Raw genomic sequence first — 102,032 nt, 5'->3', positions numbered from 1 at the left:
CGGCTGTAATTTCCACCAGCAGAAGGGACTTATATTCATTCACTATTTCACTGTTTCTTTATACTCCACTTTTCTTCTCATGGCGACTCAAAGTGGCTTATAACATCATTCCCCCTTCTCCATTTTATCCTTGCAACAATCCTGTGAGGCTGAGATTGACTAGCCCAAGGTCATGCAGTAAGTGTCCATGGCAAAATTGGGAACCCAAGTCTCCCAGATCCTAGACCCTCTAACCACTATACCATGCTGGCTCTCATCAGTGGAATGGGGACTTTCTCATCAGTTTCTTTCTTCCTTGGTGGACCAAAATGCTCCCTGAAATACTGCTACTAGGTAGGGTTGCCTGGCAACCCTACTACAAGTAGACGGGACTATAAGGAAGAGAAAGATGGGTGAATTGGTAGTAAAATTCACTCCCCTTCTCATTAGCAGAAATTTGCCATTTGGTGTCCCCCCCCCCCCAGTAAAGAAGCACAGACTTGAAGCATCTTACATAATTTTTTGCTTTCAAATGGTGTTTTAACTTGTGTGCTGCCTTAAATATTGTTAATGTATTACTAAGCCTTATAAAGTTTACCCAACCCTATTGGAATATTCCAATGTGACATCTGCTAAGAATTATGAGCATGCAATGACTGGAAGTAATGTAAAAAGATGCTAGAAAGCATAGAATATGTGAATGTATCAAGGTAAAAATAAAAGTGATTTAAACAATGTAGTGTGATGTGACCAGGAAAAAATTCAAAGCCTTAAAGTAACTTGCTCCAGATGTGCTGACTGTCCTAATTTACTGTTTTACTACCACGCCACACCCAAGGGCCAAGGGTCACATTAGTCATGCTGGAGGAACTGGTTTATTTATTTATATCATGTTTCTGTGTTCATTATGTTTCTGCAAAACACAACCCTCCTTTTTTTCTTTTTCTTTTTGCTGGGGAATGCATTGCAAACATGAGCCTTGTTGGCTGTGGGAAAAGAGCAAAAAAAAGTAGTTTTCATATCCACAGCACATGTTTTCCATATGTGCAGTACTACAGGGGGAAAAAATCAGCTCAAGTTTGGAGAAGTGGGATATAAAAGCTCTAAGTTTAACAGCCCAGTCCTGAGGGTTGCCATGGTGGAGGCTGCTGTCAAGTGACGCATCCCAGGTGCCACTGGTCTGTTCTCTATGGACATTCTGCAGTGCGTAAAAACAACATGAACACCTCCACAAGGCACAGACAGTCTAGCAAGCACACCAAAGTTCATGGCAACCCCAGCAGCACGCACCAACCGAGCAGCGGCAGTCAATGATGTCCCTCTGAGTGGCACACACCCAATCACCGACTGCTCGTCCAGCCACCCCCCCTCAACACCACTCCCCTTCATGGAGAGCCAGCAGATAGGGAAAGACCCAGCAACAGTGCAGCCCCTCAAGAGGCTTGCAGCCTGAGCAGTCTCCTCCCCGAGCTAGGGTTGCCAGCTCCTGGCTGGAAAATACCTGGAGATTTTGGGGGGTAGAGTAGGGTTGCCAACCTCCAGGGAGTAGCTGGAGATCTCCTGCTATTACAACTGACCTCCAGCCAATAGAGATCAGTTCCCCTGGAGAAAATGGCCACTTTGGCAATTGGACTCCATGGCATTGAAGTCCCTTCCCTCCCCAAACCCCCCTCCTCAGGCTCCGCCCAAAAAACCTCCCGCCAGTAATGAAGAGGGACCTGGCAATCCTAGGGTAGAGCCTGAGGAAGGTGGGGTTTGGAGAGGGTGGGACTTCAATGCCATGGAGTCCAATCGCCAAAGTGGCCGTTTTCTCCAGGGGAACTGATTGCTGTCGCCTGGAGATCCGTTGTAATAGCGGGAGATCTCCAGCCACCACCTGGAGATTGGCAACCCTACCCCTAGCCCATAGGGGAAGGGCACCCTTGTGGCCGACAGGATGCCACCCTTCCCCTGGCAAGGTTTCTGACTGGCAGCAAAAGTCCTGCCCACACAGAAACATTCCTGCCACACATCCCCTTCCCCTGAAAAAGTACAACAAAAGTACAACAACAGTGAAAACAAAAGGACCTTATGCACACTTATTTGGAAGTAAACCTCATTGACTTCAGTGGAACTCTTACAACAAGTTCAAACCAAACAAAACATGTGGAGATCCACGAATGGTCCTCCCAGGTTTCCCCCCCCTCTCCTGTTGGGTCATCGCAGCCATGGGGATCCCCAGTTCAAATTGGTACCATGGTGAGGTGGAGGGTTTTTACCTCTGCAGAACTATTTGAGATCAAGGGAAAGGGCTAAATGCCCTCCCTCCATGCTGCAGCCCTGATTTGAATCAGAACCCCAAACTGCTACTTATCAATAAAAATGCTTGGGAGATCCATTCATAGATCTGTCCGTGTCTTCTCCAAATCAGCCCATTGTGTATGGAGTTGAGATCTAAGTTTTTTAAGGGATATATTAAGGCATTAGGACTATGTGACCTAAGACTGAGAGGCAATCTGGAGAACATACCAAATGATCTCAAAGAGGGAGAGAAAATGACAGATATCAGCCAGGGGTTGCAACATTGAGAAATGTTCATCCCTACCGCGATACTGGCAGATGGAGCATCTTCTCTCTTTGCCTGTTATTGGTCCAAGGATTGATGTTTCATAGTTGACCCATGGCACATGGAGTCAAGCAACAGTTAGCTAGGGTAACATCCATTCCAACTGTTTGGGTATGGCTGACTGTCTGCCTCCCCCCGATACTGGACAAGTTGATGAGTGTGCATGAATCTGACATCTCTCTTATTATTTATAGAGGATATGTTTATGCAAAATAAATGAATCTGCGCAAATGATAGTTTAGTTTATTTTGGATGGAATTTCTATGGCTTCAGACACAAATTATGAACAGTCCCTTTATTTCATTAACTTGTTTTTGTAGCCAAAGCTGGTAATTTCCTAGTCAGACATGTTTCCTGGTATTTTATCCTTGAAGCTTTGAAAAGCTGCATTCTCCACATAGTATGGGATGCACTGTTTACACATTATGCAGTTTTTCCTGCTGTGTGGGAGCAGTGCCAGTGCATGAGTAGCTAATTTTATGCATGTTTACACCACATAGGGGGAAAAACACATTACTATATTAAAAATAGATTACTGTTGTTTAGTCTTTCAGACAATTACAGAAGAGAGGCATGTACATGTTGAATTGGGGTAATCAAAACTTAATTACATTTCAGAGTAAAATAATACCAGACTTGATGTCTCTGTCAGTTACAGTTATACAGCTCTTAAGAGACAGGCATCTAGTGCCAACTCAGATAAGCAAGGCTTGTGGTATGAAGATATGTGTGTTTTCATACTTTTCCTCTGCTACATAAGACAAGAAATAGAAACATAGTTAATCATATTCTCTTCCCTCTGTCGGGGTCCACTGTTTTAATGTAGCTCAGAGGCAAACCTGCTGTGATATTTACCACTTCAAGATTCACTTCAGTGCACTTGAAATAGCAAATTATAGGGATTGTGTGTGCCAAGTTACTGGTGTTGGCACACTCCTGGTGTGTACCTAGCCTCTGATGTAAGCACATTGAACTAAGTGGAGTAGATTTGGGTCAAGGGATTGAACTAGGGCATCCAGGTCAGTGAAAACCTCTTTTTGACAGCCCCAAAATAGAAAAGGGTGATACAGCGGTCACTTTCTTGCACTGCATTTCAGTCCATGGCCCCAGTGTCCACTCTTCCCTTCCCAATTTTTAGAGCAAACAGACCTTGTACAACATAGCAGAGAGGACAGTAAAAGATTGAACTGGGATGAGGGTGAAGAAATGGGTTGCGAGAAACTATGGCTGAAGAGCAATTAGAGAGTCCTGCAGGTTTTTGATCTGATAACCCTGGTAGAAAGCTGGGACCAAAATAGAAATAAAACTATGTTGATGGGTTCCCTTAGAAAGGCGCTGCCTATGCTCATGCGTAAGTACTGTGGTATAAAAAAAGAAGAACATGAAGTGTCTTGGTGAAAGGAATATAATTGCTCACTATGGAAAGCTGGAGGTGTTCAAGAGACACCACTGTGAACTTGTATGTCTGTATGTCTGGATCATGAACTCTGTATATCTGGATCATGGAGATTGGAAGTACAAAATTACACTACACATATTTGGATGTGCCCAGTGACATCAGTGCACCTTCTCCAACCATTTTCAGGGTAGGGTTGGAAGGCACATGATCCTATAGCCTTACTGAAGAGAACCAGATCTGGATAGCATCAGTGTTGGGTAGGGTTGCCAACCTCCAGGTACTAGCTGGAGATCTCCTGTTATTACAACTGATCTCCAGCTGACAGAGATCAGTTCACCTGGAGAAAATGGCCACTTAGGCAATTGGTCTCTATGGCACTGAAGTCCCTCCTCTCCCAAAACCCTGCCCTCCTCAGGCTCCGCCCCAAAAAATTCCAGTTATTTCCCAATCCAGAGCTGGCAACCCTACAGTTGGGACAAGAGTCTGCCTGGGAACTGTTTGTACACCACCTTGGCAGAACAAAAATAGGATATAAAATAAATGTTCTTCATAGGGCTCAACCACTTTATCCCCGTTAAGGAGTTGTTCATACAAGATAACTCCTTTAAGTTACTCCTTTCATGGATATTTTCCTGAATCTAGAAAAACTTAAAACACTGAGGAAGGCTTCTTCTATAGTAATTATTTGTAATGAAGACTCAATATGAATATGGACTGTGTTCAGGTGACTTAGCAATTTTCACAAAGTCCAGTGTCCCATATTTAACTGCTCCTCTGCTTTTAAGTTATATGGGCACATTATCCGTGACCTGCAATGTGTGTGTGTTAAGTGCCGTCAAGCTGCTTCCGACTCATGGAGACCCTATGAATCAAAGTCCTCCAAAATGTCCTATCTTTGACAGCCTGCATTACCCGGTTTTATTCTAGTTCAAAATAATCTTGAATTATTTTATGCATTGTTTCCAGCCAAGGTCCTTCCCAGTTTCTGAGGACGCACTCAGTGCAATTTTAAACAGAGTCACACCCTTGTAAGACCACTGACTCCACATTAATTTTGTCTGTACATTGGGTTTTATCCCTCTGCTTTGCCAGTGGTGGCATCTTCCTCTGGCCCAAGGAAGCTTCTTCTAATGCAAGGGCCTCAAGTGTCACAGGAAGGCTCCTTTGGCCAGAGGAACATGCTGCTTTTGCCAGAATATAGGATACGACCCAATGTACCTATCCTCTGGTATTCCATGGTCTTTTATGCATGTCTGTTTCACCCCGCGTCACCCCTCCAACAACTTCAGGTTTTTGTATTGATTATGCATGCCATTTCCGACCACCAGAGGTCGCCTCACTCTCCCCCTACGTTTCCCTGCGTTTTGCCTGTGATTTCAAATTTGAGATAAAACAGGTCTCTGAAAACTCGGGGAAATGCAGGGGGACAGCAAGGCGACCTCTGACGGTTGGAAACAGCATGCATAATTAACACAAAGACCTGAAGTCATCGGAGGGGTGACTGCGAGTGAAACAGCAATGTATAAAAGACCCGTGTGTTCTTCAACAATATGGAGAACACATTGCATTGTATGAGCAGTCAACTATTCTGTGTGAGAAGTGAAAAATCTGTTTCTTTTGTAATAGCTTCTCATGGAATACTGAAATTTGCAGCAGTAACAATCCGATTTTACACAGAGGCATGAACCCTGCCATAGTGGAGCCACATTCAAGGGTTATTTCAGTAGCAAAGCAGCATAAAATGTCTTTTAAAATTCAGAGCAGATGGTAGTTTAAACAACCGTGGAATCTTACTTTGTGTGAAGCCAGCCTTCATTTTGTAGTAATTTGACTCAGTTAATGTAATGCTTTGCTTGCTTCAGTAGGCACACCCTTTTCATAAAGTTTTAATCAAACTTAACAGCCACCCAGGTGCCGTTGTTTTCTTTTGGCTCTAGGAAGACAAAAAATGCCTAAACGAAAGACCTAAATAACAATCTAGAATTTACAAATTCTTAATGAATATTCATTTAGCCTAATATAACATAGGCTATAAGCCAACAAATAGCTTTGCTTCATGATTAGACACATCATGCAGTTTTAAGCACTCTAAAAGACATATCGGCACAGAAAGAGAATACTTTCATTTTGCTTTTCTAAGCTTGCTTATGGATATTTGTACAAGATTTGGGATAAGCCCTCTTGAGCACAGTGGCACGTACACTGAGGCAGACATGCATGGGATTGCACAGCACATCTGCAACATCTTCTGTACTCCATTTTAAGATTACTATAAGTTGCAGACTCGGTGCTTTTTACTATGCCCGGAAGGATTGTTTTCTATCCTTCCCCTCCCTCCTTTTCACACTGAACATTGACTCTGTTTGAGCATTCCAGGGAAACTCCAAGGCTTACCGGTACTGACTGCTTTGGGATGAATTTGGTGGTCTGAATAAAAAGGTAGCATATTGCTATGTTTTAAGAACTAAAAAGAGTTTAGGGAAGCATATAGCACAAAGCAGAAGATAGTCTATGAAAAAATAACACAACTACAGTTGTATTGCTGATACACAGTTTTGTTAGCTTGAAATCTTAATGGAGCTTATGTTCCCGTGGCCTGTACAAAGTTCCTGGATGGTAATAATGTACACAGGCCTATGATTAAATCTTTAAGTTTTAACCACTTAGACAACCATATAATGTACAAAATGTGTTGGGAGGAGGTTATCTATTTATTTTAAACAAATCTCCCTTCTCTCTTTGGTCTCATGATCCACCAGAGCAGCTTAAAATACTCAGCCTTCCATCCTTCCAAGGTGAGTACCTAGCTTGCTGGGGGTAAAGGGAAGATGACTGGGGAAGGCACTGGCAAACCACCCTGCAAACAAAGTCTGCCTTGGAAACGTCGGGATATGATGTCACCCCATGGGCCAGTAATGACCCGGTGCTTGCACAGGGGACTTTAACCTTTAATAAAAACAATAAAATACTGAATTGAAATATCCAGACATAATTATGTCACAACTAAATAAATATATATAGAGAGGGAGAAACCTGGTTGTTAAATCCATAAAATCATACATCTAATAGTGAATATTGATTATCTCAAAGCAAAAGGTCACTGAAAAAAAGCTTTTAGCTATTTTTCTAAAGGCTAGAAAAGATGGGACAACACATCACCTGGGAGAAAGGATTCCACAATCTTCGAGCTGCCACTGAGAAGACCATGCCTCATATCATGACTTACTAACTTTCTGACAGCAGAGAAAGTACGGCACTCCAGATAAACTTAGTATACAGGCAGACTTAAGTTGGAGAAGGCAGTGCTTGAGTTACCATCATGGGTCCTAAACCATTTAGGATTTTGACCATCAAACCAGCAATTTGAACTTGGCCCAGAAACAGAGCCCATTGAATAGGTGAAATATGACCAGAGCACTCATCTCCTGCCAACAAACAGGAAGCTACATCCCAAAGTTTCCATGAATTTCTATGGCAATGGACCGTGAGTTATTCACAAGTTATACAATTCCAACTTTGAGAATTAAACTTGACAGACATGTCAAAGCAATCTTATTTTATTAAATTTCTTTACACTTTATTCCATTAAAGCATTACTCTTTCTCTATAAACATGAATGCTAAATTGAAAGAACATAGTAGAAAGGTATATTAATCAAATAAATGATGCTATAGTACAAATGGTAAAGAAAGAAGAGATTGTTTACAAATCCGTCCATCAAATTGTATTAGAATCTTCTCTAAAGCTTTGTAATCCTATAATGAGTGCTCAAAATAGGTGCAACATCATTAGTAAAGATACAGGTGGGGGAAATGCACAGACTTGTGGGAAAGTATCTGAGATCCCACGTCAAAATGGTCATTTGCATACCAATGAGAGCCACCGGTGGAAAATATTGGGAGCTGCTGCTGTGAAATAATTGTGGGTTCTTTCTCTCACTTTGCAAACATCCCACCACAGTAAAGTAGAAAATGGCAACTTTATTAATTTATGGTGATGGATGCTAAGCTTTCACTAAAGTGCCAAGGAACAAATTGCTCACTATAATGACACACATGCCCCCTCTCTTTGTTGACAGTAAATCAGTGGACATCTGGGAGAATATTTTGAAATGTCTGCATGTCACAGATACAACAGGGGAAAAATCTTGCCGGCACTGTTGGGAAGGGTGACAGAAAAGTATGGATTGTTGGTGTCTAATATTTGTAGCCAATACTGTGATAACGGTGCCAAAGGAGTGCAAGCCATTATTATAGAAAAACATCCCCAGGCATTAGGGTTACCAGGTCTCTCTTCACCACCAGCGGGAGGTTTTTGGGGCGGAGCCTAAGGAGGGCACGGTTTGGGGAGGGGAGGGACTTCAATGCCATAGAGTCCAATTGCCAACGTGGCCCTTTTCTCCAGGTGAACTGATCTCTATCAGCTGGAGATCCGTTGTAATAGCAGGAGATCTCCTGCCACTACCTGGAGGTTGGTAACCCTACCAGGGCATTCTTTGTACCTTGTTCTCCCCACAACTGGAATCTTGTGTTGATGCATGCTACAGACACTTTTGGCTAGGCAAAGGATTTGTGTGTATGTAATATTATATCACATTTATTCTTTTTTTGTGTGGAGCAACATAATGCTGGGAAGTGGCCTTACAGAATTTGCCAAAACTGACCCTGAAAGCTCTGCCTCAGACATCTTGGAGTACTACATGCTGGAGTGGATGCTGTCAAATCAGTTTTGTTGCAGTTGCCACAACTAGTCAATGCATTAGAGGTGCTTTCTCGTGGTACACATATGGATCATTATGGGTACACACAGGCAAAAAATATACTTGGCCATTTTTCTACCTAATCAGGGCCCTCAAGGCAGTCAACAGTTGCAAACATATAATACAAATCAATTTTTAAAACAGTACATATTTTTAAAACCAACAATTAAAAATTTGGATGGTGATATTCGTTGGAGGATTAAATTAGTTGTATCAAAGATGTAACTCTTTGTTTAAAAAGCCGAGTGAGGCATTTCTCAGTATTAAAAATAGGTTCTATTTTCTTCTATTAGTTAATTTATGGCTCCTTTGATCCAGCACTGAGTGATGAAATTAAGTGCCCATCTTTGTACCTGATGTTTCCAAATGAGCATCTTCAGTATGTTAGGATTGTTCAATTACTTAAGCATTTTGGATTGACACAGCTTCCTCACTTTCAGCAATGAGAGTGACGAAACCTTTCCACAGACCCTTGAGACCGAGGTTCCTCCAGATTGATATTTTTATTTCCTTTACACAAATTATACCAATTTTATTGAATGCCCACCAAATAAAATCATGGAAAGCAGATTTTCTTCTCTCTGGTTTTATACAAAGTAATAAAAGTAACTAAGAAAGCACAGTTTACTATGATTTCTTATTACCACAGTAAGCAAACTGAAAGGGAAAAGGGAGTGGTTGAAGAAGAAAAGGGAGGGGGCAAATGAGAGGGGTGTGGTTGGAGGGAAAAGGGTCCCCTGTTATAATCCTTCACCCAGGGCCCATACAATCTTGAAACCAGCCCTAAAAGGTAAAGGTCCCCTGTGCAAGCACCGGGTCATTCCTGACCCATGGGGTGACGTCACATCCCGACGTTTCCAAGGCAGACTTTGTTTGCGGGGTGGTTTGCCAGTGCCTTCCCCAGTCATCTTCCCTTTACCCCCAGCAAGCTGGGTACTAATTTTACCGACCTCCGAAGGATGGAAGGCTGAGTCAACCTTGAGCCAGCTACCTGAAACCGACTTCTGTCGGGACTGAACTCAGGTCGTGAGCAGAGCTTTTGACTGCAGTACTGCAGTTTAACACTCTGCGCCACGGGGCTCCTGGAGTATCTAATTTTCCTTTCCCCGCTATTACCTCTTTCTGTTATCTTAAAGCCCTCATAGCCTCTCCCCTTTTCCTGTTTCCTTCTCTCCTTCCCACCCACCTACCAACTTACCTTTATCTGCCTCCCTGTCTCCAGCCTCTCCCTGTGGAAACTGAGCGGTGTTGGCATCATGCCAAGCCTGTGGGGGAACTTGTGGGAGTCACCTCACTTTCTCCTGTATCCCACTCCCCACACTGTTTCCTCTGTTCCTTTTTGTGGCATCCCCCATATCATCACCTTTCCCTACTTCCACTTCTCCTTCCCACCATCCAATGGCCTTTTATCTGCCCCATCTTCAGTTATATTTATTTCATTTATATCCCAACTTTCTCCATAAGGCACACCAAAAGCAGCTTACATCATTCTCCTCTATTTTCTCTTCAGAACAGCCCTGTGAGGTAGATTAGGCTGAGAACATGTAATTGCCCAAAGTCACCCAAGGAGCTTCAAACCTGAGTCTCTAGATCCTGGTCCAAAACTCTAACCAGTAAACCACACTAGCTTTCATTGGGAGACCTCTGTTAAACATAAGGCAGCAGCCAGGCCTTGGAGAGTCATTCAAGTTGTGTAGTATTAAGTTGCATAGTGGTTGCTGTTGTGCTGGGGCCCAATGAGTTCCCCAATAAAGGCCAAACAACCCTGGAAAGCACCCCCCCCACACACTTTTTACTGACATAAAATAAGGCTTGAGCAGTGGCAATACTGGTGTGGTTGCCTAGCAATGGGCACTGAAGGCATTCATTTTTTAAAGCTACAGGGTGTGGTGTCTATCATTTTGGTGGTTTTTTTTAATCCCCTCAATGTAATATTTTTTTTAGATTTCAGATTTTTCTGCAAACCTGGGCATTTTTCATGTCTTTGGCCATGTTGAGAATTTAGACCATGCAGGGAATGGAGAAAATAAAGAAACATAGCACTCCATATTGAGTGTACTCTTAACTCTAGCTATGAGCAGTTCTTAATATTTTTCTTAATTATATTTTACTGAAGTTAAGTTTATTTAGGTCTCCATCTTATTTAAATCTACTCCCTTTATTTATAGTCTACCTTTCTAACTGAGACTCAAGGAGGATTAAAAAAATTAGAAAAAAGCAACAAAACAGCAGAAGATATACTATAAACAGTGCAAAACTAGAAGGCAAAAACCTAAACAAGAATGAGCAGAAAATGCAGTGAAAACAAGATAACGCGGTATGTTAAACTAAAACCGTATCTGAAGCTGTACATGCTAAAGAAAGTTTTACAGAATAGTCAGTAGCAAGTCATACTATCTTTTTAAAGCAGTACTTGCTTTCCTACATTCACATTTATTCACAGCCAACTATATTTCATGACTTCATTAAATTATTAGAAAGAAGTGATTCTCTTATTGAGTGCTATTTTACTATTTCCCATTAGAGGGAGCATGATGTAAACCATTCGATTAAAACAGTAAAAACAGGAGAAACACTGTTACTCTACTGGAGGAAATAAAACTTAGCACTGCTTCACATGTGTTACTATTTCAAAACGGGGCACATATTACAATGCAAATAAGGAAGAAAGAGAACATGTAGTATGAAAAGCGGCTCTAAGAAGCAAAAAATCCCACAGGTTCTTTGGTGATATAGGATTTTGGATTTGCATATCCATTTCTCCATCCTCCCCAAATTTTGGTGTAGATAATACTATAAAGAGGGCGGTCTCCAGAGCAAACTTTGGGTTTATTCTGAAGCTAGACATCGTCAAGGCTCACTAAAAATAAGGGAAAGGTAAATGTATACCTTCTCATCCCTTTCATTCTCATCCCTGAAAGGTCTGCTGCTAAAGCAGGCAAGCCAGCCTAATTCACAGCTGTCCTAGCCCATGAGGATAGCGGGTATTATGTGCATACACATGCGTGTAGCACTGGAAAGAAGAGAAAACTGGGTGGGAAACTGAACAGGAAACCTGTCAAGGTAGTAATAGATGCCCAATGTTCTGTTTACCACTGCAGTAGCCTCTGGAATTTTGCATTATACTTCGTAAGCATGTGCTCATGTGAATTTAAGTGAGCGCCTGCATTCATATATAAATATATGAATGTGTTTGAATCTGTATATACATGTGAACTTGTGTGTAAGTATATAGCAATGGCAGTTCAACAATAAGGGCAGTTCAGTGTTGAAATCAGTTGCCCAGGGATGCTGTGGGTTCTCCCTCCTTAAGCGCAGATTGGACAATTATTTGTCAGGAATACTTTAGGTCATCCTGCATGGTGCAGGGGGTTGGACTTGATAGTCTTTAGGCACCTTCCAACTTTTTGATTCTTTTTTTAATATAAATTTTTATTAAATTTTTTATAACAAAACATAAAAAAACAAATACAATGAAATAAAAAACAAACAAAAAAGAATACAGAAAAAAGAAATAAATATAGAAGGGTATCTATATACCTTAATTATTACATTCATGATTACAACATTATAAAATTAAAGAGGATACCCCTTTCCCCTCCACCCACCTAAAAAAGTGACCCTTCACCCGACTTCCGAAGAAGTGTCTAAACAGTTTTTGTTACACTTAATAACAAAAAACTTCTAAAGTTATTAATGCTAATTTCTATAACTCGTTAATTAATACTGTAAAATCAATTTTTGCCAAATTATCCCAATATGAGGTGGCCTTAAACCATGTTTTTTTTTTAATCTTCCATATCTTTTCCATGTAGGAATTCTGTTAGTTTGGCCATCCTCAGATACATCCATAATTTCTCTCTCAAGTCGATAATTGAAGGTTTATTCCAACTTTTTGATTCTATGATTCTATGATATGCACATAGTATGCAATCTGAAAATAAATGTGCTGTGCCCAAGAATTAAAATGGTGCAAATGTGCTTTAATTCTTGATCTTTAATTCTGATTGCAGTTCCTTGCATTATAGTAAAGGCTCCTTTTAATATTCTCCTTAATTTTGGGCACAGCTTTTCTGAAGATGTGGTCTAAGAAGTCAAATTCATGTCCCTTTATCTTCCACACATAATCTGTGTTGGTGTGCAGCGAGTTATATTTGAATAACTAAGAAAATAATATCACCATTCAACAAAGAGAAATAATAAGGATATAGGAAGAATTTTAAAGATAACTGACCATAAAAGGGTGTCAATGCTGGAAATATAATGCACGTGGACAGAAGACAATGTAACAGCATAAGATCCACAGTTTGATATGACTTTGTGGAAATTGCAGAAATCAAATACAGCTATCATACTACTTAAGGAGGGAAGGCAGCATGGTAGAGCCTGATCTTGTCAGATCTTGGAAGCTAAGCAGGGTCAATTGTACTTGGAAAGGAGATCGCCAAGGAGGACTCTGTAGAGGAAGGCAATCACAAACCACCTCTGCTTCTCAGTTGCCTTGAAAGCCCCTTGCTGGGGTTGCCATAAATTGGCTGTGACTTGATAGCACCCTCACACATGCACATAATACTACTTAGCATTTAGGCAGTATATTTCAAGCATTCAGTGATGACATAAGCATTGTCATAAGACTGTGGGCGAAAACGCATGGTCGCTTTAGCCTCCTTTATTCCCTGTTTCAGCCAGGATTTAGCCAGGATCGAACGCACGTTCGGCGAAACGTATGCGTTCGATCCTGGCTGAATCCTGGCTGAAACAGGGAATAAAGGAGGTTAAAGCAACCATGTGTTTTCGCCCTGTGAGTACTTTTCAGATGTGGGACATTCGAATCTATATGAATGCACTAGGATTTAGAACAGAGATCACTTAGCCTGAAATGGGAAGAAATTACATTATTAAAGCACATGTTCTTTCTGGGAAGATGCTTTTCCAGAAGGAACACACGCTCCAAGAGCATTCCATAACTTGAATAGCTATGACCCTATTATGAGAGTGGTGCCAAGTGGCTAGGCACCTGTATCGGGGCATGCTTATCAAGAGCAAATTAATATGCCTGGGAAGCCTTGCAAACGTGTTAAATGTGGAGATGATTTTGAGTGTGCTTCCATTGAACACCACAAACCATTTTTTGGGGGGTGGGGGAGTGGGGATTAAAGATGGGAGACATTTCAAACAAGGTTGATACAGCTGTAGGTCACAGGAACAAAAGAAAGTCAGATGGTCCAGGAGAAGCCCATTATGAGGACACAGTGTCATGCTCTAAAGGTGGATTTGTACATTAGGTTTTCCTTACCAAAATAATCCCCAGTGCATAAAAATGCAAGTGATTCCACTGATGTGGCAAACCATGCATTTTCTTACATGGAAATTCTTTATCCGAAGGGGAAAAAATGTAACGCAGCAGGCAGGGATCTTGAAAAACCTGTTGCCATGGAAGTGTCTTGCCAGAGTAGCTCAGCTGGATACACAAAGATGCTAAAGCTGCAGACACTCGAGAGCACCAGGGAAGACTCACACACAAAAAAAGGTTCAACCAAAAAGGCACTGGCACAAAGAAAAAGACAGAAGAGTTTGGTCTGTGACCTACCTCACGGGTTTGTTGTGATGATGAATGGAGAAGGGGGAACTGTGTGTGGAATACAAATGAGACAGACAAGAACAGACCACACCCCAGGGTTTACCTCGAACTGAAATTGGTTTTCTTTGATAGCATGAATCTAGGCCAATGTGGTGTCTGTGGCATCTCTTCTGGTGCCCACCAAGAGTTTTAGAGTGGGGCCAGGCCGGGCTTTAGCCCAGCAAGCGTTTGAATGCATATTGGAGGTATGATTGGCTGTGCAGATTTTTTTAAAAACATTGCTTCAGAAGCAGCTGCCACCACAGCACAAGCATCTTCACTGTGTGGCTCAAATAAAGCTATGGCAATCATTTTGTGGCAGCCCATTTTGTGGCAGCGCCCATCACGCTAATTCCAGAGGTGCCCGCAGTCTCAGAAAGGTTGTGGACGCCTGGCCTAGACCCTAATACTGGGGAAGGCTCCTGAACTCCAAATCTGACAGTGTCACAGCGTTAGTCTATTCGTATGCATATGACTATGCCATTTATGCAGGGGAGGTTTTGCCTTGGATTTGCCGCTCTCTAGATGCACATTTTCCCCATCCGAATTCTCAAAACTCTGCACGGAGGCTTGTTTATAGCCATTTATGCAGGGGAGGTTTTGCCACTCTCTAAATGCACATTTTCCCTATCCGAATTCTCAAAACTTAAAAATAAGCCCCCATGCAGTTTTCAGAATTCAGATGGGGGGGAAATGTGCATTTAGAGAGTGGCAAATCCAAGGCAAAACCTCCCCTGCATAAATGGCCTATATGTATGTGAGACTGGGAAGGGCAGCCATGAAGGAGCTAGAAAAGATTTTGAAGTGTAAGGATGTGTCACTGGCCACCAAGACTAGATTAATTCATGCCATCATATTCCCTATTACTATGTATGGGTGTGAAAGCTGGACAGTGAAGAAAGCTGATAGGAAGAAAATAGATTCCTTTGAAATGTGGTGTTGGAGGAGAGCGTTACGGATTCCGTGGACTGCCAAAAAAACAAATCAGTGGGTTATAGATCAAATCAAGCCTGAACTGACCCTAGAAGCTAAAATGACTAAACTGAGGCTATCGTATTTTGGTCACATTACAAGAAGACAAGAGTCACTGGAAAAGACAGTCATGCTAGGAAAAGTTGAGGGCAGCAGGAAAAGAGGAAGACCCAACAAGAGATGGACTGACTCCATAAAGGAAGCCCCGGCCTTCAATTTGCAAGACCTGGGCAAGGCTGTCAAAGATAGGACATTTTGGAGGACTTTCATTCATAGGGTCGCCATGAGTCGGAAGCGACTTGACGGCACTTAACACACACACACACACACACACATGTATGTTAACAGACATATGGTCTGGTCAGGGGGGGTCGCTTCCAAGCAAAACCCAGCCGGCCCTTTCTCTTGATTCCCATTCCTCTGCACGCAGGCGGAGCCTTTCTTCGTCGGAATGCCTTTCGTAAGCAAAACGCCCTGACGCTTCGGCTAAGCGCCGCTCCTTCCTTCCTTCCTTCCTTCGCCCGTCAGGCGGCCCATGCCTGAGGCGGAGGGGCGGGGCCGAGGCGTGGCTAAGCGACGCCATCTCCCCGCGCCGGGCGCGTGGCGAGGGGCCGCGATGGTGGCTCGCCCTTGTGCCTGGGCGCTGCGAGCCGCAGTGGCCTGTGGAGGCGGCGCGGGGAGGAGGGCAGCGCCGCCATGGCTCTCTCCGGCCTGGGCAGGAGCCGCGGACGCGCCTTTCTCCGGTCGCTTTCGGGTAAGTGACGCGCGGAGGGCCATGTTTCATCTGGGACTTCTTCTGCGGATGGCCGGGCGGGGGGAGGGGAAGGGAACGTGCGGAGGAGCAGGAAGAGGCGACCGTTGGGTGGGACTGATTCCCTCGTCCTCTCTGTCGCGATGCCGATTGGCTGCTCCCCACATGGGTCTTCTGAGAGAACTAACTGGGGGTTCTTTTTGGTCGCTGGGCTATGTCGTGGTTATAGGTATCTGAAGAAGTTATAGGTTATAGTTATAGGTGGTTATAGGTATCTGAAGAAGGGAGCTGTGGCTCACGAAAGCTCATACCCTGCCAGAAAATATTTTTGTTAGACTTTAAGGTGCTACTGGACTCTGGCCCTTTCTTACTACTGCAGACAGACTAACACGGCGACCCATTGTGGTTATAGGTGAACACATGAAGCTGCCTTATACCGAATCAGACCTTTGGTCCATCAAAGTCAGTATTGTCTACTCAGACTGGCAGCGGCTCTCCAGGGTCTCAGGCAGAGGTCTTTCCCATCCCCAACCTGCCCAGTCCCTTTAACTGGAGATGCCGGGGATTGAACCTGGGACCTTCTGCATTCCCAGCAGATGTTCTGCCACTGAGCCCCGCCCTTCTCCAAAGAGCGGCTGGGCCCCTGCTTTATTTTGCTGCTGCCAGCTAACACCACTGCTCACATGAACACATGAAGCTGCCTTATACTGAATCAGACGTTTGGTCCATCAAAGTCAGTATTGTCTGCTCAGACCCGCAGCAGCTCTCTAGGGTTTCAGGCTGTGGTCTTTCACACCACCTACTTGCCTAGTACCTTTAACTGGAGATGCCGGAGATTGAACCTGAGAACTTCTGCACGCCAAGCCCCTCCCCAAGCAAGGGAACAAAAAATAGTTGGATTAGCCTGGATAAGGTTCTCCTGTTCTCCATTAGCGTCGCCACGTCCAGGGATCATTATTTATACTATTGACACCCCTGAAGAACTGAGCTGGGGCTCATGAATGCTCATACCTTGCCTTGTTAATCTTTAAGGTGCTGCTGGATTCTTGCTCTTTTCTACTGCTATTGACACCCCTGTGAGGGGGACTATGCTGAGAGAGAAGGGTCATTTATGCATGGGAGGTTTTGCCTTGGATTTGCCACTCTTTAGATGCACATTTTGCCCATCCAGATTCTCAAAACTCAACAATAAGCCCCCATCCAGAGTTTAGAGAATTCTGATTTGGAAAATGTGCATCTAGAGAGCAGCAAATCCAAGGCAAAACCTCCCATGCAGGGAGTGATTGGCTCAAGGTTACCTGCTGTGCTTCCTGGCTGACTGTGACTGGAATTCACATTTTCACAGCTCCAGACCCATACTGTGACTAGCCCTCATTCTATGCACTTTTAAATCTATAAGGTCTTACCAGGGTACAAACCCTGAAGCAAACTAAGTCTTGACCCTGCTTCAGAGCACTTGATACTAAAGAACACTTCTGTAGGTTATGCTGAAGTATTTCATTATTATAACAAAAGAACTTTGAATTGGGCTACCAACTCTGGTTTGGGAAATTTCTAGAGATTTGGGGGTGGAAGGGAAGGACTTCAGTAGGAGTCTGACCTTCAAAGCAGCTATTTCCCCCACCCCCAGGGAACTGTTCTCTGTAGTTTGGAGATGAGTTGTAATTCTGTGAGATCTCCAGGCCTCTCACCTGGTGGTTGGCAACTGTACATTCTACATAATGTGTAGGTCAGGCCATATTTAGACCTTTGCTATATGACATATAAAACCCCCAAAAAACTTTCTTTCCCAATGCACCATTTCTAGAATCCTGCTCTTATGATTTTGTTTGGTATATCTTGTTCATCTTGGTGCTTTTGCCATTCTTTCAAGTCTCTTTTAATATTTATATATTTAAACATTTATAAAATGAAAACAAAACCAGACATCCCTTGCCTACATACTGATAAACAGTTAATAATGTAATTAGTAATTGTACTCTCTACAGAAATGCACACGAGAGGAAACCCACACACGGTATGGTAGGTGAGAGCATCAGTACAAGTTATTGTTTTGGGAATATACCAAAGTTTCAGTCCCCCCAGTGTTGTGTATTTCTATCTTCTCTATGAATCAATATCTAAATATATGGTTGTATTGTGAACTAGGTTTTGAGCGCAATCCTGAAAGGGGGGGGGCGAATCGGAATAAGAGTTGGCGTGACCCTGCGCCGGTGTAAGTGCCTATTTATCCCAGGATAACGGGCATTTACGCCATCCTGGGTGGCACTTGCATAGGTAAGCCACACCACTGTGCAGGGCTTTGCCACCAGCGCAGCCGGGAGCAAATCCCGGAAGTGGGAGCCTGTCCTGGTGTGTGTGTGTGTGGGGGTGTTACAGTGGGCGGAGCTGCCTTTAGGCAGCATCCTAACCCTTTTCGCCCCAGGAACGCCTCCTTGAGTTCTGGCGTTGGTATGCCACCTTTTTTTGATGGCGTTGCTGTTTTCTGTGGGGGCATTTTCCCCACCACATTTTTGTTTTATTTCCTCCACGGCAACCGGGAAGCTTCTGTGGAAGTGCCGTGGTTGCTCTGCTCCCAGCCGCCTTGCATCAACCCCCCCTTCAGGAATGGGCTGTTTCTCCTCTGATATGATATAAGCCTTGGTTGTCACGTTTCCTAATCTTTAATAGTTCCCTTCAACTCCAATGGGTTATTCAGGAGTAATGTGTTTTAAGTATTGAAAACAGAGGATTTAAAACATAATTGCTGGCAGTTGAGTCTCCCCAGCAGCTAAATTTAGTAGTGGTGAACTTGAGAAGATTGATATGCTTTCTGGTTTTAACTAGGGGCTGCTTCTGAGATTTCATTGCTGACATGCTTGATTTACAAGCGTACACAAGCAGTGATATTACATGCAGCAGTCTTGCTGAGTTCTAACCGAGGCCAAGGTAGTTTTCTGTAACCTTAACAGGGCTCAGTTGTGTGATGTCTTATTTTGGTACATTTGAATATTTTTTAAAAGAACTGCAAAGCAGTTCATTAATAACCAATTAAATTATCTTTTTTTAAAAGTCATCCAGCATGAATGATGTGCTCCTAAAAGAGAAACGTAACAAAATTATGTCTAGAGGATTGCCAAAACAAAAACCAATTGAAGGAGTTAAGCAAGTGCTAGTAATAGCATCTGGAAAAGGAGGTGTTGGAAAATCAACAACTGCAGGTAAGTCTATTGATTTAGTATGTTGTTACTGTTTAGCACACACTTATTACTTTTTAAAATATAGTTATGTGACAGCAGGTATACTTTTTATAGGGTGAATTAAAGGAAGCACATTTTGCATGCTCTTATCTGTGCTTATAACAACTTCAGACATAAAAATAGTGTAAGCTTTTCCTACATCTAATCTGCCTTTTAGTAAATATGCTGTTTTAGCAAAATCAGTTTGAACCTGGCATAGTTTGGAATGGTATCTGGATTATGAAGCTGAATGGAGTTAAAGAGGTTGCAATCCTAAAGGTTCTTTCTTGGAATGAACCCTGTTGAATAAAATGGTACTTACTTTAAAGCAGAAGTGTTTAGGCTTGCTCCCAGAGTTCCTTTGAGAAGTGAGCTGATTCTGTTGATTTAAATCGTTCCACAAATTTTCAAATCTATTTGGATTTTAATGTTCACTTTATTTATACAAACAAAAAAGTTTAAGTCTAAAGTTGCGGGCTTTTTTTGTTTAGGCAACATAAAGTTAGGACAGGATAAAACTGAAAATTACAGTGCAATCATCAACAGAGTTAAAAAAATCCACTGACTTCAGGGGATTTAGGTGTAACTTTTTGGGATTGCATTGTTAGAGGGCATAATCACATCTAAGCATTTTCTTCTTGGACACAGGTTGGATTTTGTAGTCTACTTGTTTAAGGAGAGCTACTGACTGGCTTTTTTAGTTTAAGTGGCTTGCAGGTCAGGCTGTGATTATTTTTTTAATGGGTTTACAGATCTGAAACTACTCTCACATTGTATTTGAAATAAAAGTAGCACTTAAACTGTGAAATGTAAATAATTTTAAACATGATTTCCCCCCTGATATTTGTGTACTGAAAAGAGCAGACTAACAATGCAGTCCTAAACTATTGATTTAGAAGGGGGTAACTCTGTTCAAGATTACGCTAAAACCAAGATCTACACTTTTAATTCGTTTTCTGTGCTGCCCTGCATGGAAGGAATGGATTGTTAAATAAATAGTAAAAGAAATAATTGATTGTTAAATAAAAAGTAAAAGAAGAGATTCCGATTTGGAATAATCAATGATCAATTTTATTTCCTTGTAATAATAGTCACTTCTCTGTGGTTGCTTAAAATGTGAACTATTCAAGATACGTATTTCCACACGAAACTTTATGCCTTGTATTGTATTTTGATGTTTTTGTAAAATCAATTTGTTCATTCCACTGCAATGGATAAGCTAGCAACCATAACAACTATTTATCAATATTTGGGTACAGATTAAATGGTTCATGCTCATGTCAGTTTGCTAGGGTTGTTTCTCGGTGAACAAAAGGGCTGTATCTATAGTGTACTCGGATAACAAAAAGGTGCACCTTAAATGTAAGTACATTTTTTTCATGGACTGGTACACTGGGATAGCAATCCTTCTAAAATACACTGTATGTGGGTAAACACAAAAACAAACAATACATTAGACTTATGCATTGCTTTTGTTATAATTTACGAAAATATTCCATCATTAATGAGGTGTTTTGTTAGCCTATAACAAAACGCCCTCCCCCCCGATTTTCTTTCATTTTCTTTCTTTCATTATTGCAGTCTTGCCTCTCTCTCGAGCCACTTAGCTTACTTAGACGTATGAGGTATGATACTCCTGAAGGTTATGGGGTGGGATATGGAAAGCCATGAAGGTACAGACCCAAGGGGGGGGGTCTTCTATTGAAACCAGTGGGAAATAATAACAAAATAGAATTATGAAAACAAAACAATAAGAAAGAAACAATAACAAAACAAATCCATACAAAACAACTCAATAACAAAACAGTACCCTTTGTAATCAATTTCAAAAATGAAAGAAACAAAACAAACTCTTAATACACAGGTATACAATACATATTGTTACTCTAATACACATCTGGGTTTGATCGAAGCGGTTCAGAGGAGTCAAGTTTACAATAAGTATGAAACAAAATATAATGAAACACATATAACATAAAAAACAAAAATGTGATATAACAACTCATAAACTTTCACTCTATATTATTATTCCAAAACATTACAAAAAATACAAACACATTTACCTGAACATTTAATTTTTTCCCCTCTGGGGCGTCTGATGATATGTTAATTTAGTTAATAAGGCAGCATTCCAAATTTATGACATACCATGGCAGCATTCCACTCACTGTGGAACCATTCACCTTCAGAGGGAGGTTATAGGTTTTTCCTGTTCTGTTACTTATTTTTATTCAATATACAAACCTCGTATAGAACAGAAATAGAAATGTGACAACAATGGTGTCAGGTCTACACATAAGCTTCTATAAAAGATATACAAATATCTAAAAACAAGTCTATATGCAATTGTGGTCTATCTGACATTTATCTCTACAATGTTGTAATGTAAGCCTTTTAGCTACAGTAAGGGCACCGAGGATCCATTTTCATTGATCATTGGTTAGCCTCTAGGAGACAGGCAAATAGTTTAAAAGCACATAAGCATCCTTAAGAAGTTACTATGAGAAATAAAAGGGCTGCACCAGTAACAGGAGATAAAAATAAGGTCAAGGCCGATGGTGCAAAATAGGTAGAAAAAATTACCCAGAACAGAATTTCCCTATGCATTTTGCCCAAGTGGCTTCTTCAGGGGAAACTGCAGTTATTACAGTAGTCCTTCAAACAAACATAAGTTCTGTAGCCTGTGAACATTTTTTATCTATTTTGCACCACTGGCCTTGGCCTTATTTTTATCTCCTGTAAGTTACTATGCCAGCAATTAGACACTTTATTTAGTCCTTTACTAAAAAGGTGCTGTAGTGTCCAGTACATGCGAAACACAATTTTTTGCTGAATAAGTCACAGCTTGAGATCCATAGAAACAAGTATGAAGTTTAAAGCCATATCCCATTTCTTTGGCATAATGGGGTGATCTAGTTTTTTATTCTGTTCATTCCTAAGACTATGCATATTGTTTTCTATTTCACTGACAGTTTAGCAGCAGTAAGTAAGCTCAAGAACAATTCTACTAGTGAAATGTTGACATGACCCTTTACTAAACCGAGCAGAATATCTGTTGGATCAAGGTGCATATTACAGTCCAACATTTCATTAACAAACTGATTTACAAATTCTAAAAGGTCTGTATTTTTTGAATGTGACAAAAAGGTTAAAATTCTGCCATAGATAAGCCACACCACTATCACTAATTCCATGTATTACATATGTGTGTGTATGAAGAAATATGGCAGAATTCCAAATCCACTTCCATTCTTCTAAACCAATAATGTTTTTTTAAAAATCATTGTTCCATTTTCTAAAGTAACTTAAGAAGCAATTTCTAGGTTTACTAACAAGAAACAGATTTTGGTAATTAAACCACTAGGTAGCTGATTAGTGTTAATTATAAACTCAAAGACTGTTTTTGCTCTTAAACCACTGTAATTCCTCAATAACATGTTTTCCAAATGCCTGATCTAAAATAACAGTGGTCTATCCCCGATTTTAAAACTAGGAGATTATATGTTTTTGTGGTATGGTGACTGTTTAAAAAAATAAAATCAAAAGTACAATATGAGGAAATAACCCATAGGCACATTTGGAATTTTTAGAGGTTGTGAGCGTCACCCACAAAATGGCTTCCACAGAAAGTGGAGCCAAATCCAAAATTGCTTCTGCAGGAGTTAGAATCAAATGGAATACCTCCCCCTCACACCTTCTGGTGTAAAGGGAAGCCTAAAGGGAGAATGGAACCACACAGTCACTAAGGAAAGCCTGGGTACTTACCAGTCTTCCCGATCTTCCAGTGGAAAATCTTTTCAATTGAATGAAGGCAGCCATTAACAAGCCTTCCTTAACTTTCTCTTTTAACTTTCAACTTTGCCTACTTTCTGAAAAGCTTGGCGAGTGCCAAGGGTAGTACTTGTGGGTGCTATGTTGGGAAATCCTGGTATGGACAGAGCATAGCATATGCAAATAGAATACTGAAATAAACGAATTAGATACATACACTAAAACAAAATATTTTAAATAAACTTTTTATTATTTTAATAAAACACATACAACTCACATACATCATGCACTCCTCATAGTCCATGTCTACAACAAAATCCTTCTCAAAAAAACCAATAGAGCTGTCGTAATACATTCTGTATGATCTAATACATTTCTTTTAATCTGAATAAACACTTGATTATTTAATAAGGCAAATGTATAAGCATTTATTCTATAGGTTCTTGTAGGTTATCCGGGCTGTGTGACCGTGGTCTTGGTATTTTCTTTCCTGACGTTTCACCAGCAGCTGTGGCAGGCATCTTCAGAGGAGTAACATTGAAGGACAGTGTCTCTATATTTATTCTATAACCTACATTTAGTCTAAATTATTTGTCATTTAAGATTGTATGACCTTATAATATTCATACTCCTCAGTAAGCCTAATAATCAATATTTCTATTCAGTCATTAAAACCAGATATTTCTTCATATCAAACCAACTGTTTCCTAAAACAAAATCTTATGGGAAGATTTTGTGAGTTAAGTGACTGACATACAGGCTCACAGATGGATATATATCCACAAACTCCTGGCAATGTTTGTAGGTTGTACCAAGATTCTCAGGACAGGGAATTGGGGGTGTTTAGCTTTCTTGAATACTGTGTGTGTGTTAAGTGCCGTCAAGTTGCTTCTGACTCATGGCGACCCTATGAATGAAAGTCCTCCAAAATGTCCTATCTTTGACAGCCTTGCTCAGATCTTGCAAATCGAAGGCTGTGGCTTCCTTTATTGAGTCAATCCATCTCTTGTTGGGTCTTCCTCTTTTCCTGCTGCCCTCAACTTTTCCTAGCATGACTGTCTTTTCCAGTGACTCTTGTCTTCTTGTAATGTGACCAAAATATGATAGCCTCAGTTTAGTCATTTTAGCTTCTAGGGTCAGTTCAGGCTTGATTTGATCTATAACCCACTGATTTGTTTTTTTTGGCAGTCCACGGAATCCGTAACACTCTCCTCCAACACCACATTTCAAAGGAATCTATTTTCTTCCTATCAGCTTTCTTCACTGTCCAGCTTTCACACCCATACATAGTAATAGGGAATACGATGGCATGAATTAATCTAGTCTTGGTGGCCAGTGACACTTCCTTACACTTCAAAATCTTTTCTAGCTCCTTCATGGCTACCCTTCCCAGTCTCAATCTCCTTCTGATTTCTTGGCTGCAGTCTCCCTTTCGGTTGATGGTGGAGCCAAGGAATAGAAAGTCTTGAACAATTTCAATTTCCTCATTGTCAACCTTAAAGTTGTGTAATTCTCCTGTAGTCATTACTTTTGTTTTCTTGATGTTCAGCTGTAGTCCTGCTTTGGCACTTTCTCTTTTAACTTTCAGCAGTAGTTGTTTCAAATCTTCACTATTTTCTGCCAATAATGTAGTGTCATCAGCATATCTCAAATTATTAATGTTCTTTGCTTTCCTTTGGTATTTACACGAAGAAAAGCCAAATGGATCCCATCGAAGGTCCATTTAGTCCAGTATACAGTTTCTCCCAATGGCCAATGGTGTGGAACATCCTCAGGCAACAAATGCATAGTTTTCTGTTGTTGACTCCCTGCCCAGCAACTGATGTACAGAGATGCACCACTGCCTCTGAACATAGAGGTTTCATTGTGACTGACAGAAGAAAGCAAGTTCAGTTTTATCGAAACAAGTGCAGTTTGTTTTACAGATTAAATATAAACAAAATCTTCTGAAGTTAATACAAAAGGAATAGTTTGTGCCAGAGGAAGATCTTGTTACAGAAGTTATATAGCAGAACAAGACAGGATAATCAAGCAGATTGTGAGACTTTTAACTAAATATATAGGGAAAGACTCAAGAATTATAGCTAAATTTAATCCTTCCTCTTAATCACCGCCATTGTTGAATCACCATAGTAGCTGAGTCACACACTGTTTGCTAATAGCTAAGACCTATTACTCTAATTGGCTACAACAGGAAACTGGAGAGTTAGCCATAGGTTTAGGGATATATTTAGGGATACTTTGCAAGCAGCACAGCTGTGCAGCACAGGGACACCATTTTTTTTAAAGGATCCAGAAGGAAGCCAAGAAATTACAGGCCAGTTAGCGAACATCTGTTCCAGATAAAGTAGTGGGACGAGTATTAAAGACAGAAGCATCATTCAGGCATATAGACAAACAAGTCCTACAAAGAATGAATCACAATGGTTTCTGCAAAGAGAAGTTCAACAACGAGTATTGTAACATCCTAGGTAGATCTTTGCTATGTACTGTGCTGTACTGGTCACCCAGTCTCAAAAAGGATAGTGCTAGAAAAGATGCAGACAAGAGTAATAAAAAGGATCATGGAACTAGAGCACCTTCTCTCAGAAAATGAAAGGGCTTTGATTCCCCCCCCCCCAATTTAAAAAGCCAGTTAAGGATACATGACAAAGGTTCATACAAAATTATGCACAGGAATATTAGGTGCAAATTTACGTGCAAGAATATGTCCCCCTTCTCATAATACTAGATCTCAACGTCACATAATGACATATATGGGCAGTAAATGCAGGAGAGGGAAAACAAACTACTAATTCATACAAATGCATAATTAACTTAAGGAATTTACTGCCACATGATGTAGTTATGGCCATTAGCTTATGCAGCTTTAAAGATCACTAGATAAATTCATAGCAGAGAGATCTATCATTAGCTATCAGCCTAGATGTAAATATTGTATCCCATTCTTGATCTGAAATGTCACAATGAAAGAATTTCTTCCATTTTAAAATAAATATCTGGGTTTGGTTTATTGGTAAGGTATGGTAGGATCCCATCATATTATATTATTGATTAGGGTGCTTAAAGTATTTTAGAGTATGCTTTGCAAGATATTATTAGTCATGTTAAGTTAAAAACCTTAAGTTGTAAATTGTAGCTCAGCTATTGTTCTTTCCCCCAGGCTTTTATGATATAAATAAATAATAAATAGGATTTTGTTCAATTAATTTTACCCCCATTCCCCCTTTTTCTTTTACAGTAAATGTAGCTCTTGCATTGGCAGCAAATGATTCGGTAAGCGATTTTATAATTGTTATTTTAATATTTGTAAACATTTTAGTAATTGGATTGTAGCGACAGACATTTTAAAATATTGTTCCGGAGGATGCAGAAGTTCAAAAATTCTGGTGATATAGCAGTGTCGCTAAATTCTGCAGTAATAAGGATTTTTTTAATGCAGTGTACATGTGTAAATATTTTTAGAGATGCGATGAAACTTGTGATACATATTACATGTGTAGGCTCACAACTAAAAGGTAAAGGTCCCCTGTGCAAGCACCGGGTCATTCCTGACCCATGGGGTGACGCCACATCCTGACGTTTCCAAGGCAGACTTTGTTTACGGAGTGGTTTGCCAGTGCCTTCCCCAGTCATCTTCCCTTTACCCCCAGCAAGCTGGGTACTCATTTTACTGACCTCGGAAAGATGGAAGGCTGAGTCATCCTTGAGCCAGCTACCTGAAACCGACTTCCGTCGGACTACATTGTGATTATTTATGTGATAAATATCTTTGTCCTTTTTAGGGCAGGTGAGCCAATACTGCTTACTGGCTCTTCTGGCCAGATCTGACCTGAGTGGCCCTTGCAGTGATGGCTTTTAGCATGGCAGGGGCCACTCAGCCATTTTAACTCCCAGCCTTACCCTCGTATGCTACATTAGCTAATACTGTATGTTGGATACAGGAAGAAGCAGAAGAGTTGGTTTTTATATGCTGACTTTCTCTACCTTTTAAGGAGAATCAAGCCAATTTACAATCTCCTTCCCTTCCTCTCCCCACAACAGACACCTTGGGAGGTAGGTGAAGCTGAGAGAGTTCGGAGAGAACTGTGACTAGCCCAATGTCACCCAGCAGGATTCATGTGTAGGAGTGGGGAAACCAACCTGGTCCACCAGATTAGACTGTGTCACTCATGTGGAGGAGTGGGGAATCAAACTCGGTTCTCCAGATTAGAGTCCACCGCTCTTAACCACTATACCACACTGGATTAGTTCATTGTAGTACTCCAGGTTGTCATACTTCATGGTAGTAATCCAAGTTGTCATACTTCCTTTTGCTGATGTTGTATAAGTATAATTCAAATCCCATGTGAATGTGTTTGGTTTTTCATAAAAATCATGCAAGTACTTTCAGCACATAAGCATAATATTAAATTGAAGCCGATGTGAGGTTAAAGTGCACCTCGTGGGCTTAACAGATAGCTTGAGAACTGCAGTAAAAAGTTCCAGTTTGTTGATAATCCATCCAGCCTGCAGGAAATAAAAGGGACAGAAACAGTTTAGGGGTAGCAGATGTGGCATTAATGTTTTATATGGAAATAAATTTTTAAAATCTGTGTATTTGAATTAATTGCATGATTGACACTAATGGGAGTCACCTGGCAAGTCCTCAGAAAAATCACAGATAAAATGTTTTCATAATTAATGCCTGAGGATATTGCAGAGGGTTCACAATCGACACACAAAAAAAAAAGAGATTTAGTATTTAGAAAGAATCTTCTTGATTAACAGTAATACTTCTTTTGTGCCCTTAATTCCACAGTCTGTTGTTCTTCAGTTTATTATTTACTTCATTAAAATGGTGTTCTGGAAAACATGGAGCCATGTAAGGTTTTCTAAGTACTTTTATTAGAAACTGTGACTTTTAATCCACTCTTTTTCCAAGAAGCTCAGGGTATGCCTCCCAGGTAAAGGTAGTCCCCTGTGCAAGCACCAGGTCATTACTGACTAATGGGGTGATGTCACATCACCACATTTACTAGGCAGATTATGTTTACGGGGTGGTTTGCCATTGCCTTCCCCAGTCATCTACACTTTACCCCCAGCAAGCTGGGTACTCATTTTACCGCCCTCAGAAGGATGGAAGGCTGAGTCAACCTTGAGCCGGCTACCTGAAACTGACTTCTGTCGGGATCGAACTCAGGTCATGAGCAGAGCTTTGACTGCGGTGCTGCAGCTTACCACTCTGCACCATGGGGCTCCTTGTATGCATCCTACCACACATTTTATCCTTGCAATAATCCTGTGAGAGGCAGTGACATGTTCCCATACACACGGTTTCTCCATTGGAACATCATTTGATTTTGCAGTAGAGGGGGCAGAGATTTCTGCTGATTTCTCCTCCCCCACATGCACAGTACAGACCTCCATGGTGCTCCCTCTGCTGTTTCTGAGGGTCTGCTAATACCCAGGAACAAAATTTGGTGGTGCTTAGTGGGCTGTCATAGAAGAGTCCATGAAATCCCTGACCTTGGTAGCCCCAGGCTAGCCTCATCTCGTCAGATCTGAGAAGCTAAGCAGGGTCCGCCCTGGTTAATATTTGGATGGGAGACCACCAGGGAATGCCAGGGTTGTGATGCGGAGGTAGGCAATGGTAAACCACCTTCCAACATCTCTTGCTTTGAAAACTCTATGGGGTCGCCACAAGTCAGCTGTTTACTTGACGGCAAAAGTAAACGTTTTCTTGGTTTTTGTTTTTCCTTTTTATTTCATGATGTCATTACCAGGTCCACGGTGCAACGGGGTGGGGGAATTTGGTTTGTTTATTTGAACTCTATCTGAAGGCTACCTCTCTATTGATTATAGCAGTTGTCTTTCATATCACCCATTACCTGGTCCTTTTAACTGGAGATGCCAAGGACTGACCCTAGGACATTCTGCATCCAAAGCAGATGCTCTGCCACTGACCCATGGCTTTTATGGTTCCTTTTCACTGACAGCAACCCTGTGAGGAAAGTCAGGCTGAGAAATAGAAACTGGCCCCAAACTGACCCTACCAATAACCAGTCCTACCTATATATCAAAGCCAAACGCCTCTGCAGTGAAGTAATTTCTTGGGCCACACCCAGGTTTCCATGCAGATATGAGGCTCCTCATCCCATTTATTCTACTGGAAATTCAAGGGCTTTCCCTGTCAAGAGCAACAAGGGCGAGGCTCCCTTGCCCACACGGGGACTGTATCATGAGCCTTGATAAAAAAGGAAGTCCTAAAGCAAGTTGGATGGAGAGATTCCCCCCACACAGTGAAAGCATAAGCACAATCTCTCAACTGGATCTGTGCCATCCTTAGTCACGCACAGCTGGTGTTTGCTCACGAAAAGACTGTGTTCATAAACAAGCAATCTCAATCCTATTATGGCTGGTTTCTATTAATTTGAGTTGTTTCTACTACAATAAATTGTCTGTGGCCACGCAGCCACCCTAGCATGTCAGCCTGGCAGAATAACCCAAAGTTCCCCCACGGGCTGCTGTGGGAGTGGAATTGACTGCAGCCATTTCAGTGGAATGAAAGGGAATCTTCTGTCAAAACTAAGCAGGATACAGCCTGTTACCTCAGCGAAAAAGCAGAGATTTGGAGATTTCTGCACAGTATTTAAGAGACTTCACATATTCTGGCCGCTAATTAACTGAGCCAGCCATTATTACTTGAGAACTCAAAGTTGCTCCAGCTCTAGTGACCCAAGACTGGCCGCAGTACTCCATTTATTTAAAGCAATACTTGACATGGCTTGACCTTTTCATTTGCTACTTAAGCAGACTCTTCTGTCAGCTGAATGAACAGTGAGAGGCATCCACATTTAACGAGGTACACCATCCTGCAATCCATACACACCAGCACCTGGAATGCTCTATCTACAGGCCATCTAGTATGGGACCCGCATAGGCCGTGGGGAGGAAAGGGGCCGTGGTTCAGTGGTAGAGCCTCTGCTTGGCATGCAGAAGGTCCCAGGTTCCATCCCCGGCATCTCCAGTTAAAGGGACTAGGCACGTAAATGATGTGAAAGACCTCTGCCTGAGACCCTAGAGAGCCACTGCTGGTCTGAGTGGACAATACTGACTTTGATGGAGCAAGGATCTGATTCAGTATAAGGCAGCTTCATGTGTAGTGCAAGGGTATGACTGCCTAGTCTCAGGAGGTCCCACCAGGCCTCAGAGATTAGAAGGCAGGGGGCTCTCCTCCACCTTTCTCCTCCTCCTCTCACCTGGTCATACCCAGCATTTCCTGGGGAGAGAGACAGCCATCTTGCCGGGCCCCTTGGATGGCAATGCTCCAGCATGCCTCTGTCAGCTGCCAGCCTCTTGCGAGGGAAAATGCCCTTGTGAGAGACATAAGAACTATTCTGACTGCTGCTGTAGTTCTGCTATGTCCCTCCCCTCCCCTGGAGCTGTGGCGTTCTGCCGCCAATCAGCTGTTGGGGCTGTAGTGAGTGGCTCTTCAAAAGGAGTCTCCAGTATATCCAGGGATGCTTCTGGCTTAACAAACAATTTCTCTTCAAGAGTGCAGAAAGTTACAGTCTGCATGTTACTTAAAGGCCCATTGGGAATATAAACTACAGATAAAATATGTAATTATAAGCTCATCTGGATCTCTTTTCTCTTGTGTGCCTTTATACATTCCTCCAATTCAGCTCATACAGTAAGAGTAACATGCACATTTCCCAGTTAATTAGTAGATTTCCCTAATGCTTGCTAGCAGTATGTTGTCTCATACTACCACATCCGTGCAATGCTGATTTACAATTGCATTTTGTGAAATTGTGCAAATACAGCAGTCGGCCCACATCTGCTACTAAGAAGTAGCTACAGAATCTTTCAATCAACAGGAATAATCTGGAATCTTTGCTAGAAGATTCTGATTAAATAACTTATTTCAAAAAGCTCTGTGCAGACAAATGCTATCAGAGTATACTAAGCCCACGTAGTGAAGAACAAGGTTGTTATAGCAGGCTATGCTCGCAATCTCCGTACATAGACCACATGCCTTGTGCACAGAAGTGTTTTTTATGCAACCTTGAAACTATGGTGTGGGACATGGCTAAATTAGAGATATGAAGGCCCAGAAAGGTAAGCTTGGGCTCACAGTCAAAACCAAAAAATAAAAATTCTGGCTGGCCATCTGAATGCTGATGCTACCCATTTAGAATGGTTTGGTTTTCAGTTCATCTCCCTCATATTCTGGCGCAATTGTAGTCCATGTGGCTAGAGCTGATTTGGAGCAATAATTCCATTCAAGGAATGCTGAATTTGGGTTATCACACAATAACCCAATAGGAGTCAATATAATGGTTCTTTCCTGAATTTGTGGACAGGGGTTACACCCCATTCCTGATAGGGGAGGTGAAGTGCCTTTGGAACCGGTGTGACCCTGCACTGGCTTTGGTGTCACCTTATCATGGAATAAGGTGGTGCCGGTGCGGGGGCAAACACACCGGCGTCCAGGTGCTGCTGGCCCCTGCCGCCAGCACAGCCACACCGGCAGAGCTTTTTCTGAAAGGAAAGCTCACACTGGCATGGGGGGTTGGTCGCAGGGCGTTCTTGGTGGTGGAGCTGCCTTTAGGCAGCTTCCTAACCCCGTTCGCCCCGGTGGGCTGTGGTGGGGGTTCTCCACCTTTTTTTTGATGGCACAGCCTCGCTTTATTCAATGGGCATTTTCCCCTTTTTCAGTATTTTAATTTGAAAAAAAAACCCTCTTTTTTTCTCTGCTGCGTCTGGGAAGCCTCTAAGGAGGCGGCACAACTCCGCTGCTCCTGGCCACCGCGGATCTACCCCCCCTTTTAGGATTGCGCTCTTAGTTTGTTATGATTTGCTACTGTTGTCACTTCAGTCATTAAAGTGAGTGGGTCTGTATCAGTGTTGGTTGGGAGATCTCCCACCCTAGTTATTGTTGCCACCTAAGACGTATATTGGCTTGTATGTATTGTATGCAGATCCCATTGAAATAGTCTGGGTATGGCTTTAGCACAAAACACAGTTATGAAATTGAATGCCGTGGGCCTCGCTGAAATCATCCAGTAAATTACACACTGTTCTCCCTTATAACCTTCTCAGCAAATGATGTGGTCCCCACAAATAGAACAAAATTAAAAATGACAACATGAAATAAGGTTAATTTTATGAATTGGTTTGTTATTTTTTTATTCTTATGTAATATCAGCTGACTGTGCTATCCTATTTAGGGCAGTATGTTGGCTCCATAGAATAAAATAGGAACACACATTCTCTAACTCTGCCAAGGGAAGGTTAACTTTTTAATTTTAGATTTATGTTTGGGCTTCTGCAGTAGTAAACTGGTCACTTAGTCCCACCCCTTCTTTAAAAAAAAACTTTTTACTTATACTCACCTAGAGGCAGAGGAGGCACTAGTTCCTCTTGGAGAGCAAATAATCGTAGAGCTGTGATGAATGACGGAACAGAGGTGTTGCAGAGGAGGAGAAGCTGCTGCCTGCTAGTTCTCCCTCCTATTTCCTCAGGGTTAGGGGCTGGACAGTGCCAGCCCACGGGCCCAATGGTGGCAAGGATCTGCATCCTCTTCACTGCAAGAAGAGAAGGTCCCAATCCCTCCTGTCGTGTGTGCCTACACTTGTGCCCAATACTATCTATAGTCACAATACTTAACTCCTCCTCTTCCTGCTTTGGGATATTGCTGTTGGTGCTACCCAGCCTTTTGCCCAGTCGAAGTGGGCCAGAAAGTGGGGGTGGGGTGGCTCTTTATGGATGCTCACCTGTTTGCCTGGGCAATGTGAGCAATGGGATGGCAATGATTGTTAGGAGCAACTGCACAGCTGCTTGCACCAATGGGGCATTGACCCCCCCCACATGTGCCCTGTATATGGAAGGGAGACCATCAGGTGGGACCCACCTGATGGCATCTAGTCAAGGGCTCACCAAGAATATGTCCTTCTCTGAAATATGCGCAGTATCATTAAAAAAAACCTTGCCATTGGGGCTGTGGCTCAATGTTTGTAGAGCATCTGCTTGACACGTAGAAGGTCCTAAATTCAATCCCCGGCATCTCAAGTTAAAGAGACTAGACAAGTAGGTGACATGAAAGACTTCTACCTGAGCCCCTGGAGAGCCGCTGACTTTGATGGACCGATGGTCTGATTCAGTATAAGGCAGCTTCATGTGTTCATTCTTACCCAAAAGCTTACTTCAGCCTACTACAGCTATAAAGACCGGAAAAAAGCTGCCACTGTCCATTTCAGACAATTGTTCTTTGTTAAAAATGAGGGAGGCTGTAAAACAGTACTACTGAGGTTTGAACACCAAGTAGGCAGTTCTCCAAATATTTATCTTTCAAACGGTAATTAGGGGATAAAGCATTAGGATAACTGTTTGAAGGGGGTTTGATTAGCTGTGGATGCAGATAAAAGAAATGAGTCATGAATCTTCATAATCAGGTAAATTATGTGTTTTGTCTGAGAACAAAGGAGTTCAGAAATGGTGCTGAAGTCTTTGAAATCTAGCATGAAAATGTGGCTTCTCGATCTCTTAAATTGCAGCTTTCATACAGTAGACATGAAACAGCATAATCTGTCTGAGTAGCTCCAGTGAGTTTTTAAATAGCTTTGTACATTATAAAGAAACACGATTTCTTAAAAACTGCTAAATGAGATACTTGCTTTGATCTGCACGGTTACTTAAATGGAACTGTTGCCCAACTGAATATCCATCAAGAGATTTAGGGAAAGGGAGTGGTGGATTGTGAAATCATGGTGTGAAATTGTGGCTGTATGCAATTTTTTAAAGTCTGAAAGACGGTGTAGAAAAGTTGTCATTGGCTGTTACCGCACTAGGTATTCCCAGCGATGTATTAAGCGTTTGGAAATGTTATAAAAAATATCGCTTTAAAAGGGTTTTTGGATGCCACGGTTAAAAAATGGTTGGAAGACGTCTTCACAGCTAAAGGGGCCAAACAAAGTACGAACAGTATTTTTTATAACAATTCCAAACTCTTAATACATCGCTGGGAATACCTAGTGTGGTAACAGCCATTGTCTACCAGTACACTTCCCCCCTCCCCTTCTCTCGTCCCACTGTTTTATCTGTTCAAACAGGTTTTGAAAGTTTTGTAGTGGTTCAAAAACCTGTACATCCTGTTTCATCAGAGACAGTAGTAGGACAGAAAAAAACAAACCTGTGTCCACAATGAATGTTCTGCCATATCTGAAGTTTGTGAAAGTCATTCCTTTAAATATCTTTTGTACTCGTTAGAAAAATTGGCACGAAAAGACTTTGGGGCACTCTGAGTCCTTTTGGAACCTGAAGCAGTAAATTAAACAACATACTAATGAACTGGGGCACAATCCATGAGAAGTCCTACAGTGCAAGTCATGGTGTCACGAATTAGAGCTAAGGGCTTATTTTGGCTTCTTCAGCCATCGTTTCACCTAGTTGATAATTGCACACACATTTTATATGGGAGTCATATACAGCCCAGTATAACGATTTGTAGACAATCTAACCAGATGTTTGTATAATTGGAAATATACTATAAAACCTACATACATGCCTGGTCTGATATATAAATGACTATATATGTTTATATATCTGTAAATATGTGTGTATGTTTTACATGGGTATCAATTGACCACTGAGGAAGGCCAAACAGGCCAAAACGCGTCTGGCATGTGGTTACAGTATATTAACCTAGGATATGCCATTGTGCTGTTTTAACGATATTTTAAAATAATTTTTATCCTGACATAGCGCCTTAAATAAATTATATTTTCTTTCTTTATTTTATTTATCCCACCCAACCTTAGGTACTCTGACTTAGGTACTCAGCTTCTGTTTTTCAGGCTGGGTCTCATTCCCCTTCTCTTTTTTCCTTCTTCAGCCATCGTGCCAACCAGTGGTTTACAGAAATTGCAGTTAGATGAATGATCCAAAGGCACATTCTCCTTACATGAACATATGAACATGAAGCTGCCTTATACTGAATCAGACCTTTGGTCCATCAAAGTCAGTATTGTCTACTCAGACCAGCAGCAGCTCTCCAGGGTCTCAGGCAGAGGTCTTTCACATAACCTACATGCCTAGTCCCTTTAACTGGAGGTGCCAGGGATGGAACCTGGGACCTTCTGCATGCCAAGCAGGTGCTTTACAACTGAACCACACCCCTCCTACACTCTTGCATGTTCCTACTCCCTTTCTTCTTTCCTGATTTGCATCACAGTATGGTTTTCCTGAACAAGTCAGGAAGGCAGGGAAAGCTTGTGAGCACATTTGGCGTATCTATAAAATAGACCCTCAGACCATTAAAGGAGCTAAAAAGATAACCCGCTAATTCAAAGCAAGGTTTAAAAGATATGTTTTGGCCTGGCGCCTAGAAGACAGTAAAGTAGGCAGGTTGAGGGGGAAGGCATTCCAAAGACTAAGTGCCACCACAAAAAATGCCCTGTCTGTGAAGGTGAGGGCATAAAGAACAGGGCTTGAAAGGCAGGCTTGGTAATATGGGAGGAGATGAGGAAAAACTGATGAAAATTTAGCAGCTTTTGACTTGGGGGTCCACACTTAATGGTCTTGAGTGGAACTGTAAATATAATTTTGGCGGCCAGCAGTGCTACCACTGAAGTAATAAGATCTTTTAAAAAATATCCTGACACCATAGGGAAGAAGAGAATACCTCCTTTAAAATGGGTACCTCCTGTGTCAGGACACACTGTCAGTGTCATGGATTGGGGCAGGAAGGTTGCTCCAAACTGCTCACTGCTCCTCCCTACCCTTACTGGGGCAGTGGGAACAAAAGGGATGCACTTACTGTGTCTCTGTGAAGCAGGAAGCAAGAAAGCTTGCCAGGAATGATTGTTGGGGCAATTGGGATTAGGCCTGATGATTCTTCATCAGATGACAAGGACACCATGGAGGACAAAACCATGACAAGTCCTGAGGTGCCTGGGCCCTCAGACCATCAGGGCTGTCAGGAAACTTGTAGCCCTCTGCGGCTCCTGGATCAGAAGCCACCACCAGAACCTGAGATTGCTGAGGGACCCATGAAGGAGAGGAGGTGATTGCCAAGGACTCCAGATTGTCCCAGGATCCCAAGAGCATAGAAGATGAAGACGAGGCAGAAGCACAGCTCAGATGGTGGAGTGCATGACTAGCTGTCCCGAAGCCTCTGTGCCGACCACGAGACATCTGGAGACCTAGAGCCACCATAAGGCTTTGCAGGATGTGGACAAGGTCCAACTGTGAGTGTCTGCGGACTCCAGGCCATTGCTCCAACTGCAAGCACTCACTTCTATAAATAACTTCAGTTCAGCTCTGTCTGTTGCAGGATCAACAATTCCAATAATGCTTGCTAGCCCTGCTCTGACTGCTGCCTGCCTTAGGTCCCTGGGTGTGGACAGAACAGTTTACTAAACCCATCCAAATTTGTAGAATCTTGTAAATAAATTGTAATCTGCACAGCATCAAATAAAGGTTAATTTGGCAGTAATCAACCAGTTTCTGCAGCAGAAGCCATGAAATAAAGAGATTCAAATCTGATCTAGTTAATTGTGTATCAAATCTGGGGAGAGGGGAATTAAGCAGGATTGCTAATGTTTAGGAGATTGGTTAGAAGGTTGGAATAATGTTGAGCCATCCATAATGTTGAGCCATCCATAATTTTGACCCATCAGAAGAAGAAGGTTGGTTTTTATATCCTGCTTTTTTCTACCTGTAAGAAGTCTCAGAGTGGTTTACAATTGCCTTCCCTCCCCCTCCCCACAACATTGTGAGGTAGGTGGGGCTGAGAGAGTTCTGAGAGAACTGTCACTAGTCCAAGGTCACTCAGCAGGCTTCATGGGTAGGAGTGGGGAATCAAACCTGGTTCTCCAGATTAGAGTCCACTGCTCATGTGGAGGAATGGATTGGGGAACCAAACCTGGTTTTCCAAATTAGACTCCACCGCTCTTAACCACTATGCTTAACCACTACACCACGCTGGCTCTCAATCCAACTATCAATCCAATTAAGTAAAAGAAATTTCAGATACGTATGTGTGATGTATGCATATTGCAGAATATGCCTTTTCTAGGGTTGCCAGGTCCCTCTTCACCATGGGCGGGAGGTTTTTGGGGCGGAGCCTGAGGAGGGCAGGGTTTGGGGAGGAGAGGGACGTCAATGCCACAGAATCCAATTGCTAAAGTAGCCACTTTCTCCAAGTGAACTGATCTCTGTCAGCTGGAGATCAGTTGTAATAGCAGGAGATCTCCAGCTAGTACCTGGAGGTTGGCAACCCTAGCCTTTTCTCAGGTCCGCATTTGAGTTCACTTAGCATTGGACTTCAGCATTTCCACCCTGTCTAAAGCAGAGAATAAACAGTCTTGAGTAAAACAAATTAACTGTGTTACCGAAATGATTGACTATCATAGTCTTAAGATTTGACTAGTCCCCCATTCTCTGCTGGAACAGGGGAGCTTGTTCTTAAACTGTAAAGCTTATCTAGCCTCCTCTTAAGTATCCAAGGGAAATAATTCACATGGTTCTTAAGTCACTTGCTTCATTGTCCAACAACACTTTATAGTTAGAAACCATTCTAATGTTTTATCCGTACCTCCTTTCCTGCAATTTACTGCGTGTTCTCCAACAAGGCGGTGGTAGCAGAGAGCAATTCTACTCAGTCATCTTTCTAAATATATTACAGCAACATATAGTTGGAAGGCACCTGAAGGTAATCGTGCCCAGTGCCCCTTAACAGAATAGCCCATATCCTTTGGATTAACAGCATGCTGCAAATAGAGATCAGGAACTGCAAATGTGTGCTTTCTCAGAAGTGCCCATAAAGAAATAACTTGTTAAAACAAACCTACAGTGAATAAACTGTGCCATATTCTATAAAGAAGATAGCACCAATCTGACTTGGTTGGCAAATTCCTTTGTGTCCTAATTACACAATTGGGTAGATCTGGGCATGAAAGCAATATTTCACAGTATCCCTGTTTATTTTATTTTAAAACATTTGTACCCTGCCTATCCCTGAAGGGCTGAAGGAGCGATCAGCATAATTAATCTAACAATTTCATAAAGACAATCCGTAAAACTCCTTCAAATGAACCTTGCCACAACCTAATGTTCAGGAAAGTCAACTGCTGTCAACAAAAAATACAAAATCAGCACTGCTGAACTACAGAAAGCACAAATTACCTTCCATCCCACCCCACCCCTGACAAAAAAAGCAACGGTGAGATTTGCCATATGGTTTCAGGTGGGCCAATCCCGAGGGTGAAGTGCTATTTTTCTTGCTATCTTAATTTTATGGCCACTGTTGGACCTCTTTGATTTCATCCTGGGTACATTTGGGGTCTGCAGAGAAATGTGACTTCTAGCATTTCATGTTCAGTTGGCCTAGTTATCTTCAGACTTTTCTTCTTCTTTGTATTTGCACGTGCGTGTGGTTTGTGTGTGTCTGTATATATATGACACACATACAGTGCTGTTTCTTTCATTTGCCAAAATGGAGTCAGGTTCTATGACCTTAGGCAGATTGTGAGAGGGAGGGCATCTTGGCCATCTTCTGGGCATGGAATAGGGGTCACTGGGAGTGTGGGGGGGAATGTAGTTGTGAATTTCCTGCATTGTTCAGGGGGTTGGACTAGATGACCCTGGTGGTCCTTTCCAACTCTGTGATTCCCAAAATCTTTTGCCACAATAAATTTCAAATACTAGAAATTCTTTGTTTACTATTTGCCCTGCTAATTTTTTCAGTATTTTCTATTAATATTAATATTATTCTGTAGTTTAGCAAGAGGAAGCCTGGTGGTGTAGTGGTTAAGAGCGTGGTGTAGTAGTTTGGAGCGGTGGAGTCTGATCTGGAGAACCAGGTTTGATGCCCCACTCCTTCACATGAGTGGGTGAGTGGTGGAGGCTAATGTGGTGAACTGGATTTGTTTCCCCACTCCTATACACAAAGCCAGCTGGGTGACCTTGGGCAAGTTACAGCTCTGTTAGAGCTCTCTCAGCCCCACCTACCTCACAGGGTGTCTGTTGGGGAGAGGAAGGGAAGGTGGTTGTAAGCCGGTTTGAGTCTCCTTTAAGTGGTAGAGAAAGTCGGCATATAAAACCCAACTCTTCTTCATCTTACCTTTAGTATGCCGTATTGGGAATGATCCAACTCTATTTGCAATTCATTGCAGATTAACTGAACAGATAAGTGCATCTTCTGCATCAGTGAGGCGTGCATTGAGCTTTGTGGTGGACAATCCTGTATGCTCATCTCCTTATTGTGTTGCATGATTTTAGTGCTTACTGGTGTAAAGCTCCATACTTCATGATTAATAAGTAATCATAGTTAAAAGTGTAGCTAACGTTAACTTGGGTTGGCATGCATAGTTCTACTGCTGTTTCATAGAATCATAGAGTTGGAAGGGACCACGGTCATCAAGTCCAACCCCCTGCACAATGCAGGAAATTCACAACTACCTCCCCCCCACACCTAGTGACCAGAAGATGGCCAAGATGCCCTCCCTCTCATCATCTGCCTTAGGTCACAGAATCAGCATTGCTGACAGATGGCCATCTAACCTCTTCTTAAAAACCTCCAGGGAAGGAGAGCTTACCACCTCCTGAGGAAGCCTTTTCCACTGAGGAACCGCTCTAACCGTTAGAAAATTCTTCCTAATGTCTAGACGGAAACTCTTTTGATTTAATTTCAACTCGTTGGTTCTGGTCGGACCTTCTTGGGCAACAGAAAACAACTCGGCACCCTCCTCAATATGACAGCCCTTCAAGTACTTGAACATGGTTATCATATCCCCTCTCAGTCTTCTCCTCTTCAGGCTAAGCATACCTAGCTCCTTCAACCTTTCCTCATAGGACTTGGTCTCCAGACCCCTCACCATCTTTGTTGCCCTTTGTTTGAAGAATCTTTGTTGGAGAATGATATTTCCTTCCGCAGACAAAAGCTGTTGGTTTGCTGGATGCAGATGTATATGGCCCTTCCATTCCAAAAATGATGAATTTGAAAGGAAGTCCAGAAGTGTCATCAAGTAAGTTTTGTCTTTTGTCACTCTTCTCATTTTTATTTAAAACGTTACAGTGGTAGTTCTGAGCAGGATTAATAGAATAATGGAGGTATAGTTATAGGGGATAGGATATTGCATCATTAAGTGCAGAAAAGCAAGAATGAAATATGCAGTTTTTAATTTATAACCTTGTGCTTCTATCTTGTTAATGTTTTCCTTTTCAGATTTTTTCCTTCAGTCATTTATTTTTTGTGTCCATTAGGCATTCGTTCAAATGGAAAGGCAGGTCCTGAAAATAGCTATATACAGGTGGAAGTGGAAGGAACCAAGTACTTCTGATGTAGCTGATATATATGTGTGTGGGGCAGTGCTTGCTGTAATTAGAACAGGAACTGCCGGTTTTGTCTAGAGTTGCCAACCTCCATGTGGGGCCTGGAGATCTTCCAGAATTACAGATGATTTCCAGACAACAGAGATCAGTTGCCTTGGAGAAAATAGCTGGTTTGGAGGGTGACCTCTACAGCATTATACCTTACGGAGGTCATCTCCCTACTCAAACCCTTCTCTTCCCAGTTTCCATCCTCAAATCTCTATGAATTGCCCAACCTGGAGTACAGAAAGCCTACAGTGTATGTAACAGTTGCTGAAAGTAATGGATATGGTATACTGATTTAAATCAAGGAGGTTTAAGTTGCCATGAAGACAAGGCTGATTTAAATAATTGATTTAAATGTAAAAAATCCATTCATAATTTAGATACGTCTTAAATAAAAGTGTATACTAAGTGGTTGCTATTACCATAAATCATATTGATTTAAAACTAAATAGAGCCTTTATATAACCTCAGAGGGGTGCACTATGATTTTATTTTTATTTTTGTAGACAAGATATACAATTAATTGCATATTTTTATATAATTTAATGCTTATGATTCCAAGTAGGGTTTCTTTGAGAAACAGCAGCCATGACAAATTATTGGAATCAATGCCTGATGGCTCTTTCCCCCATCATTCTTTTCTGTTTTAGTCTTTCCAATCTCCTTCTCCAGCTTTTACTGTTATGGCCAGTGCCACCTCAAAGGAAAAAAAATGGTATCAACAAATGCCATGGGTGGATGGTAATGACTAGCCAGATCACTGTTCACCATGAGATGGAAGTAAAGTTGAGTCATATCATATCTATCTCTGAGCAGGCTGTGGAGTGTGGATACTTAAATCCACAGATTAGGGTTATGAACAGGCAAGACAGATATTTCTGCAAACCTTTGAAAAGCCCCAGTTTTGCAGGGAAAAAATCTGAACTAAATATATAAACACACATATTGCATGTGTGCATACATACATACATATGTTGGGGGTTGTGTGTGTGTGCCATCAAATCACAGCTGATTTATGGCAACCTCATAGGGTTTTCAAAGCACGAGATGTTCAGAGATGGTTTGCCATTGTCTGCTTCTGCATGGGCTGAGAGAGTTCTGAGACAACTGTGTCCTGCCCAAGGTCACACAGCAGGCTTCATGTGGAGGAATGGGGAATCGAACCCTCTTCTCCAGATTAGAGTCCACCACTCTTAACCACTACACAATGCTGGCTGTCATTGAGGGGTTAAGCCCCTTCAAAGTAATAGAAGTGGCACCAGTAGCTTTAAGACTGAATGTCTTCTGAGATCACAGAGCCATTTTGGGGGTTGCTAGGAAACCACAACAGTATTAACAGTTTTCAAGCCTTGGTTTCTGTCAGTAAAATGTGGGAGAGAGGCAGGAGCTTTTCCAGGTCTGTTTTAGCCTCCCAGTCCTCCCTGGTCCTCTCTCACCCGCACTGAAGGGAGGACTCATTGGGCCAATGTAATGTAGCAATTAGTGTCACATTAGTATCTGGAAGACCCCACGCTGCCCTCAAAACTTGTTGGGTGATCTTGAGATGGTAAATCTCAGCCTAATCTATCTCACAGGATTGTTAGGATAAAATGGAGGAGAAGAGAATGAGGTAAGCAGCTTTGGATTCCCATTGGGAAGGAAGGCATATGTTTAAATGACATAAATAAACAAAAAAATAAAGCTGTAGTCCAGTAGGGGGAGCAGATAAAAAGTAAGTTAGCTGGTGTATGGAAAGTGAGAAGGTAACAAGGAAAGCGGAGAGGATGCAGAAACTGCCAGAAGGAGGGAAAGAGGAAACAGTGTGGGGAGGGGAGTAGAGGGGGGGGGTATGTGGTGGTCTCTGCAGGTCCCTGAAGATTCCCCACTTATAGATTTACCATGAGAATACTGAGCCAATTGCAGAAATCAGGTAGCTCTGAGACATAAAATGGGTGTAAAAAGTCACTTAGATATCGGTGTGATGGTTGGCATAAGTCCCAGTATCATTCCATGATATAAATATCCAAACTGTGAATATAAGGGCATTATTTCCCCCACAGTTTTTTCTTCACTAAGAAAAGCAGACTTTCATAAGGGGACATATTATTTGGAGATATTAGATTTTGAATACACTCAGTTTAAAATAAATTAGTTTAACAAGAAGAGTTATTTATATCTTAAACTTAATAAAATTAAAACAGATTTAATTTTTTTAATTATCTTTTTTTTATTTTTAGATTGCCCTGTAAGGCATACCTTAAGACAATTGCTGGCAGTTGGCCAATCCCATGGTGCCCAATTTTTGCCCTCTGAACATTATGAGACATAATAAAGCTTTTAGCTTTTGTTCCTTGAAGAAACAGTTACTAGAGCTGTATGTTTTGAATGTCAGCATAAAGCCAGCTTGTTCAAGCTGAATAGGAAGAGCAGTAATAGTCACCAATATGCCTGCCCCAGTATAAAGTAGTACTGAATTTCTTCTTTTAAGCCAAATAGATTTAATGTCCCATTAAATATTATCATTCAGAAAAAAAATCTGGTACTGCTATCTGTATGACTACATTTACTAATTGTTATTTTTTTTGCATACCTATCACTTTAAATGTATCATAATACCCAGACACTGGGGCTAGACCTGTGAGGTCCAGACAACCGGGTTATACCTGTAAGCAGCTTTCCCAAATGCTCCTCCCATTCGCTGGCTTGGGAATCCTAAAACCGTGTGTACACAAGAAAATTTTGGAGTAGTGTTAAGAAATGAGAGGCATTTCTCAGTAATAAGATCAATTTTATTGGATACAAAAAAAGGGTTAGAGGAAGGCAAGGAAGAGAGAGTAACTTAAAAATGCAATTCAATAACAGCAGTCCCTCATATGAGCAGTTGTTGTTTACTGATGTGTCTCTCCCACAGCTAGTCCAGTAGAGCCATTTGTGTATAGTTGTAAGTATGGTGGTCCCCAAGGAGGAATGAGAAGAGGGGACCCACAGTGGCATACATCGTTCTCCCTCTATTTTCCCCTCACAACAGCAGTGTTCTGAGGTAGGTTAGGCTGACCCAAGGTCAGCCAGCAAGCTTCAATAGCAGAGTGAGGATTTGAACCTGGTTCTCGCAGATCCCTGTCTAAGACACTGTTACACCACACCGGATCTCAGTCTGAGTATCGTCCAGCAAGGGCACTTTCACATATGCTAAATAATGCACTTTCAGTCTACTTTCAATTCAGTTTAACGATCGCTTGCAAGTAGATTTTGCTATTTTACACAGTAAAATTCAGCTGCAAAGTCCATTGAAAGTGGATTGCAAGTGCATTATTTGGCATGTGTGAAAGTGCAGCAAGTGTCATAATGGTGAAGGACAGTTTAGGGGTAAAACTGAACCTAGGGAGCCAGCATAGTGAGATGGTTAAGAGCGGTGGTTTGGAGCAGTGGACTCTGATCTGGAGAACTGGGTTTGATTCCCCACTCCTACACATAGTGGCGGAGGCTAATCTGGTGAACTGGATTTGTTTCTCCACTCCTACACATGAAGCCAGCTGGGTGATCTTGGGCTAGTCACACTCTCTCTGCCCCACCTACCTCTCAGGGTGTCTGTTGTGGGGAGGGGAAGGGAAGGTGATTGTAAGATGGTTTGATTCTTCCTTTAGTAGAGAAAGTTGGCATATAAAAACCAACTCTTCTTCTAGGGCAAGTCTAAAAACTGGCTGGTTTAACATCTAAATTTGCATCCTTTCCTGATCATGTGATTATGGTAGAAGGTTACAAATTGTCTCTGATAATTTACTGTGGCAGCTCTACTAATTGTGACAGAGATTATCCTATCTTTGTTATTTTATTCAAGAGGGATGCTTGGTTGACCTATCTAGTGGTACTTTGTTTTTGGGATTTGTGAAATATGCTGGAATGTCTGTTAATGTCTCTTAAGAACCGATCATCTTGTTAGTCCAGGTACTGGGTGTTCTCACGGAGTCACAGGACAAGTCTTTAGGCAGAGGGGGTTGCACATTTCGTGGTTACCTCATTGTGAGAGCATTTTATTTGATTTTGGCCTTAGTAAGGAGGACTCTTGCTACACCCAGGATTGTAGGGTGCTGGGATAACATCTGGCAGCAAACTGGGTGGGTCCAGGGGTGTGACTTGGTAGTCAACAGTGAATCAGGCTGGGGAACAACACAATTCCAGCTACAACATAAATTGCACATAGAGCACTAAATGCAGATGATCAAAGCAAGCAAGGCAGGCTCAGACAAAGCAGCTCTAATAAATAGGTATCATGCATACATATCAAGAAATTAAGCTTTTATACTACGTACAAGACATTTAGTTCCATTTCATAGCTGGAAACACTGAGGTATAGCAATAGGTGACTAGCCAAAACCTACATGGTTAATTCATGGCGAAGAAATCTTAAGTACAATGCACCTTAGTCATCAATACCTTTCCGGTTTCACACTTGCTTGCCTGACAATGGTTAACTCTGTGCGATAGAATTCTTAAACAGAGAGCTGATTCACGCATTAAGAAAATCCTTGTGTCCTGTATGTGGCTGTCTTGAAGATTTTTGATCTGACATTCATGGGAAATTCTATGTTTGGAACTTAATTACCAGGTGCTAACAGACCCAGTTTGATCAAGAGGGAGTGGAAGCATTATCTTTCTCTTACCCCTGTGCCGTTTTCAAAGTGAGACACAGGGAAGACTTAACTCCCCCCCCCATCTGAATTGGGCCCTCAGGTGCCTGGGAATTAAGTTCTATTCATGGATTCTTGTAGGTTATCCGGGCTGTGTAACTGTGGTTGTGGTATTTTCTTTCCTGACGTTTCGCCAGCAGCTGTGGCAGGCATCTTCAGAGAAGTAACACTGAAGGACACAGCCCGGATAACCTACAAGAACCAATGAACTCTGACCGTGAAAGCCTTCGACAATATCTATGCATGGAATTCCTAGCACACATCTGATTGAAAGTTCCCTTAGAGGCCATGTGGGGGGATACAAGGACTTTGTAATATGAACCAGCCCACAGACTTCCCTTGGTACAGGTTCCCTCCCCATCTCATAGATGTACCCACAGTTTATTAATCCCATTTTACAGATGAGGAACACAGATTTTCAGTAATAATATGTCCAACTTCAGGAAACATTTCAGCTTGCTATCTCCTCTTCCTAATTCGTTATAATTAACCTCATTTTACAAGTGGGGAACACTGACATCAAGAAATGCAATTAATGATTTTGGCTTAATTTTATAACACAGTGCACTGATACTACGCTATTTGGTCTTAGTGGAGTAACTCTGTCCAGTTCTCACTATGTGGAATTGCATATTATGGAAGTGAGCATTGTGTCAGGGTTTAATTTCCATCAGAATCATTAGGTTTATTCCCAGAATCTGAAATCCAGAAATAATGAAAGAGAGCTCCTCTTCTCTAATCCCAGGACCAACAAACATAGGCTGACAAATGGACAATCATACTTCCACCTGTATTCTAAAGATACACAATCTTTCTTTTGTACTCTCACACAAGAGTCAGCGACAATAGTAACTCTCAGTGATTCCGCCCCCCCACCCCCACCCCCCGTGATACAAAATCTGGTCACAATGAAGTACCAGTGGCAGAGGATAACAAACCTGTGACTTTCCCAGGTAATTAAGGATACTTGGATCATATGGTAGTGATGACTGAAGGTTTCAATTTAAAAAAAACACACAGGTTAGTTGCTAATTCAATGTTCAGCTTTAAAGCTTGTATTATGATATGTATTATGATGGATTTCTAGCATTCTTCTTAGATAATCTTTGGCATGCTGACTAGATTAGTATCTCCACCCCCACCCCCCAATAGTACTTAGTTTGTCCGTTTTGAGCCAGATTTAATCTATAATTCATGAATATAAAACTTTATGACACTTTATGGTTTCTAACATAAATGAGCATTCTGAGGAGGAAAGAACAACCTAAAGTTATTCAGTATATCAGTTCATTGTAAACTAGTCAAGAACTTTGTCCAATTTTGGTTGGGATTCTAATTACTGTGGAGTCTGTCCTCCATGACAAAATGAATGGTAACATATCTTAACAATTGTAGATATATCTTCAGTATTTAAGTGTCAAGAAATAGCTCTGGCCAAGTTCCCCTCCAAGAGCTTGGAAGAAATTAGCCCCCCTCCCTTAGCTGAAGGGAGGGGAGAGATGTGAAAAGAGGGAAATTGAGATGCTGGAAAAGACAGGAAGAGAAGGGAGCAGCCTCTGCTGTGAGCCAATTGAAGTACCTTGGGGTGCAGCATCTGTTTTTCTTTGGGATAGTGGATCTACTGTCTTGTAGGTGTGCCTCTTTGTTTCCACTTGCGCTCTGCCTGTATATTTGTAAATAAAGCAAATGCTACTAAAATCCCTTAGTCTCTAATGCTCTTTCCCAAAGGGCACCAACCTGGATAAGAGCTGTCACTATGAGTTGCTCTTAGGAAGACATACAAAAAGCCTTTCTTAAGCAGTGACAAATTCCCGGAGCAGTGTTATACAAGTATTATGGTGTTGTTGTTGTTTTGCAGTATTTGCTTTATTTATAAATAGGTAAAGGCAAAAGTGAAACATACAGACATTCCCACAGGGCAGCAGATGTGATACCATACATCAGATTCCTAAACTGGGAGCCCCCCCCCCCCCGATACTTACGGTACTTAACTGTCAGCTAATGCCCAATGTTCTGTCTAATTTTTTTTTGCCATCAAATCACAGCTGACTTATGGCAACCTCTGGTGGGGTTTTCAAGGCAAGAGACGGTCAGAGGTGCTTTGTCATTGCCCGCCTCTGACTCAGGACCCTGGTATTCCTTGGAGTTCTCCCATCCAAATACTTGCCAGGGTCAATCCTGCTTAGCTTCTGAAATCTGACAAGATCAGGCTAGCCTGGGCTATCCAGGTCAGGGCGATCTGTCTACTACCTAACGTAAATAAAGAAATGCTCAAAATTTCCATATGTTGTTTCTTCACTTACATACTTCTGTGTCCCCTGCCTTTACCTAGCTGGGCGACCACCTTTGAGCTCTGTTTGAGTATGTTAATCAAGAATTATTTGGACACCATCTCCTAATAGTGAGGGCCATTAAGGGACTAATATTCTTTTGACAGAGGCCCATCAGAGACTACGTTAGACCAAACCGTAATGATAGACTAATTTACAGTAAGTGGACTGCTAGCTTATAGCAGTATAGAGTTTTATGAGCTGGGCAGATATTAGTATGGAACATAAAGCATGGCTGGAATAAGAAAGTATCTAGGGTACACAGATCCACACATGAGCGGTTTTTGGAGAAGGCATTATAATTGGTCATGAAATTCAAAGTAATGCAATAATCTGTATCTTTGAATGAACTGTTACTAGCACAGAAAATTGGGTGAAAGGTATTTAGCTTAGTTTTTTTTTAAAATGGGCCTAGGAAAAGCAGCTATGCTGACGCACTCAACTGTGTAAGGGCTGACACAAACAGCAACAATGTTTAAATATGATGAGGCTGTGTAGAATGCTTGTGTGAATAAGCATAAAAATCAAGCTAATTTTGTTGAGGTGGAGAAAATTTTACATAAATAAGAAATATGTATATATTTAAGATGGTTGCTTTACAGCAAAGCTTCCTAAACTGTGGGTTGGGACCCCATATGGAATTGCGTAACTGAATGTGGGGGTAGTGAATTTTTTCTTTTAAAAACATTTCTTTATGATTTATTATCAATAAATGTTTGATTTGTATACCTATTTTATATACATGTATACCCGGGGTGACATAAAAATTTCTCGGGTGAAAAGGAGTTGCGAGTGGAAAAAGTTTAAGAAGCCCTGCTTTAAAGCAATTGATAGAGCTGAATTTTTGTTTTAAACTCAGTAAGAAATAATGGGTTGAATCCCACAGAAAATTTCTGCTAACTGAAAAGGGTTTCATTTTTGCTGATCCCTCCCTTGTTGTAAAGCTCCAACTACCCTTTCATGTTGTTCCTTGGGAGGGGGGAATCATCCTCCAGGGACAGCAGTTTAGGCTGCAACGGAGGTAAGGAAGTCCTGCTCTATGGATGGAAATCTCTTCCACCAGCAGAGATTTACTGTGGGATCCAAATGAATCCTTTTCAGTTGCTTGTTCAAGACTAGCATCCACTACATTTGTCAGTGCTTTGCTTTAGGCACATTTTTATAAATCCCAGCCTTTATTGTTGATTTAGTAGCTTCGAAAATAGTACCGAACACCAATCAAGATAGCATTCTAAGAGCTGAACTTGCTAGACTGAAGACAGCTCCGCTTTTCTACCAGCTTTACAAAATCACCATTAATTTGCAAGTTAAATTGAGAATTCTGGTATATTTGATATATTTGAGCTGTTGAATAGCTAAGATCTAAGTACTACAAGTCCCATCTGTTATATGCTCCAGCATTTCACTCATAAAGAATAGGCTGGTTTGCCAAAAGTGCTGAGGCACCCTGGGGATTTTTGGTTGTATGCGGTGAATCTGAAGGGATCTTCTGGTGGGGTTGCAAGAATCATAGATTGACTGGATGTGTTCCTGTACAACCAGATTGATATTTTTGTGGCCATATGGACTAGGGAAAGACTATGCGTTGAAATTCAGCAGTGCCTTTTGTTATTTTTTCCATGGTGGGAACTGCCATGAAGTCACAGTCAACTTTTGGCAACTCTGCAGAGTTTTCAAGGCCAGAGACAATCAGAGGTGGTTTGCCATTACCTGCCTCTATGTAGCAGCACTGGACTTCCTTGGTGGTCTCCCATCCACATACTAACTAGGGCCAACCCTGCTTATCTTCCAGGATCAGATGAGATCAGGCTAGCCTGGGTCATCCAGGTCAAGGCATTTCCCCTGCCCCGCCCAATAGGCTAGCCTTTTGAAAAGTGGCGGAAGATAAAAGTAGGTGAAATTATGCTCGGATATAAAGGTAGTTGGTTCAGTTTCCAGTTATTGTGAGTTAATCCACCAACTTCCCTAGTTAATTGATTGACTTCTCCATTCTAATGGATTTATCAGATACTTCAGGTTGTGACACGGAGCTGAACATGTTATCCTGTAACCCATGTTACCCATAACATCTTATTTTGTAATCTTCGTAAATATGTGCACCCCTAAGTAACTCATAGAAGGGTGGGATTTAAAGATAGCAAGTAAATAAATATCAACGACTATGTTTGCCTCAGCACATTTGTAACAATCCTTTTATGAGTAAAGGAATCAGGCAGCATGTGTTTTATACTCTTTCATAAATTACTGTAAGAAAATACTGTGTTTCCGTGATTCAAGTGTATGCTGTTATCTAAATCCTAATTGTTTATGGTAGAGAATCTTCTGCCCTTCAGTAGAAATCATACCTGATTACCACATTTGTGTAGGTTTCTTCTTAATTGCCTTTTGCCTACATTATGTTACTTAAATTATCTAAGCTTATGTTACCTAAACATCCGTTACAGTGTCTGCATCTGTCATGTATATACTGCAATACTCCCCTTTGATAGTGTTACAGCAAATGATACCATTAGCCTTGGCAGCAAGAGTCTTTTGTGCCTTTCCTGACGAGACATCGTGAAGAAGTGAGGAGGTGTATAATAATGATCTGAATAGTGATAAACCTGATCTAACATTTCAGCTCTACATTAAGCTTGTGTTCATGATGCATGGATTCCTAAGCCTCTGTGTGAGCTTGGAACAACTACTTACCTGCTACAGTCTTATTTTTAAGTTTGTGGAGGGGAGTACCTGTTTAGTACCTCTACGCTGAAATATAATTTGGGAATTGAGAAATGAATAGTTGTAATAATGAACTATCAAGAACTGCACCTGCCATTTCCTGCCTACCTATCAAACATAGAGATGTTTCAATGACTTGGATCTTAATCAGTGCAGGCAGAGTAGTCTTCTGTGCCACCGCCTCCAGTGTGCTGTGAGTCACTAGACCAGGAGGAACAGTATGGGAAGCAATGTGGGACACTCCCTCCCTTCCTTCATAGATGGAAAACCATTCTGTCCTAGGACTGGCTGCTTCATCAGTTGAATGGGACCTTAGTATCCAAACCAACGTATGATTGGTTCTTGTAGGTTATCCGGGCTGTGTAACCGTGGTCTTGGAATTTTCTTTCCTGACGTTTCGCCAGCAACTGTGGCAGGCATCTTCAGAGTAGTAACACTGAAGGACAGTGTCTCTCAGTGTCAAGGGTGTAGGAAGAGTAATATATAGTCAGAAAGGGGTTGGGTTTGAGCTGAGTATTGTCCTGCAAAAGTATTGTCCTGTAAGTATCAAGTCCTGTATTGATACTTACAGGACAATACTTTTGCAGGACAATACTCAGCTCAAACCCAACCCCTTTCTGACTATATATTACTCTTCCTACACCCTTGACACTGAGAGACACTGTCCTTCAGTGTTACTACTCTGAAGATGCCTGCCACAGTTGCTGGCGAAACGTCAGGAAATAAAATTCCAAGACCACGGTTACACAGCCCGGATAACCTACAAGAACCAATGAACTCTGACCGTGAAAGCCTTCGACAATGTATGATGTTTGGCTAGTTAGTGATGCTACAATAACGATGCAAAAAATTATTTACACCTGTAAGAAAGAACTGGCTGTTTCGGCAAAGCTTTGAAAAATTCTAATAGTTAATATTACAGAAAAGACAAGCAGCTTTTAAAATTGAACAGTGGCTAGTCTTTTCAGCCACAGAATCTACTATCGAACAAACCTCCGAGTGTCAGCTACGTGTTACTGTTCTTTTCCTCCTGCATATTTTATCTTTGACTTACAGACTAAGACTTTTCTGGGTGGGGGTGCTGTTTGGAAAGGTGGTGTGGAATTCAGCCGTGGCACCTCTTTAGAATAGCTAACTATGCTTTATACAGCTGTGTGTGTGTGTTAAGTGCCGTCAAGTCGCTTCCGACTCATGGCGACCCTATGAATGAAAGTCCTCCAAAATGTCCTATCTTTGACAGCTAGTCTTTGACAGCTAGTCACTGTTAATTTGCCAGAATTATAGATGCCTTCCAGGTGGCACCTGGGGATCCCCTGGAATTACAGCTCATCATACTACAGAGATCAGTTCCCCTGCAGAAAATGGATGCTTTGGAGGGTGGACTCTATGGCATTGTACCCCACTGAGGTCCCTGTTCTCCTCAGGCTCCATCCTCAAATCTCCAGGAGTTTCCCAACCTGCATCTGGCAATCCTACCTCCTTGTCCCCCATGGGTGGCCAGGGGGGACCTGGCAACCCTCATAGCTTTGAATAAAAAGCCTGACTCCTGTTGTGTATATAGCACAGCTAGTAATGATCTTGTTATTGACTCTGCCCACAGTGTGCACAAGTTGGGAACATGAAAAAGACTTATAAACTAAATCAGTTGGCAGATGCAGAGGTCAGATGTGCATTAACTGTGTACCGTCTCCTTTTAATAGAACCCTGCAGATGTTCCTTCAATGTTCTATGTGCATGTTTTATCATACAGATTGCAGAGAAAGCAACCATCAAGCCATTAGAGATAATGACATTTTGTCTGTATTACTGTACTGCATTGACAAGCCTCCCTGAAGTCTAAGGGACTGTTGAACAAATACATGGATGGCACTGGCTTGAGACTTGGTTTAAACTTTCAAACACATAGAGAAGATTGTCTTGATAAATCGCAACTTGTGTTTGGCTTACTCAGAAATGATAGGAACGTCCAGTATTGCTGAAAATACTGAAGCACAAGAGAAAAAGGGATGTAGTAGTGAGAGATGAGGTTCCAGTCACTTCATTCCTGGCTAGTGTAGAGCAAAAGCACCAAACCAAAAGTGCTGAAGGCTTCAGTATCATCTCTCCCTGGCACAGGAAACGGTTGTTTTATGCGGTGACTTTTGTTCTGGCTTTTCATATAAACAATACAGGCTACATGGTATGGTTTGCTAGAAGCACAGGATTTCTCAAGGGGAAAACTGTTCAGGGGTCAATTACCTTTTATGGTTAACGAGCCAAAATTCACAAACAGCCAGTATTAGACGTTCAATTTGCATAACTGAACGTATACAATTTGCCATTACTGCCATTATACAATTTGCCATTAATTGTCAGGTTGATTGATCATCCAGGAACCTATGATCAAGGTAATTTCCTATCTAGTAGCTCTGCTTGAAGCAGGCAAGCAGGTCTTTCTGATATCTCCAGGGTCTCATCTCCACAAGGCAAGCTGGTTTCGCTGTACATTTGAGGTCTCAACCATGGTTTATTTGCTCTAGGTAGTTTACCGGGATTAAACGTTATGTCTGCATTGGGTTTAGGCTTTGCAGCAGAATTGAAAGGAATGCATGCTCCTCTTATAGCTGGTTTGAATTTCTAAACATCATCACAAGCAGGGCAGGTGGCTTAAATATGTATGGGCATGAAATAACTATTTTTTTTTAAATATTTCCATTGTAGAGAACTTGATGAGACCTCTTGTCAATTATGGAATTGCATGGTAAGCAAATTGATCTGTTTTACATGCTTGCTTTGTTTACTGCTTTGATCATGTTGGAAAGTTGAAAAATATGTTTGCTTTACCCCTGTAGTATGTCTATGGGTTTCTTGGTAGAAGAAACTGTACCCATTGTCTGGAGAGGCCTCATGGTGATGTCAGCCATAGAGAAACTGCTGAGGCAGGTAAGGGGTTGTGGAAATATATGTTGTTGTTTTTTACAAAAATAGGCTGTGGAGAAAAAAGTGCTTATTATCTATCACATGTTTTTATCTCTTTCCTGCATGGACCTCAGTGCATTTGTACATGGTGCTCCCTAATTTTATCCTTACAGAAGTCCTGTGGGGCAAGTTAGGTCGAGAGAGAGTGACAGTCCTGAGTGCGAACTTCTGCCATGTTTCAGATATGAAACCCAGGTCTTACAGTTCTAGTCTGACACTCTAGCCAGCAGTAAAAACTAGCTAACAAAAGCATATTAAAGAACAACTGCAGTACTGAAAATATAACTTGAATTATTGAGAACAACAATGGAATTTACTATTTTAAACAATATCTGCATCCTTAAACTGCTCAACTGGATGTTACAGTAGAACCCTGTGCCGTCTACTCCCCACAACAGATTATTTAATTTCATTACATAGTAGTTTGCCCTACCATGAGTAGTGATTAATGGAGTGATGAACAGGGAGACTGTGTGATGATATCATGACACACATTGTTAGTTGTTGTGGAAAAGGGGATGTGTAATTGCTGTAGTTATGTCTTCTAGTTCCAGCCTTAATTCCTTCCAAATGCCTAACTCTAAGAATCCAGGCTTTTGCCTTTTGTGTGTGTTTATGTGCATTGTCAGTGGTTAGTTTTACACAATCTGTAATTTTTGGAATGAGCCTAAGGAATCGTATGATTTATGTGGTTCTTCCCATCACACACAGCAAGGAAATGAAATGTTTCTGTTGCAAACTGTAGTTTGTTGCAGCATTTAAATTCCAAACTGTGGCATGTTGTACCTGCCTTCCAAACCAGTAATCAGCAATGGTTTAAAATAGAGTCCTGGAAATGGGGCGGGGTGGTTTTGTTCCAAAGACTCCCCCCCCCATTTTTCCAGTGGGAAGCTCTGAAAGAACTCCTACAAAATGAGTGAATGAGTGAATTTTGGAATGAGTGAAATAATTAATCAAAATATGTAGTATGAAGATTTTTATGGAAGATGATCTGCAGTGTTAGATAATAATTCTTGCATATATTGCAGACATATACATCTTATTTTCAAAGGTATGTTCACTGTTTAAATGAAACTACTTTACTCTGCCATTAATAGTCTGTAATATGTATGTTAGTAATACGCTATCGAAGAGTTAATTGTTTTCAGTTTGATGCTGCTAGTAATTATTGCAACTGCATAAATGTTTCTATCCAAATAACACATCATCTCTGTTTTACTAAAAAGTTATTTTGCATTTTCAAATTTTATTCCCTACATCTCAGATGGCAAAATGAAGCTAAATGTGCTAAAATAGCATAGATTGCAGCAGTTTGTATCTTTTTTTTCTCTCTCTCTCTCTCACTCATACACGCACATACAAACACACACATATGTATTTGATATATTCAGTTTTGATTGTATAAAATGAGGAAATTTAGTACTTCAAAATTCCATAAATATTAATTAATTAATTTAAACATTTTATGCCACCTTTCTACCCAACTAGGGTCTGCAAGGTGGTGAACATAAAAACATTAAAACATTACCCAATTAAAAATATAGTTAAAGTTATAAAATTCAATTAAACACACAAACAAACAACACTAGAAGGAGGGTCAATAGCAGTTATTGGGGGTATGCCAGACAAAATAAAGAAGTCATTTGCTGGCAAAAGACATCAGTAAAGGGAGACTGATGAATCTCCCAGGGTAGGGAGTTTCAAAGTTTTAGTGCCATAATAGAGGAGGCCCTTTCTCAGGTTAATGCTCATCTAGTCTCACATGGTGGGGGCAACTGAAGCAGGGCCTCCAAGGATGACCAGAGTGAGCGGGTAGGTTCATAGGGGAGAAGGTGGTCCTTAATGTATGTTGGTCCCAGGCTGTGTAGGATTTCAAAAGTCAATATCAGCACCTTGAATTGAGCCTGGAAACAAATTGGAAGCCAGTGTAGATGAGACAAGACTGGAGCGATATGGTCCCAATGACCCACTCCAGTTAACACTCTGGCTGCAGCATTCTGTACCAACTATAGCTTCTGGACAGTCTTCAAGGGCAGCCCCAAACGGAGCACATTGCAGTAATCTAATCTAGATGTTCCCAGGGTGTGCACCACAGAGCAAGATCTTTTCTATCAAGTAAGGGCCACTGACTTACCATCCGAAGCTGCTGAAAGGCACCTCTGGCCTTTTCCCAACAGGAGGCCTGGGTCTAGGAGCATCCTCAAGCTACGAACCTGCTTCTTTAGGGGAAGTGCAACCCCATCCAGAACAGAGGATAACCCATTTCCTGGGCCTTCCCCTCACCAGTAACAGCTCAGTTTTTTCAGGATTAAGTATCATCTGGTTAGCCCTCATCCATTCCAGAACTGCCTCCAGGCCCCCTGTTCACGGTTTCCACACCCTCCCTGGGATCTGCTGGTAGCGCGAGATAGAGCTGAGTGTCATCTCCATATTAGTGGCAGCTCAGGCCACATCTCCAGATGACCTCTCCCAGAGGCTTTACATTGATAGTGAAAAACATAGGGGGACAAGATGGAACCTTGGGGAGCCCCACAGGCCAAGGGGCAGAGCAGCAGTGCCCCAGCACCACCTTTGAGGTAGGACCGGAACCACCACAGAACATTGCCTCCTAGTCCCAGTTCTGAAAGGCAAACCATAAGGATACCTTGATTGTTGGTATCAAAAGCTGCTGAGAATGTTCAGGAACACACTCCTCCATTTCCTGGTGCATGTCATCCATTAGGGTGACCAAGGCTGTTTCAGTGCCATAACCAGGCCTGAAACCAGATTGGAATGGATCTAAACAATCTGCTTCATTCAGGTATCTCCAAAGTTGGCTAGCCACCACTTATTCAGTCACCTTGCTGAAGAATGGTCCAGAGTAGATTTCTTTAGGAGGGAGTCCGCTTTGAGACAGGACCAACCATCCTGTGTCTCAGGAAGCCATTTATGGACTCCCAGACTCAGTCTGCCAGCCCCCCCCCCCCGGCAGCCTTAAGCAGTCAGGAGGGGCAGGGGTCATATAAGCAGGTGGTAGGTCTTAAGCTTCCAAGAATCCTGTCCACATAAATATGGCAAATACAATTTTATATGCGAAATTATATATTATGCATTTTATGTTAAAGGAGTAAAATAAGTTTAGATTTGATGAGAAAGTACTTAAAAAAGTCCCCACCCCCTTCTCCCAGTGGCTTCAAAACTTTACATCTGTAGTGTGGAATCCTGTTTAGAGGGCAGAAGGAAAACCATATATTTCATGATTTGGAGAGAACAGAAAACTACTCTCTTTTTTTTAAGTGTTTAATTTCCCAGTCATAGACAAGTGGGGAAAGGATGAGGTGGGCACGTGCGTGGCCAGTGATTCCCTAGGCTGGCTCCCATAATGGTGAATCTTTGTTTGGATCCAACTGAGGACTTCCATAAGGAGAAGGGAACAGCAGTTTTTGCCAATTCTTTCTTCCGCAGCAGACCTCTGACTTCCCTCTCATTCTATTCTTACTGATACCCTATTCCCTCATGAGCAGCAGTTTGGGCTGCAGAAGGAAGGGGAGGTAAGAAAGTTTCACTGCCGTGATAGAAACCTCTTCTGTTAGTGGAAATTTCTGACGAATCCAAATTCATGGTTGATCATTTATAAGTGCAGCACACCAGAATTATTTGTAAATATAATACTGAGAATAATCTTGGGTTTCTGATAATATTTAGGGTAGAATGTATATGTTAAGTACTTTTTTTAAAAAAGTGGTTCTTAATGTGCTTGGGGCTCTGAAGGCCTTTATGTGTTGTATACTTACAAGGTCGCTTTACTTCTAACACATAAAATGGCATGTTGCTGGTGTTAGCACCTGCTACGCTAGCAAACTAGGCCCTCAGAGACCAAGGATGACTCCTCCTCCTCCTCCTTCTTTGCAGTAGCTGCACTATTGGTTTAGTCAATGGAATTCCCAAATGGGAAGCAGATGGCAGTTTCCCTTGTCCATGTTGCTTATAGTATATACTGAGTTGGTTGTTACCTAGCAACTAAAAATGCAATTGTACTCCAGCAGCTGAGAAAAAAATGTAGTTCCTTGACACAGGTGCTGTTAATGATTTTCCCTGATAATGGAATTTCACTTGTGACTGTAGAAAGCTTTAACAAGGACTTGTCCCCAATCAGGCATCCCAGTTTTGTGTGTGAAATAGGAACCCCTTAATCCTGCATGAAGACAAATTGAATTTTCTTTACAGGAAAACAGCAATATGTAAATCCCAGTAAAGACAAAGGGAAATCTATTGTTAAGGTAGCTTTTATAAGTGACTAGCAGAGTGTGCAACTTCATGTATGTGTGTTTAAGGCATTCTAGATCTTATTGCTAGTGTTACCCATTGTTGAAAAACTGTAGGGCTGTTAATATTATGGGCAATTGTCAGAACTCTTGAATGACTGAACTCTCTTCAGTCTCCTCATTCTCTTGATCAATATAACAAGCCTGTATTACCTTAATCTTGCTTTATGACATAATATATTGAATTGAAGGGGCTCCCAGACATTGAAGCAAGGATATAAAATATTAAATAAAGATCTCAAGATAATTAACTTGGTCAGATCTAATATTCCTAATGCATTTTATTGCATCCAAGATAAGAGATTCATAGACTTCCACATCAACAACAGGCAATGTTGTAAAATGTCCTTTACCATCAGTTTCAGGATATAAAATCTATTCCTCCATTGTGGTTTACTGTGTCACATCATTAGCTATATGTTCATTTTTCTTTGTGTAAAATTTAACAGAATTACAGCCCATTCCTGAAGGGGGGGAACTCCTTTGGAGTCTGCGTGACCCTGTGCTGGTGTAGGTGCTACCTTATCACAGTGTCATGTTTACATAAAATAACTGTATTTAGAACAGTAAGCAATAGGGATGATTTTACTGAATTCAAGGTGCATGTAGTAAATATTAGATTCAATAAACGCTCATGTTTACCTATGAGACAACATTTTTAAGAGATCAGTGGGAAGAATCTATCATTGTTAGCTTTGAGATTTTCCAGTAGAGAGCCTTCAGTAAATGCATTTCATCCCCATGTACATCACTTACTGGTCAAGCATGACATTTACAATGGCCCAACTTTGTCTATAATTGCAGTCTTTAAATGGTAGGGCCAGATATGGCTCTACTTTAGAGTACAGTTTTCTGTTTCTGTGGTGTGTGAGTGCCATAATTCCTTGGATACTTAAACTCAAGAAAAGCAATGTTTGGCAGCTGTATAAACTTTTCTATTCAGACCTCATAGAGTAGCAGATTAAATATATTCTTTTATGTATCTGCCTGTTGTGCTATGAAACCAATATATGTAACGTGTTCTAGATGGAATGGTAATGTATCCTGCTTTACTTTAGGTTATACATTGAGTATAACCACAGGAGTAGAATGTTGGCTTCTCCCTTCCAATATGTTTGAAATAACGTGAGCATTCAATATATACATTTCAGATTTGGGTGATACTGCCTTTCTTTAAAGATGGATAATGTATAGTGCCATCACATTAGCATTTACTAAGTTAACAACATGTGACTGATACCAGCATGCAGTTGCTGATGGGAGCTTTGATTCATCCAAAAAAAAAAAAAAAGAAGTGCCAGAGTTTTCACTCCAGTTTTGATTATATGGAAACTTTATAATAGGTAACGTGCACTGGCATTACATTATAGTGACAAATTTCTGTTTGGATTTTATACAGTGTTTAGCTTGCTACCAGGAGCTCTCAGACAAAAAAAAAAAAAGCATTATCCCTGTTAAATGTGCTTAGCAAGTGAAAATTATTGCAATAAGCAAGAAAGCAAAAGGCGTTAATGTGTTACGCAACATTTAGAGAGTAGATTTATCTTCTCATTACTTCTCAAGTTCAAAGGCTTGAGGAAATTTAATCTCTCATATTGGGGTTTGGGTGATTTCTGAACTTTTTTTCTTATGGTGAGAATGTGTTGCACTTTCTACTATATTGTTTTCATATAAAATAATATTGAAGTTAGTTGCTAGCATATATCCTCCTATGAAATTTGGGCGGTTCAGGGGATTTTTTACCAGTCCTTCAACCATTTATATTTCTACTCCATGTATTTTGTTGAATCAAGGTTAACAGGGCTGACCTCATGGTTAGATATTACTATAGTCTGGAAATTGATCGTATGCATGGTCTGCCAGTCTGTACTTTGATATCAAAGACATTTTATTGGTGTACAATTAAGATTAATAGGTCATAATTATTCCAAGTGTGTATCAGAGCCCTAGTGCTACTTTTACATCATAAAGAACAGGTAATGCGGATGAGAGCCCTGTGGCGCAGAGTGGTAAGCTGCAGTACTGCAGTCAAAAGCTCTGCTTACAACCTGATTTCGATCCCGACGGAAGTCGGTTTCAGGTAGCCGGCTCAAGGTTGACTCAGCCTTCCATCCTTCTGAGGTCAGTAAAATGAGGACCCAGCTTGCTGGGGGTAAAGTGTAGATGACTGGGGAAGACAATAGCAAACCACCCCGCAAACACAGTCTGCCTAGTAAACGTTGGGATGTGACGTCAACACATGTGTCAGTAATGACCTGGTGCTTGCACACCTTTACCTTTCTAATGTGGATCTCCTGGGAAAATGTTATTCTTAGCCCAAGCCACTTATAGTGCACTCCTGAGCAAATTTACACCCTTCTAAGCTCATTGAACTCAGTGGGTTTAGAAGAGTGTAACTTCTCAGAATTGCACTGATATGTTGCAGGTCTTCAGAGATGGGTGATTTGAGTTTCTGCAAGAGACTGTAAGAGAGGCAAATAAATAGAATGATATCGTAGTAGGAGTGTGTAGGTGCACAAAATAGCTTAGGAGTCTATTTTTATTCACTCATGACCCCACTGAGAATGAAACAATGAAAAAATAAGGATTGAGGGGAGGTATATTTTAGCCTTGGTACTTGACACAGGTGTTTCCTTCCATGTTTTAACCTAGTCACTCTGGTCCCAGGAACTTGCATCTCCTGCACTTTTTGCCTTCTAGAGTTGGGCTGTCTGCATCCATTTCTCTCGGGGCCATGGTCCAGTTGGAGTTTTAACTAACCCAGACTTGTTTAATCGCTGTGGTCACTCTGAACTGCTTTCAGTTGATCCCACTCGCTTCACTTTCCAGCTTCCTGGCATTCTGTGGGAGATGTGCAGATGCACTCATTAAAGTGTGTGCCCAGCCAATCCCTTCTGCCCGTTGCCTCCCTTCCTGCCTGTTTTTCCTCGTTCACAGTTCTGAATCTAACACTAAGTACATTCTGATGCAGTAAGTAGAATGGCTGCATGGCAGGACACCTGGCAGCACAGAGCTGAGTAGCCAGCAGTCCCTTTGACTTATGTCATGTACTCCTAGGGTAACAGCCAGCCCCCAATCTCATTCATTACTATGCAGGGTGTATTTGGGTAGAAGGTCGAGCAGTTCCCTGAGAAGCAGCTGCACCACAATAATTAGAAAGCAAATTATATAATACAGTGGAATAGAGGGTTATATCCTACTCTTGTGTTCAGCTAAGTCTGCAGTCTTCGTCCAGTGAAAGACAGGAATGTCTCAGGACACCAGCATGTTAGGCTGTAACCCAGAGTTCTGAAGAGCCAATAACTTTATGCATACACATTGTTTAGGTTTGTCCGTACCACCTGGTTCCCGAGCACAATTAAAACAGGGGTTGAGTTTTTGTGTTTGAAGGAAGTTGGAAGCTATGGAATGTTTTTTCTCAGCCAAATAGAAGGCCTTAGTGTGGTTTGGTATGGCTCTTGGGAATATGAAACATTGGATTCTTTGTTTTCACTTCTTCTTAATGCTATCTTGGCTATAGAATTGGGGGAATTACTTGATGGGAGCTATTTGCTGTCCTAATCTCTTTGAGAAGAAAGTGGAGGCTAACTTCTGTCTACCTGGTTATTCCAACATTCCTGACTAAAATTTTGCCAAGCCTGGATAGGCAATAGTTGTATTTCTTGCAGGCCAAAGGGTCATAAATATGTAATGATTTCATGAAATACTATTTGCCTCTGCAAAGCTTTAGAAACCTTACCTGTGGTTTATGTGGCTGTTGGGAATGAACCTAGTGTAGGAGAAAATCAGGCTTAGGCCAAATGTGGGTTGTAAGAGAGTTGCTTGGCCCACAGAGAAAAGGGAAATTTGACCTCCAGGTATGAGATTTTCTATCAATTTTAAAGCATTGCTATCTGCCCCTAGCTTTTGTGACAAATATTGCTCTGAGATAGACACTTTATTAATTCTTCGGCTGACACCAAGTCTGTAGTGATGCTTGATTGGAGCACTGCAAGAGTGTCTCTTAATAAAATAAAGGTTATATGCTGTTCATAAAAACTTTGCTTCAAAGTTAGCAGTTTCTCTTTTTGCTTACTCTTCAGTTAATACATATTGCAGACTCACAGAGCATTTTAAATACAGTTATCTCCATTATACTTGGAATGCATATTATGAATACCTAAAATTTTGATTATTAATTTGTCACACATGCATAGTGATTGATTAAAGCAATTTATAAAGAAGCAGTAATGATGTTTCTGAATTGGTTGGGGGAAGTAAGTAGAACAACATGGCAGTTAATTACATCGCTCTAACAATAAATGTCAAGAAAAAAATCTTTTTTAAAAAAAAGATGAATTCTATTAAGCAAAGTGCAATTACATTTTCAGTATCTGAAATGTTTTGCAACACTGTGCATTCTGAAGTAGTGAACATTTTAGCATTTCCACACACACACGCCAGTGACATGATGGGTGTTGCAGGTACAATTTTGTAACCAACACTCACTTGTTTGTTTACAAAAAGGAATTCCTTTAAGTATAATGTTGTGTTAATCTGAGCTAATTTATTCCTACTCAAAGAAGTATTTGCATGTAGACACATATTTTAGAACGGATCCAGAATGTAAGGGCTGTTAGGCCTCCTATGACCTGGCAGAATGTTGTTTATATACAGGACTTGCATGTAGATTGTTTTAGGGGGGAAATCAATCAGTGATGTAAAATTATATACCCACCTTTTCCACCTTTTGGGCCCCACTAGGGAGAAAAGCAGGGTTTAAGTTTATCTAAAATAAATAAGGCAAACCAAAATTGTTAACATCTTGTCTGTGGTTTTATCCCCCATAGTGAACATATAGCCAAGTATCCAATAAAATAGTAGTTAGTGAAAAATATTCTCTGAAGAGACATAGCTCTCTTACTAATGCTTTCTTTTTATTCTTAATATATCTTTGTCATCCATATCTTATTATATGAAGTCTTAGATTACCTTGTGAAGTTTCAAAGCTCGTATGTCTCCTCTCTCAAAAAGGATTAATTGCTTATCTCTTGAGAGTTAACAGGAGAACTTTATATCCTATCTTTTATGATCATTGCAGGCATTCTTAATATGTAAATATTACAAGCTTTTGATATTTACCTGCTGGATCAGTGCTCTGTGGCACTTTCCGTCTTCAGACAAATCTCATCGACTGTGGCACACTATTCTTAGTTCATAGCATTCTATTGACATGAGTATATCTTCACAAGAAGAAGAAAAATATGGATTTGGGAATAGGATTAGTGGTGATATACTAATTTGATTCCTGCTAACATCAAGATCAGGACCATTGGTGATGCTGGGATCATTTTAAGGAATCTTATATTTGCTTTTCCTTCTTATATACAGCTAGCTGTAAGTCAGGCGAATCTTCAGAAGTTTCTTAATAAGGCTGCCAGGCCTGCTTCCCTAAACCATACACCAATATGATGTAGTGACTATTATTTATTATTTTTTAACTTAAATCCCATTCTCAGTCCACGCCAAGATCAGGCTCAGAGCGGCTAACATCCATTAAAACATCATAAAATAATCAATATCATAAAACAAAAATAATTTAAAATTTAAAACCATCATGTCTCAAACATTAAAATCCAAATGGCGCCCATTCACTGGCACATAGGACTGCAGCCAGCCCGGGAAAGAGTAGTCAGGGGCCCCACCAAATCAACCCAGATGAAGTAAGGGACGAGGAAGGGGCAGGGAGGCCAGCTATGATGGGAAACCATTGCTGCCCTCAACCATAGGCCTGGCGGAACTGTACCAAGTCCCATAGGGCACTGGTCTCACTGGATAGAGAGTTCTGCCAAGCCAGGGCCGAAAAAGCCCTGGCTCTGTTTGAGGACAGCCGGACACTTTGCAGGCTGGAGACTACCAGCAGGTTGTTGTTTTCTGAGCGTAATGCTCTTTGGGAGGCATACCAGGAGAGACGGTCCCGTAGATACGATGGGCCCAGACCATTCAGGACTTAGATAACTCTCACTTTCTGCTCAGCTATAAAGCTTGCTGGCTGACCTTTCGCTGTCACTTTCTCTTAGGATAACTCTCAAGGTAGTTGTGAGGATAAAAACAGGGTGGGGTTAGGTATGTCATGTTGAGTTCCTTGAAGGAAAACAAATATATATACATTTTTGGTTCTTGTAGGTTATCCGGGCTGTGTAACCGTGGTCTTGGAATTTTCTTTCCTGACGTTTCGCCAGCAACTGTGGCAGGCATCTTCAGAGGATTAACACTGAAGGACAGTGTCTCTCCTTCAGTGTTAATCCTCTGAAGATGCCTGCCACAGTTGCTGGCGAAACGTCAGGAAAGAAAATTCCAAGACCACGGTTACACAGCCCGGATAACCTACAAGAACCAATGAACTCTGACCGTGAAAGCCTTCGACAATATATACATTTTGTTTTTAAAAAAGGTGCCAATAGTCATAAGGTTGAACTGATTTTAACCAATTCCCTCCTCAGAACTTGGAAGAGACCCCTAAAGGTTCTGGTACTTAGTACTGGTGAATACTGCCATGAAAAAGCCATCAGTATGTGTGTGTATCCCATATTTACAAGTGAAAGGTATGAAGATAGGTAATAACAAAAAAAGACTATGAGTGTAGAAAAAAATAGAGATTTATTTGATAGACTAGGTAAAGAGTCATTGGGTGTCAAGGCCTAGTCTGTACCTAGGAATAAGACTCCTTAGAAGAAGAGAGGTCCCCTGCTATACCTTAGGCTTTGTGCATTTTAGAAGCTCCAAGAAAAGACCCCCAGCCACCTCTGCAACACAGGCTTCCATTCAAGTTTTGGAACCAGTAAACCAGGAAAGCCCCGAGTGGCCCTGTTCACCTCCTGTACTTCCAGAGTCTCCCCTAGGAACAGAGAAGGCGAAGGGCAAGTGGTGGAGCTTGGACCAGGTAGAGGAGTGCACACTTGTCAGCATGGGGCCTCCCACACTCCAGTCTCTTTCTCTCAGTAGGAAGATGCTTTAGATCTTGAGAGTATCAAGGCCCTAACTCTAGATCATTGCATGATCAGGGGCCTAGCCCTGACTACAGAATAGGGTGGGACTCTCCATTCCCCGTATAAACCTGCAGTTAAGTCCCAACATTTCCTGGTTCAACATCTGTTTTCAGCCAGCTTGTGCTTTTGTCTAGATAGTAGCTTGTTGCTAAGCTCCAGCACTCCCTAGCCTCCAGCTCCTGCTTTGACCTTTGGATCCTCTCTGCTTCTTCTTGCCTGTTTGCCTGTGACCCTTGAGCCTTGCTTTCCAGCTTGCCAGGAACCGAATGAGACAATGGGAGTCAAATCGGGTAGAGTTATGTAAACAGCACAGGTAATTTGCTTCCAGTTTTAGAATCCCTCTCTTCACTGGCTAAATTATGGCATTTTCTAAGTGGTTCCATGTAGCTATGTTGGCTCAAGAAAACCCCCAGAACCAAATCCACATAGTACCTTTTATTACAATAAAAATGACACAAAACACAGTGAAAGATTTCAAGTAAAGAACTTGTGTGTTCCATTTTGTATTAGAGAAATTTGATTCACCTCTTTTATTTAATTTTTCAATGGAAGGGCTATCGTTGTTATCCCTGTCTTCTGCCCTTAAGGGTTCCACCCTGCACCTTTCATATCTGCTTGACTGTCCAAATAGAAGCAGACAAACAACTTCAAGAAAATGGCTTAAGATATTTGTGTTTCTCTGTACTCCTAATTTGTTTAACATACAGATAGCTGAAGAGTTCTGGAGACCTTGACCCTCTTACACGGTTTTATATTATTGTGGTTGGTCTTAATAAAGAATATTACATCAATTTTTGTTTTTTGCAATTTTCTGTGGACCTTTGGGTACTTGGAACTTCTGTCTACTTGTACTGGAAAAATTCGTAACACCAAAGATACCTTTTCTTGAAGCAGAAAACAAACATAGAGAACAAAGCTGGTTACAAATGCAGTTAGCTCACTTAACGTATGCTGCATACTAATTACAAACCTATCAACTCATGTAACATGTTGACGAGCCAAGAGAGTCTTATAATGAAGCATGAAACAACATTCAGTGAAGAAAGAACACTTTAGATGATTCAGATTAAACATTGCCATGCCGAAGATATTTAATTAATATTTTATTAGAAGGTAAGTCTAAAAGATTACCCGATTTTTAACTTCCAACAAATCTGTATCCAATTTTGGTATTAATGCTATATTTGCTTGTTTCCACGTTTGTGGAATAGAACCATTCTGTATAAACAAATTCATAACCTTCAATAAATGTGGAGATATTTGTTCTTCAAAAGTTTTATAATAAAATGCCGTAAATCCATCCGAACCTGGAGATTTATTTAACTTACTTTTACCAATTGCTTTCTTTAATTCCTCAGGGGCTATAGGTAAATTTAACGAATCCTTCTGTTCCTGTGACATACCTTTCCAATAAAATTGTTTCAAACAAACCTCCATTTCTTTATCTGAGGCTGGTTTTTCTCTGTATAAGCTTGTATAATATTCTACAAATGTCTCCATTATTTTATGTTTATCAGTTATTGTTTTGCCTTCTTTCCTTATTCTTACTATTGGCACCTTTTTCTCCCTTTGTTTAAACTGCCAGGTTTATTAGCGTGTTCAAAAAATCTTTGCCTATTAAACATAATTCTATTTTCCATTTCTGTTGTTATTAATAACTCATATTGTTAACCTTTTCTTGCTTAACTAATTTATCTTGAGCTTTTTTATTTGTATTTCTTCTAACTTAATTTTCTCCAATAATATTTTCTTTTGTTTTTCTTTCATCTTAAACCACCTTGTATTTTGTTGAATCAAAAGTCCCGTAATTACTGCTTTACCAGCATCCCATACCGTCATGTCTATAACCCCCTTATCAACATTTTCAAAAAAATAATTTTGGATATCTATTTTAAATTTTTCAACAATCTTTTTATTTTTTAATACATAATCATTTACTGACCATGGTCTATATTTCTTATCACCTATCTTTATTTTTATCATAATGGCATTATGATCAGATAATACCCTTGGTAATATCTCTGGGCTATTTGAATTATTCATTAAAGTTTTAGAAAGCCATATCATATCTATTCTTGAATGGGTAAGGTGTCTGTGTGAAAAGTATTTATAACCCTTTTTACCTCCATTTATAAGTCTCCAGATATCAAACATTTCCCATTGGTTCGTCATATTAGGAAAAATACCAGGCAACCTACCAATTTCTTTTTCTTTACAGATCTATCCAATTTTGGTTCTGATACCCCATTAAAATCTCCCATCCAAATCATTTTCTCAGTGCCATACTCAACCAATATCAACGCTAAATCATTAAAAAAAAAATTTTGTTTCATATTACGAGCATAATTACCAACCAACAATATTTTCTGATATCCACTTGTGATTTCTATTATCAAAATTCTACCTTCCATGTCCTTATAAATTAACTTAGGTCCCAATATCAAAGGAACATACATAGCTACTCCATTAACTTTTTTTTTTCCATTACAGGATGTAAATAATTTCCCTAATTTCAGATTCTCCAATCTTATTACATCCTTGGGTAAAATATGTGTTTCCTGTAAACAAAAAATATTGGCCTTAGATTTTTGTAAATGATAAAACACCTTTCTCCTCTTTTTGGGAGAATTCAAACCATTAATATTCCACGACAATATTTTTAACATATCAGTTTACAATTCTTCCCATCCCTACTTTCCCCCAATTTATATCTATTTAAACCCACCCACCCTCCCCCTTGTAGTCTTTCTAAAGAAAACAGCTCAGCCGTCATTCTCTTCTGAAGGTGTTTCTGCTGGGTGAACACCTCCAGATGCTTGTTCAGATTTATCTTCTTCTGGTATGTCTCTTGGAACAGGCTGTTTTGAAGATTTTGGGAGGTCTTTGTCATATCTTCTCAAAAATTGCTCAGCTTTAAGAGTGTCAGTAATCTTGTATCTTCTTGCTTTGAAAAAGAAAGAAATGCCTTATAGGCCTATTTCGTTATTAAATAATGATTACAATTTTTTTTTAGCCACGAGGCTAAAAAAGGTATTAAATGATTATATAAATGAAGATCAAACTGGTTTTTTACCTGGTAGAATGATCAGTCAAAATGTTAGAACGGTGATAGATTTATTAGAATACTCAGAGTATACTCCAACCCCAATGGCTATGATCTTAGAAGCAGAGAAAGCTTTTGATAATGTTAATTGGAAATTTATGAAAATTTTTTAGAACATATGGGATTGGGTATTGGTTTTAAAACAGCAGTTGAGAGTATATATACTCAACAAACAGCTAGACTTATGGTTAATGGAGTACTATCACCACAATTAGAAATTCAAAAGGGCACCAGACAAGGTTGCCCTCTCTCACCTTTATTGTTTAATTTAGTTTTAGAAGTTTTATTGATTAAGTTTAGACAAGATGATAATATTGTAGGTATAAGAATTGGGAGAAATCATTATAAGGTTAAAGCATATGCAGATGACTTAGTGTGTATCTTGACTAATCCTAATTGTCAAATGGAAAAATGGAATAACGTTGTAGAGGTCTATGAAAAGCTTGCAGGATTTAAAATAAATAGGAGCAAAATGAAAATCTTGGTAAAGAATATGACTATCACAACAAGCAGACCTAACTAGTAAAACAGGGTTTAGTATTGACTCTAAAGTCAGGTATTTAGGAATATGGTTAACTCCAAATAATCTTAATTTATTTCAGAATAATTATGTAAAAATTTGGCAACAAATTGTTAAAGATCTCAAGCAATGGGAGAAGATACTGTTATCATTATGGGGACGGATCACAGTAATCAAAATGATGGTATTACCAAAGATGCTCTTTTTATTTCAGAACTTGCCGATTATAAAAGGAGTAAAGATTTTTAAAGTTTGGAAGAAGGAAATTTTGAATTTTTTATGGGGAAAAGAAAGACATAGGATAGCTTATCACAATTTAATTGAATTAAAAGAAACTGGAGGCTTGGGTCTTCCAGACTTAAGAATGTATTATGAAGCAGTTTGTTTTGGTTGGTTAAGGAATTGGATACTATTAGAGAACCCTAGATTATTGGAAATGGAAGGTTTTAACATAAGATTTGGTTGGCATGCATATCTCTGGTATGATAAAGATAAAGTAAATAGAGATTTTAATTCTCATGTTATTAGGAATAGTTTATTACAGATTTGGAAAAGGTATAAAAGATGTTGGGAAGTTAAAACACCAGGATGGATTAACCCTATAGAAGCATTTATGAAAAGTTGGGAAGTTAAAACACCAGGATGGATTAACCCTATAGAAGCATTTATGAAAAGAGGAACACAGCTTAATTTGAACTGCACACAATGTTCCAGGTGCAGCCTGACCAATGCAGTGTACAGCAGAACTTTGGAACATTTCGCTGCTTGGAGAAGTGAGGAGTGTGTAAACAAAGGTTCAGTCTATGCTGTTCTAAGCTCCTTGAAGGAAATGTGAGATAAAATTCATGCAGAAGGGAGCCCAGTGGCTGAGCACTATTCAGCTACTGAAAAGCATCCTTCTGTATGTGGTTCTTTTTTTTTTTTTTTACTGGCTTTTCTTGGCTTCAATTTTTTAAAAAATCATCCTGATCATACATTGGTTCTCGTAGGTTATCCGGGCTGTGTAACCGTGGTCTTGGTATTTTCTTTCCTGACGTTTTGCCAGCAGCTGTGGCCGGCATCTTGATGGCACTCCTCTGAAGATGCCGGCCACAGCTGTTGGCGAAACGTCAGGAAAGAAAATACCAAGACCACAGTTACACAGCCCAGATAACCTACGAGAACCAATGAACTCTGACCGTGAAAGCCTTCGACAATATTCTGATCATGCATACTTGCTAAAACAAATCATTAGTAATGACTCTTTAAGCATGGGTAGTTTTGTAAAGACAAATCAGCCATAGATGATAGATTTCCCAAGGCCTTATAAATTTCATTCACTTTTAAAAATAATTTAAAGCAGTGAGTAATACAGCGTTATAATATAAAATCTAAGTAGCACTTTTTCTGTTTCTTCAGATACTGTCACTGATTAAAAGACTAGACTGTACTAATACAGATGAATCTAGCGTTGCAAGATCTGTTTATATATAACGTGTCAAGCCTCCTTCACCTTCTCTGACAACACCTTTTAGAGTCTAATTTTAAAAAACATAACTCTCACTTTAATCAAAGATTATGTGAAGTTCATCCAAGGGGAAGTCTCTGATTTTAAATGTGCTGTTAGCAAGACAAAGAGCCTTACTGTGACTTTGCATAAGCTCAGTGCCGTCATTTAAAATGTGTTGCAACCCTTTCAAAGAAGCTGCATTGTTTTGTTTTGTTTTGTTTTTGCTGTCAAGTCACAGCTGACTTATGGCGACCCCATATGGTTTTCAAGGTAAGAGACATTGGGAGGTGGTTTGCCATTGCCTGCTTCTGCATCAGGACCCTGGTATTCCTTGGAGGATTCCCACCCAAATACTAGCCAGGGTTAGGGCTGTGGGTCCCCCAGCAAGCTTCCATGGCACGAGTGGGGATTTGAACCTGGGTTTCCCAGGTGCTAGTCCTAGTCCAACACCTTAACCACTATACCATTCTGGGTCAGTACTTAGCTCTGCAATATTTGCATATGTAAAAACAGGTAATCAGTACACTGAAGATAAGTACTCGTAGTCTCAAAGTTCTGCTGTGATCTAAAAGTAGTATTTTAAATTGTGGTTTATTTGGTTTGAACATTTCATTTTCTTAAAATTACCACCTTTATGGATGTAAATTGGGTCTGAATGTGAACATGGACTGTTCCCAAATAAATGAATGGTAGACTGCAAGTTGTGGACATAAACAGAAAATCTTTGGCCTCAAAAAGTTTGCACTGTGCAAGGATGGTAAACTCCACTTGGAGCTCCAGGTAGTGAATAAAGGTGTGAGTTGTTTGCTTTCACCAGCAAGAAATGTAGCTACAACTGACTAACCTTGTTCCTGTGATTAATATTATGGATCTCCACGACCCACTTCTCTGATTATCCCAATGAGTAGCTGTGTTTGTCTGTTGCAGTAGAAAAGAGCAAGAGTTCAGTAACATCTTAAAAGACTAACAAAATTTCTTGCAGGGTATGAGCTTTTGTGAGTCACAGCTCACTTCTTCGGATATCTGGCCTCAGAGGGCTGAATTGCTGCTGGGACGCTAACCTTGTATTTTCTGCCTGAGCTAATGGTAACAACTCTTGGAGCCTGAAACTGATGTCAGCACTCACTTTATAGTTGTTTGATTCATCAAAATGATTTGCATTCATGTTGAAGACCACAGTAGGTTTGGGCTGTATAGTTCTCTTCGTTAGCCCGGCTTTTACTATAAGTCAAATAATAAAGAAATAAATTAAGATGCTTTTTAAATAATTTGATCTGTATTTTTTTCTAGGTTGACTGGCAGCAACTGGATTATCTGGTAATTGACATGCCTCCAGGGACAGGAGATGTACAATTGTCAATCTCACAGAATATCCCAATTGCAGGTAACTGTAGATCTTACTAAGATCTAAAGCAGCTGGAAATGAAAAAGTATTGAATATTGTGCTGGAAAAAATGGAAACTTGATGGCACGGATCCTGCAGTAAATTTCTGCTAATGGTGGTGGTGGGGGGAGTTTTGTGGATTTCACCCCCCCCTGTGCAGCCCCCCACTCTCCTGATATGCTGTACCTAGAGGGTCCCCTATTTGTAAGGAAAAACATTTCAGACAGCATTTTAGGCTGTATCCAGGGGCAGGGGATGAAGTCCCATTCTGCTGACATAAATCCTTGCCATTAGTGGAGATTTACTGTGGTGCCAAGTGACAACTCACCCCACAGGAAAGTGGGGGGAGAGGAGTAGGAGCTTGGAATAAAAATATTTATTTTACATTTTTCTGATATTCAGAGGCTATTTTAAGGCATCCTTTCCAGCCAGATGTGGCTACCAAAGAGGTTTCTTGAATCACCGTTCAGTCTGCCTGGCTGGGAGAATGGCAGTTGATATGTAATGATATGTAACCAGCAAGACAATGGGGTTTTCTTAATATTGGCCCAAAATCATGTAACCATTTAATTTGCTGCGATCTTCTCGATCCAACATACTGTAAGTTTCTACCAGGTATTATGGGAGGAAGGGAGGGAGGGAGGGGTAGAGCGAAGGGGTAGAGCATCTGGCTGGCATGCAGAAGGTCCCAGGTTCAATCCCCGGCATCTCCAGTTAAAGGGACTAGGCAGGTAGGTGATGGGAGAGACCTCAGCCTGAGACTCTGAAGAGCCGCTGCCGGTCTGAGTAGACAATACTGACTTTGATGGACCAAGGGTCTGATTCAATATAAGGCAGCTTCATGTGTTCATGTGTTCAAGGAATGTTTTGTTAATGGAAGGCAGATAATTTCAGGAGAGCACCTTCAAAGATTGTGAGAAGGAGGAAGAAGGGTATTTCTGGCTCATCAATGGGCTAGGGAGGAGAGAAACATGGCTACCAGGGGACTGGAATCTGGATTGAACAAGATGGAAGCGAGAACAAATTTGGCAGCTATTAGTTTATTTTGCACATCTCGTAAATAGTGTTGAATAGAGACTGATGTTTTCTACTTGAGGCTTTATTCACATGTGTTTCCCCCACATGGACTTTCTATAGATGTGTTCTGCGTGTCCCCAACTGGGATCAGTTCCCAAGAGCACACGGAGCCAATCTGGATTTGAACTGTGGTGTGTATGAAGGGGCTTCCATTCCCCTCCCCACACACACATGTACACTATTTTTCTGACCTGGGATGGCCCAGCGAAGCTGCTGTTTGCCCATTTCATCATAGGTACTGATGGATACAAGTAAGTTCCCCCATTGGAGCAAATACCACCCCCACAACTGTTCCAGGTCAGGAAAACTGTGTGTGTGTGCGGGGGGGGGGGGGAGAAGGCTGAAAGGGAGGACACTGAAACGTGCAAGAGTAAAGGCCCTTCAGTATTTACATACTTCCAGGGATCCAAGATAGTCTGCAGAATGAAAAGGTTTAATGTATTGCAGGATGGGTGAGTATTTATGGATCTGAGCCCTATCTGATTAAAGGGCATGATCCCACTTCCTTTGCATTTTGGTATCCCAGGGGTAATATGGCTTGTGGAGAAAGGCATTTTTTTTTTAAGCTTCTCTATTGCACTTTGGCAAGTTGAGCAATAGTTATCACTGAGAGTCAAAGGAGTTAGGCCAGTAGGGTTAAATATTGTCAGGCTTCAGCAAATACACGGCGTTTCAGGCAATAGAACTCGAATCCAGGCAGAGCAGCGATTCAAAGATTTATTCCGAAAGTCAATGATTTCAGTAAGGAGGCAAACAAGGCTGGAATACATGACTGGGGTGGAGAGGATACATATATAGGACTGATACAATAGGATTATGGGAACAAAGAGACAATGTAGTCGTTTCCTGCCGGTAACGACTTAAGTAAAACTGAAACAGAAACCATTAAGAGCAGTCAGTGGAGGAGATGGCCGAGCTCCCGGCTTTGTGCGCGGGACCCGATATCAGATGGGAGATTTACACGGGCGGGTCCCAATACAAATGTAAATCCCTGGCCGAAGTTCGTGTGTAAAACAGAGGGGGGGAAGGAGTGCACTGAGAACCCTATCTTGTTTGCGGGGAAACCATCTTGTTTGGGACCGGAGCTGTCAGAAGCCTTATCTGACAAATATGAGTTTTAGCCAATAGTTAAGTGCACGGGTCCACATATTGGCCTCCAAGGGGATCACTCCAGTTTCTAATCTAAGGAGGGCGTTCAGAACTCATCTTGGGATTCCAAGTATCTTCTGCAGGAAAATAGATTGGATTGTTTTCAATAAGCGACTACCCAACACAATTAGGGGCACCTAAAATGTGACGCAGAAAAGAAGACTGGACCCTCTCAGTATCCTGGTTAAAGGCACTTATCCCAATAGGAATTCCTTATAGAAGTTGGGCCATAGATTTAGCCTTGAACATATGTAAGACAGCAGGAACTATTTGACTGCTGTGAACATAGAAAAAGCGGGTTATGGCCTCAATACTGCATTTGGCTAGGGACAAAGTATAGTTTTTGTGGAAAGTCCCATTATTATTATATTGGAAGTTCAGTCCCAGATATCTAAATTGTTTTACTTGTTCCCTTTGTAGGATGCTTGTTGTTTTCTCAAAAACATCTGGTTGGGCTCTATAGAAAATGGAATGCTGGAATAGATGGGTGCCAAGGTCATAGTTTGCCTAGAGCACCAAAAAGCCTCAGGCCAGCCCTGGAAGGGTCACTGTACAAAGTAAATCTAGATTTGTGGGTCACCATACCAAAAAGGTTGGGAACCACTGCCTTAAGTGATGTCTAGCAAATGCACAGTAATAGCAGTTTTCAATCAAATGGTTTTTAGGGAAAGACAGCCCGTTCCTGAAGTGGGGGCGGGGAGGCTGAAAGGGGTTATTAGGCAGCTTGACCCCTGTGGCGGTGTAAGTGCCACTTATGCTGTCCAGATAGGCAAAAACGCCAGCGTAGGAAAACTTATGCTTCCACAGAGGAGCTATGCAGTTGTGCCCCGCATGGGTGCCAGCATGGTTGCTACTGCTGCATTTTTGCACTACAGTGCCTCTCACTGGCGTCAATCGGTGCGTTCCCAGGGTGGGGCCAAAGCCCCTTTCAGCCTGGGAACACCTTGTTTGCCTGGCCTTGAGTTATGCCACTAATAATGGTGGGAACCGAATGGTATCACTGGGTTTTTAGGAAAAGGGCAGTTTGTAGCTTCAGCGCGGGCATTCAAACTGCATAGGAGGCAGCATGGCGGCGCTGCCCCTAGGTGCTGCGTAACCACCACCACCACCCACTCAGGATTGCTCTGTATGTAAATAAAACTAGCAATGACTTTTATCTGTTGAAGGCAGATGCATGAATTTCTGCATACAGAAATGTGAGCGAACATCAGCACATGTCGAAAGAAGTATAATCCGTGCAATGTCTTGTACATTCAATCATCCTTAATATAGTTCATCTCTGAAAAGTGATTAGGGAAAAAATTATACATTCTTCTTAAGTAGTGCTGCATCTCGAGTGAATTTCAGTCACATTTGCTGATTTTAATGATCAAAATAATTTCATACTTATCAATCCTGTTAATCCTGGAGAGGCAACACTGCTTGGGGGAGAAGAGTTTGATTCTTGTTTCTCAATGAGACAGCTGAATATTTGAAAAAGAAATCTTTTTCCTAGGAGTGAATAAATTAGTTAGAAATGGGAGGGAGTAATTTCTTCATAGTAGAGACTAGGTTGATCCTGTATATAATGGTGGGGTTCTTCTGTGGGCTTGGGAGGGGGCGTTGCTCTATAGAAATATAATTGGAGAGAATAAGAAAGCTTGACTTTCAGAATTTCACTTGGGAGCATGGAATAGTAAGGGAATAATAATTTCAAAGTTGGTAAGTAGCTTGGCCTACAGTTTAAACAATTACTTAATATCCAAAGGTGTGATTTGTATACAGCCTTTAGATGGCCTCCTCAAATGCAGTGTGAATTATGCTGGTTATACTTGACATAGACTAGATCATCATCAGTCCAGAAATACCTTTCTAAAAACAAGGACAGATGTATCTTGGCCTCAGATTCACTCCATAATTGCTGTCTGCATGAAATAAATTATTCTTGTGCACTGGTTCCCTATTTAGGAATGCAAAGCTGTGGTATAGTGGTTAAGTGTGGTGGTTTGGAGCGGTGGACTCTGATCTGGAGAACTGGGTTTGATTCCCCACTCCTCCACATGAGTGGTGACACTAATCTGGTGAACTGGGTTTGTTTCCCCAGTTTGTAAGCTGGTTTGATTCTTCCTTAAGTGGTAGAGAAAGTTGGCTTATACAAACCAACTCTTCTTCTTTTTCTTCTATGTGGATAAGTCCAGTTCACCACAGGCCTAAAAAGAGCCAAGTTGGCTTGATGGGCCACTTCTTCAACCCAGCCGTCAGTTCTCTCTAGTCATATAGCCAAGATCTTTGGCTCACTTGTTTCCATTTCTCAAATATCGTGGGCTTCTCTACATTTCTTGCAAAATTCTGCATTCATGTCACCATTTTATAATATCCCCCTCCACATACAACAATTACCTGTTTAGGCATAGACCAGACTGCCTTTTAGGAAGAAACAGTTTTGTCATGTCCTTTGGTTTTTATAAGACATTGTACACATGGATTCAGGGGAAGAATGTGTCAATGGCTTCTTCATATGAGCCCAACTGAGATGCAGTGTCATTTGTACCTCCCATGCCAATTGTCTTGTATGAATGGTAGTAGAAGTCTCCGTTGTCCACATATGAATGCTTTTCCCATTCTTCTGGCAGGTTTCTTATGTCCTTCCTGACATTTCAGAAAACCAGATGCTGTACATCTTATATGTTGTCTATATTGTGTTGCGCTAGAATAAAGGGTATGCATTATGTTTATATAGCAGCCCTAATAGCCCTGATTCATTTGATCTTGTCAGAGGTCAGAAGCTCAGCAGGGATGGTACTTGGATGGGAGACCATCTGGAGCTGCTATGCCTCTGCAGACCACCTTTGTTTGTCTCTTGCTTTGAAAACCCTGTGGGGTGAAACTTCATGGAATGATATTAGTTTTTTTTGTAACACAGTTCATTATATATGGATCTTTTTCTTCCAGAGAACAAAATATCCTAATAATTTCAGGGATAATAATACTGGGGTGGATCGTTCCACTCCTCTGAGCAAAGTTCAAAGTATTTGTCCATTTTAAGTGGCTCTTCCATCATGTTTACACCATTACTTGTAATGGTAATGTACACATTTTCTCTTTTTAGGGGCTGTGATTGTGTCCACTCCTCAGGATATAGCTTTACTGGATGCCCGTAAAGGAGCAGAGATGTTCAGAAAAGTGAATGTGCCTGTAAGCATTTGAATCTCCTAAATCATGGATATATATGTGTTGGGCCAGGAATGGCCAATAGGTGGGCAGTTGACAAGGTCTGCCCCTTAAAATAATGGAGATCAGTTTATATGCAAAAAAAAAAAAAATTAAAACTACCCATTTGAATAATGACACTCCTTGAGAAGCTGCATATATTTAGCTTGAGTAATTGATGTTTTTCATATACTTTGTTGTAATGTACCTTGGGAACAATTTGGCAGCATTCTGGAAACAGCAGGTGGCTACTGAGGGCGATGAAACAAACGTGATTGTGGGTGTAGTACTATGATGTATTTTAATACAGCTTTGCATTCCTAAATATACCTAAGGACAAATTATTCTGAAATAAGCTTCTTTAAAACTAAAGACCTAACTAAGTCATCACATATAAGGTTTACTTTTACAGCATTGAGACTCCTGAGCATATGAACATTCTGTGTTAGGGGATTTAAATGTTTAACAAAATGCTTGTGTAGAGGTGGGATTTCTGTGTCTGGCTCTTCCCCCCCTTGTCTTTTCACTAGACCAGCAGGTATCAATGTACTCTTTGGCCTAGCACTTTCAATTCATGGGCTGGATCCTATTAATCTTTTCTGTTAAATAGTAGACCATTTCTCTTGTGCAGGGAGGGTTCCTCTGGTGGAACATGCCTCTGGTAGAACATTCCTCTTCAGCTGGAACAAGGCATCTTTCCACCAGAGGAACACTCCCCATTAAGCAGAAAGGATTCACAAGATCCAACACTATATAGGAAATCTTTGAAAGACATGGAGGGTTTCTAGATAGTGCTGACTTAAGAAATTTTGCTCCTAGAAACACAACTAGTCTGATGCCTGAAGACTGAAAACAGAAGGCCAAAATAAATCTTCAGTACCCCTACAATATATGTTGTAAATGCTGAAAAGAAGTAATGCCTTATGGAGTAGCCTTCTTCAGGCCAGTCAACAATTAGTAGAAGTGCAGGGAGATGTGAATTGATGGCACTTAGGCAGTATGAGCAGAGGACCTGAGAGATTCATGGGAGACCCTCTTTGCTCCCTTGCTGCCCCTTGGCTCAAGCAGTGGCAGCAGCTTGGGCTCCCACCTCCTCCCCCTTGGCAGAGACCCACCCATTATTCCTCTTCCCCCCTGCCAATGTGCTCACCTGCCCCACTCTGCAAGTAGTGGGGGGAAATGGTGACCCCCCCTCCACTCTGCCCATCCCCATCTTCCCTCATTGCTGCCACATCTACCTGTTTGGCTGATGTGGTAGCAGCTCCCCCTCCATCTTCTACTCATGCCAGGCCAATAGAGTAGCATTATCTGCACAAGTGTGGACAGCTCTCCTGTGTTTGGGGAGATTTACGCCCCCCCCCATTATATAACTGTAGTATGTACAGAATATGTAAAAGATTGTGAATGGTTAAATGGAAAATGGGGCAAAGTAACTTATATGTCAGAATATGAGGTGTCCAGGAAGAAAATTTTGAACTAGTTAGAAAGAAAAATCAATTGCTGCCATAGTTTCTAAAATTAACAGAAGTATTATGGGACTACATCAATTCTAAATAGATTTAAAGACTCAATATGCAGTGGTGTAGACATTTTGGAAGATATGTCTATGACCTTGTATATTTAACAGTACAATCCTATTCAGATGCTCCCTTCTAAGCTGTACTAAGACTAGATATAGGTGTAATTTAAAAAAAAGGGTTGGGTGGATTGTGGACTGTAGAGGAACTCTGTGCCTTTTGAGCGATAGATTTGTGTGTGTGTGTATATACACACATATTGCCATCACAGAACATGGCACCGTACAGAGTTTGAAAAGCAAAAGTTAAATGCAACCCTGACTCCATCATCATCTCGCTCTGAAGGCATAAACTGCAGCTATTTGCTGAAGCAATGCCCATCTGCATCTGGTCATTACCTTCCGGGACTGCACATAAGCTGCCTTTATCATGGAAGAAAGGGGGCATATAGATGTAAAAGCACTTAATAGATAAAATAGACAATGGTGAAGGTTGGGGAGGGGAGAGTTAAATGTGCTTTAATGTTGATCTTTAATCAGACTTGGCTCAGGGGTTAACAACACGATGAGTTTGTATCCTGCCACTCTGCTCAGCTGAACACGGGGCCTGACCCCAGGTTTCCTCTGGCAGAAGAGCTTCTTTTACTGGGACAGTGTTGCACTCTTAGCTAAGCAGAGAAGTAGGATACAATCCATTTAATTCCCCCCCTCAAAGAGATTTGTTTGAAAAAAGCTACAGATGATGGTCACTGGTGTTGGCAGAACTACTAAATGGTTAAGCTTGGTATGGTTCTTCAGATGCAATGAAATTCAAAAGATCAAAAATAAAGTAGATGTGTAAGTGTTTGATATTTTGCAATGCATCAGACTTGTAGTATAATCAAAAACTGCATAGTCCAAGCACAGAATTTACTCATAGAATCTGATATCTGGGGCAGAATGTTCCTGAGAAAGAAACATCATCATAAAATGTAAAATGCAGACAATTAATGTAGCCTCTGTATTGTTCAGACTGTTACAAGTCAGAGAGATTTGCTCTGACTCTGCTCGTTTAGTTTCCTTTCTCTGTTCTATTTATGTATGTCTTGAGCTACTTAGCTAAATGTTGAATAGGATTGATTCTAAAGGGCAACGGGTCACAATTTTGTGAACATTTCTGAAACTTCCAAAAAATTTCCTCCCTTTGATTTCTGATAGTTGGGCCTCAGTGATGCATCATAGCTGAATCTGATTGGCTATTGTAATGTCATCTCATTCACCACGTGATCTGCTGCTGACTCAGATTGCTGATGTGACTATTCTGAAGAATAAAGTCTTTTAATTCACTATAAGGTGCGGGGTGGGGGGAGAGAAACAGCACCAAGACAGCAGTAGAGCAGGGAAACTATAATGACAAACAGGATAAAGAAGGGCGGGGGGACGGGACTATACACTCAGTTCAAGTAAGGAGGCAATTAGAAAGTACTACTTTTAATCTGAAAATGGAAAAACATTCAGTGTGGCTCTAATAATGAAGTATAGCTAACTAGTAATCTTTTGCCTAAGCATACCTATAAGGAGCAGTTACTCTTCATCATAGGTATCATTGAACTTCATTAAGAATAATATCAATCATCCCTTTTTAGACAGTCATGTGGAAGAAATCTTGCCTGAGGAATTCTGTTGTTTTGCCTTGTTTCCTCTAGACAGCTGGAGTTCACCTTGACAATGTAATTAGCATTGGTGCTTAGGCTGAAGCTCCATCTCCAAAATTCTTCTCACAGTTCCCTCTGCAAAGTAATACTGAGTATCTGTTGAGCTTTTGATATTTATAGTAAATATTTTACCTAAGATGATGATTGAGTTTTTATTCCAGTATTTTGAGTGTTGAGAATGTATAGCCTGCTTGATATATTTTTTTTTTTTAAAGGAAAGCCCCAGGTGGCCAAAGCATAACTTAGAGCCAGATGTTAAAACATTCACATGCACTCAAGCATTCGTTGAAGCATAGTACATCTTCAAACAGAGCAGCTTGCTACCAAATGGAAAGCCTGCCTGAACAAGTAATTTTGCAATGCTTTAAAACATTTCTGCAAAGGGAGTTTATTTATTTATTTATTTATTTTAAAATGTTTCTATCCTGCCTCTGGTATGCTCAAGGAAATGCCCAAAACATTTAAACCAATTAAAACCACATCATAACAATACCACTGTTTCAGTAATCAGCATGGTATAGTGGTTAGGAGCGGTGGTTTGGAGCGGTGGGCTCTGATCTGGAGAACCGGGTTTGATGCCCCCCTCCTCCACATGAGCAGCGGAGGCTAATCTGGTGAACCGGGCTGGTTTCCCCACTCCTCCACATGAAGCCAGCTGAGTGACCTTGGGCTAGTCACAGCTCTCTTACAGCTCTCTCAGCCCCACCTACCTCACAGGGTGAGGGAGGAAGGTGATTGTAAGCTTGTTTGATTCTTCCTTAAGTGGTAGAGAAAGTCAGCATATAAAAATGAACTACTCTTCTCCTCTTCCTCCTCCTCAATGGCTTTTTAATCTGATCTTCCCAGCATCTTTTTGAGTTTAATTACAGCTGTGCAGGGCCCTGATTCAGATTGGAGCCATGCAGGATTGGGAGAGCAGAATTAACTGTTTCACCCTTGCACAAATTCTCATCCTTAAAAAAAATAGCAGAAGATAAGTCCCCATCTTCTCCACCCTTTGAAAGACTAATGCGGCATGTAGAGCTAGATATTGATTAGCAGAACCATCCAGCAATAGAAAGGTTAAGCCTCATCTTGGTTTAGTTGTTAAGAGCAGCAGACTGTAATCTGGAGACCCGGGTTTTATTCCCCACTCACCCACATGAACGGTGGACTGATCTGGTGAACTCTGGTTTGTTTCCCCACTCCTCCACATGAAGCCTGCTGGGTGACATTGGCTAGTCACAGTTCTCTGAATTCTCTCAGCCCCACCTACCTCACAAGGTGTCTGTTGGGGGGTGGGGAAGGGAAGGTGATTGTAAGCTGTTTTGAGACTCCTTAAAGGTAGAGAAAAGTGGGGTATAAAAACCAACTGTTCTTCCTCTTCTTCCTCCTCTTCTTTGTGGCCCTGAATTGGGGCCTCATGCAGCTATAACTTGTCTTTAAAAGATTGATGGAGATGTATGATTATCATGATATGCAGCGCATGAAACAATTTTTTATTGGCACATATAGCATATGGAAAGAGGCAGTCTCTCAGATCAGTTGTTGCCAAGTCATGAAGGGATATGGTAGGAGAATGTGTTGGGATGGCAACCAAAGATTTACCATCATTTAATACTCAGACATAAAATGATATTTACTGTTGCTGGAACTCTGACAAGTTATAACATTTGATATCTGACAGTAAGCAAAAATATTTAATACTTGATTTTCAGTATTTGATTTGCTACTGGCCAGTGTGAGTGTTTGTGAGAGAGACAGGAAAGATTTTTATCTGCTGCAACCAGTTCTCTTAAATATTCAGAAACTCACAAAAATGCTAGTTATTAACCACACCATTCCAAATAGGCTGCAATAAATCATTATTTTCTGTTCTTTAAGTATTTAGGTATACCTCAGTTCTTTATATAAACATTTGAAAGGTATCTCCTTGCCAGTAATGAAAGCATGACAAGGTATTTGAGTGAGAGTTAGCATACAGAACATTTATGCTGGGTGCATTAATGTAATAAGACAGGTTTACTTTTTAGGAAATAATCACACTGAATGTGAACATACAGGGAAAGCAGATATTTCACTCTATGTCTAAGAAGGGCAAGGGACATACTTGGTTGTTTACAGGATTCTAGGAGTCACTTAAATATTCTTAAGTGGTGGGTGATTAAATAAATACAGTGGCTTCTCTGGGCAGTTTGACAGTAACTTTCCACATTCAAAGAGAGGAAAAGATCTGCTTTCTAAGAGATGAACAGTATGGCCCTTTAACAAAAATGAGTGCTGGCTTAAGAATCGTGGCAAATCTAGGCCTACTTGAGGACATTATATTCTACTAATATCATTGATATCTCAGCAGTCCCACACGATTGCAGTTTTATGCTACAGTCATGGGCAGCCAAACGAAGTCAGCGCATCCATCCAGAAGTGTTTTTGGCAGGTTTTACTGTGACCCTATTACTATGTATGGGTTTGAAAGCTGGACAATGGAAAAAGCTGACAGGAAGAAAGTAGATTCCTCTGAAATGTGCTGTTGGAAGAAAGTGTTACAGATACTGTGGACTGCCAAAAAACTAAATAAGTGGGTTCTAGATCAAATAAAGCCTAGCCTGAACTGTCCCTAGAGGCTAAAATGACTAAACTAAGGCTATCGTACTTTGGCCATAATTATGAGAAGACAAGAGTCACTGGAAATACAATCATGCTAGGAAAAATTGAAGGCATTAGGAAAAGAGGAAGACCCAACATGAGATGGATTGACTCTATAAAGGAAGTCATGGCCCTCAGTTTGCAAGACCTGAGCAAGCCTGTTAACGATAGGATGTTTTGGAGGATTGATTCATACCGTCGCCATGAGTCGGAAGCAACTTGATGGCACTTCACACACACACACACACACACACACACACACACACACACACACACACACACACCCTTCGCACTGAATTCACAAGCCAGTTTTAAATGGAAAAGCAGCTTGTGTGTTATGCCAGGTGAATTACTGCAATAAAAACTGTCAAACACCTCTGACTCAAGCTTAGTCTCATCTTGTGTTCCCAAGTAAGTTTTGATACCTTCCCTTGTACTTCTCCCAGCCTTTTAAAATGTGTTTAAGATGAGGTTGTTGTAAGATGCACTACCAATTTATACATGGGGACATCCTATTCTTATAGGTTTTTTTCCTATTGCTGTGGGTATTGATTTGGAAACTGCTCAAAGTGGTTGCAGTCTGTAAAGTTGCAGTCTGTAAAGTTCTGCTTAAAGATGCAAGTGTCAAACCTCACCTTTTTTGAGAAATGTACTTACTGAAATTCTTCTTAGGTCCCCTAAAATGTTCCCTAATGTTTCCCTTGAGCCAGAATCCTCCAAATTAGAAGTCTATATCAAGCAACCTGGAAATTTGAACCCCTTCTCCCTAGCAATTTTTGTTATTCCTTTCAACATTTTCTTAATTCCCATATTTATTTAACATGTTTCAATCCTGTGCTCATATCCAGCATTCTCAAAGTTAAATTCATACACATATTTAACGTTGATTTTTGCTTTTCCCATCCAAAATTCAAGTATGAAAACTGGAAAATATTGTAATCTTTGAAATTCCCAGAAGCTTTTGGTTCTGGTCAGGCACTTTAAAACGAATATCCTTAGCAAATGGGTAAACTGGCGTTTCAGACATTCTAAAATGCTTGTGTGTTAATTTTGAGCAACTCAAAGATAGGTAACGTGCCATACTGTGCTATGGTCTTAAAGCAGTGTTGCCAAGAAGCTAGGAGCTGTTATTATTGCTGGCCTACCTTACATGGCTATTGTAAGGACTACAACAAGATAATGTGTGAACTATGGCACTTGTATATATATTTTTTAAGGATAAACCCTCCTAATTGTGAATTTGATAGTCCCATGCGTATCAACATCACTGTGAAATGGACCACACACTGAAGTCTGCTGTATACTTGAGTGGATTCCCATGTTAGCTCATAATTTTCTTTAAAAAATAAAAATAATTCTGCCCCCTTTCAAAAAACTGTCCAGTGAGCATTCAGTATACTCCTTGCTCTCCCAGAGCCACAAAAAGTTGGCTGTTCAGCATTAAAGGAGGGGGAAGTCCAAAAGGAAAATGAAAGAGAATGGGAAAACTGGCTGGCTTGACCGACAAGGTTATAGTATCTTTTAGAGGAGAGATGAGGGCCATGGGGAATCTGTACTGTGAAACGTGTGTCTACTTACCCGAATGCCTCCCTCAGCTAGTCAGAAGGGTGTTATAAGATCTTACATGCTCTGAAGCTAAAATTATTGTGGTAGAGGATTGGTTACAATTTTAAAAACAGCACTCTGGTTCTTAATTAATCTCCTTCATGCTCAGCCATACTCCTAATGGCTGTGCTGCAAAAGGGACCGGTGCTCGCTTATAGTTTGGAATGGCTCATGGGAATGGATGTTGTGAACATTTCCATAGAGCACAATGGCATGGTAGGGTTACCATCGTCCTGGAGGGAAAAAAATAATAACCTGTCCTTGTGACAGACACTTGACAGGATGTTATTTATGGTGCATGTTATTCACCTCCTTGACATGAAAAGCTTCAGCTACCCATTTTCACACAGTAAGCCTCGGTTAAAGGGACAGGACATGTTTCTCGAGGCCTGTTGATGACGCTAAGCATGAGACTGCTGAACTCTGAGGCTGCTTAAGTAACTTGTGCTCCCCTGTGGTCCTGAATCTTAGCAATCAAGCTATACAGCATATGAAGCTGTATTTCTACCCTTTCCTCCCATTTTGTATGGGAGGGTTTGAGGAATGCGGACTTTTAATTGTTTATTCTTCCCCTTTGTAGGCCTCACAATTAGTTATGTTACATGTTGCTGTGCGCACATCAAGTTGTGAACTAAGGCCCCAAATCCTTCCCTCCTTCCCATTACTTGGCTGTTATTTTTTTGCTTTTGTAAGTTTTAAATAGCCCAGGACTTCTTAAAGCAAGCATCCTACAGTGAGAACACCTGGCCGAGCATTGCATCCTAAATGAAAACTGGTTTTGCCACTTATTAATGAATGCACATTTAGCCTGGAATGCCACTGGGAACAAAACACTTGCAGATGGACTTAATGGATTCCATGATTTGTATATACATGCACACCAAAGCTGAACATCCATAACTCAAAGGTCTAATATTCATACATTGTAAAATATTAATAGAACTGTTAAGGGGGAGTAAATGAAATAATGAAACATAATTATATAGGAATTTTGAAGCTGGTAGGTAGAATTCCAGTCACTGGAAAAGACAGTCATGCTAGGAAAAGTTGAGGGCAGCAAGAAAAGAGGAAGACCCAACAAGAGATGGATTGACTCAATAAAGGAAGCCACAGCCTTCAATTTGCAAATCTGAGCAAGGCTGTCAAAGATAGGACATTTTGGAGGACTTTCATTCATAGGGTCGTCATGAGTCGGAAGTGACTTGACGACACTTAACACACACACACAGGTAGAATTGATGTTAAGAGGGGTTTTTTTGTTTTTGTTTATGAGCTTTCGTGAGCTACTGCTCAAAGTGAGTTGTGGCTCACAAAAGCTCATACCCTGCCAGAAATGTTGTTAGTCTTTAAGGTACTACTGGACTCTTGCTTTTTCTATTGCTATTGATAGACACGGCTACCCGTCATGTTCTAGTAACAAATGAGGTATGTAGTAGGATACTGGAGCACTACTTTGTAGTATTGCTGCCTTCGAAGGGTAGGGGAAATTGCAAGCTAGTTCCTGTACAAACATGTGGAATCTGTCATTTCATTGCCTCCATGTAATGGTATTCTACACCTGGGCTTCATGGTCACTTTATAGAGTGTCTCATGTATCTGGATTTCATGTCAGCTACCATACATACTGTGACAGGGACAGGCTAGAGAGGGAAGCCACTTACTGGAGGCCAGGAGGTGTCCTGTGAAGAAAGCCCTGAGACATGGCTGGGAGCAAAAGGGGACACCAGCAGCTCTGAGAAGCCTGTTTAGAAAAGGCAAAACAAACTCCAGATGGAGCTGGTGAAGGCTAACAACCCTAAATAGGGTTGCCAACCTCCAGGTACTAACTGGAGATCTCCTGCTATTACAGCTGATCTCCATCCAGTAGAGATCAGTTTACCAGGAGAAAATGGCCGCTTTGTCCATTTTCTCCAGGCCCCAAAAACCTCCTGCTGGTAGTGAAGAGGGACCTGTCAACCCTAACCCTGGAGAAGGTGGAGCCAGCAACCATTATCAGCAGCTGGCAGTAGGTGAGGCAGCCTGTCAGCCAAGCCAGGGTCCTTGTTAAGGCAAGGCTTAAAAGCAGCATGGAGGGGCTTTGCTGAGGATGGCAGATGGAGAAGCAAGGGGAACTTCTGAGCCAGGAGGCAGGAAGAGTGCTGTCAGCTACTTCCTTGCACTGTATGCCTAAAGGACTTTATAAACAGCTGGCTTTACTGAGTTCTGCTTGTGTTTGGAGGAATAGGAACAATGGACTCTAAACTGGGTTGCTGGCTCCAGGTTGGGTAATACCTAGAGATTTGGGGAATGGAGCCTGAGGAGGATGGGGTTTGGGGCGGGGCTTCAATGGGATATAATGCCTTAGAGTCCAAAGCAGTCATTTTCTCCAGGTGAACTAATCTCTGTCGCCTGGAGATCAGTTGTAACCCCAGGAGATCTCCAGCCACCACCTGGAGGTTGGCAACCCTAACCTTTACCCAACTGGCTATGGGCTACAGTATTGCAGGTCACCCAGGAGACACCCAGTATAGGTTATATTATTACATTTAATATTTAAAACACACCCACACCTTCCAAGTGTTTCTGCATTAAGAATTTAATGTAGTTTCTGTCTGCTTCATCCCAATTGGAATTTTGAAACTGGAATTCCTGAACCTAAGATGTTGCCAAAAACATATGCTAAAAAGTCTAACAATGACCTCCTAAACAGGATCACACCTTTCTAAGCCTCATGATTTCAGTGGATTTGAAAGGGCATGTCTCATTAGGTTGATTATTTTACAATGGAGCTGAATCCTTCATTATCCTGATACATTTGCAAATGTGGCTGCTATTATTCCCATTGATCGCAATTTTAGAACAGATTGGGGCATCCTGAAAGAATTACAGCATTGCTTTGACTGAGATAACATTCTGACAGCATTGGAAGTAATATCAAAGAACAGTCTGCCTTGTTCCTGTTTGTCTCTCTCACACATTTAAAATTTATATTTATGTATAATAAAAAAATCTTAGACACATACCTGCAAGGTAGGCCTGGATTTCTTCTCTATTATTGTATCTGGGGAAATTGCATCTGTCACTTTTAGCTACTACATCTTTATTGAGAGAAATGCCTGACCATCACACAAAATTCACTTGTTGACTTCTGTTAGTGGTTATATCTGAATGTACCCTAAATTGAACAAGCAGCCAACTATCCTCTGCACAGAAGGCAACCCAGTTCAACAGTTACATAAAGAGGCCTGGCAGAAGTTACTTTTTGTGATAATGTCAATTTCCATAACTGCATGGGGAAAGTTCCTTATTCTTAAATTTAGAATCAGAATCATAAGAGTTGGAAGGAGCCATAAAGGCCATCTAGTCCAACCCCTGCTTAATGCAGGATCAGCCTAGAGCCTCCCCGACAATCCCTGAAAGTACAGGTGTGTGTGTGTGTGTGTGAAGCTGTTTCTACTGAATCAAATCAGTCAGTATTGTCTACTCTGACTGGCAGCAGCTCTTCAGGTCTTCGGCAGAGGTCTTTCACATAACCGACTACCTGATCATTTTGTAACTGAGAATGCCAGGGATTGAACCTGGGACATTTTGCGTGCAAAGCAGGTGCTCTAAAACTTAACCATGGCCCTTTCCAGAATCCCACAAATGAAACCCAATATTTACACATCACATTTTGTAAATGGAACATTTTTGTTACAAATAATAGTCTTAATAGGAAAGCGGAGTGTTATTTCTGTTGTGAAATCCTAGTATGCAGAAATTGTTTTGAGTGATGAATAAAATATAATTAGTTTTTTCTTTGTTCTTATTTAAAAAAGCAGGCATTAATGTTATGTACAGTCTAGCCAACTTTCCTGACAGGTTCTATAAGTTAATTTGGTCCACTTGTCATTTAAAAGGATATATCTAATGTAAGTTCATTAGGTTTTCCTTTAATACTTTGTCACCAGTGTGCCTTATGTAATTATTTCGGTTATTTGATCTTTAAATGTGTCGTCTTGTTTCAGAGAGAATAGCAAATCACAGTTCTTCTTCTGAAGATCTTTTCTTATAAACAGCCAGTGAAGTCCATTATTATTATTATTATTATTGGCCATGTGGTTCAAAGACTTCCTTTTAGCTTTGACGTGATCTAGCCGCTAACAATGAATTCTAATGTATAAGTAGTGAAGGCAGGGATCACCACGTCCATTTAGATGGTCAGCTCACAGTTAACTACAGAATGGGAAGAAGTGCTTAAACTTGTCTGCCTGGTGAGAGTTTGAAGCATGAGCCAAGAGAGTCCAAAAGCAGGCAGCTTTAAAGCGGGTGGAGGGGGCAAAAACGGCTCTAGCTTGAGGCTCTGGTAGTTTCTGTTTCTTTGGGGGATGACTGCAGATTCGGTATTAGCACTTTCTGCCGAGTTTATTTCATTCTTTCTTCCTAGCCTGCCTTGCGCACTGAGATTCAAGGCGGATTACACAATCAAAAATGCTGTAATGCAATCCGAGCAGTATAATGCATAAAATAAAACATGCAATACTATGGCATCGCAAAATTAGAAAGTAGTATATCACATCCTGTAAAACCGTATAATGCATATAACAAACAATGAAACAAAACTGGATTACAAAATTAGAGATGTGGCGCAATAGTATAATGTATACACTGAACCAAGCAATGAAATCTGCCTAAAATTCTGCAGTCATTAGCTATGACTTCCATGAAAGGTTTTTCTGAACAATTAAAAAAACTGCAACAGTATCGTGTATAGTTTGTTATAAAAACAATTTGCTTCCTCTTGGTATATTTTGTTAAAAAACAAATAGGTTGTTTTTCATAACAAAGTAACCAGAAGTCTCTATTCCTGCCTGGAAACTTCTTCCTGGTTGGGAGAAGGGTTTTACGATTAAATAACATGAATAAAAATTAAACATTTTACGATTAAATAACATAGGATGTTTCACTATCCCATAGATGACATGTGAACATAAGAAGAATTTCATTATACTTAAAGGAAATTACCCATTTTTATTCAGTTGTGATTTATATTCTTCTATAAGATCTTCTTTTATTACTCCATTGATTTCACACTTTCCTGTATGTTCTCACGACTCACACTTAATCTATCTGCTGCCTGGTAAAGATAAGGCTGTTACTCTTTCCGTAGTTTATTATTTAACGGCTGCTTTGAAGATACGCTGAAAGTTATAATCAAGTTATGCCTGAATGCTCATTTGTGTACAGGCGCTCTTTTTGCACTGGAACTGGATTAAAGGAAATCTACTTAACTTTTTCTTAGGATGGGGTGGAATGCAATATTTATATGTGCCAACTATATGTGGCTAGTTAATTTCTTTCATCATTTTATTTTACATTTTATACAGTTATCTTTCAGATGATTTTTTTTTAATTCCCCAGGTTTTGGGTCTTGTCCAAAACATGAGTGTTTTTCAGTGTCCAAAATGTAATCATGAAACCCATATTTTTGGAACTGATGGTGTGAGAAACCTAGCAGATGATCTTGGTCTGGATGTTTTAGGTAAGATAATCATGATTTAAAACAATTCTCTAATGGAGCAGAAGTTAGAAGAAACATTGCGTGCAATCCAGAGTTATTTGTTTACTGTAAATTATAATACATGGGCTTGGATCCAGTGATACGCAAGTAGAAATTTAAACAGACTTAGCATATCTCTGCTTGCACAAGAATTTGTACAACACCTAGTGCTTTTCTTCCTATATATTATAGTGCCCGGAAATCAGTTGCCTGAGATCTTGTGCAAGAAATGCAAGTGGTGGTGCACATGAGCACATGAAGCTGCCTTATACTGAATCAGACCCTTGGTCCATCCAAGTCAGTATTGTCTACTCAGACCGGCAGTGGCTCTCCAGGGTCTCAGTCAGAGGTCTTTCACATCACCTACTTTGTTCGTCCTTTAACTAGAGATGCCAGGGATTGAACCTGGGACCTTCTGCATGCCAAGCAGATGCTCCATCCCCTCCCCATCAAGTGCCATCAAGTCGCAGCTGACTTATGGCGACTTCTTGAAGTTTTCAAGGCAAGAGAAATGCAACTGATGAGCGGAAGGTCGGACCCAGGATTTAAGGCGTCACCTGTTCTGGGATTGCACTCCTAATGAAGGAAGAAGTCCGTAGTCTTGTGTGTGAGAATAGAAACAGCATAGGGGTCAAAGTGGGGGATCTGCAGCGGGAGAGTACAATCACTGGAAATTGCTATGCATCCCCCTTCTGTCAGAGGAACTGCTAGCAGTGTATAACCTGCTTCTCATCTTGTCAGGATCTGCAGGGGCAGCGGCTTGTCTGCTGTGTAAAAAGCAGCCTCTGAACTTCTTCAGCCTGAGGGAGGGGGGGCAGGTAACTTCTCGGGGGAAAGATGTCTATTCTCTGAGATGGACAGCACCGGGGAGCTTGGCCAGAAGAATTTGCTCCATCCCTTACTATGGAAGGTGTTTGCAGTCAGTAATGGAAATAGGATGGAGAACAGTGTTGAATGCTTTGATATTTAATAATGAGCTGTAAAACATAGCATGCCTTAATTAAACTGGTGGATGAGATAACACTTGTATAGTTTTCATGCGCTGCTACAGTGGCATCAGTTCATAACAGGTTATTCATTAAGAACTGGGAGGTTGACTTCACAGAAACCTTCATCAGAACATCAGAGGCTGATAAAGACCCAGCAGACCAAGAAAATTCATAATTAAAAGTACATAGTTGAGTTCGCTTAGCTGTCTGCTCGAAGCCGTGATGACAATTAGAGCCTGGGTCTTTGCTTCAGCCTTTAGATATCCTACTCAGTGAGAAGCCTCTAGTGACCAGGCTTCTACCATCTAAGAGTAGATTCATTTCTCTTCTGACAGATGCCTGTATTGGTAGAAGCAAATAACTAGTCAGCAGCAGAAGAAAAAAGTATATCTACATCGGGTGTACAGCAAGTTAAGTGCCGGGAAGAACAAAGGGAGCAAAAGTGTTATGGAATTTATTTTCAACTGTAGAGCATTTTGACCAGCTTCTGAATCCTTTCTTCAAGGAGCTCAGGAAGGAGTACTTGGATCTCCCCTCCTCCATTTTATCCCAAAAACAACCCTGTGAGGTAGGACAACCCTGAGAGACAGTGACTGGCCCAGGGTCACCCAGTAACTGTCATGGAAAACAGGGATCTGAACCCAGGTCTCCCTGATCCTAGTTCAATACAATATGCTACATTGATTCTTAGTGTTAATATTCACACATAGTCAATATTTCACAGATGGTCAAATTAATGAGTTTCCCCTCTTTTTTTTTTAAGGCCAAAATCTCACCTTGCATTTATTTAGCAAACTGATAACCTGATCTATGAAACTCAACAGGTGTAGGGAGGGCATGCAGTTGCTATAGAATCCTGGATACTTTTTGATAGCTGGATGGAGCTGATGTGTCCCTGTGGTTTTCTTTGCAGCAATAGACTAAGCAGGATTTTTCTTTTAGCAGTACCAAAGCTGTGGGTTAAGTAACAACAACAAGTTGCTTTTGCTGTGGCAGTGCCAGCAACTCTTTGCACCACCACAGTAAATGTGGTGAAAGTAAATCTGCACAACAGGGCAAGGTACAAAAAAGGGAGATGTTTCTACAAACTTGGGGAATCCAGGTTTTTACAAACCTGGGGGTTTAACCTATGCCTTAATTAAAGAAACAATGTGTGTATAGCCATACACATTGCAACTTAAAAAAATCCCAACAGATCTCATGAGATCACGGTCGGCGCTATGGAGTTGCCTAGCAACCCCATTTTTTTACGGTAAAGAGTGGATTGGGGAGAGACAGCTGAGACAGGACAGTTTGAATGAAGAGGGAAAGTGGCACTTTGAGAGTTGGAGGGGAAAGAAAAAGCAATGACTGAAGATGTGGGGGGGGGGATGACCATGAAAGAAGGAAGTAAGGGCCAGTAAAGGAATGGGGTTTCCTGTCCCCATGAGTACATGTGAGTTTCTCTCTTGTTTTTTTATAATGATGAGAATTCACTTTTAAAATTCCAGTTGAGAAGCTACGTGGATGTTTTTCATTTCAGTTTTACAGCCTGCTTGTGTCGTCTCTTTCCTGGCATGTAAGCTCTGGCACTAAAATTTCCATAGTTTTCAGATGTATACATCAGTGCAAAAATGTTGTGAATCAGGGCATGTGTTACTCATGCAGCTATAGTATGTAATTAAAGTTGTCTGTAGAACTAAGTTATGAAGAGAAGAAAAGCCCTTATTCCTGTATCTCATTATATATACATATATATGTGTGTGTATCTGGATTTGATGTATGACTTCAATTAGTGTATAATGTTGTAATGGCTGAAATCTCAAACATTTATTTTCTATAGAGATTTTTTTTTTTGTAAAAATGAGAATATTTAGCATGTTAATGTATAATTTTTCTTTATTTCTGTGGCAGACCCCTGCTGATTATAAAAGCACAATATACAGCTGTTAACCGTTGGAGAGAAAATTAATTGAATATGTAACTAGCCTTTAATTAAACCAGTAGTCATCTAATAACAATAAAACTTCTTTCATTTTTGGCAATTAAATATTTAAGCACACATTTTGAATATTGATTAGGGTGATCCAGCCCTGGAAATCCATAAGGAATGAATGCAGTATTGATGGAAACATGTGACGCATGTCTTTGAATACCCCTGCTGGGGGACACACACAACAAGGGGAGCCTTTGGCCCCCATGCTCTGTTTGTGGGTTCCAGAGGCATTTAGACTAGGGTTGCCAGCTCCGGGTTTGGAAATACCTGGAGTTTTTGGGGCGGAGCCTGAGGAGGGTGGGGTTTGGGGAGGAAAGGGACTTCAATGCCATAGAGTCCAATGGCCAAAGTGGCCATTATCTCCAGGGGAACTGATCTCTTATCGGCTGGAGATCAGTTGTAATAGCAGGAGATCTCCAGCTAGTATCTGGAGATTGGCAACCCTATTTGGTCTGATTGAGCTCAGCTGCTTTGGTGTTCATGTCCAAAAACAGGAACTTTTATCTTGAAACCTTGGGAGGGGGTTGTAGTTGTTCTATAGTTGGGCTTTAACTCTGTGGACGTCATCTACCAGCTGGGCTTTTGGCTTGGTTTTTGGCATAGCAGTGTACTGAGCACAAGCTTCTCTGGAGCCAGTTTCTGGTTCCAGGATAGAGAGAGAAGGCTGCTGAGCTGAAAGCAAAACCAACCAACCAGCAATCCTCAATAATGCATGGAGGTTTTGGCTTGTTTTCTTCCGTCATACTAAAATAAGCTATATATGAATTTTTGTTTGTATGGAGAACTGGTAGAGTATAGTTGCAAAGAGCTGTGATCTGGGAGATACTGAGTTCAAATATTGCTTCTAACTCACTAGGTGGTCTCAGAAAAGCCTTTTTTAAGCTCTCCCCCCAGCTGTTATATGAGGCTAATAGTACAGGCCTTCCTTCCAAGGCTGTTGTAAGGATTACAACACAATAATAATTGTGAAGTACTTTTAATACTGAATGCTGTTTATAAATACTGCATATTACGATGCTTCCATTTTAATTTCAGCAAGTGAGAAAGGAATATCTGTTGTTTGTAGATGACTGCAAAGCAGTATTTAATCTGTCCAAAAGTATGAATAGATTTGAAATAGCTGTAATTATTTTGTAGCCCAATCTTGTCAGAGCTCGGAAGCTAAGCAGGGTTGGCCTTGGTCAGTATTTGGATGAGAGACCACCAAGGAATACCAGGGTTGCTACACAGAGGCAGGCAATGGGATACCACCTACAAATGTCTCTTGCCTTGAAAATCCTATGGGGTTGCCATAAGTTGATAGGAGAGAGAGAAAGAGAGTACTCCAGCTGATTTTAATTTCAATATACTAATTTTTGCTCTGGAACAATCTTTAGCACTGGTTAAATTAGGGACATTTATGAATTACTGAATCTTTATAGATGTTTACATTCTTAATTCAGGTGACATTCCACTACATCTGAACATAAGAGAGACCTCTGATAGTGGGAAGCCAATTGTAGTGTCACAGCCTGAAAGCAACATGGTGAGTTTAACATGGTAATCTTGGATTTTAAAGCTGAAAGGGTTTGCATGTGTTATCTGACAACTGGAAACCCTTATTTTTGTGCCAATAATCAAAATTTCAACAGAGTTCATCCATTTTCTGTAATAATCATGTATTTTCTATAATAGTGGTGCAATGACTGTAATACCTTTCTCTGTGCATCTGTTTGATTACTGTAAGCCATTATTTGAATAAGAAGCAATTTAATCAGTATACTTGTATAAAATGCAAAGAAAAAATTGGATCAAGCTGCACAACCTTGAAGGAAGTTTCAGTATAATTCTATGGTAGATGGACAGATGAAAGTAAAAGATGGTTGGCTACAACTATAAAGTGGTATAGCTTATAAAAGTTCGAACAATGTTTTCACCAGGGAATGGAGGGATAACTCCTTGAGACAATCTGTGTTACCCAACTAAGATATTATGGCCAAAAAACATTTCAGTGAGGTAAAAAGTGGAGTGTTCCCACAACTGTTGAGATAATTGAGCTTACTATTTATCAGCCTATCCAAGATGAAATCAAAATTGTCCAACATTGTCCTATTCTAAAGTTTCCGTTGGCCAAACTGTCAAGAAAAACCTTGACAAGAACTTTCAAAAGAACATTTTTCTAAAATATTATTCCAATTGGGCAAGACAGAAGAGTGTGTTACAAATCTTGTAGTCACAGCAGTTACCATACATGTTTTCTTAGTCCAGAAATAGTTACTCCAGTTTTTTTTCTTTATCCACAACCCCAACACTTCACTAGGCATATGGTAGGCAGGGGAGGAGCAGCATTTTTCAGCTCTTCCCATACTTTATGCCAGATGCTAGCGTGGGTGTTTAACTACAAAGAGTAAATCTGAGCGTAGACTCTGGTTTGGAGCTCAAGGCATCATACATGAGGGGAGGGAGCTATTCCAAGGTCTCCAGTTCAAGAGTTATCATTGGCAGAGCTGCTCTGCCTTTCAGCCACACTCTGGGATCATGTCCTGAGTCGTCATGGAAGAAAGCTATCAGGAGTTTTTTGGGACAAAGCAGAATGTAAAGTCAATTAGGTAGAACTTTATCCTGAACTTGTGTTTGCTAACTTATCGCATCTGGTATGCCTAGTTGCTTTGCTTATGAAGGGGCTGTTTTGTATACATATGGGAATCATGCAAGTGGATAGGCCTTCCTTTCCATTTTTACTGCTTCAGTTCCCACAGCTGGCAAAGTAAAACTGCTTTTTGGTTCTAAAGCGCCTTGCTTCATTAACTGTAGGAAATGCATAGTGAAAACTGCAAAGAATACTCTATCCATATATTTGATTTCTCTGTGCGCTCCAAGGATACTTTGGTTGAACGTTCGCATAAATGGAAACTATATAATATAGAAAGTGTCTGAAAGACAGAACATGGGAACATTATAAATCTGAAAATGTTTAAAGAATCTGAGTAGACTGAGGCACTAAAAGGAGCTTGATGTGATGGGTATATAGTGAATGGGTTTCTGCCCTTTTATTTGTTCTGTTTTTTTTTTTCTGTTCACTGCAGAGCAGGTCTTTGGTTTCCAAATGATTGGTCAGCAAGCTATTAATGTTAAACTGTCAGCTTTCCCCTTATGCTAGGGAAAATACATTTTTGCTTTCCAGAAAGATGATCTATAGCTGTTCCCTTCAGAAAATCCAGACACCCCCCCCCCAATGGTCAAATCTCTAAATCTAACATATTAATATGAAAACAGTTCTGGAAGATAAATGAAAACTGTAAATCTCTCCTTTCCATATCAACCGCTGAATTTTTTCTTGTTTGATTTCAATTCATCTTGTGTTTCTTGGTACTGATGGTACCAACAGTTGAATCCAGCATTCTTATCAGATAAATGCCCCATTAAAAGGAAAACTACTAAGAAAAAGGAAAGGCTGTATGTATAGACTTTATGTAAAAAGCAAAATCTAGACTAGTTTCTGTTTTGATCTAGTATTACATATTGATGGGTGCTAGCAAGGGCAAAAAAAGCTTTTTTTCTGAAATAATCTACAGTTCTGTGTATCATAAGGATTTTGTTTCTTCTAAATAATGACCATATGTAGTTGTGGTCTCCAATTAACAACCTTGAAACCAATAAAAGCCTTCCCTCTACATAATCTTCTGCTCATGCCCTGTCAATACTATATGAGAATTAGCCGAAGTTTTCAACTCTATAGCAGGCCTGTTTTGCAGAGAACTAATGGGAGCAGAAAGTCCTTAAGGTGGCTGCCTGCCAACAGCTGAAGTGTTTCTCTGCTTCTTTCAGGTTATACAAGAGCAATGGCTGTAAAATATTGTTAATTAATGCATTTATTTTGCAGCCTCCTCTGGAGACCTGCTTGAGGCAACTCATGAAGCAAAAACAGTGCAACAATAAAATCCTACAAGATGAAAAAATTATCAATATTAAAACCAGCCATTAAATAAGAAAGACCCTGTCAACAAAAAACAATATTCAGCATCCTAAAATTGGTATTCATAAAATAGCCTCCGGCTAGAAGAAAGCATTAAAAATAGCTTCTAAAAAGATGGAAGCCTTCAGTTAATAGCCTAGTTGAAGAGAAATATTTTAATTGGGGGCCTTACAAGTTCACAAGGTTGGAAGAGACCACAAGGGCCATCCAGTCCAACCCCCTGTCATGCAGGATCCCACAATCAAAGCACTCCAGACAGATGGTCATCCAGTCTCTGCTTAAAGACCTCCAAAGACAGGGACTCCACCACCCTCCGAGGCAGCGCATTCCACCGTTGAACAGCCCTCACCGTCAGAAAGTTCTTCCTGATGTTTAGGTGGAATCGCTTTTCTCTTAGTTTAAATCCATTACTTTGTGTCCTAGTCTCTGGAGCAACAGAGAAGCTAGTTCCCTCATCAACATAACATCCCTTCAAATTTTTAAACATGGCTATCATGTCACCCCTTAACCTTCTCTTCTCCAGACTAAACAAAACCAGCTCCTTAAGTCTCTCCTCATAGGGTCAAGCACCTTACTTGGCACTTAGAGTAAAGTGTCAAGTCAGGTGCCAGCACTGGAAAGGTCCTGTCTTGGGTTGCCTCCTGACTCATCTCAGCAGGCAGGACACACAGAAGGATTTTAGAAGAGTATGATATGATCCTTCAAGTATGAGATGAGATGGTCCTTCAGGTACCAAATCCAGAAACTATTTGACAGCTTTTTCAACAAACGGGTTACATAATCCCTGTATCCAGCCCCTAATGATAGCCTGGCTGCCTCTTGTGGAGCAGCTGAAGTTTTTCAGACAGCTTTCAAAAGCAGCCCCTTATAAAACACCTTCTTGTGATCAGAACATGGATCACTGTAACCAGGCTTGAATCACACATTTTGAGGAAATGTCGATAGCTGATATATCAGCTGAAGGAGAGTAGACCTGAACCTCTTAAGTGTAGGCCAAGATCCAGCAGAATCTCCAAGCTACAACCCTGCTCCTTCACAGGAAATGCAATCTCTTTAAGGGCAAACTGGCTCCTTTGTCCTCACATGGCTTTGTCATTAATGTATAACACCTTAATTTTGCCTGGCATGAGTTACTGGCCTTCAACCACCCTGTTCACATTTTTGTACATTTGCCACCATCACTACCACGGAGTAGGCAAGATAATTTGCACTCAGGTTTGTTTACAATTGCTGAGGTTTTGGAGAGCCATATCAGAGTAGATATTATTAAGCTAGATGGTCTTTGCTGAGTATCATGTTATGTTGGAAGGCATGGCTTCATGATCTTGGTGAATCCTACTGCATCGAAGACTAAGTTATAAGCAGTTTAAATCAGTGGCATCAACCCAACTCATCTCCCAGGCTGTTGAGATGATATGGCTCTTATGAGACCCTTTCTTGGCTCTCCGTTATTCGTTCAGTATTTCAGACAACCATAGTGATGAAAGGAATGTTGAGTATCTGTTTCTGTTAGGACAGCCACAGCACATCAGCATTTTCCTGGAAAGATACCAGCACTGAGTCTTGGCTAGAGACTGGCTGTATAGCTGAGTTTATGTGAACTCAAGCAATAAATTTTGCTCTAATATCACAGTGTAATATTTCAGTATTTTTGATATGCAAGTATAATATAAATAATGATCATATTTGATGTTTCTGGATATTTCTTTTTCAAATATATGTCTTAAAACATATTAATGAGTTTATGCTGCAGACGAGCAGCCAGCTATTAGGATTTGAAACTAAGCTGATTGCTCCCAAGGTCTCCTTGGTTTCCCTTTTGATTCCCTGGCCCAATGGTCCCCTGGCCTCAAAGGCTAACTTGCCTGCCTTGCAAACACTAACTAACTAGCTTTGTCACTGGCTCTGTATGAGGTTTTCCTTAGCTCCCTTTTTCCTTGGCTACTTTTTTAAAAACTCAGGCTTCTGCCTCCTTTATCCTTCTTACCCATTATCAATCAACTTATTTTTAGTTACCTTTCCTTGGCTCCCTGTTTGTTTTCCCTGTGACTGATGTCCCCTTTTTGCTTAGTACTGTGTCACCCAGTATTTCTACATATGGTTCCCCTTCCAGCCCACACAGAGCTCATCTGGTGCCTATGCATGGTACCTCCACCACAGCAGAGTGATATGACACTTAACTGAAACTTCAGTTCACCTGGAGAAAATGGCCGCTTTGGAAATTGGACTCTGTAGCATTGAAGTCCCTCCCCTCTATAACCCCTCCTTCCTCAGGCTCCGCCCCTAAAACCTCCAGGTATTTCCCAACCCAGAGTTGGCAACCCTACTGAAACTGCAGTTCATTCCAGCAGTCTGTTTATTCATTTTCCTGTACATTGAAAGTGTCCCAGTCTCTTTGTATGACATAACCGCTCACGCAGTGGCAGAAGGAGAGAAGATAGTTTTTTTGCTATTGTCAGCAGACAGCCAGATTGTAGTGTCTCTGTGTGAAATCATCTTACATCATCTTGTATTTTTATTTAATAAATGTATTTTAATTTTTTAACGTTTACAGGCCAATGCCTATTTGAAACTTGCTGCTGAAATAGTGAAAAGATTGCCAGTTTCTCCAGCTTGACATCATCGTTTTGTGGATCTATGATTGGAGTCTTACCTGTAAAGCATGTCATAGAAGAATCGGAAGAAAACAGTGTTGTACAGTAAAAGAGACCATATTTTGTATTTAAGAATAAAACTCCCATTTTATAACATGAAAAGTATTGCAGTGAATTATTTTATCCACACCTATATATCCACACCTATCTACATCTAGTGTAGTAATAGAAGTATTGCTGCAGTTCATATGCTGAGTATTTGCAGTGGACTTCCCATAACCTTTAACAGCAAGACAAGTTAGGGTATCTCACTGGTCAGTGATGGGAGACCTTCAGTACATTCTTCAGTAGCCACGAAAGTTAAACTGGAATTCTTAGAGCAGTGGTACTCAATCCATGGCTCGCAAAATGTGCATTCACAGTTGCTGTCATCCCGTAGAGCCATGTTTACTTCCATCCCTGGCATAAGGCCTGCAACTCAAGGGGGCTTGCAGCTTAACTGTTCCTCCAGTGGTCCCTTTTTCAAGGTGGGGATCACCTGCCAACCACAAGCCCCACAGGGCAAGGACCTCACATTGTTGAAACACTTGGCAGGTGTCACATTGGGAAACAGCTCTCAGAAGAACCACAGGTTGGAATGTCAAAGACCCACATGTACTTCCTGAACCACTGATTATCACTGCCTTGGAGAGATTCACCCTAGGTCTTACCATCATTACGGAAGTAGATTGCCTTAAACAAAAATGGCTACCAAATGTTGGCAGTTGTTAGTCTGTAGCTTTCATCTGTATTGAAGATGAACATTAGAAATATACGTTTATTTTGTTCCGTTGTGATGAGCCGTTATCATATCGCCAGACACAATATGCTTCTCAGCCAAGAAACCACATTCTTAAAAATTGGCTTTTTTTGCTTGATGCATTCTCTTATCAGCTGATGCTCGATCATGAGATAATTCCTTATTGTAATCGGCTAAGCAAATTACTCCGTTTCCTTGTATCCTGTTGAGCCTGAATAAACCCAAAACGAAGCAACAAGCTCTTCATTAAAAATCAGACGTATCTGAGATCAGGTTGCCAAGGGAGGAAATAAGTGATAAAAATTAATTACTGATGATTACATATATGAATATATTTCCCCCAGGATATAATAGCCCTGAATCTATAAACAAAAGATTTAATTGCCCTTTTATCCACCACGCACTGAGAAGATTTTGTCGGCATTTCTGCTGCCTTAAGTTTTGCATTGTTATTTTTGTGCTGATAGAGTTAGTCACAGCGGGTGAACAAAAACTTACCCAGGACTTCAGCTTCCATAATCGTCTCCATGAAGTTCTCCATATCTTTAGTTTATGGCATTGTTTATATAGTATACAATGTAGGATGTAATGGCATGACATTTAAATACACAAAGAAAGCAAGAGGATATTTTTACTGAACAAAGTTGTGTTGCTAAAATGGTCAGAGTTCAGTTTCAGCTACTGATAGTCAATCGATGTATTTATTTATGTCCTGCCTTTCTCTCTGAGACTCAAGGAGGATTACAAAATGTTTAAAAACAGTGCAATCATAGAGCATAAGACAAGCAATGAGCACTGAAATTGGACTAGTGTTACAGTATTAGTATACAAGGCAAATCACAACTGTTTAGGCAAGATATAGTGGAATTACAAGGGAAGAAGATAATGGAGTAAAAGCAAAATGATACCTAGAGTAACCACTGCAGCAGACAGCAATCCTGTTTCTTAAGTGCCCTCCTGGACTGTTCAGTTGTACTATGGCTCTAATCCTTTTATAAAAATGCCCTCATCAAATAGAAGGAATTCTCTTATGAATGCATCCTTTTAGATGAATACTTTAGTGCCGTGTTGGCGAACCTATGGCACGCGTGCCAACTCCGGCACGCGTCGCCCTCTCTGCTGGCACACATGGCTCAGCTGGGTGGCGGGGCCCCTGCCCTCCCAGCCGCCAGCTTTGAACTGCTCTGCGCTGCCTGCAGGCAGCGTGGAGCAGTTCAAAGGCCCCACCCCCCTCCCTGGACTCTCAGCCGCCCAGCCTTTCCCCTCTCCCCCCCTCCCCGGCCAAAAACCCGTTTGGGGGGTGCACGAGGCGGCTGCCGCCCTCCAGCCCCCTTCTCTCCCTCCCCCCCTCCCCGGCCAAAACCCCTTTGCGGGCGCACGAGGCAGCTGCTGCCCTCCAGCCCCCTTCTCCCTTTCCCTCCCCTCCTTCCCGGCCAAAAACCCCTTTGCAGGGCACACGAGGCGGCTGCCACCCTCCAGCCCCCTTCTCCCTCTCCCTCCCCCAGCCAAAAACCCCTTTGCAGAGCGCACGAGGCGGCTGCCGTCTTCCAGCCCCCTTCTCTCCCTCCCCTCTCCCTGGCCAAAAAACTCTTTGCAGGGCGCACGAGGCGGCTGCTGTCCTCCAGCCCCCTTCTCCCTTTCCCTCCCCGCTCCCCGGCCAAAAACCCCTTTGCAGAGCGCACGAGGCGGCTGCCGCCTCGCGAGCCGGCCCTCCAGCCCCCTTCCCTTTTTCCCTCGGTGCCTTCCATGGGCAAAAACCCTTTTCCTGGGTTGCAAGGCAGCTGCCCTGCAGCCTCCTTTCCCCTCTCCCTCCAATACCTCTTTCCTGGGCGCACAAAGTGGCAGTGTCCTGGCCCAGAAGCCTCATTCCCCCCCCCGCCAGAAGCCCCTTTCCTCAGCTTGCGAGGCTGCAGCTGCCTCTCATGCTGGCCCAGAAGCCCCCTTCCCCACCAAAAACCCCTTTCCTTGGCGCACGAGGTGGCTGCCGCCCTACTCACCAGCCCAGAAGCCCCCTTCCTTCCCTGGCCAGAAAGCTCTTCCTTTCTTCCTTTCCTTTTCCTCCCTCCATCCCTCCCTGAAAACTTTCCTGATTCCAGCAAATGCCTGCTAGGTCTCTCCAGGACTTCCTTAAGAATGGAGAAGACAGCCCTCCCACAACTGGTAGACTGCCTCTGAATGTGAAGGTACCACTATGGATGTCTGGTTCCCAGCTATAGTAGGTCTAATGCAGTTTTTGTTCTAATGCAGTTTTTGCAGGCAGCGTGGAGCAGTTCAAAGGCCCTGCCCCCTTCCCTGGACTCCCCGCTGCCCAGCGGGGAGTCCAGGGAAGTTGTTTTTTCTAAACTAAAACCTCAGTATTCAGGTTAAATTGCCGTGTTGGCACTTTGCAATAAATAAGTGCGTTT

General features: G+C 41.1%; 1 protein-coding gene across 3 annotated transcripts; it reads left to right on the top strand.

Moving 5' to 3' along the window:
- The first annotated feature begins 19,155 nt into the window (after positions 1 to 19,155).
- On the top strand, positions 19,156 to 98,953 carry NUBPL (NUBP iron-sulfur cluster assembly factor, mitochondrial). 3 transcript variants are annotated; one of them, XM_056850843.1, is made up of 10 exons: positions 19,156 to 19,285; positions 26,316 to 26,350; positions 39,996 to 40,086; positions 52,857 to 52,896; positions 52,988 to 53,078; positions 70,849 to 70,942; positions 76,257 to 76,342; positions 89,177 to 89,297; positions 93,722 to 93,804; positions 98,789 to 98,953. In XM_056850843.1, the coding sequence occupies exons 1-10, from the start codon at positions 19,186 to 19,188 to the stop codon at positions 98,849 to 98,851; spliced, it is 804 nt and encodes a 267-aa protein (XP_056706821.1). In that variant the 5' UTR covers positions 19,156 to 19,185; the 3' UTR covers positions 98,852 to 98,953. The 3 variants fall into 3 exon arrangements, with proteins under 3 accessions (XP_056706821.1, XP_056706823.1, XP_056706822.1); XM_056850844.1 differs by lacking the exons at positions 19,156 to 19,285; positions 26,316 to 26,350; positions 52,857 to 52,896 and having other exon boundaries at positions 98,789 to 98,951; XM_056850845.1 differs by lacking the exons at positions 19,156 to 19,285; positions 26,316 to 26,350; positions 52,857 to 52,896; positions 52,988 to 53,078 and having other exon boundaries at positions 39,995 to 40,086; positions 98,789 to 98,952.
- The last annotated feature ends 3,079 nt before the right edge of the window (positions 98,954 to 102,032 follow it).

This window comes from Euleptes europaea, chromosome 6, assembly GCF_029931775.1.
Source record: "Euleptes europaea isolate rEulEur1 chromosome 6, rEulEur1.hap1, whole genome shotgun sequence".
In the NCBI taxonomy this organism is placed as follows: domain Eukaryota; kingdom Metazoa; phylum Chordata; class Lepidosauria; order Squamata; family Sphaerodactylidae; genus Euleptes; species Euleptes europaea.
The sequence above is the reverse complement of the archived record's forward strand: the minus strand, read 5'-3'. Positions and strand labels throughout refer to the sequence as shown.

Bases quoted from the DNA above. Each gene is read 5' to 3' on its own strand.
- NUBPL (XM_056850843.1), top strand. From the start codon at position 19,186: ATGTCTAGAGGATTGCCAAAACAAAAACCAATTGAAGGAGTTAAGCAA. The intron at 40,087-52,856 runs GTAAGTTTTGTC...TTTCCATTGTAG, and splicing joins AAGTCCAGAAGTGTCATCAA to AGAACTTGATGAGACCTCTT. The intron at 93,805-98,788 runs GTGAGTTTAACA...TAACGTTTACAG, and splicing joins CACAGCCTGAAAGCAACATG to GCCAATGCCTATTTGAAACT.